Source organism: Pleurodeles waltl, chromosome 4_2 (assembly GCF_031143425.1).
Source record: "Pleurodeles waltl isolate 20211129_DDA chromosome 4_2, aPleWal1.hap1.20221129, whole genome shotgun sequence".
Taxonomy (NCBI): domain Eukaryota; kingdom Metazoa; phylum Chordata; class Amphibia; order Caudata; family Salamandridae; genus Pleurodeles; species Pleurodeles waltl.
In genome coordinates, this window is record NC_090443.1 from 1,028,326,961 (window position 1) to 1,028,455,525 (window position 128,565).

Consider the following 128,565-nt stretch of genomic DNA (forward strand, 5'->3'; position numbering starts at 1 on the left):
TGGGGCCAAAGCAGTTGTCGTCTCCGTTGTCTCTGCAGGGCTTTCAGGTCAGCAGTCCTCCTTCTTGGTTCAGGTTGCAGGAATCTGATTTCCTGGGTTCTGGGGTGCCCCTAAATACTAAATTTAGGGGGGTGTTTAGGTTAGGATGGCAGTAGCCAATGGCTATTGTCCTAGAGGGTGGCTACACCCTCTTTGTGCCTCCTCCCTGAGGGAAGAGGGGCACAGCCCTTATCCTATAGGGGGAATCCTCCAATCTCAAGATAGAGGATTTCTAAAGGCAGGGGTAACCTCAGCTCAGGACACCTTAGGGGCTGTCCTGGCTGGTGGGTGACTCCTCCTTGTTTTTCTCATTATCTCCTCTGGACTTGCCGCCAAAAGTGGGGGCTGTGTCCAGAGAGGTGGGCATCTCCACTAGCTGGAATGCCCTGGGGTGCTGTAACAAAAGGCATGAGCCTTTGAGGTTCACCACCAGGTGTTACAGTTCCTACAGGGGGAGGTGTTAAGCACCTCCACCCAGTGCAGGCTTTGTTTCTGTCCTCAGACAGCACAAAGGCTTCCACCCCAGGGGGGGCAGAAACTCGTCTCAGTGGCAGGCTGGCATTGACCAGTCAGTCCTGCACTGAAGGATTTGGTAAATTACAAGTGGCATCTTCTAAGATGCCCTCTGTGTGCATTTTGTAATGAATCCAACACTGGCATCAGTGTGGGTTTATTATTCTGAGAAGTTTGATACCAAACTTCCCAGTATTCAGTGTAGCCATTATGGGGCTGTGGAGTTCGCTTTGACAAACTCCCAGACCATATACTTAATATGGCCACACTGTACTTACAATGTCTAAGAATGGACTTAGACACTGTAGGGGCATATTGCTCATGCAGCTATTCCCTCAACTGTGGTATAGTGCACCCTGCCTTAGGGCTGTAAGGCCTGCTAAAGGGGTGACTTACCTATGCCACAGGCAGTATTGTGTGTGCATGGCATCCTGAGGGGGATGCCATGTCCATTTTCCCTTTTTCTCCTCACCAACACACACAATCTGCAATGTGCCTGTGTTAGGTGAGGGGTCCCTTAGGGCAGCACAACACATGCTGCAGCCCTTAGGGACCTTCCTTGGTCACAGGGCCCTTGGTACCACTAGTACCTTTTACAAGGGACTTATCTGTGTGCTAGGGATGTGCCAATTGTGGAAACAACGGTACATTTTTAAGTGAAAGAACACTGGTGCTGGGGCCTGGTTAGCAGAGTCCCAGCACACTTCTCAGTCAAGTCAGCATCAATATCAGGCAAAAAGTGGGGGGTAACTGCAACAGGGAGCCATTTTCCTACAGACAAACTATCATGACCAAGCTTCATTACCTTCAAGACTCTACAACGCATCTTCTCCCACCTCGGATTTCCACAAAAGGTGCAGGCTACTATCTCGCTTATATTATCCAAACTGGATTATGCCAATGGTCTCTACCATGGATCATCTCTATCTATTATAAAAAAAACTACAACATATTCCGAACTCTGCAGCCAGGCTACTATTACATGTAAAGCCACAAGCCCACATCTCCCCTGCCTTGCAAGCACTACACTGGTTACCCGTTGCCAGAAGATGTACCTTCAAGCTGCTTTTTATCCCCCACAAAGCTATACATGGAACAGGACCGCTTTTTATCAGAAACAAAATAACAAAAATACATTCAACAAAGAAGCCTCCGCTCAAGATTGGGACCCAGCCTTAGAACACCACCATACAAGAAAAACACTACAGGTGGTACATCCTTCTCCGTTCAAGCAGCCAAACTATGGAATTCATTACCCCCAACTATAAGAGCCACAGATAACTATCTTGCTTCAGAAAACTACTCAAGAGTTGGCTCTTTCCTTCATAACCTCAATTTTCAAACAGCTCTGGACTGCATATGCCTATGTTGATAAATGTTTTTTATCTGATCATGTGTATATTCTAGTTATACATAGTTCTTTAGAAAATATGCATCGCTACTATGTCATAATAATAAACTACACACGTACTCTTTAAACCTGTTTAATGTATATTTACCCATGGTTTAAATATGTATATGCATGTGTGTGTGTGTGTGTATATATATATATATATATATATATATATATATATATATATATATATATATATATATATATGTGTGTGGGTGTGTGTGTGTATATTATTCTATGCTTAACATGTTCATAGGTCATTGCATAACTCCTAGATACCTTGTTATACTAAATACTTATGAATCCCTGCTTTCATTTTATATCACACTTTGTCTACCCATCACTATATGTCATGTCTCTATCAATCTATCCTCCATTCCCACTCTGACTCATCCCAAATCCATTCTACTACTTTCATCTCCTAAATAACCCTGCCTAAGCTCTCCCTCCTCTTCTACATCTAACTCACCCAAACCTCGGTTTACTACCATGATCTCCCAAACAACCCTACTAAATTCTCCCTGATTTATCTCACCCTGCTACTATGATCTCCCTAACCCTTACCACAGACTCTTCCCTCCTCTATCCCTGCTTTACTCATCCCAAGCCTAAATCCTATTACCATAAACTCCCAATTAACACTTCTGGATTCTTCCCTCCTCCACCCCTTGTAGGAAAGTACCATCTTGCCTGGCATGTTACCCCCATTTTTCACTGTATATATGTTGTTTTAGTTGTATGTGTCACTGGGACCCTGTTCACCAGGGCCCCAGTGCTCATAAGTGTGCCTGATGGGGTGTTACCTGTGTAGTGACTAACTTTCTCACTGAGGCTCTGCTAATCAGAACCTCAGTGGTTATGCTCTCTCATTTCTTTCCAAATTGTCACTAACAGGCTAGTGACTAATTTTACCAATTTACATTGGCTTACTGGAACACCCTTATAAATCCCTAGTATATGGTACTGAGGTACCCAGGGTATTGGGGTTCCAGGAGATCCCTATGGGCTGCAGCATTTCTTTTGCCACCCATAGGGAGCTCTGACAATTCTTACACAGGCCTGCCACTGCAGCCTGAGTGAAATAACGTCCACGTTATTTCACAGCCGTTTTACACTGCACTTAAGTAACTTATAAGTCACCTATATGTCTAACCTTTACCTGGTAAAGGTTAGGTGCAAAGTTACTTAGTGTGAGGGCACCCTGGCACTAGCCAAGGTGCCCCCACATTGTTCAGAGCCAATTCCCTGAACTTTGTGAGTGCGGGGACACCATTACACGCGTGCACTACATATAGGTCACTACCTATATGTAGCTTCACAATGGTAACTCCGAATATGGCCATGTAACATGTCTATGATCATGGAATTGCCCCCTCTATGCCATCCTGGCATAGTTGGCACAACCCCATGATCCCAGTGGTCTGTAGCACAGACCCTGGTACTGCCAAACTGCCCTTCCTGGGGTTTCACTGCAGCTGCTGCTGCTGCCAACCCCTCAGACAGGCATCTGCCCTCCTGGGGTCCAGCCAGGCCTGGCCCAGGATGGCAGAACAAAGGACTTCCTCTGAGAGAGGGTGTTACACCCTCTCCCTTTGGAAAATGGTGTGAAGGCAGGGGAGGAGTAGCCTCCCCCAGCCTCTGGAAATGCTTTGTTGGGCACAGATGTGCCCAATTCTGCATAAGCCAGTCTACACCGGTTCAGGGGACCCCTTAGCCCTGCTCTGGCGCAAAACTGGACAAAGGAAAGGGGAGTGACCACTCCCCTGACCTGTACCTCCCCTGGGAGGTGCCCAGAGCTCCTCCAGTGTGCTCCAGACCTCTGCCATCTTGGAAACAGAGGTGCTGCTGGCACACTGGACTGCTCTGAGTGGCCAGTGCCACCAGGTGACGTCAGAGACTCCTTCTGATAGGCTCCTTCAGGTGTTAGTAGCCTATCCTCTCTCCTAGGTAGCCAAACCCTCTTTTCTGGCTATTTAGGGTCTCTGTCTCTGGGGAAACTTTAGATAACGAGTGCAAGAGCTCATCAGAGTTCCTCTGCATCTCTCTCTTCACCTTCTGCCAAGGAATCGACTGCTGACCGCGCTGGAAGCCTGCAAACCTGCAACATAGTAGCAAAGACGATTACTGCAACTCTGTAACGCTGATCCTGCCGCCTTCTCAACTGTTTTCCTGGTGGTGCATGCTGTGGGGGTAGTCTGCCTCCTCTCTGCACTAGAAGCTCCGAAGAAATCTCCTGTGGGTCGACGGAATCTTCCCCCTGCAACCGCAGGCACCAAAAAGCTGCATTACCGGTCCCTTGGGTCTCCTCTCAGCACGACGAGTGAGGTCCCTCGAATCCAGCAACTCTGTCCAAGTGACCCCCACAGTCCAGTGACTCTTCAGTCCAAGTTTGGTGGAGGTAAGTCCTTGCCTCACCTCGCTAGACTGCATTGCTGGGAACCGCGACTTTTGCAGCTACTCCGGCCTCCGTGCACTTCCGGCGGAAATCCTTTGTGCACAGTCCAGCCTGGGTCCACAGCACTCTAACCTGCATTGCACGACCTCCTAAGTTGTTCTCCGGCGACGTGGGACTTCTTTGTGCGACTTTGGGTGAGCACCGTTTCACGCATCCTCGTAGTGCCTGTGTCTGGCACTTCTCCGGGTGCTACCTGCTGCTAAGAGGGCTCCTTGTCTTGCTCGACGTCCCCTCTACCTCCTGGTCCAATTTGCGACCTCCTGGTCCCTCCTGGGCCACAGCAGCATCCAAAAACGCTAACCGCATGATTTGCAGCTAGCAAGGCTTGTTGGCGTTCTTTCGGCGGGAAAACACTTCTGCACGACTCTCCACGGCGAGAGGGATCCGTCCACCAAAGGGGAAGTCTCTAGCCCTTTTCGTTCCTGCAGAAACCTCAGCTTCTTCTGTCCAGTAGAAGCTTCTTTGCACCCGCAGCTGGCATTTCCTGGGCATCTGCCCATCTCCGACTTGCTTGTGACTTTTGGACTTGGTCCCCTTGTTCCACAGGTACCCTAGATTGGAAATCCACAGTTGTTGCATTGTTGGTTTGTGTCTTTCCTGCATTATTCCTCTATCACGACTTCTTTGCCCTTAGGGGAACTTTAGTGCACTTTGCACTCACTTTTCAGGGTCTTGGGGAGGGCTAATTTTCTAACTCTCACTATTTTCTAATAGTCCCAGCGACCCTCTACAAGGTCACATAGGTTTGGGGTCCATTCATGGTTCGCATTCCACTTTTGGAGTATATGGTTTGTGTTGCCCCTATCCCTATGTTTCCCCATTGCATCCTTGTGAGAAGGTAGCCTCTTTCTAGCCTTGTTACCCCCACTTTTGGCCTGTTTGTGAGTGTATGTCAGGGTGTTTGTCACTGTTTTCACTGTCTCACTGGGATCCTGATAGCCAGGCCTCAGTGCTCATAGTGAAAACACTATGTTTTCAGTATGGTTGTTATGTGTCACTGGGATCCTGCTGGTCAGGACCCCAGTGCTCATAGGTTTGTGGCCTATATGTATGTGTCACTGGGACCCTGGTAACCCAGGGCCCCAGTGCTCATAGGTGTGCATGTATATGTTCCCTGTGTGGTGCCTAACTGTCTCACTGAGGCTCTGCTAACCAGAACCTCAGTGGTTATGCTCTCTCATTACTTTCAAATTGTCACTAACAGGCTAGTGACCAATTTTACCAATTTACATTGGCTTACTGGAACACCCTTATAATTCCCTAGTATATGGTACTGAGGTACCCAGGGTATTGGGGTTCCAGGAGATCCCTATGGGCTGCAGCATTTCTTTTGCCACCCATAGGGAGCTCTGACAATTCTTACACAGGCCTGCCACTGCAGCCTGAGTGAAATAACGTCCACGTTATTTCACAGCCATTTTACACTGCACTTAAGTAACTTATAAGTCACCTATATGTCTAACCTTTACCTGGTAAAGGTTAGGTGCAAAGTTACTTAGTGTGAGGGCACCCTGGCACTAGCCAAGGTGCCCCCACATTGTTCAGAGCCAATTCACTGAACTTTGTGAGTGCGGGGACACCATTACACGCGTGCACTACATATAGGTCACTACCTATATGTAGCTTCACCATGGTAACTCCGAATATGGCCATGTAACATGTCTATGATCATGGAATTGCCCCCTCTATGCCATCCTGGCATTGTTGGCACAATCCCATGATCCCAGTGGTCTGTAGCACAGACCCTGGTACTGCCAAACTGCCCTTCCTGGGGTTTCACTGCAGCTGCTGCTGCTGCCAACCCCTCAGACAGGCAGCTGCCCTCCTGGGGTCCAGCCAGGCCTGGCCCAGGATGGCAGAACAAAGAACTTCCTCTGAGAGAGGGTGTGACACCCTCTCCATTTGGAAAATGGTGTGAAGGCAGGGGAGGAGTAGCCTCCCCCAGCCTCTGGAAATGCTTTGTTGGGCACAGATGTGCCCAATTCTGCATAAGCCAGTCTACACCGGTTCAGGGACCCCCTTAGCCCCTGCTCTGGCGCGAAACTGGACAAAGGAAAGGGGAGTGACCACTCCCCTGACCTGCACCTCCCCTGGGAGGTGTCCAGAGCTCCTCCAGTGTGCTCCAGACCTCTGCCATCTTGGAAACAGAGGTGCTGCTGGCACACTGGACTGCTCTGAGTGGCCAGTGCCACCAGGTGACGTCAGAGACTCCTGCTGATAGGCTCCTTCAGGTGTTAGTAGCCTTTCCTCTCTCCTAGGTAGCCAAACCCTCTTTTCTGGCTATTTAGGGTCTCTGTCTCTGGGGAAACTTTAGATAACGAATGCATGAGCTCAGCCGAGTTCCTCTGCATCTCCCTCTTCACCTTCTGATAAGGAATCGACCGCTGACCGCGCTGGAAGCCTGCAAACCTGCAACATAGTAGCAAAGACGACTACTGCAACTCTGTAACGCTGATCCTGCCGCCTTCTCGACTGTTTTCCTGCTTGTGCATGCTGTGGGGGTAGTCTGCCTCCTCTCTGCACCAGAAGCTCCGAAGAAATCTCCCGTGGGTCGACGGAATCTTCCCCCTGCAACCGCAGGCACCAAAAAGCTGCATTACCGGTCCCTTGGGTCTCCTCTCAGCACGACGAGCGAGGTCCCTCGAATCCAGCGACACCGTCCAAGTGACCCCCACAGTCCAGTGACTCTTCAGCCCAAGTTTGGTGGAGGTAAGTCCTTGCCTCACCTCGCTGGGCTGCATTGCTGGGAACCGCGACTTTGCAAGCTTCTCCGGCCCCTGTGCACTTCCGGCGGAAATCCTTCGTGCACAGCCAAGCCTGGGTCCACGGCACTCTAACCTGCATTGCACGACTTTCTAAGTTGGTCTCCGGCGACGTGGGACTCCTTTGTGCAACTTCGGCGAGCACCGTTTCACGCATCCTCGTAGTGCCTGTTTCTGGCACTTCTCCGGGTGCTACCTGCTTCAGTGAGGGCTCTTTGTCTTGCTCGACGTCCCCTCTCTCTGCAGGTTCAATTTGCGACCTCCTGGTCCCTCCTGGGCCCCAGCAGCGTCCAAAAACGCCAAACGCACGATTTGCGTGTAGCAAGGCTTGTTGGCGTCCATCCGGCGGGAAAACACTTCTGCACGACTCTCCAAGGCGTGGGGGATCCATCCTCCAAAGGGGAAGTCTCTAGCCCTTGTCGTTCCTGCAGTATTCACAGTTATTTAGCCTAGTAAGAGCTTCTTTGCACCAACCGCTGGCATTTCTTGGGCATCTGCCCATCTCCGAGCTGCTTGTGACTTTTGGACTTGGTCCCCTTGTTCCACAGGTACCCTCAGTCAGGAATCCATCGTTGTTGCATTGCTGATTTGTGTTTTCCTTGCATTTTCCCTCTAACACGACTATTTTGTCCTTAGGGGAACTTTAGTGCACTTTGCACTCACTTTTCAGGGTCTTGGGGAGGGTTATTTTGCTAACTCTCACTATTTTCTAATAGTCCCAGCGACCCTCTACAAGGTCACATAGGTTTGGGGTCCATTCGTGGTTCGCATTCCACTTCTGGAGTATATGGTTTGTGTTGCCCCTATCCCTATGTTTCCCCATTGCATCCTATTGTAACTATACATTGTTTGCACTGTTTTCTAAGACTATACTGCATATTTTTGCTATTGTGTATATATATCTTGTGTATATTTCCTATCCTCTCACTGAGGGTACACTCTAAGATACTTTGGCATATTGTCATAAAAATAAAGTACCTTTATTTTTAGTATAACTGTGTATTGTGTTTTCTTATGATATTGTGCATATGACACTAAGTGGTACTGTAGTAGCTTCACACGTCTCCTAGTTCAGCCTAAGCTGCTCTGCTAAGCTACCATTATCTATCAGCCTAAGCTGCTAGACACCCTATACACTAATAAGGGATAACTGGGCCTGGTGCAAGGTGCAAGTACCCCTTGGTACTCACTACAAGCCAGTCCAGCCTCCTACATTGGTTGTGCAGTGGTGGGATAAGTGCTTTGAGACTACTTACCACTCTTGTCATTGTACTTTTCATAAGAGAAAAATATACAAAACAAGGTCAGTGTATATACACATAGCCAAAAAGATTTGCATTTCCTCTTTTCACTCTTTTCTAAGTGCTGAAAAGTACTTCTAAACTTTCAAAAAGTTCTTAAAAGTTTAAAAAGTTTTTTCTGTCTTTCCAAAAAGTTCTGAAAACTTTTTTCTCTTTGTCTATCACTTTAACTCTCTCTAAAAATGTCTGGCACAGGCCAAAAAGTTGAACTGTCCAAACTTGCATATGATCACCTTAGCTGGAAAGGAGCAAGGAGTCTCTGCATAGAGAGAGGTTTGAGTGTAGGGAAGAATCCTTCCTTAGAACTGTTAATTAATATGCTTAGAGTACAGGATAAGGCCATAAGTGCCCAATCTGTAGAAAAAGTAGCTAATGGTTCTCAATCTGATCCAGGGACTCCCCCAGGAAAAGGTTCAGGAAAGAAACTTCTCAGCCTGCCCATTACTAGACAGTCTAGCGTAGTTGGTACAGAGGTTGAATCACATCATACTGATGATGTGCTCTCACATTATGCTGGTAGCCAAGCTGTTAGGGTGCCCTTGGTAAGGGACAGGTCTCCTTCTGTTCATTCCCATCATACCTCTGTATCTAGAAATGTCCCTCCCACCCACCCTGATGACAGATTGTTAGAAAGGGAGCTCAATAGATTGAGAGTGGAACAAACCAGACTGAAGCTCAAGAAGCAACAGCTGGATTTGGATAGACAGTCTTTAGAATTAGAGAAGGAAAGACAGAAGTTGGGTTTAGATACCCATGGTGGCAGCAGCAGTATTCCCCATAGTCATCCTGCAAAAGAGCATGATTCCAGGAATCTGCACAAGATAGTTCCCCCTTACAAGAAGGGGGATGACATTAACAAGTGGTTTGCTGCACTTGAGAGGGCCTGTGCTGTACAGGATGTCCCTCAAAGGCAGTGGGCTGCTATCCTATGGCTATCATTCACTGGAAAAGGTAGGGATAGGCTCCTTACTGTAAAAGAAAATGATGCTAATAATTTCCAAGTTCTTAAGAATGCACTCCTGGATGGTTATGGCTTAACCACTGAACAGTACAGGATAAAGTTCAGAGAGACCAAAAAGGAGTCTTCACAAGACTGGGTTGATTTCATTGACCAGGCAGTGAAGGCCTTGGAGGGGTGGTTACATGGCAGTAAAGTTACTGATTATGAAAGCCTGTATAACACAATCCTGAGAGAGCATATACTTAATAATTGTGTGTCTGATTTGTTGCACCAGTACCTGGTAGACTCTGATCTGACCTCTCCCCAAGAATTGGGAAAGAAGGCAGACAAATGGGTCAGAACAAGGGTGAACAGAAAAGTTCATACAGGGGGTGACAAAGATGGCAATAAGAAGAAAGATGGTGAAAAATCTCAAGATAAGCATGGGGATAAGGGTAAAACCAAAGATCCCACTTCAAATCTTAAACACTCTTCAGAGGGTGGGGATAAAACAAATTCTTCCTCTTCTTCCCAACCTGCACACATTAAAAAGCCTTGGTGCTTTGTGTGTAAAAACAGAGGCCATAGGCCAGGGGATAAGTCCTGTCCAGGTAAACCCCCTGAGCCTACCACCACTAATACATCAAGCTCTAGTGCCCCTAGCAGTAGTGGTACTAGTGGTGGGACTGCTGGCAACAGTCAAGCAAAGGGTGTAGTTGGGTTCACTTATGGGTCCATAGTGGAAACTGATGTAATCAGTCCCAAGACAGTTTCTGTCACACCTAGTGGCATTGGCCTTGCCACACTGGCTGCTTGTCCCCTTACAATGGATAAGTACAGGCAGACAGTTTCAATAAATGGTGTTGAGGCCTTGGCCTACAGGGACACAGGTGCCAGTTTCACTTTGGTGACTGAAAACCTAGTGCCTCCTGAACAACACATCATTGGACAACAGTATAAGATTATTGATGTCCATAACTCCACTAAGTTTCTTCCCTTAGCTATAATTCAGTTTAGTTGGGGTGGAGTTACTGGCCCTAAGCAGGTGGTGGTATCACCTAGCTTACCTGTAGACTGTCTCTTAGGTAATGACCTAGAGGCCTCAGGTTGGGCTGATGTAGAGTTTTATGCCCATGCAGCCATGCTGGGCATCCCTGAGGAATTGTTCCCTCTCATTTCAAGTGAAATGAAAAAGCAAAGGAGAGAAGGCCTGAAAACTCAGGATCCCTCTCCATCAACAGGTAAAAAGGGTATCACAGTATCCCCTAACCACCCTACCATTCAGGATACTATTCCTGTGGTGGGAGAAACCTCTCCTAGGGTGGCACCTGTTCCAAGGGAATCATCAGCTGGCAAAGCTGGACTCCCTGAGGTAGAAGTACCTCTCTGTGGGATAACTAACATTGGTGAGAAAAAGAGCACCATTTTAGTTAACATGGAGCATCCCTCCAACCCTCCCAGAGAAACTTTAGTGCAGAAACTCTGCACTGCCTCACAACACTTAGGACAGCATCCCTGCCCTAGTGTGGAGCTGATAGGACAGCATCCCTGCCCTGCTCCAACTCAAGAGAAACAGCATCCCTGTTCTCTCTTCCAGCCAGATGGACAAAGTTTTTGCCCAGCTATGGCTTTTCTGAGACAGCATCCCTGTCTGGCATTTCCATCACTACAAATAGGTTCAGTGGACAATTCCCACTGCTCTAAACTAAAACTTACTGATAGAAACTCTGAAAATACATCTTCACATTGTTGCTTAGCTAAAAAACTTCAAACAGGGTGGTTTACATCCCCACAGGGAAGTAACCATATAGTGGATGATAAAGGGAGTAACCAGTCTATTGCAGAGCTACTCTCTACTTATCACCACTTAGACAATAAAGTCTCAACTGGCCAAGGTTAGCCTTATTGTCCTTCGTTTGGGGGGGGGTTGTGTGAGAAGGTAGCCTCTTTCTAGCCTTGTTACCCCCACTTTTGGCCTGTTTGTGAGTGTATGTCAGGGTGTTTGTCACTGTTTTCACTGTCTCACTGGGATCCTGATAGCCAGGCCTCAGTGCTCATAGTGAAAACACTATGTTTTCAGTATGGTTGTTATGTGTCACTGGGATCCTGCTGGTCAGGACCCCAGTGCTCATAGGTTTGTGGCCTATATGTATGTGTCAATGGGACCCTGGTAACCCAGGGCCCCAGTGCTCATAGGTGTGCATGTATATGTTCCCTGTGTGGTGCCTAACTGTCTCACTGAGGCTCTGCTAACCAGAACCTCAGTGGTTATGCTCTCTCATTACTTTCAAATTGTCACTAACAGGCTAGTGACCAATTTTACCAATTTACATTGGCTTACTGGAACACCCTTATAATTCCCTAGTATATGGTACTGAGGTACCCAGGGTATTGGGGTTCCAGGAGATCCCTATGGGCTGCAGCATTTCTTTTGCCACCCATAGGGAGCTCTGACAATTCTTACACAGGCCTGCCACTGCAGCCTGAGTGAAATAACGTCCACGTTATTTCACAGCCATTTTACACTGCACTTAAGTAACTTATAAGTCACCTATATGTCTAACCTTTACCTGGTAAAGGTTAGGTGCAAAGTTACTTAGTGTGAGGGCACCCTGGCACTAGCCAAGGTGCCCCCACATTGTTCAGAGCCAATTCACTGAACTTTGTGAGTGCGGGGACACCATTACACGCGTGCACTACATATAGGTCACTACCTATATGTAGCTTCACCATGGTAACTCCGAATATGGCCATGTAACATGTCTATGATCATGGAATTGCCCCCTCTATGCCATCCTGGCATTGTTGGCACAATCCCATGATCCCAGTGGTCTGTAGCACAGACCCTGGTACTGCCAAACTGCCCTTCCTGGGGTTTCACTGCAGCTGCTGCTGCTGCCAACCCCTCAGACAGGCAGCTGCCCTCCTGGGGTCCAGCCAGGCCTGGCCCAGGATGGCAGAACAAAGAACTTCCTCTGAGAGAGGGTGTGACACCCTCTCCCTTTGGAAAATGGTGTGAAGGCAGGGGAGGAGTAGCCTCCCCCAGCCTCTGGAAATGCTTTGTTGGGCACAGATGTGCCCAATTCTGCATAAGCCAGTCTACACCGGTTCAGGGACCCCTTAGCCCCTGCTCTGGCGCGAAACTGGACAAAGGAAAGGGGAGTGACCACTCCCCTGACCTGCACCTCCCCTGGGAGTTGTCCAGAGCTCCTCCAGTGTGCTCCAGACCTCTGCCATCTTGGAAACAGAGGTGCTGCTGGCACACTGGACTGCTCTGAGTGGCCAGTGCCACCAGGTGACGTCAGAGACTCCTGCTGATAGGCTCCTTCAGGTGTTAGTAGCCTTTCCTCTCTCCTAGGTAGCCAAACCCTCTTTTCTGGCTATTTAGGGTCTCTGTCTCTGGGGAAACTTTAGATAACGAATGCATGAGCTCAGCCGAGTTCCTCTGCATCTCCCTCTTCACCTTCTGATAAGGAATCGACCGCTGACCGCGCTGGAAGCCTGCAAACCTGCAACATAGTAGCAAAGACGACTACTGCAACTCTGTAACGCTGATCCTGCCGCCTTCTCGACTGTTTTCCTGCTTGTGCATGCTGTGGGGGTAGTCTGCCTCCTCTCTGCACCAGAAGCTCCGAAGAAATCTCCCGTGGGTCGACGGAATCTTCCCCCTGCAACCGCAGGCACCAAAAAGCTGCATTACCGGTCCCTTGGGTCTCCTCTCAGCACGACGAGCGAGGTCCCTCGAATCCAGCGACACCGTCCAAGTGACCCCCACAGTCCAGTGACTCTTCAGCCCAAGTTTGGTGGAGGTAAGTCCTTGCCTCACCTCGCTGGGCTGCATTGCTGGGAACCGCGACTTTGCAAGCTTCTCCGGCCCCTGTGCACTTCCGGCGGAAATCCTTCGTGCACAGCCAAGCCTGGGTCCACGGCACTCTAACCTGCATTGCACGACTTTCTAAGTTGGTCTCCGGCGACGTGGGACTCCTTTGTGCAACTTCGGCGAGCACCGTTTCACGCATCCTCGTAGTGCCTGTTTCTGGCACTTCTCCGGGTGCTACCTGCTTCAGTGAGGGCTCTTTGTCTTGCTCGACGTCCCCTCTCTCTGCAGGTTCAATTTGCGACCTCCTGGTCCCTCCTGGGCCCCAGCAGCGTCCAAAAACGCCAAACGCACGATTTGCGTGTAGCAAGGCTTGTTGGCGTCCATCCGGCGGGAAAACACTTCTGCACGACTCTCCAAGGCGTGGGGGATCCATCCTCCAAAGGGGAAGTCTCTAGCCCTTGTCGTTCCTGCAGTATTCACAGTTATTTAGCCTAGTAAGAGCTTCTTTGCACCAACCGCTGGCATTTCTTGGGCATCTGCCCATCTCCGAGCTGCTTGTGACTTTTGGACTTGGTCCCCTTGTTCCACAGGTACCCTCAGTCAGGAATCCATCGTTGTTGCATTGCTGATTTGTGTTTTCCTTGCATTTTCCCTCTAACACGACTATTTTGTCCTTAGGGGAACTTTAGTGCACTTTGCACTCACTTTTCAGGGTCTTGGGGAGGGTTATTTTGCTAACTCTCACTATTTTCTAATAGTCCCAGCGACCCTTTACAAGGTCACATAGGTTTGGGGTCCATTCGTGGTTCGCATTCCACTTCTGGAGTATATGGTTTGTGTTGCCCCTATCCCTATGTTTCCCCATTGCATCCTATTGTAACTATACATTGTTTGCACTGTTTTCTAAGACTATACTGCATATTTTTGCTATTGTGTATATATATCTTGTGTATATTTCCTATCCTCTCACTGAGGGTACACTCTAAGATACTTTGGCATATTGTCATAAAAATAAAGTACCTTTATTTTTAGTATAACTGTGTATTGTGTTTTCTTATGATATTGTGCATATGACACTAAGTGGTACTGTAGTAGCTTCACACGTCTCCTAGTTCAGCCTAAGCTGCTCTGCTAAGCTACCATTATCTATCAGCCTAAGCTGCTAGACACCCTATACACTAATAAGGGATAACTGGGCCTGGTGCAAGGTGCAAGTACCCCTTGGTACTCACTACAAGCCAGTCCAGCCTCCTACAATCCTATTGTAACTATACATTGTTTGCACTGTTTTCTAAGACTATACTGCATATTTTTGGTATTGTGTACATATATCTTGTGTATATTTCCTATCCTCTCACTGAGGGTACACTCTAAGATACTTTGGCATATTGTCATAAAAATAAAGTACCTTTATTTTTAGTATAACTGTGTATTGTGTTTTCTTATATTGTGCATATGACACTAAGTGGTACTGTAGTAGCTTCACACGTCTCCTAGTTCAGCCTAAGCTGCTCTGCTAAGCTACCATTATCTATCAGCCTAAGCTGCTAGACACCCTATACACTAATAAGGGATAACTGGGCCTGGTGCAAGGTGCAAGTACCCCTTGGTACTCAGTACAAGCCAGTCCAGCCTCCTACACCCCTCCATTACTCCAGTCAATCCAACTAACAAACTCACATATCGGCGGCTCAAATTAACTCATAATAACACTAAAACTGTACTCATATTTCTCTATACTAATCCACCACTAATTCCTTTTGGGTTCCGGAGTAGCGTGCTACTCGCAGAAAAGCTATTCGACGCCTCGTCAGGGGTAGTAAGCACTATATAAATACGATTACAATTCAATACAATACAACTGCAGGTTACGAGCTCCAGGAGTGATATTCCTGCGACCTTCCTGGCATCCAGTACACACTGATGGCCCCAGCACCCAGATAAAGGCTTTATAGCACCCGGGCTGCTGGTGTGAGGCCAAAGACTGAAGAGAAAATCACCCTCCAGTGAAAACCTATTACTTAACTTGGCTTTTCCTCTCTATCCGAGGCACCACCCAGTCTCTGTGCCACCAGGAATAGTGCTGAAGACTCCATCCTGAAGTTCTCTTTGTTATAGAATTGTGCTGAGGACACCATCCTGAAGTTATCTTTGTTATAGAATTGTGCTGAAGACTCCATCCTGAAATTATCTTTGTTATGGAATTGTGCTGAGGACACCATCCTGAAGTTCTGTGTTATGGAGCTGTGGAGAACCTAAGGGTCCACCACTGTGTTGCTGCAACCTCCTTCACATTGATTTATATGAGAGAGATTTATATGAGATCACAAATTAACAAGGGTGTCAAGATGCTAAAAAGGACTGGCTAGCTCAGAAGAAAAAGGGAAGCTTGACAGAGGTCGAGATAGCAGGCTCCGCCCAAAAAAAGTTACAATGTGAAGAGCCGGGTTTTTAAAGCATTGCTAAAGGAGAGATGATTCGTCCTACAGGATATGCCAGGGAAAATAATTCCATAGTTCAGCTGCCGCCACAGAGAAGGCTTCGCCTCCCCATCTTGTTTTCCGGTATTTAGGGACTACTACTAAATTTTGATTTGCTGAGCGGACCTGCCTAGAATGTGCATCCACTGAAGCACGGGTCTAATTGCTTCAGGCCCCTCTCTTTGAGTACATTCTGGTCTTCCTGAGGGTCCTCTTCTAGGGAGCGCTTGCAATATTTCCAAAAATTCTTCACCCTTCTGTATTTGGTAGAGGACAGAGAAGGAATTCTTCTGAATTTAAGATTAATCAATTTCACATTTGAAGGAACAGCAATTTGGGGGACAGATTATCAGAAGGAATATCTTAAACCTGATCTCTCTATTGAATGACATGATGTAAACGGTTCTCGAGCTGCAAGTGCAACCCTAGCCAAAAGCTGAACTGCTGTCTTCTCCTTGATTTGACCTCTGCCTAGTCAAATCATCTAGGTTTCCTATAGCACGGCTGCAAAGCAAAAGATTGATTCTGTTCTATAGGGTCAGAAATATTGACCTGTATGATCTAGATATATTTAAATCTCTAGATCTATACATCTTTACCTATATATGTTTCATGTGCAAGATAGTTTCAGAGGTAGTGGACCATTAATAATCCATAAATTTTTAAAATCATGCGTAACCTGGTTTCCAAATAATTTCTCCCTGTCCATGGACATACCCCAACTTTTAGACTGGACGTCAGAGAAAATACTGACAGGGAGAGCCACACAGGACTCGACATGGCTGGAAGAAGCAAGTCCAGACTAGAAACTGGTAAATAGTAAACCAATTCCATCCTCAGCGCCCCATCTTCAGGCTTCTGCTGAACTGCCAGGTGAAGGATCCACTGCCTTTTACAGCTCAAGAACTAGCAACTGAGAGGCTTTGAGGAATTTGGAGTCAAATAGCCAACACCAGCAATCATCTTGTCACAGCATTCATCATCTAAGACAGTGGTTCCCAACCTTTTGACATCTGTGGACACCCACTTTATCAGTACTGGAACCCCTGGACCTCCACTGAATTATTATTGGAATCTGGGGACTCCCCAATGAGTCATTACTGAAAGCTGGGGACTGAATGTGTTAATATTACATTTTCTAAGCAGCCGTGGACCCTCTAAGGAGGCTTCATGGACCCCCAGAGGTCCCCGGACCACAGGTTGGGAACCACTGACCTAAGACACCCAACCAGGAAACAAAGATGCAACAGCAATGAGCCCCACATCGCGTAAGCACCAGTAACTGCAAAGCATCTAAAGATGATAAATAAGTACAGTGACAACAGAACAAACGATGTAATCAATCAAACAAACAGAACCCAAAGAGCTAAGTGTGCAAAAGCAATTGTAACAAATGACTTAAAACAAGGCCAGACCTAATTTCTTTCCAATTCTTACCCTCTAAACTCAGACGCTCTAGAAACAAGCTAAGACTTTTGCCACTTTAGACTCAATGCAGGCTAGACTCAGGCCAGGGATGAGCACAGAGGCCACAGTAGAATCACTGTCAGAGCAGGAATGAGCACAGAAACCAAGGTACTGTCAAAGAGAGATCAAGAATGAGCAGAGAAACCACATTATTATAGAAACAGACTAGGCCCAGGCAGAGAAACCACAGTACTATAAGAGACAGACCAGCGATGAGCAGAGAAAACACACTGCTATCAGAGACAGACCAGGCACAGGTAGAGAAACCCCAGCACTATCAGAGACAGACCAGAGATGAGCAGAGAAACCACAGTATTATCAGGGACAGACCAGACACAGAACCCACATTACTATCAGAGACAGACCTGGCAGAGAAACCACAGTACTATAAGAGACAGACCAGGCACAGGCAGAGAAATCACAGTATATAAGAGACAGACCAGCAATGAGCAGAGAAACTCCGGTACTACAAGAGATAGACCAGGGATGAGCAGAGAAACCACAGTACTATTAGAGACAGACCAGCAATGAGTAGAGAAACCACATTACTATCAGAGACAGACTAGAGATGAGCAGAGAAGCCACAGTACTATTTGAGATACCAGTGATGAGCAAATAAACCACAGTACTATCAGAGACAGACCAGGCAGAGAAGCCACAGTACTATAAGAGGCAGACCAACAATGAGCAGACCAGAGATGAGCAGAGAAACCACAGTACTGTACGAGATAGACCAGAAACAAGCACAGAAACCACAGCACTATCAGAGACAGACCAGTGATGAGCAGAGAAACCACAGTACTATAAAAGACACAACAGGCATTAGAAAACAGTACTATCAGAAACCGTCCAGGGATGAGCATAGAAACTCCAGTACTATCAGAGATAGACCAGCGATGAGCAGAGAAGCCACAACACTATCAGACAGACCACAGATGAGCAAAGAAGCCATAATACTATGAGACACACCAGGATTGAGCAAAGCAATCACAGTGCTATCAGACACAGACCAGGGAAAGCAATGACACCATGGTACACACAAGGAATGGGCTCAGAAACCACAGTACTAAAAGAGGCAGAATAGGTGTTAGACCTGCCAGCCTTACATTGGTCTTCCCCAAAATATTGTTGTCGTCCATTTCCTGGTGATCTAGTTATTGTTGGCCTTACCTCTGCACACTTTACTACACCAGACCAGGGCTAAACTGCAGATGCTCACGCCTAAAAATACGGCAGCATTGCCCTATCCCCAATTGGCACATTTATATTACTTTTAAACCAATATTAAAGTGGTACTACATGCTCCCAGAGCTTGTAAATTAAATGCTACTAAAGGGCCTGCAGCACTTATTGTGCCAACCACTCAAGAAGCACTTTAAACATGTCTCAGGCCTGCCAGTGTGTGCAGTTTTAAAGTGCCATTAAAATAAACCTTTTACCAGGCCTAAACCTTCCTTTTAGGTCACAGCCTACCAGACAGCACAGCTGTCTGGTTTACTAAAGACAACTTGAGGACCTTCAGAAAGTTGAACTAGGAATCCATTCCGATCATTAATTACCATTGGCTTTAGGGGTTGTAACTCACACTTTCTGTCTTTCCACTGGCTGGCTTAATTTGCTTTAGGCTTTCCGGGTTCAGTTGGTCTCTTCCGTTGCCTACAATGTGTTTTCTGTACTCTTCCATGAACTTGCTTTCTGTTAACAGGCCAATCTAGTTCTTATCTCGTCACATTTGCTGTGCAGTCAAAGACCGAGCTCAAATGTCAGGCACAGTCTTCCAAGGGTGCTCGTTTACTTTTCTTTCTCTGACTTCAAAGTAAGAGGATTTATGTGACAATCTTGCTGGATACTGGGTGTAGGAAAGAGCTTTTTTTTTTTCTTTTTTCAAACACACGACATTTAAATAAACTACGTAAGTATTTCAGAATATATCAGAATTATGAAAGCACAAAGGAAGCACATTTTTTGTTATTTCCGAGGTGTGTTGCACGCAAATACTTTAATATGATCAAGACAAATCATTAAACTAGGTGATGCAATTGCCACACTTTTGTCTGTTAACTGCACAGTTTTATTAGTACCATACCATGAATACTCCACTCTACGCCCGCCACTCTGCACCACTCCCCACCACTGCACTCTGCTTTGCACCACCTCTGCTGTACACCACTCCAAGATGTGGCACAACTCCCCTCTACGTCACTGCATTCTACGCCACTTCGCGCAACGCCTCTCTACTCTAACTTGCATCACTCTATTCTATGCCAATGCATTCTACCCCACTCCAGTCAAGGCGATTCCACGCCATTCGGCAACACTACACTCATGTACTTTACTCCGTAACACTCAACTCTTTGCTCCTGCACTCTACGCCACTGTATGCCCCTGTAATCTACTCTGCACCACTGCACTCTGTACCACTTTACTCTACGCCATTACACTCTAAGCCCCTCTGTGCAACTGCACTTTACCCTGCACAACTCCACTCAACGCCACTTCATCTACTCTGAAACAATCTACTGTACGCCACTACACTATACGCTAGCAGTTCCCAAACTGTGGTCCACGGACCCCCAGGGGTCAGTAACACATTCCTAGGGGGTCCGCTGGCCTGGGCCGGCAGGAAGGCACGTCTCCAGCTCATGTCTCTCGACAGAAACACGTGCATGTGTTTATATTTATTGCTTCATTTGTGCAGCCGTTTTAAAAGTTCCTTGTACATCCAGCAGCTTTGGGGAGAAAATAAGGGTCAAGATAACTCTAGTGATTAATGTACCTGCTGGAGAGAGATGAGAGTTTTGTCTAGTGGCAGTTTTGACTCATCTAAGGTAGCGCAGATGGTTAATATGCCTGCTGCAAGGAGCGTGTATCATGCAAAGAACAGTATTTTATTTCCACAGCACAGTGGGTTACTGCATTTGTCACAGATTAGAAAGTTATGTTTCTTTCCCCAGTCTTTCATTAGCCTTATGTTGTTAAAAAACAGGTTTGCTTGCGTAGAAATACATTCTTATTATTAAAGTCACCGCTAACCACTGTGTTCTGTTCTGAATCCTGATTTTGGGCTTCTCCAGGCCAGCACTCTTAGAAAATGCATACCAGTGCAGATGACGTGTATCCTACACCTTGTAGTCTCATGTAAAGTGCTCAGACACCTTACACTGGTATGAGAGGTGTGATAAAACAAAAGAATTACATGTGACAGAGAGGTTATGGAGAGATGAGGCCCCTATGGTTTTACTTCCTTTCCCCACCACATATTAATGTGAAAAAGCTTTCTCGGATCTTATGTACCTAAAAAATGAAAACAGAAATCGCTTGGGCAATGCAGATCTGACCTAAGGATTCAGCTTTTCTAAATAAAACCAAACACTGAAAAGTTAGTCGCTGTTAGACCGGTCAGCCTTAGGGTGGTCTTCCCCCCAAACTATTTGCCTGCTTGCCTCCATTTTGTCTTAATTTCTGCTCTGCTGGCCTTAGGACTCTGTGCACTTTGCCACTTCTGTCCAGTGCTAAAGTGCATGTGCTCACTCCCCTCAGCATGGTCTGATTGGCATACACCTGATTAGTATATTTAATTTACATATAATTCCCTTGTAGAGTGTCATATACCCAGGGCCTGTAAATGAAATACTAGTAGTGGGCCTGCAACACTTATTGTGTCACCCACTTAAGTAGCCCCTTAAAACTTGGGCCCAGCCTGCCATTACAGCCAGAAGGCAGTGCCCCACTGCCATGTCGACTTGGCACTTAAAACCCCTTGCCAAGCCTTAATCTCCCCTTTTATTACATAAATGTCACCCCTAAAGTAGGCCTTTAAAAGGAAGGACATGCACTTTTTATTTTTCCATGTCCTTAAATTTGTTTTCTCACTCCTGAGAGGCCTAACCCTCCCATAGAGTAACATTGGGGATTCCCTAATAAAAATAATAAACTGTAATTCCTAAACCAGAGGAGGTAGATATCTCATGTTTGGTACCAATGGACTGTTCCCATGAGGAACGGGGTCAATACTGATTTGCATATGGCTTGGTCCAATCTGGGGTAGCATGGTGAGCAAAAGAACAATGGATTAAACCCAGATCAGTGACTGGAGGGTGAGTGTTTGAAATGTTTCAGCACTCCGTCCATCATGTTTTTGTGTTGTTAAAGTTGCTCTAAGTGGGAAGGGTATGCCCAGACGTGGGTCCAGTGCTCACTGTGCCACTGGATTCAAGCTAACTTGACTGATAAAGGGCGATACCCTGAAACCGGTCCCAGGATGCTCGTTTCCGGTCCAGGAAGGACCTGTCCTGGCAGTTCGGGCTGGACTGTTCCCATGAGGAACAGGGTCAAGACTGATTTGCATATGGCTAGGTCCAAACTGGGGTGGCATGGTGAGCAAAACAATGGATTAAATCCAGATCTGTGACTGGGGGTGATTGTTTGAAAAGTTCCATCATCTTTTTCTGTTACTATGAAAAAGTTGGCATTTTCCTGCCCTTAGACCTCTGTGACTATAACCTGCCTTAAGTATGTATGTATGTATGGGGGTATTTGTAGAGTGCATTCCGGCCCGGGGGCATCGAAGGGCTAACTAAGGAGAGGCAACAATGTCAGTGAAGAGAAAGGTGCAGGCTATCGAGGAAACAGCCAGGTCTTAACCCGTTTCCGAAAGATAAGATAATTGTGCTCTTTTCTGAAAGTCACATGGCTGGGTGTAACTGATAGTTGGGATTTTCTGTATTCACCGACAGTCACACAATAGGGAGATTAGCAGAGCCTGAATGGGCCAGTAACTGACTTGATGGGGGTGCGGAGCTAAGCACAGCCACACTTGCAACTGAATAGGCTGGGCTCTGCCACCACACAAGAGGCTTAACAGCCTTGCATTGTTAGTGCAGCTAGTCAGGAACCAGGACAGGGTAAGCAGGGAATTCCAAGAACTTAGAGGACTCTTCTTGAAACCTCTCCCAACTTCTTGGGGCAGGGGCACCAGAGTATAAAATTGTGACTCTTAGACCTGCTCCTCAGTTCACTACTGGACCTGTAGAAGGACTCTAAGAGGTCTGCCTGCTGTTGCGACCTGCTGTGCACTCTACCAGTCTGCTGCTGCACCTGGAAGTACTGCTTCTGCTGCCTGGAGCCTGCTTTGGACCTTCAGAGACCAACCTGCTGCAGAGTCCTACATCTCCGCCTACAGCCAGGGCTCCAGAAATGACTCAAAGGGCTAGTTCAGTTGGTCTCCTCTTTTGAGCCACAGGGACATAACAGGCTCCCACCATCTAAACCTGCACCTGGACGCATCCGGAGTAAGTCCTGCACCTCCAAGAGATCTCCACCCATTCTTGGACCCATTGTTCTGGTGCTAAAGGTACCCAGGTGGCCTTTTCCTAAAGCGGAGGACTTGCTATTTTGAACCTTAACCTTAAAATTTTAAAAATAATATCTCCGGTTTTATTAATTGGGTTTTGATGGTTTTGGTGTCAAATAATTTATTACAATTTCCTCAATTGTTGAGGTTTCATTGTGTTGCTGTTTGCATACTGCATAAATACTTAACACATTGCCCCTAAGTTTATCCTGACTGCTTTTTGTGCCTAATTACCAAGGGTTAAGCACAGGTTAATTTAGTGACTTTTTGTTGTTCCCCCTGCAAGGGATTGTGGCTGTTGCTTGATCAGGGCTCACTCCCCAGTCAACCAACAACCTAATGTCTCACAGTTGCTGAGATGCAGCGGCAACCTCCCAATACATTTTTTTCGATTTTTGCATATTTTTTTTAATATAAAAGAATTATATCGTTAGTAATTTGAGTATTTGTTTGTTGTGTACTTTTCTGTGTATTTTTTTCAAATGTCTGTTTTAATGTTTTAAATTTAACTTGTACAAATTGCTTGGGGTCCCCAGCTTCCAGTAATGATTCAGTGGTGGTCCTCAGGAGTCAAAAAGTTGGGAACCACTGCTCTACGCTACTGTACTCCCCTCTGCGCCACTTCACTATATGCCACTGCACTCTATGACAATGCACTGTACACAACTGCACTGTACTTTATGCCGTTGCACTCTACTGTGCATCACTGTACCCTATTCCAACCTACATCACTGCACTCAGGCACTACTCTGCAACACTGCTCACTCTGCCACTGAACTCTACACTACTCTATTCTGCACTATTCCACTACACACCACTGCACTTTATGGCACTTTACTCTACTCTGCACCACTCTATGCTACTCTACTCCACACCACTTTATGCCACTGCACTCTATGCCACTCAAGTCTACTCTGCACTCTACACCACTGGACGCTACTCTGCACCACAGCATCACTCAGCTCTACCCCACTCCACGCCCCTCTACTCTACGACACTCTATTCTGTCCACACCACCTTGGGCCACACCACAATGCACCACTCTAATCTACGCCACTGCATTCTACAACACTGCATTGTATGCTGCTTAAATCATATCCAATGGCACCCAATGCCACTATACGTTGCAACACTATGTCAATGCACTGTAAGCCTGTCCACTCTACTCTATGCCACTCCAGTGTACGCCACTCTAAGTGACTCAACACTATGCCACTCCAATACATGACACTCTTTGTCACTCCACGCCATTCTCCTCTATGCCCCTAACTTTTAGCCATGCTGAACAGCAGCCATGCTGGGAAACAACATGGCTAAAACATATTGGCAAAGCCAACGGGCTCCTGCATAGGTGAGACCTATTGGTTTTGCCAATGCTTATTAATATACGCAAATCACCTCTAGGTTAGGCCCTGTACAGCCCAGTGAGGATGGTGCGCTGTATTTACAAAGTTGGACATGTACTTTCGAGTATTGTATGTCCGGTTAGTGAAAAACGTTGAAATTTGTTTTTCACTACTGCAAGGCCTATCTCTCCTGTAGGATACTATTGGAATTACCTTATGACATTTAATAAGCAGTGATTTCCAAATAGAAATAGGTAAACAGTTCAATGTTAGGTGTCTTTGGAATTACAATGAAAACTCTCTCACAGTGAAGTCGAATTTTAAATTACGATTTTGTAAATGGCACTTTTACAAAGTTGGCATTTTCCTGCCTTAGCCATTTAGTGTCTGCAACCTGCCTTTGGGACACATGACTGGGTGTAGCTGACAGCTGGGCACTGTGCATTCCTCCTAGATAGCCACACACAACAGGGAGCTTAGGTATGCCTGGATGGGCCATCACTGGCAGGATGGGAGAGCACAGCTGGCCACAGCCCTACTTACACTTGAATAGGCGGCTGTGCCTGGCCAGGCATGAGCACAGAAATCACAGAAGTACAGGAGACAGACCATGGATGAGCAGCCAAAACACAGTAATATAAGACACATACCATGGATGATCAAAGTACCAGAGACAGGCCAAGGATGAGCAAAGGAACCACAGGACTATCAGAAACAGACCAGAGAACCTATATTACCATCAGACACAGATCAGGCATGAGAAGAAAAAACACCTTACTGCCATAGACAGAGCAGGGCTAAGCACAGAAACCATGGTACTGTCAGAGACAGACAGGGGCGAAAAGAGAAACCATGGTACTGTCAGACAAAAAACCCGGGAAGAACCCAGAAACGATGGTACTATCTGCGACAGATCAGGGATGAGAAGGGAAACCATACTGTTGGAGTCAGGTCAGGAATGAGCTCAGAAATCACAGTACTATCAGTTTCAGACCAGGGGTGAGTGCAATAAACATGGGACTATAAGATACAGACTAGAGATGAGAAAACAAACCCCAGTACTATCACAGACAGGTGGGGGATTCGTAGAGACACCATGGTACTGTCAGATAAAGTACTGCACAAGAAAAGCTACTGGACTTTGCTGAAACTATTACTTTGTGGTATTATTTTAAGGAACAAAAAGAGGGGAAGGAAAAGCCTTTCTTTTGATTTAAGGATCCGCAACCAATAAGGAGGAGGGTTCATCATTGGATCACACACTGGTGGTCTATCACCAGTGTGGCCTTGACCAGTGAACTGGGAGAACCTGCTATTTTTAAGTGGTATAAGTTAATGACGTAGTTAAAATCTTGTGGATGAAATTATTCCTTGTGGATTAACCCCGACATCTCAAATCCGTCGACAGATTTCGGTCAGATCCACAAGTGCCCAGTGGGTCCGTGGATTGATCAGGATGTAAAAACCCTAATGAAACATTTTGATAGGAACTACTGGGGCATGAAGCCACACTTATTTCATCCAATCACATCACTCATACAATCAACTCAATGCTTTCCATGAGCAGATAAGAGAATACATGTAGAAGAAAACAGTATAGGTCATATTTATCTTTGTTTTATAAAACATTATTGTCTAAACGATAACCCGTGAGGTACAGCAAAATGTGATCTACAAAATACACGTGATAAAATGTGACCACAACACGTCACTCCACCCCATATGTTGAGAGAAGCACTCACCCTATACTAAAATCTACATTGCCCCATTGGCTATTGAGAAGGAAATAATTCTCTGTAGGTCCTCTATAAAATGAGAGACAAATGTTCTGAATTTGTAGCTCAGCTACCATGGTTCTGTAGTCTATCCCATAGTTCCCCCAGGCCAGACTTACTTCATCAAGCAACCATCATCACTACTTTACTTCTCTGAATTCCTCACCGTCTAATGTTACAGGGTGCTGAGGTTTTAATTGATTTGCTTTTCCTGCGCACTTCCTGGTAAATGGTGCAACGCCATGATGAAAGAACGTCATGCAATGACATACAGATGGCAATGGGGGAACCACCATTTTGGGTCTCCTCTGTGTACGATCAACATAGTTATGCGGATGTCTGTGAAAACAATCTACTGCAATCAAATCAGGCCATCAATACTGCTCGACATAACCAGTGTGAGACAAATTGATACTACCAGGAGTAATCGTGTCAAATATAGAAACCTCCCCAACAGTGGATCGTAAAATATCTAACAAAGACTTAGTGTCTAAACAGTTGTCATAAAGGTGCGAAAAACATTGGCTTATAAATTAATTACGCACCACAATATAAGAGATAATTTGAGACCGCATGAGTTTCATCCAGTTTGGTTTCTAGCTCCAGTAAACATTCCACTCAGAACCATTTCTGAACACAATAGACTGACCAGAACCAGTCCTGCTGAATGGCAGACCTTTCCAGAGGTAAGCTGATCCCTGCTCCAACACTTGCCACAGACTGTTCATCAAGGGAGGTACACATTATCAAACTAGGAACTCATGTAATGGTTGCCCTTAGTCTCCCTGCAACAGACACGTGGCATGCCAAGTGCACTAGAGATGTGCACATCTTGCAGGCCCCACACACCAGTGTCCCAGCCAGCTCCCCACACCTCTTTTTTTACGTGTCAGCTTTTCCAGTATACACCTCTTACAAGATCAACCTTTTTTGGTTTGCCCTCAGCTTCCTCACTCATCTCTTCCCCATTCCTACGTCACTTGCCATGCACATGCCAGCTTCTAGCACTTCTGCTTGCACCAGTCTCATTATTCTGATGTGTACCCACACTCCTAGAAGTACCTGGTACACCAGCACCACAGCGCGATAGCCCTCTGAGAAACTTGCATTCCTTTCGGTCATTGAATAACAGGTCACTTCTGTGGGCCCCTGTTCAAGAATTACACCAACACCACACCTCCTTGGAGGAACCAGGCAACCCAAAGATCCCGAGTAACTAATGCCCCATCTCCAACTTTCCCTGTCCTGGTAAGTTGAAGCAAAGCAAGACTAAAACACAATTTTCTAAACTACACAAAACGGAACTACCTGTTGCATGAGCAACAACGCGAGTTTTGGTCTGCAATGGGCAGAGGTGCCACCTTGGTTATCACAGATTAACTCTTGATTTCTTCAGGACCTCTCGTCAGCCCACCACACTAAGGATCACAGACTGATGTAATTCACGGTCTGTCCAGATCTACCCTGGAATAATGTGAGTCTTCTTCCAGAACCGGTGCCAACAAGTCCATACCGTGTCTATGAAAACCTGTGCAATTTCATGCATTGAGCCACCGGAGTAATACCTTTCAATACCTCTGAACTCTTTCAAGCAGCTTCTTGAGCAGCGCCAGGTGATCCTACAACAAGTATGCTCCCCAAACCAAATCCACTTTTAGTGGTTTACTGGCCACTTGGTCAGGCAAACATCACCAGATACCCAAGTGTCACACGGCAACGGATGGAACGAACATCTTCTGTATGATGAGACCAAAGGTCCTGTGGCGAGCAGAATGTGGCCTACTACCCTTCAATGGACCCCTTTAACCTTTAGCCACCACCGTCCATAGTGCTGAACTGAAGAAACCTGGAATACTCTTCTTAACTAAAAAATAAACTGTGCAATCCCCAAGGATGTTAATTTACAGGTTTATTCTTCTCTGATAAATCCTTGTGATCCTCAGAACAGACAACCATGCTGACAGCAGCCCTGGTGAAGCCATGTTTAAATTAGTGTCACAGCACTACAGTTTTCAGATCTTGCAAAGGATCCATGAGCTTATAAAACCTGCTTTGAAGGTACCCATGTTGCTCCCAGTAGAAGGGACAATGGAGTTTAAAGTATTTTGAACTGTACACAAGGTGGCCTACTGAGGCAGGGGACTGTCCACCTGCAGACACTGACCACCTTCACTTCCAGCAGGACGTCATGCTGAGCAATAATGAAGTAATCTTAGCAGAAGGACCCTAGGGTTCCAAGGCCTGGCTGAGTATTGTCTACATCAGTCCCAGGACAGAACGGAACCTCAACACTGAATAGATCAGTCTTAAGCTCACCTGAAATCTGTGCACACAGGGGGTGCAGTTGAAGAGTTGGGGTACAACCCCCACAGCTAACTTTACCTCCTCCCCCACGCATCACAGTTTGCCTTCCGGCAAAAAAAAAAAAAAGATCATTGATTTTAAAATCAATGTTAAAAATAAATGAGTAAATACATTACAGAAGCATGTTACAAAGCAGAGAGGGCCTTTCAACTCAGGTATGTAAACATTTATTTGAGCATTCATCCCTACACTCTTGAAGGGCTCAGTGGCCAAGAAGGTATTCATATCAGACTATACGTGTCCTGGAGGCAGATTCAAGGAAGGTTCTTCCAAGAAAACAAGGGCACACATTTTGAGGTCCCATCAAAGCCTAGAGTACAAGAATCTTCTGCTTACTTGACAAATCCTATTAAAGTGGCCTTTGAGGTACCATACAAGTCTTAATTTGCTATCAGCAACCTCTTCGTATCCTGCGGTCCTAGCCACAGTGACTACTGGGCACAATTGTTTAAATGCTTTCTCTATAAGCAGCCCAGGATTCTTTCCTACCTAGGACAGTGATAGAACATTGCATAGGGACGAATTGCAAGAATGGCTGGAAGAAGAAATCGCCAGACAAATTTTCAGGTTTGGCTACGCACAATTGTAACCTGCACAAGAGCGCATTTTATCAACATCAAAGCGCACACCCAAAAAGGGATTTGTGTCCACCCCCTTCAGCCATTAGATTGTATGGGTCAGCCCTCTTCAGCTACTGACACGTCACTTACATTTTGAATCAGGCCAGTGAAGTATTTCAGTCTTACCCTTAGCTGCTTGCTACTAGGTGTGTTAGTCCACACTCGTCTTAAGGGTGCCACCCACTACAGTGCTTGGACAGTGAAAAGTCCTTGCCTTGCAACGGAGGGGAATTTGTGTTCCGTGCGCCCGCTGATGCTCTACCGCTGCTGATTTTGCACTGCCAAGTTTGTTTCCACCTAAACACACATTTTCCTCCTACAAGGTTTGACACACTCCTTGTAATTTCTCATGGGGGGTGATGTTCACACTTAAACATGATGTTTGCTCCTACAAGCTGCTTGTAGCTATATGTTTTTTGTATCTAAAAATGTCTCTACGCTCCTGCTGATGTTGCAGCAAGGCCAATTTTGCACCTAAATATTGATTTTTCACTTAAAAATGACTCTTACACATGCTATTTCTTTATTTAAATGCGATTTTAAATGTATGATTTGCACTCCTAAATGTTGCAAAATTCATGCTGATGTTGCACCAAAGAGGACTCCGCACCTGAATGTCTCAGCCTTCGACACCATAATATGCACTGGGGGACCCACATTTAGCGGGGAGCAGGAGAGCGGCATATCAGATCACTCTCCAGGATGCATGTTACAACACCTCGGAGATCTTATACTTTCCAAACTGTCCAAAACTGCCCTCAAATGTCACATGCACAAACCCCTGAAGGGCAACTCAGAAACCTTAATCAGTGACTTTTTTTTCTTTCACTAAGGACATCTTCTTGGACCGATATACTGTGGTTTTTCCACTTATTCTCAAAGACTACAAATTCCCTTCTGGGTAGCAACTTACTCTCTCAGTTTACGATAACGAGAATGGGAGCGAAACATCACCGGCATGAAAAGGTCAGTATCAAGTCCCCAGATATCGACCACCACATACTGACCACATTGTTTTACACCCTGGAGGCGCTAAAACCTTCTGCCATGACTAGGGGCGGTAATACAGATACCTTGCCTCTCATCGTTATGAAATACCACATCATTATCTCATCCTCTTCCACTGAGGTATCATCTCACACACCCCTGAGTGCTTGACACAGGAAAGCATTCTTGTGTTGTTTTGATGGAAACTCAACCACATGGAGTCAATGTCCCTGAATTGCCCACACCCACTCCAAGAGCAGCTTAAAACCCACACCAAGAGCAGCTTAAAAACTAGGGAACAGGGAAATATATTGTAGCAAGTTTGATGCATTGTAACTCCTTTTAACGTCTCTGCTGCATTGACCATTAAACCTAAATTCAAGTGAGGCAGACTTTCCTTCGTAACAATGTTACTGGTGTATGCATCATTTTCCTGCAAAGGTATCACCTTATGAATTCTCCTTCTAGGTTTAGACTAGTTTGGATTTTTTTGCCCCACCAACGGCCCTCCATTGCCGCCAGAGGCTGTCTGACACAGATGCGGGCCATCCCATGACTGAGGAAGCCAGACACGGAAAGAAACTAATATGTCGTGGACACCCGGAGAAGGGAGCCTGGAACTCATAAAGGAGTGCCCTGGTCCACTTAGGCTAGCTGGCTGACAATGAGTAAGACTGTTGTGGGCTACTGGGGCTGTTGAAGACTTGCACAAACTTAACGTCCAGGCGCTGGTGAACTCTTAAGGTAAAGCATAGTCTTTGGAGTACATAGTACTAGCATGGGCACTCTGGGCTGCCACACTAGACAGTGGTAGCACACTGACCTTAAGAGGGCAGTTTTGATTACTTAGTGTATCTGGTGGTACTGAACAATATGAGAGGAGTCACTCTTTGTAAAATAAATGAGTGTTGGGGTAGACATTTGAGATTTTCAAACTGAAGCAATACGGAGAGAATGGGCCTGATTTAGATGTAGGCGGAGGAGAATAGTCTGTCACAAATGTGACGGATATCCTGTCCGCCGTATTACGATCCCATTATATCCTATGGAGATCGTAATACGTCGGACGGGCTATTCGTCACGTTTGTGACGGAGTATTCCATTTGCTGAGATCTAAATCAGGCCCCAAGCATACAACATATTTTGAAATGACGATTTCCTTGGACTATATTACAACCCATCTGAACAGAGGTCACTGACAAGGAACCACCTACATCTTTTTGATGAGTATCACACACCAATATAAGGGTTCTTCCCATATCCGTAGGAAACTGAGCTCTTATCAGTGAGTGGTCCAAGTGTGGGAAGACACTAAACCCTTGGGGCGAAGGTGGGATGCAATCACAAAGAGGACCTTTGTAACCCTGGGGAAGCCTCTGCACTGCTACTGCTCGCCTCCAATGGCGAATCTAAAGCACTGCAATGTGTCTTCTTGATGGGGCTTTGGAAGTAAGCATCTTAGACAGACGGAGGTTACTCAAGCTCCTCAGATGCAACACACTGCACCTTTGAGCCACAACAACCAGAGGGAACACGTCTAGCAGAAGAACATGATTCAGGTTGTAGAGTCTAAACTATACCTTATGCTTCCAATGAACACAGCTGATACAACCTCCAGGGCCTTCTTGCAATCTGAAACCAGCTCCCACAAGAACAAGGTCAGGAGTCTCCTGGACAAGTTCTGATGATGATTTATAGAACTTAGAGGTATGGGAGAAGCATCTGCCAAGAGCTTTGAAGAGGCGTTCCGAAGCGACACACGCTGGCCTTTTGCAATATGGGATCACAGATTTTTAAATAGGGAAAGTGAACCTCTCACTGAAGTGACACGCTTGTGAAGGAGACTTGTGTTTTAGAAAAAATCTCTACTTTCACAGAGCACTGCTTCCCTTTCACAGCCTGTTTCACTTCAAAAACTTTACATTAATTCAGGGGTTAATAGAAACCCTCTGGCTGGCAGCAATACCTTCAGTCAGAAGCATCTGATATAGAGGTTCAGAATGCAAAGTGCCTTGGCTAAAATTTCAGAGCCAGCTAAAATATGTCACAGATGGCACTGTTACTTATAGCTATGTGTATCACAGGGGAAAGGTATAGTCCAATGTCTAAAATACCTTCAGATGTGCTAATGGCTCTTAAAACCGACCCTCCACACTAAATGCCATTCCAAGCCCTCGTGCTCTATAGCATGATACCTGGACCATGCAGCCTGCTGGGTGCCCAAATTATATACATAACTATCCCCTTCCACTCAAAGGAATTATCACTGCCCTTTTCAATATTCCTCCTAACTCAACATAAGGAATGCAATGAATCACACGACCACAGCAACGTCATCAAGGCCTCTGTAATGAAAATAAAAAACACAGGCATCCATAGCAGATCTCCTGAAATTCACGTATTTTGGCTGTCCATGATTGGTTGGGTGTACGTGTCCAGTTGTCCATTTCTCACCACTGATTGCCTGCAGGGATCGAGTGCTTTCAGAGTCTCTTTCTCCTAGTGTGTTCCAGCTTGTCTTTTCCTGACCCTCTGTGCCTCTGAAGGTGCACAATACCCCTCCTGAGAAGTTTGTTTTGTAAGTTACAAGTGGTTGGCTTAGTCCTTGTGTGCCTAGGGCGAAGAAAATCCATTCCATTGCCCACCATAGGATCATCTCTATTTCTTCCCCCGCCGACCCTTCTTTGACTTTACCCCCTTTGGGTTCTGGATGGCCAGTGGTGGCGTTGTCTCAAACCGCTGTGTAGTCTCCATTGGCTCTGCATGACTTGTACTCGGCTTGAAGACCTCAAAAGGTGAGAATTTCAAGGGGCTGTAGAAAAGGCAGAGAATCAGAATTAGTCAACACTAGTAGAGATCAAAATACACTTAGTCCCTTCTAGTAACCCGCTTCCTGGCATCTTCTAGACATGAAGACTCCAGATACAGACAAGAAGTACTCTAAATAAGATCAGATGGCAAGACACTCAAAGACACAAAACTAGAAGAGAGCAACTCCAGACATTTGACCTCTAATGGGTGTTCTAACGATCTCTTAGAAACAAACTTCAGTACAGGCACAGACTCACCTTTACAAACACTAAGCCACAAGTGTCAAACTGCACACATTAGGAAACAAGCCGGAAGAATAAACCACAAGGAGAAAAAATAAAGGTCTAGAGGCACAGATATACCCACTGTAAAATATTACACAATTGTACATCTTCAAAAGTGCAAATGGATTTGTAAAAGTGCAAATTTACAGCAGCCCTGGTTCCCAAACCTTTACAAACCAAAGTAAAAATGGCTTCTAAAATGGACCTCCTGCATAGCAAGATCCTTCCATAATGGTAATTTACTGGAGGGTTTACCAATGGGTGGAATTCCTCTCCTGGTCATATTCACAATAAAACTATTCAAAACTATTTGTCGGTCTATTTTTGAATATTTCACAGATCCAGTTAGAAATTTGTGGCTTCCATTATCTTTTTATTTTATTATTTTAAATTCCCTTTTTTTTTTTTCAAAAACATGTTTACAATATCTCTGCAAAAACCCTAAAGTAAATCATTCATCTGTAACCAAATTTAGACATCTATACCTCTTTACATACACATTTTCTCTTTCAAGAACAATTTGACAGGTTTAATTTCTCACTTTTTCATCTATTACATAAATTATCAATTCTTACAATAGTCCAGAGTGTACATATTGTGCAACTGATTTACCACTTCACTCCTAGGGGACCTCACAACTTTATCATGGCAGTTCTTACGGCCAGTTAACAAGTTGAACAAGGCTTCAGCTCTCTACATGGCATATCATTTTACAATGGTTAAAATATCTATCACCATAATGTATTCTACTGCACCCTTTAGATAGAGCTTCAAATCCCCGATGAGGCTGTTAAACACTCCGATTCACACCAAGTTCCAGGGCACCCCTTCAAAGTGCATGGTGATGAAGTTTGGTGCAAATGGTGCACATGGATCTGAAACATGCTCCAATAATGGGGAGCTACAATGGTAACCACACAGAACCATGAGATGCTGCAGTGACATGCAGCTACCAGTTAATCTTTTACCGCTAGAAGATTATTATATAATACAATAATTAGAGTCGGAAGAGACAGATTTTAAATTATTGCAGAAATTAAGTGGTTAATTGATTTTATTTTTCATAATTTGTAATCTTAATTCAGTGTAATACTTTTTCAAGGGAGAGAAGATGCAAATAACACAAAAGTGGAATATAGATATCAGAAAACCCCAAATGAAAGAAGCTAGGGCTGTAAGGGTGATTGAGTGATAGGATGAAAGTCAATAAAAAGCTCAGTAAAGTGGACCAGCAGCTTGAGGTAATGGGGGCCTAGGAAAAACCTGGAAGATCATCCAAGGGGCATTGTTTTAAGACCGTTCCTGAAACCCATTTGCGTATTGGACAAGTTTTGATCCAACACAATAGCTGATCTAAAATACGCTAGAAAGGGGTCATTGGTAGACCGTGTTTGAAGTGCAGATGATAGTTCTAGGAATACAAAAGTCACAAGTTGAAGGATTCCCAAGGAAAACGACCATTTCCGCTTTTCAGTCCCTTTAGAGCGACTGAAATGATCAATGGATAGAGTAGACATAACTTGTGCCGATCACAGTTGATCCTTTTTTAAACTGCTAATGGACAAGCCATTAAGTACTTTGACATTGGACACTTTGTTTTAACAGCTGGAAATGCTGGCAACAGTCAAGTGAGGTCAATCCCTAAAATTTGTCCAAAGTGAACAATGTGAGATTATTCAAAGCGCTCAATTAAGTGGTCCAGGTCTTGCCAATAATCTTAAGGTTAGAGTTATTACTTTTAACTTGTAGTCCACCAGACATAAGATTCCAACAACATTTCCCATTAGCAAATTTTGCTGCTTTGAACATTGAGGGCTAAAGTTTTAAATTCACATTTTGTTTCTAATGTTGTACTACATTTTTAAATGTGGAATTTTATTTTTTTAATAATAATCCAAAGATAAATTATTTGGCGCAAAGCCTTAATGCCTCAAGTTATTTGAAAGCTTCCTCAGTCGTCTATGTTGTATGAATATGGTGTCATACCAAAGATGATTACACATGCATTTATTAAGATGCTGTGCCATGAAAGATTAAGTAGTTGCAAGTAAACTATGATTTAAAACTTGGTAATGATGTGCAATTTTGTGCCAGTTAACATTGAGCTCAGAGATTTGTTTACAATCAAATGTAACAATTTTATAGTGTGTAGAACTTTTAAGAAACGTATGCGAGTCCGGTAATTCAATTAGGGTAGTTTCCATTTTAGAGAAGACCAGCAAGCCGCTTAATAAGATATAAATGTGGTAAATGGTCACTTTCTTCACAATAAAATAGCCTGAAATCTTCATATGAATCAAAATATATTTAAAGCAAGAGTAGAATAATCTAATTTACATGATCTCTTACTAGGGAGTGTTGTGGCCGATGCAGGAGCATTGCTCTTAAACTGACCATTTTGGAGGTGAGAATTATGCTCACAATTGTGTTCAGAAACAGCTTAACCCTAGAATCATTATCTGTACAACTAAACCATTTTTATATGCTTATCCTCATCTAACATCCTTACAACTTTGAGAGAACTCTGTAGATGATCAATCTAGTCATTAAAGTTGCCCAACAATAAAATCAGTTTATCAAAGTTGGACACCTGAATTACAGCGATGAATAGAATAAAATCAGTTTCCAGAATTTCAGTTCCCTTTACACCGGAAGAAAATAGGAATTTATTCCATTCAGCTGTTTTGAGAATCTACAGTTTTCAGAAGATACGTCTGAATCAGCATTTTCAATGCAAAGGTTGATTATATGCACACAGTATCATATGCAAACTTTTATGTGAATTGTCATGCCCCCATCAGTGTAGCTGAGTTGACACTGGAACATACATATAAAGGCAATCCTGTGAGGTCAAAGTTACACAGCAGCCATGTCTCTTGAAAGAAAAGAATACCAGAACTCCTAGCTTAATCTGAACAATGCCAGGGCTATCTAAATGATTTTTAATCAGGGATGCAGAATTCTGAGTGCGCCACGCCTGGGATATGTTGTTTGGGGCCAAGGGCAACAAGTTTTGAACAAGTAGGCCCAACCCACTGCAGCACAAACCCTTTTAGGGAACGGTCTGCAGTTGAAGTAATGTGTGTCCATATGCTAATGCTGTCCAAACTTGTATTTATGGTTTATTCATGAAAAGCCTTCATTATTAGGGTGAGCGCTGTAAATAAATGTTTTACGGTCACACTGCACTACTAGCAGTGGTTCCTGTAAAAAAAAAAAAAAAAAAAAAAAAAAAAAAATGCACACACATTTGAAAAGTTTAACAATATGAAGCTAAGTATAATGCTCCCAGAATGCTCTCTAATTAGATACAAATGTCTGCAGAAGCTTGTAAGCAAGAGTGATGATTCTTTGCTTTTAAAATAAAATGTTCTGAAAATAATGCAAGTAGGAAAAAAAATGTTTTGCTTCTGTGAAACTTTAGCTGCTATTTCTTGGATGCATCATTTGGTAAAATGTGTTGATGCATGTTAGTATTTTCAAAAAATATTCGTAATGGAAAATCAGTGTAACCATTTATGGGAAACATGAAAATAAACAAGCACTGGCAAAGTCAACTGATCCAACATTTTTGTGAGTCCTTTGGTTTCGTCAATGCGTACCTTGTTTTGACATGGCTTTTGTCAAACTTTATTGTTGTGGGAGTTGCAAGGCCCTCACCATTGTAACAAACACTGGCAAAAAGTTTTTAAAACGTTTTTGGTCTTAAAAAGCATGCATTGCCACCAGTGGCATAGCAAAGGCCCCCAGGTCCTCTACAGGGGCCTCCCTCAACACAGCACCTGCCCTGAGTTAGTCTGGAGAGAGCCCCCCCTTTAACAGAAGTTATAACATAATAAACATTGTGGAATAAATGGCAGAGTCCTACAGCTTAGGAGCAAGCGCAACCTTTCGCTCATCAGTAAGCCATTATTCACTAAATACAGGCTTCGCCATCTGGCTGGTTTAACTAGTCACAGAGTTCGAACTGACTGATTTGAGCTGGTTTTTCTTGAAACTGGTGCTAAATATAGGTGTGGGGAGGAGTCCAGATCTTCGCTTGCGTCGTTTTTCCCCTGTAGGAGAATCTGGCCCACAAATAACAGATACAGATCCTAACAATGGTGGTTGGTCTGCTTTTTTTTTACAGCAGAATTATTCACAGTCACATTTTCATTTCATGCCAAGGGATGTATTTAAAGTGGTAATGCTCTGAGGTTGACAGCACTGCTGCCACAGGGCCTTGATGATTACATTTCTGTTTTGTTTTTTTAAGAGTACTTAATAGCATGTGTGCAGAATTATCAGGATTGTCTGAAGTAAGATTCCTGACATCAGGACTTTACTGTATGAATAATTCAAATGTACCCATCCATTAATTAAGCATAAACTGAGCTAGTAAACTAACTGTTGTACACTTTGAATCAAACAAATACAGTCTGGAAATAACTTAATTCTATCTGTGACCTTGTGCTTCAAACACACTCACTCAATTAAGAACGAAGCACAGTGCTTCTGATGTAGTAGGTGTGAGCGCATCTTACCTGGCAGCCACACAGAGGCATGTATTAGCTATATCAATATACTGACTGTTTAGTGGGGCTGATGAAACATCCAGTGAGCTTGCAAACATGTTTTCCAGCTCATTGGGCTTTAAGAGACCATATTAAGTAACATCAATGGGCTTGACTTACTGTGTGTTAGGCATCTCATTATTCATCTCAACACTGACTTTCAAAATTCCTCCAGAAGTAAAACTAACTTCTTTGCAGACATCCATCTCTGTCAGTTGAGGCTTTATCCTAGATTAAAACTGGTCCTGAGGCCTAGGGGTGGCTGGCCACAGCTGGAATAGAGATACGCACAGGTTCCAGAGGTGCAAATAAATTGAATTTGAACCTGTTGATAAAAGCCTATCAGTATGCCGTAAAGGCCGGTGGGAGATTTTACTCTGCTGATATTGCCTGACATTACCAATGTTGCCGCAACTCCAACACCTAATAAAACATTCAATTGAAAATATTAATACTGTTTACAATACAGTGTATGCTGGACTTGACTTCATTAGTATTCAAGTTTTACTCCTAAAACCAATACTGGCTAATCTAGCTTGCTTCACAGTTTACCATAATATAAAATATTCAGTAATATGGCAAAACATACAGAACCTGGCAACGTAGGCTAGTCAATTCCAAGCCCCTATTATTTCGAGCAACTGTAGACGACTTTGCCTAGTTCATCAAGTTATTTTTTTTAATTGTACATTTCAATAACTGATAATTAGTGTTCTTTGGGACTCCAGTAGAAAATCCAAAATATCTGCAGTTTTTTTTCCACTTACCAGTCAGTGAACAGGTCTGCTTTCACTGAAAGGTTATGAGCGACCTCTCGTGCCATTGACTTAAATATGTTGCTTGCAACTGGAGGGCCAGAAAAACAGCAATTGGGCCCAAGGCTTCACAACAAAATCATACAACCCATCTGTAAGGTAATGAACTCTCTGCACAATAAATATCCATAGGAGCGGTTGAAAAATCATGAAAGGGTCAACATTAAAGCTAGACTTCAAGCCAATCTCCAATCAGAAGTTAAATGAAATCTGAGGTACTATAGAGATCATTTTGCTGAAAAAATTCAAACAAATAAAGTTCATAAACTAGTTACTTACTCTCCAATGGCCATTCATTTTATTAATCCAATTCATCATCAAAAGTGGTCTTTGACAGACCCTTCATGGAGAATACTCCCACTTCTAGTGGTCTACCCATGAAGCCACCATGTATTTCTGGAGTCACCTTGCTTTCTTAAGACTTCTGTTTTATGTATTGAATAATAGCTATGTTCATGTCAAGATGCTCTTCCATAAACTATGGACTAATAAATCTCAGGATGATTTATAAACTTGTTTCAATAGTGCATTGGTGTTTCTACCTCACCCAAAAATATTCACCCCGATAAGAACAGCCAACGACTGCAGGAACATTGCTGTGAACCTTTCACTAAATTCATCTCCAAACCGAGTATCTCCCAGTGGGGAGGGGGGTTCCTTTGCCCCAGTAGTTTCCTCCATAATGGGCACTCCAGAACATGAACAGACTTGCCACGGAAAGCCAAACTGGAGTACCACAAGCCAGGATTGGGGCAGCTCTTGAATGGTAGAGATACAAACGGTGGAAAGAATAGCCGTCATACATAACAAAAGTGGCCCAAAGCATTCAATGTAGTGAAATAAAAATTTTTGTTCTGTCCATTTTCAGAATGCAAGACATTGGTCAGCAGAGAACATTCTTCAGTATGAGCTGCTACCATATAATTATGGAGCAACAGAATGGGTGACATTTCATTTCTCGTACCTGACCGGTGTTCGAGGACTGCTGTTTAGCCGGCGTGGTGAACGTTTCTTTGGCAGGTAATAAAAACCTTCTTTGATGCTTTCCCAAACCGAAGGGGCCACATAGGTGAATCCCTAATGCGGGGACAAAAAGAAATGATCAGGGAGAAGCATTTCTTACCTGCCACAGTGGAAGGAAAAATTGTTGATCTGGAGTTAAAGCCAGTTTGAAAATGTATTTAGAAAACAGCATTTGTTGTTTTTTTCTTTGCACAAACTTACAAGTTCCACTCCAGGTTTGGTACAGTACTATTTTCATTTCCTACTGTTTATGTTTCAATTGTGCACTACTACTGTTAGAGGCGGCATCTGTTGGCTTGGACGTCCCTCACTACCAGCAGACGTGGTCATGTTCACTCTTAAACCAACACCGCCCGCCATCCTTCCAATTTCAAGAGAACCAATAGCATCTATTATGGAAACAGAACTATTAAGCCAAGAATGGTTATTAGATAAATGTAGTCAATGCCCGTCCAACCTCTTCTATGGTCATAGATGTGTATTCCTGGACAGTAAAGTGTAAATCCTGGAAAACCTTTACTAAGACAACAGTTTATGGTGTATTGACATTTTGTGGTCTCTCCATCTTAACACCTCATGGTATGAAAGTACCTGAGAACTCCCCACTTGTAGTCATTTCCAGCATTCCCTTTTAGAACCAGTTCATAATGATTTAGCATCTCCTCCCTTGGCGTGAAGGTGGCAGAGGTCTCTGGCTTACTCACACTGGAGTGCTGTGGTTTATAACAACCCAGGGTTCCTACTGTTTGGCATGTTCTGCGTTTTACATTTCTTCAATATAAAAGACATCCAGCATGCAATTTCCCCAAGTCCAGACTAAAACAACAAGCATAGAATAATGCAAAACAAAAAGAATCAGAGGAAGCACAACACTGAAAAGAAATATTACTTTGAGATGGTTTGCCAATAACAAAAGAATAGAATAAAAAATAAAAATAAACTACTGAAAACAATGATGAGGAGAGGATGCCCGTCTTCTAAGGTTCAGACAGAAGGAATGCTTCAGAAGGCAGATGGGAGAACCATTCTTCTGGCAAAGCCAGCAGTGTGGCCCAATCAATGTGGGATGACCCTACTGGGGGATATTTCTCGTACCACTGATAGACTTCCCATCTGTGGAGGAGTCAGTAATAATGTTAATTTCCCTAGGTAGGTGATAAGTAATTAGCACCACTCAATCCACTACTGCCCTGTGCCCAAGGGATTAGACCATCTTTGACAGTGGAACAGATATCACCCCACTCTGTGTGTTTAAGTTAAACACTGCAGCGGCGTTGTTTCTGAATATCTGAACGTCTGACATGCTTTTGCAATTATTTTGTAGAATGGTCTACTCTATTGCGGTCTACTAATCTGCTCTGTTTGTTTCCAAGGCCTTATCTTGGCGTTGCAGGCAGTCACTGGGTATATGACATACCCTATGCGGTACTGTTGTTATGCACAGGTGTCCCAGGTGCAGAATTATAATGCTTTACAAATGGAAAACCCGGCTCTTTCCTTTGGGGACTGGACTCTGATAGGGTAGCTGGGCTAGCAGTGAAGCTCACTACTGGAAAGAGTAGGGGTTAGAGTCTCCAATATAGTCTGACATAGTAAATGGCACGCCATTACCTCAATAAACACTTTGCGAAAAGAAATGGACTTCAACAGCCACAAAAAAGAACTGTTAAGACAAGCACAAAAATATCAGAACGAGCTAGGACCTTACAGGACAGAAACACAGCTCTGAAGGTTCTTACTGCCCTTTAGTCCCAGGTGCTGTATTTCTAATAACAATGATCTGACGCCTTGTAGTACCACTATTCTGAGCAGTGTAACTATGTTCTGACATGGCAACCTCTCTAGTTTGGTGTACTGCACTAGGAAGCATAGCCATTAACAGGCTCTTCTGCTACAGAGATTTAACTTTTTCAGGCAGAAGCCATCTCGTCAGGCCCTTGCTTCATTTCTATCCAACAAGTTAATGCTGCTCTTAAGTACCCCGCGTTAATTGGAAATCTCATCCAGGGCGAGTAGCATGCTGGATACATGCACTGCTCTTGTTCTGAAGAGTCCATCTACAAACCTTCTCAGATCCTTTTTCCTTCATTGGCTTCATTCTACGATACATGTTTATCACAAGTGCAAAGATTCTGTTTCTGCTTATCGATATGCCTTTCCAAGCACTACCACTAAATGGCAGAATAATGCACATCAAGTAAACCTGTAATTAGTACATGCTACAAAATCCAGAGATGAGCATTAGTAGAACCTGAACCAATAGATTCGCTTTAGAACCTGTGCCCCTTAGGTGAGAATCATGCAAACCTAACCATCAGCAGAGGAGGACCAAAATAACTGATCTGATGAGAATCATGAGATCTTGAACTTTTCAGAAGAACCTAAACTCACAGAAGTAAATAGTGGAAACCCTGAAGGGCAATATAAGTACCAGGCAAACACTGACAGGAGTACTCAGAGAACCTGAATATTATGAGAGCACCATGACAACCTAGAGAAGAGCCAGGTAAAAATAGCTTCCAAAGACGCATAAGTAAACATTAGGAATCCAGAAGAATGGCAAGAGAACCAAAACCACCAAGTGGTGCCCACGCATTACTCAATTCCTCTGCGTTGCCACTATAACCCCAATCCTGAAAGGAGCACCTGGAGAAACTGAAAAGTCCTGTAGGACCATGAAAATGTCAACCTGCAGAGAAGTACTTGAAGGTCCCAAAGGTGCACTAGGAAAAAGAAGGAACACCAGAACCTAAACACCCTTGAGGAGCACAAGAAAAATAGTGAGCAATTACAGAGACGTATCTGGAAAGCCTGAAAAAAGTAGGAGGATTTCTTGCTATTCCTATCCCACCTGTGCATGGTATCTCACATCCTACAGCATCAGCAATAAGGAATGTCCAAGATTCAAGTAGCTCCGGGGGCCAGCAGTAAAGGTGTGGAGCAAGAAGTCAACTGAGCGGTCAAAGTCTCTTGATTGAGAGGAAAGACTTCAGAGTAAATAGGAGAGGATTCAGCCAACTGTAATGCAGGACTGAAGTGAAGAGGTGAACGAGTTTTCTACACTGTGACCTGCACATAGTTGCTTAGAGTAAGAAAGTGAAGGAGCTACTGAGGGGATGGACATTTAAAATGAGCTACTGACTGGAACCTGGGGACCACCACTAAATCATTATTGGAATCCGTGGACCCCCCCACTGAGTCATCACTGGAAGTCGGGGACCCTAGCTTAAACATTGTCAACGATTTGAACCACAAAACAATACACAAAAATACAGAAACAAGCATTTCAAACACATACACAAATAACATCTTTTATATAATTTGCAAACAAATAAAATAAAAATGTTAATAGGAAGGTTGGAGCTTTTCTAAATTCAATTGAAGCCACAATTTGTCCACACTATATTATGTTTGATGCACCTCCACTGCTCCCACAAATCAATATGAGGACACTAATTTAATTTTTAGCCTCCAATTTCAAATCATTGACATTTACACTATGTTTTAAAATTGTCAATTGTACATTTAGCCACTTTATTTATATACACTTTATTAATCTGTTAATATTAGTTAATTTTCTAAGCAGTTGCGGAACACCCATGGGTCCCCGGACCACAGGTCGGGAACCACTGAGCTACACTAATTAGCAGTGCTCCAGCGTACTCCACTCCACTGAATCCTAAACAGAACAGCAAAGGCCCCTATGCCCGCCTTACTGATCCTCGTCGTGTACCATTAGGGTCACCTGTAAGGGGTCTGGCGGGACAAGAGGTTTTAATCAGACACCCAACCAGACACTGAAAAGATAAGGTGTGTATAGCAGAGGCTGTTACACATTAGAGACCCCATCAGGATGCACAATTTTTCAATGCCAATAATTCACTTATTTCGAACACCAGGAAAGAATATCAGGAGAACCAGCAAGGCTGCTACAAATCCTCCTCATACCTCACTCACCTCACCCTCCACCCAGCCCACAGACAGCCCGGACAAAGTGGTGAAACCCACATTTATTTGGCTCACAATCTGGGGCCCACAAGCAGCTCATAGACTGAATATAACAGGATCTGAAACAGCAAGTGTCTTCAATAACGTGATCCCAGAAAAGCTCAGTGCCGCGACTGGTACTGGAAGAGTTCGGCTCACTTTTCCCCATGTAGGAGCCAACAAATGACTTTAACAATACAATTTGGTCCTCTTGTAGCAAGATATGAAAAAAAAACCTGTATTAAAGATTTTCTCGACATCAAGGATACTTCTTTCACATCATGCCCCAACGGGGAGGAACGGGGTAGGCTCCAGACCCTCCGGAAGGTAAAGCATCTTCTCAGTCATCTCACGGGACACACACAGGCACCAGCAACCGAAGTCAACATTCAGCTTCTCAGACAAGAATTCAAGAAAGAAGTGACCTCACTATGTCAAAATTATGCCAAATCACCGTCTGAACTAGACCACTAAGAAGACATTGCATCTGAATGGTCTAATGAACAAGATGAACTACCAGCGCAACTGTCTCAGTGAAATTGGCATTCAATTCAAGATAAGATCAATGAATGTGAAAAACGTTCACATCCCAAAAACCTACAACCTAATGGTGGCATTAGAGCAGACATCCTGGACTGCATTTTCAGAAACTATTTTGTATTCTTCAGAGTGGTTGTGATGGCTTAGAGGTAAATCTTGACCATGAACAAAGAATTCTCAGCATTTAAAATAAATAAATTAAAAAAAAGTAATCTCCATCTAGAGTCCCTTTTGAACACACCACAGAAGAAATTCACCTGATATGTGTTTGACTTAATTTCACTGTCATAGGTAAACACCTATCAGTCAGGCTTAAAGGTGAAGCGATGACAACCCCAAACCCTACTGACAGTAGCCTGGTGGACACAACTGAAGAAAAGCCTGATATGGACGTGTGATAAACACAACGATCCAAAAAGCTCGGGCAGGAATACCACTAAAAATCAAAAATACTGCGAATACTTTCAGTTGGGTAACAGCATACGGGTGTACGCCCATAAAACTATGCAAAGGACATTCTCCCCAAAAATGAGTGAGTGAATGGATAATTATTGCGAATCTTCTCCGCTAAACAATGCTCACCGACAGACTCCGACACTACAGCCAGCAGACGCTGAGCTACTATCGTGAGATTTTCCGACAGAAGGAAACTGTTCCAATGTAATAGGTTTGTTAAAGTTTGAAGCGGGTTGTAGAGCTCAGCCTCAGAGCGGATGACTGGGAGACCCAGCGACTCTTTGGGCCTCAATTCCTCATCTCACCACATTTTTCATCTGATTCTGCCTGTGAGGGGCGTGCTGCACCCCTCAAATATGTCTCCTTGCCTGATAGTGCTGCCGTACAAAGGATCCCTTATCTCCACCACTGTGCTTGCCTTTCCCGATGAGCCAGTGGGAGCAAAGCATTAGGCAGGGTGAATGAGGCCACCTTGCAGTTGGCTCTGCCTCCATTGCATACCTGGGTAACTTTTCTAAGCAGCAAATTAGGGCAGAGAAGAGGGCAGAGTGGTCAATAAGCAGCTATGTAAAGATGTCCAGACCGTACGAACTGTGGGTGGAGGCAGTGGCAGGGCTCTGTGCAGTATTGCGTGGACGCAAGCGGAGGGTTACTTTCCTATTTTTTCATCTCTGTGCCTAAACTGTGGACATCAGTCAAAGGGTGAAGGGACACTGATGCTTCCGGGACTCATTTGGTTATACAGCTGTTAAAATCAGCAACTTGCAATCTGTAGCAGGATATTTTTTCTCCAAGTGACTATTTAATTAACATCAATAATTAATCAGAGAGTGCCAGAGTGGTTGGCTCTGCTCATACCAGACACATTATATCATCAACTCTTTTTAAGAGTTTGCAGCCACTGTAAGACTGGTAAATGCGAGTTCCCCTGGCAATTTTGATAAATCTTGTATATTTGGGACACTTGTATCTCAGAACATTGTACTTAATCAATAAACGTGATCAGAAAACTGTCAAGTCATATGACTTTTTCTTCCTTGTGCCGTGTGGCCAGCTTCCTCTGCCTGCGTGAAAAGTAAGGCCGACAAGAACAGCGACAAGTTGACAGGTTACGCCCCGCAGTGCAAAAGTAGGGTGGAGAGCACCTTAATAAGCATCTCAAAACCATGAACCTCCGCCCTGTTCCACCTTCAATTCAAATGAACAAACCATTTTACTGCAATTACATCGAAGTGAAAACCAGTTGGGCAACAGATTAACTGAGGTCACTGATCACATCAGCAGAGGATCTTTGAACACACAACACTCAAAGTAAGTCTATATAGCCCACACTGTCTACAGTATATACAAAGACCCGTAAGGCTTGTATGACCCACGAACGTGGTTTTTAACCTAGAGGTAGACAGTCGGCCAATCTAAAAACTGAAATCTACTGCTTTTCACAATAGAGCTGTATCTTTAAGAAACATCTTTCCAAAGTCCAAGCCAATCACTAATAGTCTGACTTGTTGAATTAACAGATACCAATTACAAGCTCTTCCCCTTTCGAAGCTCCATTACCCAAGAAACTACTGAAGCAAATAACCCCTTACTTAAAGAGATGGAACTCGCAGGAGTTCCTCCAAACCAAAGAATGACTCTTAAGGTAGAAGTACACGGAGGGACAACACAGGCTGTCCAGCCTTATGTGATGGAACAGAGCCCTCAGACTCTCTCATCGAAACCCCAAGACGTAGTCAAAGGTCCATCAGTACCATTAGATGATGCAGGTTAAAGTTCAGTGATGCTTTCCACCAAAATTAGGTACACTTTGTTTTCGGACCATGCAATACACAGATGACACTTAATTTAGATCATTAGATTAATAAAGCATTGACCTATTTTGCCAAGATTAGTTTGGTGGCACTGGTGTGTTTAAGTGATTTTCTCAGATTCACAGAATGTTAAGCTCAAGTTAGGATTTGAACCTGGTTCCCCAGTCCCAAAGTAGGCAGCTCTAGCCGCTAGGCCACATTTCCTTCCTGCTCTGCTAATGATAGCGGCAAGCCTGTAGTACTATCATTAAATAGAGCAAGAATTCCAGACTGCAGTAGGTCACTTAGTACTGGCATATTCCATCGCACCCTAGATATTTAGTGATGTTGCTAGCCTGAACCTCCTACCTAGGGCCTACAGTGCTGCATCTTTGTAGACCAGTGGCCCTGCACAATATTACCTAGTACAAGCTTGCTATAATGCAACCATGCAATTCAACAATGATCGTAGGCCACAAAACACCACTTAGTAACACATAAAAAAACAATGTCTAGGTGGAAAAAAAATGTACAATAAAAAAGGTACATACATTCGCTGGACAATGATCTTCTCAAAGGTCTCCAATGAAAACACTACTAGAAAACTGGGGGAAGCTGTACTGGGTTTTCAACAGAGATAATGCCATCAAGGCCTTCACAACAAAAGGACCTCAAAACTGAGTGCATTTTCATTCCACCTTGGGCCTTACTCAAGTAAAGAGGGAAATTCTACTGTGAAACCTAAAGATCTAACAGCACTAGGGCAAGAAAATGATCCAGGCGATGATCTAGGGTCTACGAGAAACCATAAGAAATGTCCCTGAAGCACAGAAATGTGAAACTTAAACTCTCAGGCAGAAGAGTAACATGGGTAAAGGCCACGGTAGGGCCAGGAGAAGTTTGGCACAAAACTTGAAGAGTAGAAAGAGTGAGGTAATAACTGTAATCCTTAAATTAACACATCTTTGGGTGCAGGGAGAACAACGCCACTATAGCTCTGTGGCCCCTCTAGTATGGCAAGGTCAGTAGTGGGAACCTCTCAACATTTCGAGTACTTGACTCGCTCACAGATTAAGACAGGGTCAGCATTTCAGGGCATGGCTAAGGAGCCAAATATGGCGGACGTGCTCCAAGTGAGCTCCGCTGGACCGTGTCGTAATCCTGAGTAATCCGCCGACATCTCGGGGTTGACTGCCCAGGTGGAGCACACAAGGCGGCATCAGCGCGGATGATCGATCGTTCCTGGGGCGAATCCCCAGAAAGACAGGGCGGAGAGACGTGGTGCGACCTAGCGCAATAGGCCTAGGCTACAGACTGCTGTTTACAGGCAGCGCAGTAGGGCCCAGATTCTTGGCTTGGCCTGGTCTTGCCCGATCGAGGCCCCCCTCATTGTGATTGGAGATCTTCCACTTCCTGGGAGCTGCAGGAGGATGTGCGGCATCAGGTGGGGGTGGCTTGGTTGGACGACAGATTAAAAGGCATGTGTGGCCATTGTCGTGGTGACCCAGCGGTGGCTCGGCGATCGGCCCTGTGAAGGAGGGCCAGCAGTTTGGGCCGTGAGAAACTAGCGAGAACGGGGCCACATTCAGAGGTGGCAGACAGGAACCTGATGCAAGAAGAAAGAAGACCTCTAAGGGCCTGTGAAATTACCGTCCTGCAGCGTCCTGCCTCCCGAATCAAGGTTGGACACTCAATATCCCTTGTAGGGCCTACAAGGTGAGCACTGCAACAAATTTCCTACTGTTCGACCTAGTGAGAGATTGATGCAGCAGCAGGAAACATGAGATGAACAGTCACACAAAGGCAAAGTGAGGCCCTAGGGAAAAGAGGAGAAAACAGATCCTTTGGCGCCAGGTAATGGGCTGATAGGAGGCAAAAGACTCCATGGGCGAGGTCGTCCCACAACTCGCTGACCCATAACGAGGTGCTCCTGGAGCTTAGGCCAGGTCTGAAAGACTCTTGAGGGCTGCCTTGATGAGCTCCATGGGGCGCCTCCAGCCGGCACACCAAAGAGGAGCTTTATGGTTTTGCAGCGGGTGCTTGGCGAGGTACCCTGAGATTATGGTATGAGGCCAGCAGGAGGGAAGTGATAGCTGCATAAGCCTGTGCTTCCCTGGCGGTGAACCGTACTGGAGTAGCCCGCCTACCTAAAGCATTTCATGTGGAGGATGTCAGAAGAGATGACCCCCTGATGCCTGGTGGCTCCGCATGGGAGCGAGATTGGGCCAGTCCGGTCGCAAATTGACGTGAGGCACCCCTTGCGAGGACTTCTTATATTGGTGATGTAGAAAAATGGCTCCCTGTTGCAGTTACCCCCCACATTTTGCCTGATATTGATGCTGACTTGACTGAGAAGTGTGCTGGGACCCTGCGAACCAGGCCCCAGCACCAGTGTTCTTTCACTAAAAATGTACCATTGTTTCCACAATTGGCACACAGATAAGTCCCTTGTAAAAGGTACCAGTGGTACCAAGGGCCCTATGACCAGGGAAGGTCCCTATGGGCTGCAGTATGTGTTGTGCCACCGTAAGGGACCCCTCACCTAACACATGCACACTGCCATTGTAGATTGTGTGTGTTGGTGGGGAGAAAAAGGGCAAAGTCAACATGGCATCCCCATCAGGATGCCATACACACAAAATACTGCCTGTGGCATAGCTAAGTCACCCCTCTAGCAGGCCTTACAGCCCTAAGGCAGGGTGCATTATACCACAGGTGAGGGTATAGCTGCATGAGCAATATGCCCCTACAGTGACTAAGTCTATTCTTAGACATTGTAAGTACAATGTGGCCATATTAAGTATATGGTCAGGGAGTGTGTCAAATAGAACTCCACAGCTCCATAATCGCTACACTGAATACTGGGAAGTTTGGTATCAAACTTGTCAGAATAATAAACCCACACTGATGCCAGTGCTGGATTTATTTAAAAATCCACACAGAGGGTATCTCAGAAGATGCCCCCTGTATTATTCCCAATCCTTCAGTGCAGGACTGACTGGTCTGTGCCAGCCTGTCACAGAGACGAGTTTCTGACCCCCTGGGGTGAGAGCCTTTGTGCTCTCTGAGGCCAGAAACAAAGCCTGCACTGGGTGGAGGTGCTTAACACCTCTCCCCTGCAGGAACTGTAACACCTAGCAGTGAGCCTCAAAGGCTCAGGCTTCGTGTTACAATGCCCCAGGGCACTCCAGCTAGTGGAGCTGCCTGCTCCCTGGACACAGGTGGAAAGTCCAGAGGAGATAATGAGAAAAACAAGGAGGAGTCACCTACCAGTCAGGACAGCCCCTAAGGTGCCCTGATCGGAGGTGACCCCTGCCTTTAGAAATCCTCCATCTTGGCTTTGGAGGATTTCCCCAATAGGAATAGGGATGTGCCCTCCTCCCCTCGAGGAGGAGGCACAAGGAGGGTGTAGCCACCCTCAAGGACAGTAGCCATTGGCTACTGTCCCCCAGACCTAAACACACACCTAAATTCAGTATTTAGGGGAGACCCTGAACCCAGGAAATCAGATTCCTGCAACCGACACAAAGAAGAAGGACTGCTGACCTCAAAGCCCCGCAGATACGACAGACGACAACTGCCTTGGCCCCAGCCCTACCGGCCTGTCTCCAGACTCAAAGAACCTGCACAGCGATGCATCAGACAGGGACCAGCGACCTCTGAGGACTCAGAGGACTGCCCTGAACACGAAGGATCAAGAAACTCCCAAGAGCAGCGCCACTGGTCACAACCTGCAAAATTTTTGCAACTTTAAAGCAACTTTGAAAGAACTCTCCCTTCTCGCCGGAAGCGTGCGACTTCTCACTCGGCACCTGACGCCCCCGGCTCGAGCTCCAGAGAACAAACACTGCAGAGAGGACTCCCAGACGACTGTGACAACGTGAGTAACCTGAGTCAACCCCCCCTGAACCCCTGCAGCTATGCCTGCAGAGAGGATCCAGAGGCTACCCCTGACCGAGACTGCCTGGTACCAAGGAACCCGACGCCTGGACCAAGCACTGCACCGCCAGCCCCCAGGACCGAGAAGAACCAACCTCCAGTACAGGAGTGACCAGCAGGCGGCCCTCTTCCTAGTCCAGTCAGTGGCTGGCCCGAGAAGCCTCCCTGTGCCCTGCCTGCATAGCGTAAGTGACCCCCGGGTCCCCTCATTGCTTCCTATAGCAAACCTGACGCCTACTTTGCACACTGCACTCGGCCGCCCCTGTGCCGCTGAGGGTGTGTTTTGTGTGCCTGTTGGTGCCCCCCCAGTCCCCCCCCCCAGTGCTCTTCAAAACCCTCATGGTCTGCTCCCCGAGGACACAGGTACTTACCTGCCAGCAGACCGGAACCGAAGCACCCCTGTTCTCCATAGGGGCCAATGTGTTTTGGGCCCTCCTTTGACCTGTGCACCTGACCGGCCCTGTGTTGCTGGTGAGGTGACTTTGGGGTTGCCTTAAACCCCCAACGGTGGGCTGCCTATGCCCAGGAGACTGATTGTGTAAGTGCTTTACTTACCTGAGAAACTTAACAAAACTTACCTCCCCCAGGAACTGTTGATTTTTGCAGTGTCCACTTTTAAAATAGCTTATTGCCATTTTAACCTATACTGTGTGTACTACTGCTTTAATTCAAAGTTCCATACTTACCTGTGTGAAGTACCTTGCACCCGTCCGCCAAGTTCTAAATCAGGCGTATTGTGTCCTATTAACAGTATTTCAAATCCCTTAGTACATTTCCTTTGCCTTAGCAGTAACCCTATTACCTCTGATGTGAAGTAAAATTAAAAATGTCTAAACATGTTTAAAGTACACATGCTAGGGAAATACCAGTGCTCTTCTATTGCAATTATTTGCAAGGATTCATTTATTTTTAAAATTAAAAATGTTATCGCAAAGCATATGGCTGCCAAGTTTAGGTGGCTGTAGGTTACCTTTTTTATTTTTATAGCATATGATTGCAATAAAAAATAAAAATAAAATGAAATAGTGCAGCAGCTTAATCACTGGGAAACTAAGAAGAGATTGGTGTTCAAACATCATTAATCTGCTCACAGGGCAGGAAACATAGCCTGAAGCAGTAATCAGATAAACATACACGGGGCTGCGGACTAGGGATTCTGTAAATGATAAGCACAAGAAAAACCATCAAGCTATGAACCTCGCACTATGGATTACTTATACATGTGTGTGAAGGTAAAATTCAATTAAACAAAATACACTAATGGGCTATATGGCTGAGATATACAAACTAAAAAAAACATTGAAATGTGGGAGTTTTTACCAGCACCACTACACTCTAACACACCTCATTACATTACATTTTACATTCCAGATAATCAGAGTGTGGATTATGGTTTTGCTGGTGTTGATAATTACTGGACAATTTCAGGGTTTATAGTGTTTTTTTAGTTCAGCAATAATGTCTCTTAATATAAATTGTGCACATGGTGGGCAGAATTCCGCCTGTGGAATTGGCAGAATTTGGCAAATCTGCATTAATTATGTAGCGCGGAGTTCCAGCCAAATTCGGTTAATCGCAGGCTGTCGGAATTTTTTCCGGCAGGGCTCCTGGAACGTAAGCACAAGAGAGATTTGGTTTCCCACAACGTGATTTTCTCCGTGGGAGGTCGCGGTCAGAGGGCTGCTTCTCTGATAGAGCTGCTGCTGCTCAAGTAGACTTTCTACTCGAGCGGCAGCAAAATCAACTTGAATGACTGCATCCATTCATGCTGATTGTTGAGTGCTGCTTGCGCTACTGGCGCTGAATTGGAGCATAGTGTGCATATTTTTCCCCTGCTGGTGGAACTCGTGATTATATGTATCCCCACACGTTCCGCCCACCCCTAATAAATATATATTTTTTTGCAAATGATTAGCAATTGCATTCACTATAATGATGAATGCAGTTTTTAAAAAAAGCATGGTCTGCAGGTCATGAATGCTTGCAGTCTCTGTAATGGCATGTTGTGGTCTGTGAATCATTTTTAATGTCTACGGACCACAGATGATTGTGATCATTTTTTTTAGTAAGCGGCTCTGCGTGTTTAGGTCTGCACATCAAGTACTGGTCCCCTATTTTTTGTTTTTAGGGAAGAGATAGGACATTTTATTCCTACATTGACAGGTCAGGAGTATATGACCAGAGCCAAACTTGTTCCAGCATGCAGTCACAGATAGCGGTCTTTGTGTGATTTTGTAGACCGAGACAGAAAATCTCAGCTATTCTTTCAGTCAATCATATTTGGGCGGGATCACAGACCTCTAAACAAATCAAAAATTATGTTTGATTGAATAATATGTTAGGGAACAAGCTTGGACAAAATTAGCAGTACAGCCACATTTATTATTAATGAATTAGTTTTCCTTTATCTTTGAAATAACTCAGAAATAGGGTTTGCACCAAAGAACAAAAGGGATATGTTCTGGCGCAAGCTCTGTCCTCATGCCTAGTTTGGTGTAAATGTGTCCGACAGTTTTGCTAAAGATGAGAGCACAACTGAGCATGGGGAATTCATATACATCTTTCCAAAAGTGACCTCCATTGTTACATTTCTGCCCATTTGATAAATCTGCATCTGATTTGTAAACAATATGGAAAATGTCACTTTCCCAGTGTACATCTGTTCGTGGCATGTAGTGCTGCAGATTCTCATGCTTTGCATAGCTCTCCATCTAGTGTTTAGGCTCAGAATGTTACACGTTGTTTTTCTTCGAAGAAGCTTTTTTGAGTCACAGGATTTAGTGACTCCTCCTCTCGGTGATAGTGCACATGGGCATCGAGTCCTTTGTTAGATTGTTTTCTTTCCGCTGTCGGGTTTGGACATGTTCCCTCTTGTTCCAGTAGATCTCGGTTCGGTACTATCTGAACTTCTCTATCTTTTCCTTTAACGTCTGTATAATTTTTCGAATGCATTTCTGACTACACTCGATCCAATTGTAGCATTGGGATCGATTAAATGCCCTTTCGGGCGCCCGCGCCCTTCTCGGGCCTTCTCAGGCCAACTGCGTCACAGGCTCATGGATCAGACTCCATTTCGATTCTGCCCTTGGTGCAACGCCAAGTTCTCCTACACTGACCAGCACTGTGTGTAACCTCTGCCTCTCTCTTGACCACAAAGAAGAGACCTGCGAGGCGTGCCAATCCTTCCGATCCAAGAAGACCTTACGGGATCGAAGAACAAGATGGCTAGAGATGGCATCGAAGTCGACGGAACAAACGCCCAACATCTTTGGTGAGGAACAGGCACAGATTGCAGTCTCCATCCCAGACTGTGACTCCGACCGTGACTCAGAAGGGGACAGCCAAACTGTTCCTGCAGCGCAGTACATGAATACACCAGCCCTTTCCCATCAAAAACAGATTGAAAAGTCACAAAAGGCCTTGGGTCCACCACTGCTTGCTGGCCATGGTTCGACCCGGAAACTACATATCGTCGATTGACCCTCTGGTTCGGCTCTGAAAAAGGCCAAAACTCACTCCGCTGAACAGGCTACCATGTCTGTTTTGACATCGAATCGAAAGATGAAGGCTTCCACTTTGGAACCGAGATGGCTACATACCACATCGGAGCCAAAACCTCCATGCTCCTCTTCTGAGCCGAAACATCCAAGCTCCTCTTCTGGGCCGAAAAAACTTTTATCTACTGCTGAAACCACATTTTTGGCCCGCTTAAAGCATTCTATCACCAAGCTTTCGGAGCATTCATTGGTGGGAAGCAAACCGGTTCCATCTCGAGAACAGGAAACAGATGAAACAGGCATTAGACCAATTCTTGAGGTCATGGACCATAAGCAAAGGAGAATACAGATCCAAAAAGTTACAGGGAAGAGTATTGCATCTCCTCCTGTAACAAAGAGGAAACTAGCATTCTAACAAAGTTTGGAAACTGGCCCTTCACCGGCAAACATATTTAAGCCCAAGGAAAAGCCAAAGACATTGCATCAGCCTTCTCCACCGCATTCGCCTTTCCTTCACTCTTCTCCACCACCACCACCATCTCCTGTCTCCGTACATGGGGATTATATGGGTTACAATACTTATAACATGGAACCATGGGACATGTATGATTCTGACCCAATTCCATCTAATGACCCTGATCCTTATCCTTATCCTTATCCCACATGGCCATCTCCACCGGAAGACACCACGGCCTATAATCAGGTCATTTCCAGAGAAGCCACATACCACAATGTACAGATGCACTCAGAACCCATAGACGAGGATTTCTTATTCAACACTCTTTCCTCTACACATAGGCAATACCAATGTTTGCCAATGTTACCAGGTATGTTAAAACATGCTGATGACATTTTTAAAGAGCCAGCAAAGGCTAGGGTTGATAAAAATATAAGCTGCACCATCTGACCCAGTCTTTATATAACAGAAATTGCCACCTGATTCCTTTGTGGTCAGTGCAGCTAGAAAAAGGGCAAACAGTCAGTCCACGGGGGATGCTCCTCCCCCTGATAAAGAAAGCCGCAAATTCGATGCAGCAGGCAAAAGAGTGGCGACTCAAGCTGCAAATCAGTGGAGATTTGCCAGCACCCAAGCTCTTTTAGCCACGTATGATAGGGCACATTGGGATGAGCTACAGGAGTTCCTTCAATTCCTCCCTCCGGAACACCAAAAAAGAGCACAGCGGGTAGTGGCAGAAGGACAAGCTACTGCAACAATCAGATTAGATCCGCACTAGACGCAGTTGACACCGCAGCTAGGGGAATTAACACTAGTATCATGATCAAGAGGCATGCTTGGTTGCGGTCCTCAGGATTTAAACCTGAAATACAACAAGCGGTACTTAATATGCCATTTAATAAACAGCAACTATTGGACCTGAGGTTGATACCACCATTGAGAAATTAAAGGACTCCGGATACAGCAAAGGCCATTGGAGCCCTTTACACAACACCTTTTCGGGGCACTTTTCATGAACCTCAATTCAGAGGAAGTTTTAAACCCCAAACATCAGAGGCCTCTACGTCCCAACAAAAACAGGGACAACAATATTATTCCAGGGGATCTTTCAGGGGCTCCTATAGAGGACACAATTTCAGAACTAGGGGCAAATCCGCTGCCACAAGAGGTGCCTCCACCTCATCAAAGCAGTGACTTCCCCTGCATCCCCACACATCTCCTGTGGGAGGAAGACTGCAACATTCCCACCGTCATTGGCAACAAATTACACCAGATCAATGGGTACTGTCAATTATCCACAATGGTGATTGTCTAGAACTCATCTCCACTCCACCAAACATTCCCCGTCGTTCACACAGGCTTTCTCCGGAACACAATGTTCTGCTAAAACAAGAGGTAGAATCTCTTCTACTCAAAGGTGCAATAGAGGCAGTACCCATCAATCAACAAGGAACAGAAGTATATTCTCTATACTTCCTCATACCAAAAAAGGATGGCACTCTCAGACCAATCCTCGATCTCATACCTCTCATCAGTATATTCTCTCAGAGCCTTTCCACATGGTCACTCTTCAGGATGTCATCCCTTTGTTACAAAAACAAGACTACATGACAGCATTAGATCTAAAAGATGCTTACTTCCATATTCCCATACATCCAGCACACCGCAAATACTTGAGGTTTGTGATAGCTGGCAAGCACTACCAATTCAAAGTGCTACCCTTCCGAGTAACAACACCAAGGGTATTCACCAAATGCTTTGCAGTGGTTGCAGCACACCCCAGAAGACAGTATATACATGTCTTTCCCTTTCTGGACGACTGGTTCATAAAAGCCAGCACCATTCAAACCTGTCAACCACACACACAATACACAATCGATACCCTACACAGTCTAGGGTTCACAATCAATTACTAGAAGTCTCACCTTCAGCCAGTGCAAATACAACCATATCTGGGAGCAATTCTGAACACTCAGCATTAGCCTACCCGAATCCACAACGAATTCAAGCATCGCACAGTCTCATATCCCAGTTACAATTCAATCAAACGTACACAGTAAGGTTTATCATGAAGTTATTGGGAATGATGGCATTCTGCATATCAATAGTGCCCAATGTATGTCTAAACATGAGACCCCTGCAACAGTGTCTCTCACAACAATGGTCTCAGGCACAGGGTCAACTTCATGATCTAGTGTTGATGGACTGCCAGACTTAAAACTCTCTGCAATGGTGGAATCACACCAACTTATCAAAAGGGTGGCCATTTCAGGACCCTGTGCCACAGACCATACTCACTACAGATGCATCAATGACAGGTTGGGGAGCCCATCTCAACAATCTTACAATACAGGGAGAATGGGACTCAGTTCAGCAGACTTCCCACATAAACCACTCGGAATTGCTAGCAGTCTTCTTAGCACTCAAAGCATTCCAGCCACAGATCACACACAAGACAGTGTTACTAAGGACAGACAACATGACAACAATGTATTATCTGCAGAAACAGGGGGGGCACACATTCGTCTCAATTGTCCCTTATGGCGCAAACAATTTGGAAATGGACGAGTCACAGTAGCATTCAGCTATTAGCAGAGTATATCCCAGGGATACACAACCAACTAGTGGACCTCTTAAGCAGGACGCAGCAACAAAGATGGCGAGCTATGCAAAGCATGTGTATTTGCAGCTACACATGCCATCGAACATACGGACACATACACATTTGTATTCCGAACATAGAACTCTGTTGACAGGTATGATCGATAACCCTAAAAGCCACAGGAATTCCCCAATTATATTAAGCTGCAAACAGCTGCACTTTTTCACATTTGATTAGTGGTAGCAGAAATATTGCCTTGTTGCTGCAAAGTACCTGCCAGGACATCTATGTGACAACAGGGCTACTGCGGCCTCACAACTGCTATTAATACCCGTAAGGATATTTTCCACTTGTAAGTGGGCCTGCTGCAGCCTTTTTCTCACCACACTCCCTGCAAAGACTTCTAGTTCCAGAGCACGAGAAGACCACTTTACAATTCCACTGGATGCCTGTGAGTATCTATTCCTTGTGAGTGGAAGGGCAGCAGCATTCCTTCTCTTTTTATTCGGTGTGATGACATCTACTTTTTGACATTGGTACTGCCAACTGAATTGCACAACTCCATCTGGTGTCTGTGAATAACTATTACTTGAGTTGCATTGCCATAATCTACCCTCCAAAAAATGTGGGTGAGGAAGAAAACTGATATTTCCATTCTTTTAACCTACATAGCCTATGAGGGCTGATGTCATATGTGGCAACAACAGTGATGCCACTGATAATGTAAAGTGATGTCACCTGGAAAGCCATTCATGAGGTCCTGACCAGTGGATCAGCAACAAGGAGTTGGTATTGTTGTGTAACTAACACTGGGTAATTGTGGCGCTGTTGGTATAGGAGCATAACTATAGCCCCCCTTCAGCTGAACTTCTTTTATGAGCTTCTACAGTGATCTTTCAAAATCTGTTCCAAAGATCCCATATTGATCCACCTCAGATTGATGGCCTCATCCCGCCTCCTCAGTGAGGGTTATCATCACTCTGAAGTATCAAATAAAATAAATGACATAACTCCTGGGACAAAAACCGGAAGCTCAGTGAAGAAGAGTCCTTACCAGGAAAGCTTGGTTGGCACTTTCACTGATGGTGCAGTCATCTGGACTATCCACAGGAGTCTGGCGTGTAAATCGCGTGTCAAACTGACTCACATCATCATCTGATTGCTGGACAGGAAAACAAAAGAATATGGATAAAACTTACACTGTGGAAGTTGGGAAGGAAAGGAGAAAAAACAGTGAGGGACAGAGGAGAAAGGGAGGTGGAGGGAAGGAAATATTGGATGAAAGGAGGAAGTATGTGGCATAATTTCTGCAGAGCAAGTGGAAGCACAAGAAAAATATTAGAGAGTGTAGCAGAGGCAAGAAATAAAAAGACAGACAGGAACGAAAACAGCAAAGTGATGCAGAAGATAAATGAGCTACTTGATGGAGAATCAGAGGAACAACGTACGAACAAATGTAAGAATAAATGCCGGGGAGTGGAGAAGTAGAACCAGAGAGTGAGGCGGAAAAAGACTGACGAGACAAAGGATTGCAGTGCTTTTAAGAGAATCACTGGCCTCCACAACAGATCAGCTAAAATACTCACCAGGTACGGTTTGAAGGGCGGGTCAATGCTTCTGGCCAGCAGCTCGTCCCAGTTTGTATGACGGAAAAAGGGATGTTTCTGAGGAAGAATGTACGTAAAATTGATTATTTTCCTGCCTAGTCACTACGCTCCTAAGTTCCCTGATTGAGACTGCATCACATAGACAGAAGGGTTTTTTGGAGGAGAGCAGTGGAATGTAAAATGTTAGTTACTTATTTTGGGTCTTAGACTATCGCAGATTGTTATGCAGACCATGATCCCAATATCTAATATTTGGGATCAGAAAAAATCTTGTTTTCAGGTGTCAGTATGCCTCATCAGCACACCAAAGCACAGAGCTCCAGATATACTTGTGCTCTCAAGACACTAGCAGGCGACAGATTCCTATGCACTCATACCGCGAGACTAAACTCCCCAAATAACATAATCAAGGCCAAGTAAGCGCTCGGCAAAGGCAGAACAAGAATTGTTGCCACTGTGGACATTTACACTTAATGTAAGTCTTCTATGTCAATGATGTCATTTAGATTTTGATAAGTCAGCAGTTCGCCCTCTATGCCAAACTTTCTGTTGCCGTACCCCATTTTGAAGCGGCAGAATTACTCCGTTTCCACTGGCTGAGCCTCTGCTGGTTTAACTAGTGGGAACTTAACTGGTGGTCTATCCACTACAGCGCAGCTAGTGAACGTCATAAGACCCACAACACTGTGTTGGGTCATGGTTACTGCCCAAATACATCAGGCAAGCCACAGCTGACCCAGGCAGGAAAATCAGAAATGGCACCCTGTGCTGGGAGGAGATCTGCATCAAGGGAGGGCTATTTGTGTTTTTGTTCTTCTTAAGAAACCTCTATGAGAAATATAATAAAGCTGAGGAGGCAGGCAGGCATGGAAGCGGGTTCCACCAAGCATTTTTAATGAAGTGCTCAAAATTAATCTTGGTGAGAACCTTTGGGTTAGCGGAGAAGGGGCCACTCCCACACCAGCAGAAAGTCGACCACACCATAAAGCCATCTATGTTACAAATATCTGACAGTGGCCCAGTGGAAGTGGTAGAGAGTTTATGGGGTTTCCGCCCAAGAAAAAGCAGCTTAAGAGTAATGTCATTCACGAAGAAACTAAGTTAGGCTCCAACCAAAATCAGGGAGTTAACAAAGCCAGGTCATCTAAAGATGATGCAACTGGAAACATGTAAAACAATCCTCTTGGCTCAGGATAAATGGCTTTAGGACTATAGTGTGGAATCTTGTTTTTCTACAGACGTATTGATATCACACGTTTATACATGCAATGAATTTTGCTAAGAAGAAAACTAAAGGAAAGACCAGTTGGGCTAAAGTCTGGTAACCCTTAAACAAGAGGTAAATGCAAACGTGTAATACCATATGTGACTGATAAAGAACTGTTGGGTGCCCAAAGTGTACACAGAACATATATGGCATGTCCGATATCGTGGATCCCTTACTTACTGTGCCATTGCAGCCAAACTACACCCGACTGAATCATGCTGAAACCAGTCTTGGGTTGCTTATGTTCTGGTTCAAGGAGGACCTGGCCTAGCAATTCGGGGTGGACTGTTCTTATTGGAGCAGGACCAAGACTGATGTGCATACGGCTGGGTCTAACCGGAGGTAGCACGGACGGGAAAAACCTTGATGGACTGGAATGCAACCCCGAGCGATTGCCATTGGTTAGAGTTATTACAAGCATCATCTCATCAACTTTTGCGCCTTTCTTGAATCCTTACACGACCACTATTCAGCGAACTACGTTTTTGTGTTTCCTTCAGCACTCCATGGACGTGCATGTGTTCTTTTGCTCTCTTATGTGTTTCTTCATCCCTTACACCCCCACGCTCCCTATGTTGCTATCCACTTTGTCCTCCCTCTAACTTTTCTGTTGTTTCTACCACCCCTCCGAATCTCATTTGTTTTCTTTTTCATTTCATTTTTCAGGGAATCCATGGTCCTCAGCGACTCACCTCTCTGCCCTTTTTTCACTGTCTGATTTTACATTTTAGGAGGACTGGGCAGGTGCAATTAACTATCGGGCCACTCCTTTTACCACTATGCATTTTTGAATCTGTACATTTTCTTTTTTTACAAAAAGCTGAAATGGCAACCTTATTATGACATATGTGGCCATACGAGATGGGCCCTTATGGCCTTTTTTTGTTTTCGGCAAGGCAGAATAACATTGTCTTATTGGAACACCTCACTGTCCATGAAGAAGAGGGTTCATCCACCCTACGTGGTCTCAACTGCCACCAGGACTGTGCAGCCGGAGTCGTCCACCTGTCGCTCTTAAGATGCTCGAGGAGCCTGTGGTGTGCTGCTGCCACTGCCACTGCCACACCCATGAAGGAGCCCCAGAGCGGGTGCCAATTTAAGTCATTTCCCCTCACAGGCTTGTCATGGTACCACGCAGGATGGACATTTCATGCCACCCTGCATGGGGGGGTTGTGGCAGGGTACTGCTATAACTTGATAGCACCCTGATGGAGGGATTGTGGCAGACTGGCACAAATCCCCCATCAGGGGACTATAAAATTGTAGCAGCAGAGTGCTGAAGGAGCAGTAATTGATGGGAAGACGTTTCACTTCCAAGAAAACAAACATGGGCAGTACTGTGTTATGAATCTGGGGAGTGTCTTCATTCTGGCGGAGAATTTGGGATGAGGGCAGAGGGCATTCTCTTGCCACAGGAATTCAAAGGGATATCCTTCATCAGGCACATGGGTACCTTGTGCAGCATTTTAATGCCCACTTCCTCACGAGCATGGCCTACCGCGCACCACTAAATCAGGATGACTGTGAACTGTCACTGCACATTCAGGAGACTTAGTGTTACTTACCACTATAAGCCGATCCGGCAGGATTCCTAAGAGTTAAACGTCTGCCACTGAGAAATGGCAGCAACAGACGGTCACAAGTTTAAATCCCTGCAATGTAGACTCTTGTGTCCTTCCAATGTCAGTTAATTGTGTACCATAAAATGTGTAGCATCTGTTATTTACAGCCCTTGGAAATTACAGAAGCACATCATCAACCTCCTGGCACAGCACTGCAAATAGGCATTATTCTCCTGGCATGTTACTGCAGATGGGCATTAGCCTGCTGGCACAGCAGTGCAGATGTGCCTTAGTACTCTGGCATAGCACTGCAGGTGGGCATTAGTCCTCTGGCATAGCACTGCAGATTGGTATAATACTCCTGTGCATACTGAAGATTGGCATTAGCAAAATGGCTCAGCATTCCAGATGGGCATTAGTGCCCTGACACAGCATTGCAGATGGGCATTATTCTCCAGCACATACTGCAGGTGGAAACTGCCCCCTCCCCGGCACAGCACTTCAGATGGGCGGGCATTATTCTCCTGACATATACTAGTCTTGGGAATTATTCTCCTGGCACAGTACTGCAGAGGAGGGTTAGTTCCCTGGCACATCACTGCAGATGGGCATTAGTCTCCTGGCATATACTAAACTTGGGCATTCAACTCCTGGCATATACTGAAGATGGGAGTTCTTCTAGCAGGGTACATCCACCAGCCGGGATTCCACTGCCATTTAATTACAGATGGGCACTCTTTCTGACAAGCACAGTCTTGGGGCAGAAACATTCTCTATTCGTCATTATTTCTCATGGCGTCCTATTTCTGATAGCGCTTAACTTTTCTAGTGCTTTTCAAAGGACAGCCTAATCGTGACGTCTTTGATTAGGTAAATATGTGATAATATGGAGCAAATATGTTCAGGTGATTAGTCTCAAAATACTTACTTGGTGACTACCAATGTAAAAAGAGAGACTGCTGATGTGCAAGTGAGACGCTTGTTCCAATATAGGAACACAACCCAGCTAGCTTCAGCGCAGCTGCTGTGCAGCATGGCTAAAAGTAAAAAACAAAAGAATGCTACGATGCAGTCAATGCTGACGCTTTATAAGCTCTTTTTTGCTTTCGACCATGCTGCACAGCAGCCACACAGCTGTGCAACATTGTAAAGCAAACACTGATAAAGCCAACTAGCGCTTCTATTTGGCTTTTTAATGTTTTTAGCAATGTTGCACAGCTGTATGGCTGCTGCGCAGCATAGTTGAAAGTTTTTTTTTTACATTGCTATGACACAGCCAGCGTTGACTGCGCCACAGCACTTTTTTACACTTTCAACCATGTTGCATAGCAAGAGGGGTGCTGTGCAACATGGCTAAAAAACTGGCAAAATCATAGGTGAGATCGACTGACTTTGCCAATGCTTGTTATTTTAGTAATTAGAATTCACCAAGGTCATAACACAGCTACTTCCACATTAAACAGTACCACCTCAGTTGTACCTTGAAATTGACAGGTCTAGCCCGCTCCGTTGGGTGGACCACGCCAGAATCTCTGTACTAGGAAGACAGCTCACTTGAGAGGGACTGTGTAGAAGGGATACCTAGGTAAGAGTTCAAGCCTAAGGTGGTGTTATACAGATGAGGACTCTTAGAGAGATCTGTTTGAAGGGGGCTGTGCTGAGAGCCATGTACTGCTACACAACAGCAAATGGGAAGTACACAGACTGATAATCTGGTGAGAGGCCCTAAACTGAAGGCACTAAACGCACATGTACTCAGGGTCACTGCAAAGCCCTGCATTTCTAATAAATACAAGCTTTCCATGCACCCAAGGGCCGAAACAACTGAAACAGATGAAGGACAACTAAGCACCACAACCAGAGCCATCCCACAAACACAATGGCACTGACGTAGGACTGTCAAGAGTTCCACAGTCTATGTTTTTATATAACTATTTGGGTAAGCCTCCAACTATGCAAATTAGAAAGAGGAACTTTTAGAACACCCGCATTTTAGGTGGCGAGCATCTGGGTCAAAGGCATCAATTCTCTAGTGAATCTCCTGTTTGAATGGCTGTATACGGTGATGACTGAACAGCTATGTTGGGTTGAAGACATCAAACCAGTGTGAAAACATGTATATGTGCATGTAAACTGGAGTTCATGTTAAACTAAGATTATGCTAGTAAGAAAATCCTATTTTTAATAGATTCCTTATTTGAGATTGATCATTGGAGTGATTGAATGTTTGTGATTGTGTGTTGAACGGCTTTATCTCCTTGGGGAGCTTTTCTCTTTCACTGTGTCACGGTGCTCTGTCCCCTTGGGGTGTTAGATATAGGGGGGCCCTCTCCCCTTTTTTCTTTGGTACAAAATTAACTGGGCCAAGTCATGCCTCTATCGAGTGGGGGGGGGGGGGAAGAGGGCGGGTAGGTATTGTCACAAGCAGATAAACCCCCTAGATAGGTAGCGCATAGAGGAGGAAGGCTTTAAGTATTTGGGAATCTATGTAACGCTTGACCAAAACAAGCGATTAAATAGAAATATCCTGAGGATCCTGTCAGAGCAACATGGACAGGTGGGGGAAGCTCCCCCTAACTTTATTTGGAAGAGCAGCATTATATATGATGATCTCTCTCCCGAAACTGATATACTCCAAAGTATCGAAGCACACTTACCCGAGGACATCTTTAATAAAATAGATAGCGTGGTACGTAAATTCCTATGGGATGGGAAGCATCCCAGGATCTCCCTGCAGGCCCTCCAGCGCAACCCCTACAATGGGGGGGATCGCTTTGCCAGATCTTAGATCCTACTACTGGGCCGCTCACCTTATAGCGGTAAATGATTGAGCGCACGCTCCCGAGGATCACCCTATGTATATGCTGGAGAGAAGCCACTTTACACGTCAATCACATGTACATTACTTCTATGGGGGAAGGGGAATGCAGTCACTCTTGCTTCCCACGCAACTAACAATAGAAGCATGGCATAAGGCAACACGAAGGATAGGTTGGTACAAGACAAACCCCGCTATGGGAGGGCACTTACCTGTGGGAACTGGATAAACTGAAGGGATTTCAGGCGTGGGACAAAATAGGTATCACTAAACTGGGGAACCTTTATACACAGTGGAACGCTCAAGACCTTCGCTACTCTGGCGCGAGAGTACCAACTTTCACAGACGCAACGCTTCCACTACACTTGCTTACTGCATGTATGGCAGGTAGAAAATCTGGATACCGAGGGACTCCCGGAGTACGGCCTATTGGAAGGGAGGCTCCTCCTGAGCCAAAAAGAAGACAAGGGAAGGGAATATCCTGGATATATAAAACCCTGAACAATAAAATGCCTGATAAACTTGGGCGGTTGAAAGAAAGATGGAAGGGTGACCTGGGACCCCTGGACGACACTGACAGATGCTGCCCTAATGCACGCACAAGAGGTAGCCGTCTGCATCCGACTGCGATTCATCCACTTCAAAATCCTGCATAGGATCTATTATGACAGGGCAAGGCTACATATAATGGGGAGAGCTTCAGATCCATCCTGCTTGCGCCGTGGGAGGAGGGGCTTGTCTGAATAATCAAAGCTATTGGTCTAGGATTTTAAAGGAACTGGGAGAGGTGCTGGAAGCACACATGCCGACTGACCCATGCTACGTGCTCCTGGGTATTCCCGCGAACGGAGACCTGCCACGCTCCAAGCTTTTTCTTTTAGTAACCTGGGTTTATTGGTGGCCAAGCAAGATGTAGCGAAACACTGGGAACCCTCAGAGCCCCCAACAGTGATAGAATTGAGGGCGAGTATGGATCTCTACTTGATGGCAGAGAAAGTGACCTATGTGGCCCGTGGCTGCCCACGGAAATTAATAAGGTTTGGGGGGCCCTGGAGGGCCTCCCACGGTCTGGCGGACACACAACATACCATAATAGTGGTCTATCAATCGGCTGCACGCCAGGGGACACCAGACGCGACTGTTCCAAGGGCATAATCCCCTATCTGCATGGCACAAACTCCCCTTACACCTGTAGGGTCTTTACGTAAGATACGTTGTAGTACTGCTGTCCCAACTCTATATCTGCACAAAGAATGTCTGTGTGATATTGGTGTTGTCTTAATGCTTAATACTATGCCGTATTTCTGCTTTTACTGTTCCCTGGGCCTGGATGCTATGGTTGTAAAAATCAAAAGTAAAAAAAAACAGTTAAAAAAAAATAAATAAAAAAATAAATAAATAAATAAAGGAATTGTATGTAATGCGAGGCCTAAAGGCCCCTTTCTAGAGGTTTATTTTTTAACCACAATAGGTCACCAAGTGACCGCGCATGTGCGCGGACTGCAAGCTCAACCTAAGAGGTTACTTCATAGTGGATGCTTTAGCAGTGCTAGATTATCCAAACAGACACAGAAAAAGTATCAAAGTCCTGGGCTTAGTTTGAATAGGGTGCCAGTTTTTTGGCTTTGTGCATGGCACTAAGATTTAGCTTTTCACTCTAAGTGGGTGCCACTGAAGTGCCCTTAAGCACATTTGTTTGGCTCATGATGCATCACAAGCTCCTTGCTTCGACATTATGGAATGGCTGTTCTATTAGCAAAGTAGGCTGCGTCATAACAAGGAATCCTGAGTTTTATACCAGGTTGGAGCAATAGACCAGATGTGGTGAATTTGGGCAAAACAGTATCTCCATGTAGCCTGCTTCCCTCTTTCTGCAAACAACTGCTACATGAAACAAGTGTTGCCAACTTTAATGTGCCGTGCAGGTAAACACAAGGATTCACAAATGCTGATTTGTAACCAACATAAAGACATAAATCCTACAGAGGGTTAAGAAAGGGCAGAACTGGATCCCCTCAGAATCACAAATATGTAGCGCTCAGACCAGGGGCTGCAAAAGTGCAATTTTACAGGCTTCGCAGTCGTCACACTGGACAAATAATTGGTGTACATGGGGTGTCTCTAGGACTACAAACCCCTGCTCTGGGTCTCAATCCATGTTAAACTGTACCTCCAGTGAATTTGTGTGATTGTGGTGTATGCTGAAGTGGGTCTCGAAACCTTCAGTGTCCTCTGGGGAACTCGAGGCAGGGACGCAGGGTCTCGAGAGCCACACAGGAGATCTTCACCAATCCAAACACCAAGGAATCCTTGTAATTCAGACACCTATTGAGTGACTGCCCAGATGCCACTGGGCTTTCAAGGTTACATGGAGCCATGTGACATGAAGCTGGGATCGGGGGAGGTTTTATACTTCCAAGTACAAACACACACATTTCAACCAAATGCACAAGACAACTCTACACAAGGTTCAGTGTTCCAATATACATTCAGAGAAAAATACAGGCAGACCTACAGGCTTTGTCAATACTAGTCAGGTATTGAACAGGGCGCAAAGGAGTAGACAGAAAAATAACAAAAATAAAAAACATTTTTAAAAAAGTATCTGAACTACTGAGCGAGTGAGGAATGAGTGATGCAAGTGAGCAAGGCAGTTGTTTTGGGGGGAATGGAGTGCTGGGGGAGTGACTGCATTTTCCTTTCTTCCAATTCTCGACTCTGTCTTTTTCCATGTAGCCATCTGTCCTTTCTTTACTTCCTCTGTTTTTCCATCCTTCTCTTGATCAACCTTATGTCTCTTACCATCCCATCATCCATTTTTCCTTTCTACATCCATCCCTCCTTTATGGTCTCGTCCTTCTCCAAAGCTGTCTTTCTGTTCATCATCCATTTAACATTCTCTCCATTCATTTATCCATCTACCCATCTGTCTATCCTTCACCTTCCATCCAGCCACCCTTCTCTTCATCCATTCACTCATCGCTGCATCCACACATCCACCCACCGGTCCATTTATACTTTTATCTATCCATCCCTACTTTCAATCTAATCTCCATCTATCCATTCAATCTGTCCATCCATCTCCACAAACACATCTCTCATTATTCTCTATACCCATCAATCATTCATCCTTCCCTCCCTCCCTCTTCATCTTTCTGAACATCCATCCATTCGCCCATCTGTCCCCCACCCTCTTCTTCCTTTGTTTTTAGGGTCTCTGGTTCCATTTGTTTCCTCAGCCACCAGCCCACAGAACCAACATACTATTCCCTTTCAGCGGTATTTAGGAGCTTCTAATGAAAGTCAAAAGTCCCATAAACATCAATTTAAATGTTTTACATCTCACAGGACTGTGATTCCCACACCCGATTAATCTGCTACAGTGGGGGCTTCATGACACCGCTCGCAGGGTACATTAAATCGTCTATTAAACACAAACATATGTTCTTCCTACCTGAATGTCCAGCGCATCTGCTGGACCCCCTCCCAATCTCTGGGCTGGACTCCTCTTCAAGAGCTGGACAGGAGGAAAAGGGACATGGTCAGCAGAGATATTGACTACACACCCTGGCAACAGAATCTGGTACAGCAAATACTACAGGGTACTTGTTAGGGCAGGTCCTTCAGGTGTGTGACTCTGAAGTCACTAAAGAACTTTCGTACGAGCATGTGCCCACAGTTAAATTCATAAAGTCAGGTCTGATGGCGCAGGACGACCCGGATGCTGTTGTACAGGGTGACTAGGACTCGGTTACAGGGGGCAACCTGCATATGTAGAGGGTGGTGTGGATCCTGTGGTAGAGGGTGACCCGGATATTGCTTCAGATGGTGACTTTGACAGTACACTGGTGGTGGATGTACCAATGGAGGATGTCATCTTTGGATACGGTGGTACTGGGGGGAAAGTATGTCAGAAAAGGACTGTAAATAGTAGAGCTTGACGGGAGACCATATGGGTTTGCCTTGGGATGCAATCTGCGAGATGTTAGGAACATGCTACCTACTGTTGATCTATTGCCTCAAACTGACTATCACTGTGACAAACAATTCCTATACGGTGCACTTCACAGCTCAGTGAGGGATCTGTGGTTCTAGAGGGTGTTCGGTAAAGTGCCGGACGGCTGTGAATACGGCTCTACTGTTGGAGTGTTTTGAAAAAAGGTCTTCTGGTTGGTGGCTTTAGTCATGGCGATCGTTTCTATGAGCAGACCATGTTCGTTTTTCTTTTAATGCCTTAAAGATTTTTTTTTTTCTTTTTGTTTGCTTTTTATACATTTCCTTTATTATTTGTAGGTGGGCCATTTAAATCAGCAAGTTCTTGGGACTATCACTGTACCGTGATGCTGGGTTTCAAGGAGGAGTGAGGGTGAACAATGGACTTCACAGTTAGATTAAGCGACATGTGATGGACATTTATTTTGGCTGTGGTAGCCATGGAATTGAGTTCTTGCCCGAGTGTGTTGGAAGGTTTTCTTTGAACCGCAGTAGCTGGTTGGGATATAGTAAATGAAACTAAAGTCTGGAGCTTTTATAATTAGCAGGAGTATCATTCAAGAGAAGATGCTGAGGTCAACAGGTCTACTGTATTCCCTTTGGAGATGGTAGAGTATTAAGACATGAGGCAAAAATGGTTAGTCAGGGGCGGGCTGTGCATGGTAGGGAGTGGAATATGGTACCAGCACGAGACTGCAGGATTAAAGTGGACAGTTTGTGTGTACAGGTGTTGAATGGAATCTAGTACAAGATGGCAACTAATAACTAACTTTTTACTTAATGCAGGATTCAGCCATTGCAAGCAAGAAGAATTAACAAAGATCTCATGTTAGGAATATCGGTCTTGTATTTACTTAACTTCCCTAAGAAAGAAGTTGGAGTGAGCAAGTGAAGGCATGGCTGTACAAAATCTGAACAGCACAATGGAGACCTAGCTTCTCCTGGAGGTCACATGTATGATATTGTATAAGGTCTGTCTAGCACAATGGAGACCTAGCTTCTTCAGGAAGTCACATGTATGAGATTGCATGAGGTCCATCTAGCACAATGGAGACCTAGCTTCTTCAGGAGGTCACGTATGAGATTGTATGAAGTCCATCTAGCACAATGGAGACCTAGCTTCTTCAGGAGGTCACGCATGAGATTGTATGAAGTCCATCTAGCACAATGGAGACCTAGCTTCTTCAGAAAGTCACATGTATGAGATTGCATAAGGTCCATCTAGCACAATGGAGACCTAGCTTCTTCAAGAGGTCACATTTGAGATTGAATGAAGTCCATCTAGCACAATGGAAACCTAGCTTCTTCAGGAGGTCACGCATGAGATTGTATGAAGTCCATCTAGCACAATGGAGATCTAGCTTCTTCAGGAGGTCACGCATGAGAGTGTATGAAGTCCATCTAGCGCAATGGAGACCTAGATTCTTCAGGAAGTCACATGTATGAGATTGTATGATGTCCATCTAGCACAATGGAGACCTAGCTTCTTGAGGAGGTCCCATGTATGAAATTGTATAAAGTCCATCTAGCACAATGGAGACCTAGCTTCTTCAGGAGGTCACGCATGAGATTGTATGAAGTCCATCTAGCACAATGCAGACCTAGATTCTTCAGGAAGTCACATGTATGAGATTGTATGAGGTCCATCTAGCACAATGGAGACCTAGCTTCTTCAAGAGGTCACGTATGAGATTGTATGAAGTCCATCTAGCACAATGGAGACCTAGCTTCTTCAGGAGGTCACGCATGAGATTGTATGAAGTCCATCTAGCACAATGGAGACCTAGCTTCTTCAGAAGGTCACATGTATGAGATTGTATGAAGTCCATCTAGCACAATGGAGACCTAGCTTCTTCAGGAGGCCACGAGTATGAGACTGTATAAAGTCCATCTACACAATGGAGACATACCTTTTTCAGGAGGTCACGTGCATCTGGGGTGAGGTAGGGCGGCAAAAACAGCTTTCCCTTCAGTATCTTTTCAATAGTCTTCTTCCGATTCTCTGCCGTAAATGGCGGCTGAAAGGGATAAAAGGAGCCCAGGTTAGATTTAGCAGCTGTGGTAGTGCCATGTGTTTGAAGAATACCAATACTACACCAAGGGAGGGGAAGAAGGAGCGGTACAGCAGCGACACACCTGGAGACAGTCTGGGAAATGTGGAGTCTTGTTGTGGGATTTTCTACTACAAGTTTAAGGGAGAAGCATGTCAGATGTAGCTCCTCTCAAACGTCTGGAGGGAGCAGCACCTTGTACTGTCACTTTCAGGCACATGCTACCACCAACTCCCTAACTACAGACTCCGGAGCAATATTACATTCTCTGCACGTTATTTCCAAAGGTCCCATTAGTACACAGGTTAGAGGATCTAATATTTAAAATAATTTGTTATCACAAATGTGTGAGAGGATATCACTTTCTGGTGGCTCACAGAAGCTGCACATCTTGCAGGGTCAGTATCCAACACCACGTGTCAGGAGTAGGGCGATCATGTGATCTACCGCCCCATCCGCTGCAAAATGTCACTTTCTATTACAGCCTCCAGGAAGCAGCATCTCATGATGTCCCTTCCGGTTATGGTCTGCAGGCAGCAGCATTTCCTGTTCAGATTTCCAGCAGCTGTGTGGAGGATGCAAATATTCATCATGACTTTTTTGCTACTGGTGTAACCCTCCACCGAGAGGGTCCATGCATCCTGAACCCCTTTCGCCCATGCTCCAACGTGCAAAGTGATTCAACATTCAACACGTCCATTCGAGTCACCCGAGTCTTGCGAATGTCTTTCTCTATAGCGGGACAAAATACCTATGAGGTCACTTCCTCCCGCAGATGGACACAAACTCCGTTAATAGTGACTCCTTCTGGCTCGTAATGTCACTTTCCTGTAATCATATCAGTTTGTTTCCATCTGTGGAGGCAGTAACACCTGGGGAGTATTACTGACAGTCCTAGCACAGGCAAAAGAAAGAAATGCATGTGACCAGTTTTGCTATGAATGAGAAACAGGTCATGTCAGACAATCGGGCACCGCACCTGATACCAATATATTTACTAAAGTGAGATTCCTAAATGACGCAGTTTGTGGGGCAAAAGGTCATGCGATGCCACGTCCTCCTATATCCGGAAGCTAACAATTTGCTTCATCTAACAAGCACAGTCACTTTGCGTCAGTGAAATATCTTTCTGTCTAAAGAAAATAGTGTGGCATGTAACTGGGATTTCACCTCTCAGAGTATAGGGGGAGCAGGGCTGGCTGCTACCACTTTAGTCACAGATATTACTCAGTAACTGATGGTACTTCCTTTTGTCTATGATGTCACTTCCTTCTTCAAGCAGGAAGTACACCACAATGTGCAGCCAGTTCCCTTACACTTACAACAGTCAACCAGGACAAAGAGCGAGCTGAGAACTTGCCGATCCCGTGAGCATGTCGTACATGAGCGCTCCGAGGCTCCACCAGTCTACAGCCCGATTGTGCCCAGCATGAACAAGAATCTCTGGGGCCCTAAAGAGAAGGAGAAAACAACATTTATTTACACACAAAACAAGGTCCAGAAGTACAGCTGCAAAGAAAATGCCCTGCTCCAAACTCCAGCAAGCTGGTGCCAGCCAAGGTGATCGAATGGGGCAGTATGTGCACTGCCTCATGTGTGCGCGCTTTGCTATGTTTAGTGGAATACAAACAGGCACACAAGTGCCTTACCTACATGTATTCAATCGTCCCACAGAAAGTGTGAGTGACGGACCCGTCATGGATTGATTCCTTGCACAGCCCAAAGTCTGTCAGCTTCACGTGGCCTGTGAAGAGAGAAGGGGAGGTCAGCTGCTGTTGGAGAACATGTCACCAACAATCAATGAGCCTCTGAGCCTTGCTCTTCTTCCTAAACCCCACACTTCACTCTCTTCAAGCAGTCCATCTCTCCCTACCCCCCTTTCCCCACCCCCGAAACCTCACATTTCAAAGACCCCCCCCCCCCCACAAAGGCATAGATATGGCATACAAATCAGGTTCTCATCTTCAACCACTCGTTTACCGTCCCTAGAGCCACCCAACATCTACCGCTCCCTTAAAGGCTTCACATATCAGTTCCACACACTCATCCCCAATTTCTTTTAATTTACTGCTCTTCGTTCAGGTCCCAAAAAATCCTAACACATACTCTTCCTCAAAATCACATTTATTTCATTTGAAATACTTTCATCAAAATGCTGTGCACTGTTAAAGATAATGTCCAGTAAAGAGATATCATGACAAAGGGTACAAGAGATGCAGATCAGCAAATGGTCCTTGAGAAGCTTGTGAACAAAGGGGCAGCAAGACGCAGGGTAGACAGGGGGCAGAACAGGGGGCATATTCCAGAGTTTAGGAGCAATCAAGGACAAAAGCCAAAACTAGAGCAGGTTTAGGATGGGTGGGTAGATATGGGTTGGAAGGAAGAAAAGTGAAATCAGAACTGAGGGGGCAGAGCAAAGTCTTTGAGCAAGAACAAGGACAGTGACCTTAGTAGAAAGATAGGGAGGAGCGCACAGAGGAAGTGACACTAGAGAAGAGAAGGGGCTCCGCAGCAGGTTATTTGCTCTGGGTCCTAGGCAATATCCATGCGGTGGGAGGGCCAGTGGTCTTCACCACAGATGTCCTAGAGCCTTCGATGCCAACGCCCTCCGTTTAGAGGATTAATGAATCCTTTTCTAGACTCAATACTCCAGGAGCAGAAAGGAGAACTTAAATGTCCATACAGAATTAATTGTTTTAAAAACAATAGCCCACTTCCTTCTATCGGAGCCGAGTGGCACCCGAATGGTACAAATGTCAGCAGTGGGTCTGCTCAGGATCTGATCAGTGGTGGAAACTGTCTGCAGGCATCTTCTCCTGGTGTCTGCCAATATACAACATGCAGCAATTACCAGCAGGTAATGGAGAAGATCAAACCACAGTGGGAGTCTGACAAGACTGGGAGTGCAGAGCGTGTTTTAACGGATACTGGTCACCAGATGGAAAAGGTGAGACAGCGAGGACTGGGGGAAGGTAAAGGTTGAAGTCACCTGTTATACATGTACAAGCAGTGCTGGGGAGACTGGGGTTCAACAGCGTAAAAATCACTGCAAACATTGGAACAGTTGTGGCACATATGATTACCAAAACAGAAGGAACAGTGGAAAACAGAAAGTGGAGGGGAGGTAACCCAGATACCAGTATCACCCCCAGTTCCAGAGGAGCGAAGGGAAACTGTGCAGAATGTGAAGTGATCGGTGACTGCATTGCTGGTACTAAAGGAAGTGTTTCAGGGTTTAGTTTGGGCACAGAAACTCCAGGATCAGCCAGAGAAAAAAAAAACCAAAAAAAACACAAAACTGAAGAGGTCTTATTCATAAGAGACTGTGATAGGAGACAGGATGAGGGTTGATATCATCCAGACAGTGTGATCGAGCGGCTGAAGGTGGAGACAGGATTGCAGAATTCTGTAAGCAGCACTGGAAAGTGGAAAGCTTATTATGGAGAATGGATGGAGAGAGTTTTAACTGCGATAGAGCCTGACTCAAAGCTTGGATGCGGACTGATTCAGACAGTCGCTACACTTACCTCTGTGCAAAAACAAGGGCACATGGATGAAGGGTACAATGGGAAATGGAACTTTAAAAGGACAATGTAGGAAGCCGGCTCTTTATACGATGGACCACTGTGTAAAGAATCCTGGCAAACCCCAAATGACTGACAGAGGCAAAAAATGATAACCTAAATGCCCTCTATTGTGGTAGTGTGGGCGGGCAGGTAGGCTTATCAGAGGGTAGTGCTAAGCCTTCATTGCAAACACAAAGGCAGTAAGTGTTACACACTCAATAAAGAAATCAGGCACCAATGTATAAAACCAACACAGACTTTTATATGTTTAGATACTCAGATCATCAGAGTCGGGTAAGAACTTTTCGAGGTATGAATATTTATAGGTTTCAAAAGTTCACACAATGCAATTTCTGGAGCAGTAATGTTATCCGATGGAGGAAAAACATATATTGCATTCAGGCACTAGTAAGCGACTTATGGAACTTTTCTTCTGGATTTAAGGTGAGTTTGGGGCAAAGTCCAAGGCAGCACCTACAGGTCGGCTCTGAGGCATTCAGGTGCAGAGGTGCTTTTCAGCTTCGGATGCCCTAATGTTAACCTATGGTAAAAGAAAGATCCACTGCACTGTACTGTTCTTCTGGAGTTCAGGTAAGTATGGGACAAGGTCCAAGGCAGCACCAACAGGTCACTTTGGGAGGCACTGGGCGCTGGGTGCAGAGGTGCTTTACAGTTTGGGGTGTCTCCTTCACTTTAATGGGAAACGGTCCAGTTGCAAATAGGCTGCAAGCTGGGACTGGGGGGGCCAATCCGGGCGAAAGCACACGGTTGCTCAGTCGTTGAGATGCTCGGGAACGTTTGGACACCGTTGGCCCCTTTCTCCTCGGCCTGTGGGGCTGGGGTGCAGTGGTGCTTTTAGGTGCTGGGTTTGTGCTGCGGACAACAGTCACAGTTGAGGGAGAATGCACAAAGAAGCTGCAGGTGGCGACTGGGAGTCCACACTGGGCAAACCCAAGGGTGGGTTCAACCTTTGAGGGTCTCAGGACCCTGTTGGGACTATCACTGCTCTTGGACTCTGGCTGTGAGCCACAGGTGCAGAGGTATTTTGAGGTGTTAGATGGCTGCGGTGGGAGGCTCACTCTTCCTTGGTTCTGCAGAAAAGGGGCCAATAGGACAGCTGGGCCACTCTCGATCTCACTGTCCCTGAAGTCCCTCGACATGCAGGTCGGTTTTCTTCGGCAATGGTGTCAGGACTGGACACAACAAGCCTTGGTTGCTGCAAGGGATCCAGTACCCCGGGTACAGGTAATGTGCGGCTCCAGTCAGTCCCGGCATCCCCACACTTGGAGGGAGGACTGATATGATCTGTGGGCGCATGGCAACCTCTTCCTGGGCAGCTGCAGCATCAGTAGTTCCGGTAAGCCGCAGGACTGTGAAACGGACCTTGCTTCTTTGGTGCCTGTGGCTGCAGGGGAGTAGCTCCTCTACTCCAAGAGAGTTCACTGGTGATTTGCGAAGCACTGGCAGTCCCCCAGGTTTCCTGGAGTCTGCACAGTGGCAGGACGAGTCTGTTTCGCCACGACTGCCGGGGCAGCAAGCGTCAGGGTTGGCACCACGTCAGTCACTGCTCCTTTGTTCTTTGTCCACTCCTTCTTTCCATCTGTCGAATCTGAGGTCCTGCCATCAGAGTGCCCCCTCATACAGTATTTAGGGGTGTTACAGGGAGTGACAGGTGTTAGCCAATAAACTACCTACCTTTACGGTGACTACACCTTCTGTATGACCACTTCCTGTGCAAAGTGGGCATAACCTTGACCCAGCGAGTTTAATTCCACCAAAAACTAAAATGGTGGAATTTTCCTAGTTGTGTGTATTTCAGATAGTCCACCTTAGGGGTGGTACTAGCCTGAGGGTGAACATACCTCCTGAAAAGCTAAGTTTCCCACCTGTCCGGGTGGCAAATGGGCCCTGGGTAGGGGGTGGCATTCCCACTGACTGGGGGAAGCCAGAGTCGCATATCAAAGGCAGTAGAGGCAGCCAGAGCAGGCATTGTTTCCAACCTCAGAGAGCATAGGCTCTCACCTCCAGGGGGTCAGAAACTCATCTGTGGTGGCGGGCTGGTCTGGACCAGTCAGCCAGCACACTAGTAGTTTGAAGGTTTTCTGGCGGTGCCTGTAAGGTACCCACTAAGTGCATGTATTAGTAAATCCATCACTGGGATCAGTGTGGGTGTATTAATACGAGGTGTTTACCAAACACCCTGGGTTTCAGTGAAGCCGTTCTGTAGCTGGGAAACTCGGTTTGACCTGTCTCAAGTACAGACCTTAAAATGGCTTCCATGTTGCACTGTCAGTAATTGAACTGACCAGCACAGGGGCACATCAGCTCATGTAAATATGTCCTCACATGTAATATAATGCACCCTGCCTTAGGGCTGTAAGGCCTGCTGTAGGGTTGTCTTACAAATATCACAAGTAGTGTTGAGGCGACATGGCACACAGGCTGTGCGCCATGTTGTGTTTTCACTTTTTGGAGGGCCTTGTCACGCAGCCTGCAATGGCAGTCTGCATAAGGTTGCTGCTGGGTCCCTCAAGGTGGTACAAGTTGTGCTGCAGCTCTTATGAACCCTTTTTAGTACCTACGCCCTAGGTGCCAGGGGTACCATTTTCTAGGGACTTACAGAAGTGCTAAACGCCTTGCCATTTGGAAATCAACTGACCAGCTACCTTGTTTTGGGGAAATAACACCGGAACTGGTTAGCAGGAACCCAGCGCACTCCAGTCAAAGTTGCATCAAATACCAGGCAAAAAGTGGGGGACTACTGCAACAAAGACTCAGTTTCCTGCAAACATTTTTAAATAGGCGTGGGCACATCTGACAGCAAATCAGGGGCTTAGGGTTGCATAGAAAAGCCAGGATGCACACCCCAAGCTATCTACACAGAGTGGCAACTCAGTAGGCCGTCTCTGCGGGCGTGTGCCGCTCCTTGATGTTAACAATAGGGGGAAGGAGACAAGAGTCACCTAGCAGGAAAGCTCAGTGGATGCATCGCTCTTAGAGAGGATTCACAGAGCAGTCCAGCTGTATGATAAGCCCTTATAGGTACAGTGTCAAAGACACTATGCTTACAGACCCTACCAAATGTATGCAGTCACGGATGAAAGTCAGGGGAGGTGAAAAGGAAATAAGCCCCCCACACACACACACAGGATGGAGTGGCTGAGGTAGGGACCCCAGTGGCATTCACTGAGTACCACTGCAGCAGTTTGTCCCCTGTTTTTCTCCCAGCCTCACAGCTCCCTCTGACCATCTCCACTGCGCTCTCAACAGCCTCCAGTCTCAGACAGGCATTACTGCTCTCCTCCCGGATCTACCCCCATCATTAGTACCTTTTCATCCTTGCCTGCTCTGGACCACAGACTGTATTTGATGCCCTAGCACTAGAAGCATAGCGCACTGCAATGTGCCTTCACATCTCCCCACCAACTTCCCCTTCTGCCATCACCCTACTCAGGCCCACTCCTTCCTCCTCATGTACCTTGACTGCTGAGCATGATGTTCTCTGGCTTCAGATCCCGGTAAATGACACCGTGAGAGTGCAGATGACCAAGAGCAAGCGTGATCTCGGCCAGGTAAAAACTGAAAGACAAAGTGCACAGCTGACAATCTGAAGCCAGATACCTAGCACATAAAAAGGCAAATCCAGAAGTAGCACTGAACGTTGCACAACTGAGCGCGGAAACCACATTAGACTGCATGACGCACATCGCAAAGGAACACAGAAGCTGCTTGATAAAAATGGCTGTGAATAAAGCCGGAAAAAGGTGTGCACAATGAAGCATGACCAAACTGTAAGGACCACACATGTAAGCAGTATGGCAAAGTTTGACAACAAGCAAAACAAATTGTAATACATTCAACCCTACTCGACATCCTATGGCAGAAGCTGCGTGAGAGAAGAAGGTGCAAGAAAGTAGGCTCTCTAAGCAGCAACAAAGCACCACTTCATATCAAGTCAGTGTACAACAGTGCTCCACAAGCAGCCAAAGACAACAACTTGTGCTGCACAGAAAATATGGATACATCTATGACAAAGTAATGAGTCACAGCAAATGAAGTGCCAGAACAAAACAATACGAGGGATGCCAGAAGCAACTGCACAAGGGGCACAGAGACGACGACAGTCTAGTAGCTTTGCAATGCACAAACACACACTGACAACTGAGCAACAGCAGAACAAAGTGCAGGATGCTAAGGGGTCATTTGAACAAAGAGCTGGATGTTTTCAGAACAAGAACCAAACTGGGCCTGACTAAGCCCAATCTGGGTACTTGAGGGGGGTGAGTTAGCAGTGGTTAAAGTCACTACTGAGAAGCATCTGCCATACAACAGACTTACCAAGCAGTGTCTTCCAGGAATATTCCTTCCCGCTCCAGTTGCATGAATAGCTCCCCGCCTGTGGAGGAAACCAGCAGAAAGGAGATGAGCACCAGCACACACAGAATGCTGCCAGACAGAAGACAAACCCACGTGATGACCTCTAGAAACTGGAAAAACCCACTTTTAACAGATGAGCGATGCAGTGGCAAAGAATCATCTTTCAACAATATCAATTATAAGGTTTTGTGGAGAAAATACCCAAGTACGCAGCTTTGTAAAACATTTCTAAAAAAGGCTGTCGCTCCACAAAAAAGAATCAGAACACACAAATCTAAAGAAGGAAGCCATGTTAGGAAGGCTTTGCCAGTCTTGCAAACTAGGAGTTTTCCTTACTACAGTTCAACAAAGCAAACAGTATGTGTTAATTCAGCCTGCTCCCTGACTGAAAGTCACTTAGTGAATATAAAACACTGAATGCAAAAAAGATCATTAATACCAAGTATTGAGAAATGAATGCACTGCACATCTGTAATGTGCCATAACCTCCATAAAGCTGTTTAGAGTGCAACAAGGCCGTGTAACAGATGAGCCAGATTAGGAGTTGGACGATTCTTCAGGAGCTGCTGTCGCATTTTCTCTCAACAATTACTACCTGATAGCATTCCTGTTACTACAGAAGGACTCTGGGACAAGAGGTGTAAAAGGCACCACTCTAGTCCTATGTACTCAGGACTGCGGTGATGTTTTCAACTCTGTAGTTAGAAATGTATTGTTTATGGAAAGTCTTATGGGTTGGGTAAAAATTAAACCACTCTGAAGATCTGTTTTAAGGCCATTTTAAGATCAAAAGACAAATCTTGATCACAGACGAGGAAAGCTGGAGGAACTCCTCGTAACTGGCATCCAGAGACCTGCAGAGGAGCAAACTGAGATGGCCCTGTACTAGAATGCTTCTGGCCATCAAGGTATGCAAGCCCAGGAGGGCTCTCGTGAAACAGGAAGTCTGAAGTCACAGACCTTAAAGGTTTGCTCCAGAAAAACCCACCTGCTGGGTACTACTCACAAAGACAGATGAAAGGGCATTGTAACCTCAGCTGGCAGATAAGTAAAGGCATCGCTGAGACTGCTGCTCACCGGGGGACACCCAAGTTTGTAGCACTAACCATGTCATGCGCGTACACGCCTATCATTACCTTTTGAAAGCAGCAAAGGGCCTTTTGGGCTACTCCTAACAAGCATCTCAAACAGCCAAAGAGCGGCCCTTGTTACATACAGCAAAGTCCACTGATGAAACCAATGGACATGGGACTTCAGATTCCCACTCTGGCTCAGGGAGCAGATTTAAAGGTTCTCTGGCCGTTGCTTTGATGTACGTTCACTTGTTACCAAACACTACAGTCCCTGGACCTGGCACCTCCTGTGCTTTAGTTTGCACCCCAACTCACAGTATCTCTTCAAAGCCTGTGCTGGTTCCATGAATTCTGACCCTGGGACTCTGCCGGAGGCTCCCGCTTCAGACATTACAACCCACCTCCTCATCAGCCACCCTGCTGTCAATTTCTGCTTTGCAGTTTCACGCTCCTCCTCTCCTAGTCTCAAGCGTTTTTTAAAGGACTTGTTCTGTTTGGCTGGTCTTACTTGGTTTTGGCTTTCCAGAAGGCATCGGAGAAAGGGCACTTTCTGTGTGTTGTTACTCTGTTGCTTTTCACCATAAGTGCCCGATTGGTGATGAAGAACCGATAAATGATATATTCGCCAAATCTGGTCCACCCTTCTCAACCATTGCTGTAGCTTTACTTTAATAACAAACATTATCTTCTTAAGGTGCATTTGACTATGGCTCACAATGGACAGGTGTAAGATGTGATGCACTTAAAACTTGGGTATGATTTTATCACAGTAATTCTGATAAATTTGATGATCTTCTCATAGGTCTCTGATCACCGATTACTGTCAATGTGGACCTGCAAGACTAATGATCCACTCTTCTTTGCACACCTAGATCACATGCAGAATTGGGAAGTTGAATAAAGAGGCAAGGGAGAGAAACATAAGTCAGAAATTGTGCATCAGTTACATGTTGCTATGTGTATTTGTATCTTTTCATCTGATGGACCGATATTAATCTTAAAACGTTTAATATAAACTATACGATGCATGGAAATTACAATCAATTATATTATAGAATGAAACAAAAAATTTGAAATAAAGATGATCATAAATACTCCACGAGTGAATTAAAAGTGATATCCAGCATGGCAGCACCTCCAGAAAAAACAATCAAGTGCTAATCACACAGTGGTGAGCAAAATGTGGGTGCAATATATCCAACTTGCCCCAAGGTGCACAATTGACAGAATTAACTTTCTGGACCACAAAACAGTCAGGAAGATTACAGTATCCCAGCCATTAAGAGTGGCAGTCCAGAGCCACTCAGAAGTCTGCAAATCACATTGAGTGAAACAGCAAACTAGTTCCCATTTTTAGGTTGAGTGTGCAAGCGCTCTGGCCTTTTGTACTCTATCTGTGGGCTTTTAACCAAGCCAACCGCAGACCCATCACTATCACTCATTCGTGGGCTTGCTTTTCAAAAATCTTTTTTTATCATTAGTAAGTGCTTTACGTGTGTCCCTCCTTGGGGCGGTTTTGTCACTGTCTTGGCCATCTAAAAACTTTTACATGGATAATTGCATGTCTGTCAATACGTTTGGCTGCAAGTGAACTTCTTTTTCCTTTTGTCTCTCTCCTTCGTGCTAATGGAGGCTGTGGTGCTTTGAATCGGCTCGCTTATGTGAACTGTTTTACTTTTCATTTTAAATTTATGTGGCAAGAAAAGTCCAGTTAGGAATTTGCAACACTAATAGCTCTAACTCAAGCAAACGCGAGACCCATTGCATTGGAAATGCTTGTTTGATAGGCTGCCTTTCAACAAATCACAACTGGTCTCTGTTTAAGACGCAATGAATGGGAATTCTTCAGAAAAATGGGGCAGCACACACTGGACTGCTTTGTGGTTCGTTTGGGCATATGTTGTTCTGCATGGAAAGCGTGACAAAACAGGAAACTGTTATTCTTGCAACGGTCTCTGGATGGCTATGTGACTTCAGTTCTCCAAGTAGTATATTTTTCCAGTCTCTAGAAACAGATCTGAGAATATGGCAGATGCACTCTGGGATCAGAAGACAAAAACAAAATGCATTCTTCAAACCACCAGCAATGAATGTTTCCCTTCAAGTCTTTTAGATTTTCTGGTATGCTTCCTAAGTATGGGTTTAATGCATCCAAGCAGCAAATGGTAAATCAACTCTTTACATAGCTCACTACATTCTACCAAAGCTGCCCCAGCTCACCGTGCTCTTTCCCAGTGGCCAAGCAAGGCACTCGGGTGCTCATTATGACCCTGGCTGTCCGGGAACCGCAGCGGCTGAGATGGCAGTTCCACCGCTGCCGTCCCGGTGGTGAAGACCACCGTATTACAGGGAAAGCAGTGTCAGCACTGACAGCCCAGCCAGTGATGGCGGACCGCCGTGGCCAACGGGTGCCTTCTCTGGGCCGGCAGCATGTGTGACACCGCCGACCATATTACGAGGCTGCACACCGCCAGGGTTTTTGCAGAGGTCGCCCTGCCACGAAAACTCTGGCGGTAACGCAACCTAAGACAGAAAAACACATTCCTGTCCCATGCAACCGCACCCCCACACTTACAGCTGTTCAGACACACACACATTCACCCCAAATATACACATCTTGCAAACACTCTCCCCCCTCCCCCTTATTACAGTAGTCCCACATACCTGGCAGGAATCACACAGCAGCCCACGTTGTGGAGGTCGTCAGGTAGGGGGCAGATGAAGGCGGTGATGGCCGCCGCATACCAGACTGTCACCTCACACCATGGACCCCAGGCCCCTATCGGCACAACTGTACCCCATTGGTTGTTGCACGGCGGTGCGAACTGCCAATGGTTCACTGCCATGCAGTGACCGTCGTACTGAATTGTGGCTCGTAATCTGGCAGAGTCTTCTCGTCATGGCGGTGCTGGTGGTGGAATCGCCTCTCTCCTGCCATCGGTCAGCCTGGTGATGGGTGGCATGTGGCCGTAATTTGGCGATCTCCTGTGTGTGCCTCGCAATACAGCGGTCAGGAGACCGCCATCACTGGCAGTATTTCGGCTGTCGCCAGCACGGCGGTCTTGCCGAAATACCGCCAAAGTTGTAATGCGGGTCTCTGTCTCTTGTAAATATAATCACTAGTTCTGTCTCTGTAATCAGTTTGCTCTTGTTGTAACCTCAAGACCCCGCAAAGCATTACTGCTCAGGCACTCCCACATGGGGTAAAGCCTCTCTGCTGACACCCCAGACTATTACTGCTCAAAGACCGCATGATGAGCCATTTTTCTCTAGATTACTCAAAGTATTACTGCTCAGACACTAAAGGTTGTCATACAACATTCATCAAAACCTTGTTCTTCCGGTACTTCAGGGTGACAGAGTCGCTGAGAAATTACTATTGCTCCAGGACATGGCTAATAGATAGCATTCAAACAACCCTTAAAGGATATGGGCTTGTCATATATTTTGCCTTATATATCTTTTAGGAGCACCTCATTTTTATTACTTGGTTGTTCACTGAGGCTTAAGGCCCCTTGAGTCATTATTCATTATTATGCATCAATTCAAATTACATTTACTGTGAGTTTTGATAGTGTGCTTTGGGTGCACATATTGATTTAGTCATTGCTTTTAAACAAGTGTGCAAGATATTTCTCACATTATATCGCTCACCAGGCTCCAAGATCACAAGATTTATTTTTCTCAAAATGAATGATCTGGATGGCTCAAATTACCTGTTCTCAGTCAACACCATAAGAAACACCGGGAGACTGACAACATTCCAGACAGCAGAACAGCAAGCTGAGACACAACAGGCTGTTTGCCTCACAATATTTTTCTACTGCGCAGACTAAACTTGGCCTCGTCTCGCAGACAAACCCCACCCTGGAAAAATATGAAGTTCAGGTACAAATGTGTGGCAACTATGGAAATACTGAAACCTTATTATGGCAAAACCTTTTCAGGCTAGGAAAATAGGTAAGCAGATATATTTAAAAATGCACAGTATAATATGTTCACTATTCCATAATATTGACATTAATTGGTTTCACTCTTGCAAAACATCTTACTGATTTCGGCATATCTTTTCATTTATTCTGGACCAAAATTGGATTAAAATAGCATCTTTAAAATTAACATTGTGAGTTGTGTGTGTTTGTGTACTTGTGTCAAAAGGTTGTCAGAACTCAGAACAATAAATTAAATATGTCCGACAGTCTCTGACAGATGTATGTGCCCAATACATATATGCTCTGGATTAGTTTGAGAAAACTTATGGGTCCTAACTTGCCTGTTCCTTCCGCCCAGAGTAGGCAACTAGGCCAAAACATGCACTTGTCAAAAGAGCCAAGAAGCATCTACCGGGTACTAGACACAAACCTCGTGGTACTTGCCCTCCAAACGTGCTCAAAACATTAACACTCGGGCACTTGTGGATGAGGAATAGCTTACCCTCTAGATCCCTCAAACCATTACCACTCAGGCACTTCACAATGAGGAAGAACGTTCACCCTAGAGCCCTCTAGGGCATTACTGCGCTGGCCCTTCAGGATGTAGGAAAACAATTCCCCGAAACCAGGAGAAGATTTACCACTCAGACACTCCAGGATGAGGTAGAGTTTTCCTCCGGTCTGAAAGGCATAGATGAGATCCACGATGAAGGGATGTTTAATCTCTTCCAGGATGTTCCGTTCTGCCCTGGTGTGAGCCGTGTCTTTTGCGTTGCAGACTATTTTTGCCTAAGGTGTAAGAAAAGAGATAACATTGTAAGTATCTACTCATAAGTGGCCTGTCAGTGTCATAGGGCTCCAACAGTGTGGAAGGAGCACAGCAGGATTCCTGTGTCAGGGTATCATTAGTTCTTTAGGCCTCCAGGAGTACGATTTTCTGAAATAATAGCATGCATTATATATATATATCATACTCAGGCTCGTCCCTGGATCCTTTACCACATTACGTTTGGAGGGAACAGGCGGAGGACCTTTATCCATTACTTTGGATAATCTGTGATCAGTCATTACATTCACGCTTGATGGCTTTTTTGCAGGAAGCAGGCATCGTGACGCCTATTTTGAAAAACCCTCTATGGACCCATCTACCCCGAGCAACCGTAGACCAATATCCTTGTTGCAGCAGTTTGTAAGTAAGGCACTGTCCCTATATCTGTAAGACAACAATTTATTGGAAGAAGAACAATTTGGCTTCCGGCCAGGCCACGGGATGGAGATGGCATTGCTCACAGCTATGGAGGAGCCGAGAATGAGGGTTGTTGAGGGGCAATCATCAGTCCTGATTTTATTAGACCTCTCAGTCGCATTTGATACAGTTTGTCACATTACACTTCTGCTGGCAGCGACTGGAGAGGGCAGAACAGCGCTGGAGTGGTTCCGCTCATATTTATTGGACAGATGTCAGGCGGTTGCTCTCCTCTCTTTTCAATCGGAGTTAAGGACTCTAAACCAAGGTGTCCCTCAAGGCTCTTCGATCAGCCCAATCATCTTCAACATCTATATCCTATGATCTCTCTGGTAAAATCTCAATTGGTTAACTATGCCGATGATACACAACTAATCTTGTCGTTGGCTGGTGATCAGCAACTGGCTTCTTTTCATGACTGCATGCAGGAGATCAGGCAGTGGCTCAACTCGATCTCACCGAAGTTCAATGGTGATAGGACCAAGATGCTCTGTTCACCTAACAAGGAGCCGGCCATGCTTTCACCTAATTTTGGCCATTTTAATCTGATGGCATAATGGTGCCGGCAGACTCTGCTCGGAACTTGGGGGTTGTCTTTGACAAAAAGCTTAGTATGGAGAGCCACAGAATTAAAACTGTGGGTATTTGCTTTGTGGTTTTGAGAGCCCAACATACGTTCCTCCTGGTGCTTCCCTCTACAGTCAGAGCCCTAGTGATACATAGTGTTATTCTGAGTCGACTAGACTATTGCAATGCTCTCGTTAGGCACCCCAGATTACTTATTACGCCGGCTGTCACGAGTACAAGCTGCAGCCACTACGTTTGCCTTAAACAGCTCTAGAAAGGCCTCCACTTCCTTAGCTATGAAGAAGTTACCGCTTAAACAAATAATTTTGTTTGAGTCACTTTGTATTGTGTTTTGAGCTCTGCTGGGGTCAGGACAGGTCCCCTTTACAAGGGAGTTTGAGAAGATATCACAAACAGGTACCTTTGTTCCTCCACAGCTAACTTGGCCTGTGTGGCCAAGTTTAGAAAACCCAGACAGGGTGGTCGGTTATTTATGGTGGAGAAGCCAAGATCTGGAATCAGCTCCCAGCCCTGATTATAGCAATAACCGATCCTCTACAATTCAGAAAAACGCTTAAGATTTGGCTCTTCCCTAAATAATGTGAACGGTTCTCTTCAGCAGTTTTTTTTAATTGAGCAGTTTATGCATCTGTTCTACGCTTATGGCTAGCGCCAGGATAGCAGTTTGGTGGCAGTGCGCTTTATAAGTGTTATAAATAAATAAAAATTAAAAAAAACATACCTTCTTTAACACTTTCATGGCAAATATTTTTCCAATGTTTGACCCTTGTACTTTACGAACCTGAAACACCTGCAAAAAGACAGCATTTAGGAAGTTGGCACCAGATGTATGTACACAAATAAGCTCACCCAATGTCATGGTATAAGTAAGTACAGTCGGCCTCGTTTAAATTAGTAAGTGATGTCTTAAATGTATCATGAAACCAGTGAGGAAAAAGTGGTTCTCTAGGGATTGGTTCTGCAGCCTGCCCACCTGTAATTTCCTTTCAAGATATTGAAGTTGTTCAGCCACAAGTGGAGCTGAACTACTCACAAAAGTCATACAGCGCCCTCCCCAGCGCAACAACGTCCGTTTCCATCCATTTTTTCCAAGCCTGGGAGGGATGTGGATGGACCGATACTGACAGAGTGGTCCAGTGCCAAACCTGACTTGGGATCTTATCAACTTTCCCTATTACTGATCCATCAAACGCGGAGGCCGGATGGGTCAATCAGGAATCTCAGGTAGACAGAGTATCCACCAGAAAGATCATTGCTGCAGGGAAGTACTTTTTTCTTATGGTGTATAGGTCTACATGCAGATTCTCCACATGCAGAATAGAATAGTTTCCAAAGCAAAAATCTGCTCAGAGGGAGGGTTGATGAATGGTTAGATGAGGAAATCCAACAGGACAGATATGGCATAGTGTCTGTCCCTACGCACTTCAGATCTCTGCGATTGGAACTCCTCTGGCAAGAGCAGAAGTGGTTGATTTGGCTCTGGTGGAATGGACCCTGATCCCTTCTTGGTCAAAGCATAAAAGATCTTAGTGCAAAGGATGATCCACCTTGACAAAGTCCCTTTCTGTACTGTGTAACCTACCTTTGTTGGCACCACAGTAACCCAAAAAGAGCTGGTCATCCTGTTGCACGTCCTTGGTGTGATCCAGGTAGTAGCTGACTGACTGCCTAGGACGAGATGGGACGGAGGATACAAAGAAAGGTGGGTGATGGGCAAGAACTGAGAGCTTGCAACTCACTTACTCATCTGGCTGAGGTAATTACCACTAAAACACTGTCTTTAAAGTCAACATTCTTAAAGGACAACTATGCAGGGGCTCAGAGTCCCCACAAGAAATGTTAAACTAGGTTGAGGTCCCACTGGGGCACAGCAAAGGAAGTTGGAGGATACAATGTGGTCACCCCCTTCACAAAACGCATCACAACTGGGTACTTTAATAATGAAGGCTGGGCTGAAAGACTGAGGTATGCCAACCATCAGCCAGATAATTCGATAGTGCCTAATGCACATGCCCGCTGGGCAAGGGAAAGTACAAACTGCAAAACCTAGGACAAATTAGCATGAAGGGGTCCACATTGTTGTCAGTGCAACAAAAACAAAGTTAGACATCTACCGCCTTTATTGGTAGTTGAAAGGAGTTCAGATGTCCCTGCTCAATGTTCAGGCATGAAGGGGGAGGCCTTGGCAATTGGGGTGCAGAAACAATCACCCCCGACTGAGCAAAACGTTTGTCTGAATGGCAGCTTCGGCAGCGGACATATGGGAAAAAAAGTGCCAAAGGTCTGCATGCCTCCTTGACCAATCCGGGGCGGTGAGAATGACTTGTTCCTGGTACTGGAGTACTTTCCTCAGAACTTGAGGAACCAAGGGTATCGGAGGAAAATGTGTAGTGCAACTGATAGTTGCACCTCAACTGAAATACACCCCTAAACCCCCCTCGACAGATACAGGAGGACACAGAACTGCTGGCATTGAGCATTTTCTGACGATGTGAACAAGTCCACTTGAGGAGTAATCCACTGGGCGAAGATGTGGTGGACTACTTCCGGGAGAAGACACCACTTGCAATCAGCAAGATAACGCCGGCTTTCACGTTTAGAGACCCCAACGGGTGATTGGCTATTAATCAACCGAATGGCCCACATTTCCACTAGGTTTAACTGAAGAACTTGTTCTTTAGGAGAACAGACAGCCGTGATCTCCAGATCCTCCAGGTGAGCTCCCCACCTTGAGGTGGACGCATTCATCACTACAGTAGCCAAGGTTGGAGGAGCAGCAACAACCATTCTCGCAATTCAGGTGCACCTCCTGCCACTTCTGCTGCAGCGTTGAGGGAGATTACGACAGGCCAGCCCCACACAGTAGCCACTGTCTGCAGAGGCAAAACTGCAGGGCCCTCATGTGCCAACATGCATGCATGACTAGGAGAATACTGGAAGTCATCAGACCTAAGAGTCAAAGGACCTTCAGAACTGGGCCTCTCATGCCATTTTTGAAAAAGGGAACCATTTTCCAGGATATCAGGAATCATCTGAAGTGAAAGAAAGGTGCATGGTAGGGTCATGGCAAATACTGACTCGACAAACTGAAGTCAGTGGGAGGGACTCAGGTGGGATTTTGGACTTGTTAATAAAAAGATACGTAAAAAAAAAAAAAAAAACACACAGGTTGAAGAGTAGGGATACTGTAGACCGCAGACAGCACCTCCGCCAATCCGGTACTGATTAGCCCGGTTGCCTAGGTACGGGACAACGGGTATGCCCAACCCTTGGAAATGCGCTGCAACCACTGCCATCACCATTGTGAAAACCTGAGCTCCCGAACTTAACCCAAATGGAAGCAAACTGGTAGTGCGTATAACCCACTACAAAGCGCAGGGATCACCGAAGCGACTGCCGGATCAGTATGTGGCAGTACGCGTCCTGCAGATTGAGTGACATCATCCAGTCTCCAGATTCCAACACCAGCAACAGTTGAGCTAGTGTCAGCACCTTAAAGTTCAATTCTCTGAGGTCAAGGATCGAACACAGACTGGTGTCCTTTTTGGCAACAAGTAAGTAACATGAATAGCATCCTTGGCCTTGTTCGTGCTCTGGCAGCAACTCGACAGCTCCGTTCTGTAGGAGCATGCCAGCTCTTGCTGAATAATAGTGAGATGATTTGTGGGGGGGGGGGGGGGGAGATGGGAAGAGTGGAGCGTGGAGGAAGGGAAAGGTGTAACTTCTTTCTACGATTTGGAGGACCCACTTGTCTGAGGTAAGAGCCTTCCAGGCTCAGACACAGGATGACACTCCTCCTACCCCAAGCCCAGGCTCAGAGTGGCTTTGGGGAAGCAAACTAGGTCTGCTTTCCTGTTTGTGCAGGTGAGGAAGAGGAGTAGGAGAGTTGCTGGGTGGATCAGCTCCCCTTTTCTCTGGCTCTGCCCATGACCAGTACTTCTTGATTTTGCTGCTGCTTGGATTGGGGCAGGTAAGATCGCAGGTGGTGAACGTAAAATCCCCTTGAGAAGCCACAAAAGCATCACATTTGGTGATAATCCCTCACAGGAGGTGGAATTTAAGTCCTAAGGAGCAGGCTGTAGCTTCTATGACCTGGCAAACCCCGTCAAATGGGATGTCCATGAGGTTATCCTGGACATCGGGGATAAAGCGTAAGTGCTTAGGCAGGCAATTTTTCGAATGAAGATATAAGTACCTGTGGCCCTGGCTACCAAATCGGCATAGTGCTGTCCAGATTTTATTATGTGGTGTGATGTATTCCAACTATCTTCAATCACTTGGAAGTGTGCCCTGCATCATCTCCTCTGACATATGAGGAACAACCATCTGAGCGATATCACATAGGGCATGGATGTAGTGCGCTGAGGGGCAGGTTGCATTTAGGAACTTTAATGCCATGTTTACAACTGATCCAAAAAGGTCTTGAATCCCATTTAGGTACTCTTCTTCCACCAACGGTCTTTGTGCTTCCCTGCAAGACTTGTTCAGAGGCACAATTTCAGGGGTCAGGAGAGATGGGGCCTGCCATGTAGCAGGTGGATGCGGTGTGGAGTATCTGAGAACTAGATTGAAGGATGGACGTGTAGGTCCAGATGGGATAAAGCCAAATGGCACGAGAGTCAATGCAACTGCATAAACATACGGAAACAGAAATGGGGTCAATGGGCTTGAAGAAACATTGGAGGGTGTTGATGGACTGGAGAAAATAGAGTACCTGGCATTGTGAAATGCTGCTGGCCAGAATTTGGAGCTCGGCGTTGATGGATCCGGGAAGTTCATAGATTGTTACGGTAGAGGTCAAAATAGTTCCGTGGCCAGGCCCAGTGGAGTCACCAGAGTGGAGGCGCTCAGAGAGGGATCAACAGGTTCCATGACAAGTGCAGTTCTAAGGACGAAGATCCTGTGAGAGGCAGAGACTGTCGATGGGACTTACGTTTAAAATGTTTCTTGTGCTTTCACCTCTTAGCAGCTGAAGTGCCATCAGAAACCAGGAGAGAGGTCTGGAGCAGGGGTCGATTGCGCTTCTCGAGCCTGGCTCAGGCCATGAAAAAGGTTCACCTCAAATTCCCCGATGGCCTTCGAGTGTATACCCTTGCAGGAGTCACAGGATCATGAGCGGTGGTCCAGAACGAAGCACATAGGCAGATGGAGTGGGGATTCAGTAATGGACACCTGTCCCTCACAATCCCTACACTGTGTGACCACCATTCTCTTGACTATCTGTGAGAAGACTCATAACTCTTTGAGGTAGTGCACTCCGGATCCGCCTCAAAAGCACGGAATAAAGGCAACTGACATTGTTGCACTGGGGTGGGTGCTATATGGCTTTGATGACCTCATTAGACCCCACTTCTGGAGTTGATGCAAAGCCAGCACCCCCTACCAGTGGCATGGGGGCTTTTAAGTGTCCAGATCCAGTCTGACCCCTGTGATTATTGTACAGGTGAAGAGTCTGCAGGTAGAAATATCCATCAGAATGTAGTCTACAACAATGGAATATTTTTTAATAGCAAAGAAAATTTGAACAGGGAATTGCATACATGGCAAATAGCTGTACTTTGCTTACTTCTGTCTCTCAAATAGTCAGCTGGTGCCTTGCATCCCAGTCCTTTTCTAACAGTCCATATATTTAGGGCCTAGATGGAGGTGAATGTTCAGAAGGTTTGTACATATCAAACACCACTAATAAAAATGCTATTGCCAATGCAGAATTTCTGGCATCTATAACTCAATTACCAATGTGATGTAATATCCTCACCACCTGAGAAGGTGGCTTGGGAACAAAGCACAAAAAGATCTGTGGCTTCATGTGGACACCTGAAAACACCTTTTAGAAATAAAAAAATAGTGCATGTTAGCAACACATTTCCTTCAGAGACAAACAGTGCAGGGCTCACAGGAGAAAAAAGCCTGTAATTGACTGATCCATAAGGAAACTACAATAACTGCTATCTCTGTCACCCATTTAATATCAGTGACGAGTTAAGTAGTCAGTGAAGAAAGAACTATATTCAGGGCCAATGGAATGATGTGATTGTGCGGCTATTTTTTATGTCACATAAGTAAGAATTTGCCAAGATTGCCCCATAATCCACCGTCTGCTGCATAATCTGCCTATTTTAACAAAAAATGTGTTCTGGTTTAAACTAATCAAAAGTTACTAAATATGCGACAGTGTGTGTTTGCACGCATTGGTTGACCCTTTGCAAAGGTTAACTGGTCATCTTTCAGTTGCTTATTTATGCATTTGGTTGTTAAACTGGTGCTAAAGAGGTGAAATATTTGTACATAAAGTATTTCCATGTGTAAAAATGACAAAATAATGAAGTAATGCTATCAAAACCATTTGTCACAATATGCTGTATAATTTGACTTTTCTTGCTGCATAATGTAGTCAACCCTGCCACATAATTAGGTGATTCCCTGCTGCTTGATTCCAGTGGCCTTGACTATCTTTGTACATGAAACGGGGTAAAGATTCCTACAGCTGCAGGCCCAACCATCACCCAAACAAGAGACAGGGAAGGAGTTTTGCAACAAAAAAACAACTTATATAAATAAGAGTTAAAGAATTCTGTGTGTATCCTGTTTGAAAGAAAAGAAAACAAATGTAAAATCGCAGGTGGACGGGAAATGTTGCTCTCCTTGACTGATGTCCAAACAAGAAGCCGATGGCTCTAGGACTAGGTCCAAATAGAATACTGGATTCTTACTGCGTGCAGAAATCCTAAGGCAAACAACCACCATAAACTAGGTCTTCCAGAACCAGATCAAGCTCAGCAGCTGAGGGAACGGATAGAGTACCACGTGTGTGAAGAGCAGGGTGATTCCATCACTAGATTCAGAAAAGCTTGGACCCGATTTAGCTCAGGCGGACAGGGTCTTAAAAAAATGATATTGCGCCCTGTGATTTTCTCAGGATCACTAATATGTACCTCTCTCTGCCTCTCTAAAAGAGTATAAAAAGTAGACCATCAACTTCCATAGCAAGGCTTCGACCAGAGAGCCTGGATTCCTGCCCATCAAGCAAACAGAATGAATATGTCTGGATAGCCTATATGACAAACCATACCAGTGGCATAGGATAAACACCACAACCAGTAGCACAGGAGGGGCACCTATACCAGTCAAAGAGGGAGATATTAATACTGCTGGAGGAGGGGAAACATCACTAGTGTAACTCTCACTTATGATTCAAAGATCAGTCAAAGTGTTGAAAAGCCCGAAGGCTTAAAGGAGATATCTTGTAGTTCGAAGCCATTATCAGACATCCATGACGTGAAGGCACACCTAGAGTGTACTACACACGTCCCCCACTACTTGCAGAGTTAGGTCACTGTTGTGGTGATGAACATCAGGATAAACTCTTCTTTCCCTGGGGAAAGGCAACTTTCCTCGAGGGAGGGCAAAAAGACCCTGAATGATAGACAAATGCCCTTTCAACCCAATCATAAGCTGTCCTGCAGAGACCGCAAGTGGTGAACTCTAGGTACCACCAGAGCTGCGCCTAGTTCTACTCTCACGAACTTGTGGTGAAAAAAAGTCTTTTGGTGCGAAGGATGAGAAGGTCTGGTTCATCAAGAAAGAATCGTCTCCCTCTTCTGGATCGACAACTTCACTCCTAGCACTGATGATGTTGAAGGTTTAGATTTTTCCTGCGCACCTTCAAACTGTTCAAAGAGATCACATGTTGGCAGAAGACTATGTAGCCAAGGGTCTCTAGAGCATCCATTGAAGTGCAATGTGAAGTGGAGGTGCTATGTTTACGTTTGGCAGGGCAGGTTAGTGGTGTTAGTGTCTGGAAACGCCTCTTTAAAAGCAGAGTTCTCTGTACGGAAAAAGGAGAACTCCAGCATGATGAGGGATTAACGAAAAAGACTGAAGTGGGGCAAAGACAACCAGTTGAAGAAAAGTCGTTCCCTCGTTCATATAGGTTTAAACAGCTGCAGACCTCTGACAATGGAGAGAGACCACCAGCAAAGGTATGATCGCAACGAACACCCAAGGAAACAGATTTCCATCTGAACGAGAGCACCAGGAACGGTTAGTGTAATGCCTGTGTGACAAGCCTCCCATCCGGTGAAGCTTCCAGGTCGGCTCAAGAAGTATACATCTCCGATGACTACTCCAAGACGCCCTCATAAATCGGAAGTACCAGACGCAGTATGATCAGCTTGATAAACGTTTTGGAAAGAGATGGAGTGGGAGCAGCACTGAAGAAAAAAAGAAGAATCTATTTCAAGTTTAATAAAGTTTTTTTTAGACTTGCCCTATACTTCAGCACATATGAGATCTCCCTATTGTGAGAAATAGGGATCATTTTAAGAATTTATTAAACTTCAAAGAATCTAGTTTCCATTTTTTTAATGTAGAATAATAATTTATATTCTTGTTAGGTATTTATTTTGAATTTAGTGCAAAGAAAGAATTTTGTAAAGCACTTAATTTCGAATAATTTAAATATAAAAAATAAAATATTCACCTATAGTAAAAAAAAAAATATATATATATATATATATATATATATATATATGTATATATATATATATATATATATACACACACACACACTTTTTTGCTATGTGTTAATTGTGAAAATTGATGTTTAGAATTAAAACCAATGTAATCATATTTTCATAAAAAGTATTGTAACATTAATTTTTAAATTTGAGATGGGTTATTGAAATATTTTCATTAAATATTTTTTTTCTTTTATTTTTACTGTTTTTGTATAAAAATATATATCTATTCTAAAATTTAACATTATTCCCTATGGATTTTTATTTTAAGTCTCTACCTCCAATGATTTCTAGAAGAAGGTGTTGCAGTACCATTGTTTGGCCACAGAGGGTGCTAGATTTACATGGGCTCTGAGCTAAAGTACATTTAAATCTGCATTGGGTCATTCTTAGTTGGAGTAACTTTAGAAGTGCAGTTTGTGAATAGCAATGGGCTTACACTTTCTTGGGTGGGTGTCTGCCTCTGGCGTAACCACTTCTTATACCCCTCCCGAAATCCTTCCTATTCTATAGTGAGTACACCCCAATTTTCAAGCACTCCCCTACCCTCGCTGGCCCCTTTTCACATTTACTACTAACACAGAAAAGAGAGAAGTGGAGGTGGAGTTATACACTTGTAGGTTTGTGAAAAACCTTTTGTAGCACTATGAAATTTACTACAAAATGTTTGAAAAAAGGTTTGTGAATACAGCTCTTAAAGTGTCAGTTTTAGATGTCTTGCACGCCTCACGTAATGAAAGAAAAAAAGTAATAATATGTAAACACACACACACCCGTTACAGCATTTAAAATAAATGTGGCCCAATAACACATTTAGAGCAACTGTACTAATAAACAAAGTCACACATAGTACTACAGTTCAAAGGTCAAATCAGAGTAGAAAACCCCTCTTTACAGCTTCAAAGATTGCACATAGCAATACTCTACAAAGGGAACCAACTCTCCTCGTAGACACATTTCTCGAGTATTGTTTGGTTGCAAACATTTAACCTCTTCCAGCCTTCATTTGGTTAGATTTGTTTGTTGGAACAAATACGAAAGAGAAGATATCAAAGTTGTAAACCATATGCGCAGCTTAACATGCTGTTTATTATCATTGTTAAGGGAAAGGCGTATCGTCATGACTTAATCTCAGCTTCGCCTTCTAGGAGTCTTGGCCCCTCCCCACACTTAACAGTGGTAACAATTAGCATGTTACTTTCTGTGCGCACACACAAATGCAGATGTATGCAGACGTATGTGTCCACACAGACGCACACACAAAAGGACACGCACACACACGTGCACACACACACTTTGAGCAACTATCATTTGCATTTTGCATGAGGCAATGGGTCAGTCCACTTCAGCCATTGGCTCTCTTGCAGTGTGAGTGATGGAGTTTTGCCTGATCACATGTGCACATCTGCCTAAAAAGGAGTGCACTAGTAATTGCAGAAGAGAAGACAGAAGGTAACAATTAGCATGTTACTTTCTGTGTGCACGCACAAGAATGCAGATGTACACAGACGCGGGCGCACACACAGACGGACGCAGACATGTGCGCACACTTTGAGCAACTATCATTTGCATTTTGCATGAGGCAATGGGTCAGTCCACTTCAGCCATTGGCTCCCTTGCAGTGTGAGTGATGGAGGTTTGCCTGATCACATGTGCACATCTGCCTAAAAAGGAGTGCACCGGTAATCGCAGAAGAGAAGACAGAAGGCAAAACAAGGTGCGTACTGCATGACATATATAAGGAAAGGTTGCTGTAGGACATCCATCCGTTTGTACAGTTCCCCCTGTTTACCTGAATAGCTGGTGCCTTCTACCTCTTCGCAGTGTGGGGCTGCTAGAAAGTCCCCAACTTCATTCATAAACAAGACTTTTTAACTGATCTGTGACACTGTTGCGAGTCAGCAGCCAAGTGCTAACAAACGAAGCACACTGTCTATATGTCAAAAACAAGACACGAGTACAGTGAGAAGATTGCTCAACTCACGTTTGGAACAAAACGACGACATGAACTGTCAAAGCACAGGCCACGCCTGGGTGTCAACTGCAAACTGAGATCATTTCCACATTTAAAGTGAGAGGCTTGGCACTATGATTGCTGTAGCCGCACCCATTACATAATTCGAACAGGTAAATTATGTCAAAAATAAGATTTAAAAAGACAATATGTGCTGAAAGCTGTGTTACTGGTGAAGCAGTAGACAGTCCGCCTTCTTCCAAACACAGCAGTATTCAAAAACCTATTTCAACATACCTTCAGTGGAGAGACAGGCAAGAAATGTGTACTTGCAACACAGACAAAGTTAACTGAAAGACATAGCCAAATTGGGGTTTTATTGTATAGATTACAAAGGCTTCTTTCATATGTCCTAAAGCTAACCAGAGTGTACCTGTGGACCTTACCAAAGTGCCACAGGGCCTCAGTTGCATGAAATGTTATTAGTGCCACAACCATGAAACCCTTCTCCAGGAAGGGTCGCGGCATTCTGGCACTATTCAGAACATCCCCTGGTCAAACCCTTCTAGCAGAGCCGCTTGGTGAATGTAGATTCATCTTGTCTTTCGGTGAAAGAAGAGTGTGTCCCTGACCAAGTGGAACATTCACCACAAATGGCACAGAGAAGCTCAGGACTGGTGGGATATTGCATCTTCGGAGGCTGCAATGGAGTTGCTTTGGGAGGAGTTGAAGTAAATTGACTGATGGTCCCATCCACCACCACACACAACTGTGGAATACCTTTAGTTGCATGATACCCGGCGGGCAGGAAATGTATCACAAACTTATTGCAGTTGAAGAGAAAATAGGTAGAGAAGAGGTAGGAACTCATAATGGATTTGTTCCAGGAGAGCAGAAGCAGGTTCAACCTTTGAGAGTTGCCGTTGAGACTTTTTTGTTGGAAATTAAACTGGAAAATGAGAAGATAGAAGACTACCCAGTGGAATGTTGGAGTTATTCTGAACCCCCTGATGAAGGACTGAAAAATGGGTGCCCCACACTTTGCCTTGAATCTCTGCAACCTGACGGCTTAAAAGAGGATGAAAGAAGCTAGACTCTGGCTGACCCACAAGACTGGCAGGATATAGGTCTGTCCAGAAGAAGCCTCCCAGCTGTGCAGCTTCTTCTCATTTGAAGGATGGAAGGTCCCCCCCCCCCCCCCCCCCCAAAAAAAAAAAAAAATGCCAAATCTACTTGTACGAAAACTAGTGAAGCCACTGGTGGCTGCCTGTGGGCATGATAGAAGTAAAAGGGCCTTAACCCCACTTCAACCAGTGAGGCGGTGTCCAGCGAATAGCTCCTGTGATTTTGGGGACTTTTGCAGTGCAATTAGGGGAGTTGCTGAACTTTGGAAACTGCTGGACATTTGCTATTCACAATATCTTTTAAAACACAGACCCTTTCTTGGTGCAAGAGTAGATGTGGGTTTGGACTGAAAGTATTTTCCTAACAATCATTTTAAGTTCACATTCATTGATTGCTGGTTTTGTGTGTGTGGCTGCACTGACTGGCAGGCAGAAGAATGAATCAATGTACTAATGAGTGAATGGGTGAGTAAACTGAGTACAAGGATGGGAGAATGTGAACAGAAGGAAGGATTGCTGGATGGATAGAGCGGTGAGTGAGTTAACGGATGGATGAATGGGTGAGGTGATCGAGTACACAGACGTAGGAGCCCAGAATGCTACCAGTGGCAAAAGGGTGATCTCTAATTCTGCCAATGTTGCCCACTCACTCATCGCTTCAACTCACTCATCCACCCATGATCCCAGTTGCTCACCAATTTATTAATCCATGCACTCACATCCCCATTCATCCACCTGCTCATTCCCTTTTAAATTTTCCACTCTCAGGCAGAACAAATTACACCAATTGGCTTTGCTAAAGCTATTTTTTCATAGAGAGGAGAACTGAAGATTCAAAGAGGCCTCTGATCTCATGCCCGCCATTTGGAATCTTCCTGTGGATTTTAACATGAGTTGGCGGGGCTGGTTAAGTATCAGTGTCACAATTACAAGTGCTTGCACAAACAAATAGAACTACAGATTTTCTGACACTGCTTGAGAGCTTGAAAACACGTGTCCCAGGTTCACTGCAAGGGAATGGCTCCTGATGAAGTTCTTAAACTGGGAACATTTTGCGCCACATACTTCATTGGGGGAAGTAAATGGTCAGTCACAGGGAGGCACCATCAGTCCGAATACAGCTGTTTCTGTGTGTCCCTTTAGTGGCCTTGGCAAAACAACATGATGGAAATGTGTGGTAGCCAACATCTACTTTTCGCCTGGATCAGTGCCACTTACAAACCTCCATGCCCAGCAACTATGACAAAATGTAATAAAGGAAAACGCCTTTGCCTTTAACCACCCACCATTTCCAAATATAGACCAAAACAAATGCAATCTCTCACCCTGCCGGACAGGCCAAGAGCTTAATGCCTGCAACTTGGGAGGATCCAAACATGAATGACACTGGCATCAAAGCCAATGGCAGGGCCTGGCCAATTACCCTACTCTACATATGCTGATCTCTGGGCCCATCCTACATGCAAGTTCTAAAGTGAGCAATAGTAACTGGGGCTGACCCAAAACAAATCACTTATATGAACTGTTTTATTTTATGTGTAATTGTTTTGTTGGGATTCAAAGACGCTGACAAACACCTGGTGCTGTCAGTCAAGACTAAAACCTGTCCTCTTGTAAAAGTATTCCTTGAGGGTGAGAGGGGGGGAGGGCTGCTTTGTTTCAGTGGTAAACCAAACTGATTACTGCCCCCTGGTGGCAATCTTCGAAAATCACAGCCAGTTCATTAGTGATGTTCATTTTTCACGTTCAAAAACTGCAAACAAAGTATAAAATATGGCGATTTGCTGTTGGACATCTCTTGATGCCTACATCAGGTTTCTGTCAATCCAGTGATTAAATCATTTTCTTTTTAATTAGTTTGGAAATTCTACCTTATTTATTCACTGTATTTTTGTGTTGCTGTGTCTAACTAACTTGGGTAAGCCCATGATTCCGCACAGAAACATGCTTACTCCCTGGTGATAGATTATTTTGAGTGAGTGTGATCTATGCCATAGCTCACTTCGACTTTAAGTCCTGTCTGCCTCACCTTACAATGAAGATTTATGGTTCAATTCTGAAAGGGGTCTAACCAGCCAGTGAGAATAAACAGTTAACAGCATCATACATTACCAAGTGCAACTTCCAAAATACTCCCCTCTCTCCTAAAGTGAGGTGATACGGATTACAATCTTTTGGGATCAAAGAAGGGGCAAGAACTAGGAGGCTCTGGGGAGTTACACTCCCATGAACCCCATCACACAGCAACCTAGCAACACCTACTATATTCCTGCTAAACAACTGTACTGTTTGCATCTGTCGCCATGGGAACTATCTTACAAAAGTGACGCCTTGTTCAGGCTTCATCGAGAGAAAGAAAAGGCAGAAAACAGAGCGCCTCACCACAAATACCAGGCTGTACTGCCAGGTAGCATTATGTATGCAGGAACACAATTTTATAGGCTATTGTTCAATGGAGTTAACAACTGGTTTTACATATGTAGGGGGAACAAGGAAGACAGTTTAATATATAGTCCTTGAGTCCCACCACAGGGACTACATACACACGTGCTACATAGAATTAAAAGTGCCCAATGGCAATAATGGAGGGAGTACGATTCATGTTTGCAATCAGGAAACAGTTTCCCTATACAAAACTGGACTGGTGCACATATGGTTTCAAAAGAACATCTTCAGGGTCACAAATGGTGCTGAGAAAAAAACGAATAGGAGGCAAAGTCCCACTCTAGCCACCCTCTCTAATGAACACTGAGCCCAAAGTATTCAGTCTCCTTCGATTGTCTGCAATCTGTACCAAAGACAGCATTTTCTGTGGTTGTCCTTAAAGCGCTTAACACTTTTGTGACCACAACTAATGAAGTTTCCGTACCTTCCCATAGCCACCTTTTCCAAGGACGCGCAGCAACTCAAAGCTGTGGGTACCAATGTCTTCCGCCCCATGGTTCACGGTGCTTTCTGAAATCTCAATCTCTTCACATGCACCCACTGATCTGTAAGTGACCAAAAGGGCAGGGAGTAAACAACGAGGAGTCCACAGCACACACCAGGAGGGGAGTGCACGTGTGGCTAATGGGTGGCACAAGAATGCATGAGTAAATATTAGCATTTGCCGACATGTCACAGGCCAAAGTACTTACTGCAGCTCGCTCCCCTTCAGATCCCAGTCTATTTCCTGTAGTCAGCAGAAGCAAGAAAGAGAAATAACAGTCAGTAGAATGAAAGTGTGATATTCCCTCCACACTCGTACCATGCCAATGCACCCTTAACCCGCGGGCTCCTCGCCTTCCACAGATGCCTGTCCTCATCTTGGTTCAAACAGATAAATCACTCTGCCCGACCTATCAAAATAGCTCCAGTCGAGATCAACAACAAGGAGCCCATGTCTCAGAAAACAAGCATGCAGCCTCCAGGACACTATACAAACACGCAGCCTCCAGGACCGAACACAAAACACGCAGCCTCCAGGACCAAAGACAAAACACGCAGCCTCCAGGACCAAAGACAAAACACGCAGCCTCCAGGACCAAAGACAAAACACGCAGCCTCCAGGACCAAAGACAAGACAAAACACGCAGCCTCCAGGACCAAAGACAAGACAAAACACGCAGCCTCCAGGACCAAAGACAAAACACGCAGCCTCCAGGACCAAACACAAACAAACAGCCCCAAGCAGCCCCCGGGACCAAACACAAACAAGCAGCCCCAAGCAGCCCCCGGGACCAAACACAAACAAGCAGCCCCCGGGACCAAACACAAACAAGCAGCCCCAAGCAGCCCCCGGGACCAAACACAAACAAGCAGCCCCAAGCAGCCCCCGGGACCAAACACAAACAAGCAGCCCCAAGCAGCCCCCGGGACCAAACACAAACAAGCAGCCCCCGGGACCAAACACAAACAAGCAGCCCCCGGGACCAAACACAAACAAGCAGCCCCAGGGACCAAACACAAACAAGCAGCCCCAGGGACCAAACACAAACAAGCAGCCCCAAGCAGCCCCCGGGACCAAACACAAACAAGCAGCCCCAAGCAGCCCCCGGGACCAAACACAAACAAGCAGCCCCCAGGGCCAAACACAAACAAGCAGCCCCCAGGGCCAAACACAAACAAGCAGCCCCCAGGGCCAAACACAAACAAGCAGCCTACAGCATCTGACACAAACAAGCAGCCGCCAGAATCAAACAATAACATACAACTTTTGGTTCAAATCACTAAAATGATCCCAATATACCACGAACATGCCCCTCACAAATCACAAATATGCAGCCTCCAGGACCAAATACAAATAAGCAGCCTCCAGGACTAAACAAACAACAAGAAGCTACCAGTACCAAACACAGACAAGAAGCTACCAGTACCAAACACAGACAAGAAGCTACCAGTACCAAACACAGGCAAGAAGCTACCAGGATAAAACACCTTACAGCAACCTCCAGGACCAAACACAAACAGGCAGCCCCTAGGATGAAATCCAAACAAGCAGCCCGTCGGATCAAACTCAAACAAACAAGCAGCCCCAGAAGCAAACCCAAACATGCAGCTCCCAGGATCAAACACAAACAAGCAATCTATAGGCCGGAACACAAACGAAGAGCCCTTGGATCAAACCACTAACCTGCAGAAACAACACCCACCCCCAAAATAACAAAGATGCATCATCCGGCCCAGCCCACAACAATCCATCATCCGGCCCAGCCCACAACAGTCCATCATCCGGCCCAGACCACAACGGTCCACCATCCGGCCCAGACCACAAAGGTCCACCATCCGGCCCAGACCACAAAGGTCCACCATCCGGCCCAGACCACAAAGGTCCACCATCCGGCCCAGACCACAACAGCCAGACCACAACAGTCCTTCATCCGGCCCAGACCACAACCATGCATCATCCGACCAAAACCACAAACATGCATTAGCCGACCAAAACCACAAACATGCATTATCCGACCAAAACCACAAACATGCATTATCTGACCAAAACCACAAACATAGATAGCACACCTCAGACCACATACGCGAGCTCTAAGCTAATAACAGAGACATGCAGCAATCAGCTAAGCACACAAATATAGAGAAGCAGCAAAATTATGGATGGGAGACATTTACAGGGAGGCATCCAGTAATCCTGCTTCTCACCCTGCCACACCACGAGGCTGCTCAGCACGACCTGCAAATGCCCAACTTGTAGCATCTCAGCCAGTGCCCACCTCAAGCCTGACAGAGGAGCAGCACTGAGATCTTTCAGCAGAAAAAGTTTGAGGAAGGCGCCTGCAGCAATCCTGACTCATCTGACCTCTGTACGGAGACTACCAGCAAACCTGTTTGACAAAGCAGCACAAGTGAAATCTTTATAAGTGGCCTGCTCTGTATTGCACTGAAAGTCCTTTTCTTATGGTAAAAGGTGCCATCCTACTTGCTTTTCAGCTTTCCGTCTTCTCTGGCTGAGAGGCACTAGATGTTTACAGTGAGTGCTTCCTCTTTAACAGTGTGATAATCTAGTAGGTTCAGATGATACACTCAGTGTGTGTCTTCATTCAAGTGTGGTTACTACACCCTTGCAAAGATACAGGAGACTATACAATGGTGAAGCCTGCAGCAGACAATGCCTACTTGGTGAGCCAGCTGCTATGCTCTGTTTAGTTGTGCCCCCGTCTGTTGAAGTTTCGCACTTGGCAAGCTGAGCTTGGGCTTTGGGGGGTATGATGGAGGTTGAATTTATTGGACACATTAATCATCGCCTAACATTCAGATTTTGTTGCTTACCCCACTAAAATCTGCATTTTCTTGTAATTACCAAGCATTTCTCACCTGGTAAATTGTGGCAGGTCTAACCGGTCAAAATCTACCGGGGAAAACTGTGGGGTGCTCTAATAGATGCAAAATGTATATTTCCAGCAGGTGTTTAAATATGAGTTACCGCAGATTCCACACTCTTGGCGAGTGTGTACAGACACTAAACCTGAGAGTAGTCTTTTGGCACTAGGGCACTGACCAGAGAACATTGGCTACAATCAGCATTTTCCTACAACTGGAGCCCAAATGTGACAGCACTGATTGCAGCTAAATGCTAACAACACTGAAGCACTGGGATTCTCTCTTAGTCCTAGAAAGTTTGCTTTAGAAGGCAGGAAGGAATATTCTTGAAGTAACCTCAGGGGTGTGGAATTTAATAAAATATATACTTGTCCATGGGACAGGTTGCTTCTTAAATTTACTTATCCTGTAAAAAAAAATTCAACTTGTCGCTTTTGTGCCATGTAGTGCGGGGACAAATTATGGCAGCAAACTCATTATGTAATAGCTCTGATAATAGCCTCTCTGATTATGCCAGGGCTACTGCTATAATAGGTCTTGAATACTTGTAACTTCAATCCCTAAAATAGCAATTTCCTTATTTTGTCACCTTCCGCAAATCTACATACTTGGGCTGGAGGAAGCAGTAAGCAATAGATCCAGGGCTGGAATGTCTTTGAGTCTGCAAACCTACTAACTTGCAAGTTTTAAGGATTTTCACCAGCTCTTCTCTGATCTTTTCCCATAATGAGAAAGGTTGGAAATTTACTCCTGACAATGGCAGAATCAGAAGTTCTTCCAGGGTTGGGAAAAAGTGGGTGGAGGGAAAGTTAACTTGTCAACGTTCAATAGATTTTCACATGAGCATATCTACACATGCGTATTTGCTCGTGCTAAAATACAGTTCACAAATGTTTTCTAAGAGTACAAATTCCTGGTCCCTAATTAGGCCTGGTGTTAAGAAAGACATTTTGTTTAAATTAACCTTCTATTTCTCCCTCTATCGGCTGGCTTTACTGTGAGTAATCACATTCTGCTCTTCCACAAGGAGCATATTGACACACAAAGTAGTTTTGTTCAGTGCCAGTGCGGCAATCAGTGGCGTGCAAACAACATGGAGCACCCCCCCACTAGACTCACTCAGGGCGGGTACGGTAATGAGGGGACCCCAGAAGGGGGGGCTGCAGGGCCGTTCTTACACTACTGGTGACAATGTGCGCTTTTAGTGACCAAAAATGTGCTTTTATTTTTGCCAGTGTTTGTTACAGTGGTGAGGGCGTGGCAGCTCCCACAACAATAAAGCGGCATATTTAAGAGCCCCTAGCGCCATCTACCGACACATTAGCATCATTTATTTGATGCTAATGTTTCTTTAGATGGCTAAAATCCCAGTGCCATATTTACAAAGTGGTGCAATGCTTGTGTTGCACTACTTTGTAAACCCTTGTGCTACAGTATGCCTGTTCCAGGCATAATGCATGCAAGGGGGGTGAAAAAATGGCGAAAGGAAATATGAGAGATTTTCTTGCACCATTTTATTGGCACTTTTAACGCCTGCTCAGAGCAGGCGTTAAATGGGGGCATACTATTATTTTTAATAGGCCGCTATGTACTCTGCAGGAGTAGCACCAACGTTTTAGCGCTACTCCGCCAGGGTACATCAATAGCGCCATAAAAAACGACGCTATCACCCCCTACCGTGCGCCATATTTTAAATACAGTGCACACATGGTGGCGGTATGGGGTCAGTAAAGGGAGCAAGAAAGGTGGCGCTGCACTGTGTGATGGAGCAACATTATTGGCTGTTCAATCACACTCGGGGGAGGTCTTTGTACGGTGCATATCCTAAACTCACATATTTGAAGGTGCACTTGTATGAGATCATCAAAATGGAGTACAGGTGAAAGTATTTGGCTAAGATCACACATTTTGGTCAAACTGGGAAGGCGGTGCTGAGCCCAGGTTTTCCAGTTTCACACTGTGCAATTTCGACGGGTATCTCTTTCTGACTTCAAAGGTTAATACTGTATCCTTAATTCTTGGAGAATGAGATGACAGCATCAGCCACAGGCAGAATCCACTTTTTTGGGGGGGGCGTTTTACATAGTGCGCACCTTGCTCAAGGACATGAAAGCACTTCACAGCGGATACAGACTATATTATACCTTTTTTTCTGCAAAGGGAGACTTGACAGGATTCACAGGATGGATGCCGAGCCAAGGCAGGGATTCGAACACCATTCCCCAAGTTGCATGGTCGGCAGCTGTAACCAATAATCCCATCACCGCCCATGGAAGCGATGCTCATTTCTTGGCGCGAGCTTCAAAGAGGAATGTGAGCTGAGCTTAGCCAGAGCCAGACTTCTGTATTGAGCTTCCAGTGGCTCGCCCACCTCTAGTTTTAATTATTCCATAGCATGTTTAGGGTAAGATTTTTTTGCTCGCTTTTTCGTATCAAACTTCATGTTCCATAAGGAGAAATCTAGAGATGCAACGGCCCCTTCCAAATCATGCAATAATAGTTTCTCACTACACTACCTCTATCTGGATTTCACATTTTTCATGGATAATAAATTCTTTCTTTTACATGTTACACATCACCCCAACCCCCTCAGTAAAAGAATAAGCTGAAAAACTCAACCTTTAGGTTGTAGTTTAGGAGATGAGGTAATGGAAATGTTTGCTATAAATGTCATATGACTTTTAAATACTTTTCAAAGATGAAAATTATTTTTTGTTGTGTGTTATGTGTTTACACTGGTGTAAGGAAATGCCTCCTTGGCATGGTTGCCCCCTGACTTTTTGCCTTTGCTGATGCTATGTTTACAATTGAAAGTGTGCTGAGGCCTGCTAACCAGGCCCCAGCACCAGTGTTCTTTCCCTAACCTGTACTTTTGTATCCACAATTGGCAGACCCTGGCATCCAGATAAGTCCCTTGTAACTGGTACTTCTAGTACCAAGGGCCCTGATGCCAAGGAAGGTCTCTAAGGGCTGCAGCATGTCTTATGCCACCATGGAGACCTCTCACTCAGCACAGACACACTGCTTGCCAGCTTGTGTGTGCTAGTGAGGACAAAACGAGTAAGTCGACATGGCACTCCCCTCAGGGTGCCATGCCAGCCTCTCACTGCCTATGCAGTATAGGTAAGACACCCCTCTAGCAGGCCTTACAGCCCTAAGGCAGGGTGCACTATACCATAGGTGAGGGTACCAGTGCATGAGCATGGTGCCCCTACAGTGTCTAAACAAAACCTTAGACATTGTAAGTGCAGGGTAGCCATAAGAGTATATGGTCTGGGAGTCTGTCAAACACGAACTCCACAGCACCATAATGGCTACACTGAAAACTGGGAAGTTTGGTATCAAACTTCTCAGCACAATAAATGCACACTGATGCCAGTGTACATTTTATTGTAAAATACACCCCAGAGGGCACCTTAGAGGTGCCCCCTGAAACTTAACCGACTATCTGTGTAGGCTGACTAGTTTTAGCAGCCTGCCCCAAACCGAGACATGTTGCTGGCCCCATGGGGAGAGTGCCTTTGTCACTCTGAGGCCAGTAACAAAGCCTGCACTGGGTGGAGATGCTAACACCTCCCCCAGGCAGGAATTGTCACACCTGGCGGTGAGCCTCAAAGGCTCACCTCCTTTGTGCCAACCCAGCAGGACACTCCAGCTAGTGGAGTTGCCCGCCCCCTCCGGCCAGGCCCCACTTTTGGCGGCAAGGCCGGAGAAAATAATGAGAATAACAAGGAGGAGTCACTGGCCAGTCAGGACAGCCCCTAAGGTGTCCTGAGCTGAGGTGACTCTAACTTTTAGAAATCCTCCATCTTGCAGATGGAGGATTCCCCCAATAGGGTTAGGATTGTGACCCCCTCCCCTTGGGAGGAGGCACAAAAAGGGTGTACCCACCCTCAGGGCTAGTAGCCATTGGCTACTAACCCCCCAGACCTAAACACGCCCTTAAATTTAGTATTTAAGGGCTACCCTGAACCCTAGAAAATTAGATTCCTGCAACTACAAGAAGAAGGACTGCCTAGCTGAAAACCCCTGCAGCGGAAGACCAGAAGACGACAACTGCCTTGGCTCCAGAAACTCACCGGCCTGTCTCCTGCCTTCCAAAGATCCTGCTCCAGCGACGCCTTCCAAAGGGACCAGCGACCTCGACATCCTCTGAGGACTGCCCCTGCTTCGAAAAGACAAGAAACTCCCGAGGACAGCGGACCTGCTCCAAGAAAAGCTGCAACTTTGTTTCCAGCAGCTTTAAAGAACCCTGCAAGCTCCCCGCAAGAAGCGTGAAACTTGCAACCCTGCACCCGGCGACCCCGACTCGGCTGGTGGCGATCCAACACCTCAGGAGGGACCCCAGGACTACTCTGATACTGTGAGTACCAAAACCTGTCCCCCCTGAGCCCCCACCGCGCCGCCTGCAGAGGGAATCCCGAGGCTTCCCCTGACCGCGACTCTTTGAACCTAAAGTCCCGACGCCTGGGAGAGACCCTGCACCCGCAGCCCCCAGGACCTGAAGGACCGGACTTTCACTGGAGAAGTGACCCCCAGGAGTCCCTCTCCCTTGCCCAAGTGGAGGTTTCCCCGAGGAATCCCCCCCTTGCCTGCCTGCAGCGCTGAAGAGATCCCGAGATCTCTCATAGACTAACATTGAAAACCCGACGCTTGTTTCTACACTGCACCCGGCCGCCCCCGCGCTGCTGAGGGTGAAATTTCTGTGTGGACTTGTGTCCCCCCCGGTGCCCTACAAAACCCCCCTGGTCTGCCCTCCGAAGACGCGGGTACTTACCTGCAAGCAGACCGGAACCGGGGCACCCCCTTCTCTCCATTCTAGCCTATGTGTTTTGGGCACCACTTTGAACTCTGCACCTGACCGGCCCTGAGCTGCTGGTGTGGTGACTTTGGGGTTGCTCTGAACCCCCAACGGTGGGCTACCTTGGACCAAGAACTGAACCCTGTAAGTGTCCTACTTACCTGGTAAAACTAACAAAAACTTACCTCCCCCAGGAACTGTGAAAATTGCACTGTGTCCACTTTTAAAACAGCTATTTGTCAATAACTTGAAAAGTATACATGCAATTTTGATGATTTGAAGTTCCTAAAGTACTTACCTGCAATACCTTTCGAATGAGATATTACATGTAGAATTTGAACCTGTGGTTCTTAAAATAAACTAAGAAAAGATATTTTTCTATATAAAAACCTATTTGCTGGATTTGTCTCTGAGTGTGTGTACCTCATTTATTGTCTTGTGTATGTACAACAAATGCTTAACACTACTCCTTGGATAAGCCTACTGCTCGACCACACTACCACAAAATAGAGCATTAGTATTATCTATTTTTACCACTATTTTACCTCTAAGGGGAACCCTTGGACTCTGTGCATGCTATTCCTTACTTTGAAATAGCACATACAGAGCCAACTTCCTACAACTGGTTATTTGTAAGTCACTGTTGTCAGGCTCGAAACAAATAAATCGATATGAGTGAAATTAGCTTTGCACGACATATTTTTTACTAAACTATTACTCTCTAGCATTAATGAAGATCTATATATTTTCTAAACTATGGCTCTGGCTGGACATGCGAGTTAACAGATTGTGTCATACTGCATTTATTTATTTAAGACATTTATAGAGCACAGCCGTCCCCAATTTGGTATCCTGGAGCTAAGCAAACAGCAAGGTACCATCCACCTGAGAATTCCATAAGAAAAGTTCAACTGAATAAATTATTTCTTAAAGAGCCAGGCCTTCAAGGCTTTCCTGAAGGACAACATCCCAGATGAGGCCCTTAAGAGAGGAGGAACCTCAATCCACAGCTGAGCTGCTCTCAGAGTGAAGGAACACCCTCCTTGCCTAGACCATCTAAATGTACTTATGCAAACCAGGTCTGTGGAGCTGGAATGAAGATGTCTCCCTGGCATGTATCTCTTTAGTCTCTGCTGCAGAGACACAGGACTTTTTCCGTTTATTGCCTTAAACACTATAGACATGGATTTGATGGGGATTCTCTGTGTCAAAGGGAGCCAGTGTAACCCTTTTAGATTAATAAATGCTAAAGACCTTCAGGGTCTATTCAGTGAAAACCAGGTCTGTGGAGCTGGAATGAAGATGTCTCCCTGGCATGTATCTCTTTAGTCTGCTGCAGAGGCACAGGATCTTTTCCATGTAGTGCCTTAAACACTATAGACATGGATTTGATGGGGATTCTCTGTTTCAAAGAGAGGTAATTCAATTCTTTTAGAGCAACAGATGCTGAAGACTTCCAGGGTCTATTCAGTGCCAGTTTAGCTGCTTCTACTTGCACTCTGTACAGCCTCCTCACCAAAAATCCAGGGGCTCCAAGAAGCAGAGCATTACAGTAGTCTGGTCTAATCGACTGAGTATAACACTCCGCACCAGCAAGGGTTTGGCTTGAGAAGACAGAAGAGGCAACACCTTTCTCAAAACACAAAGGAGTGCAAAGCAAGTGCCTGCAACTTTAGTAACATGATTTTCCAAAGACAACTTGTCAATGAAGACCACCCCCAGGTTGCGTACCGTGGCCGACTGCTGCAGTTCCACTCCTGATGAGAAGCCACAAGTTATGGGAAAGTGTCATAGGAATTCTACTAGCTGTACAGCATAGGCATTCAGTTTCATCCCCATTAAGTTTTAATGAGTTTGCACTCATCCAATTAGCAACTTCTAGCATACCATTCTGAAAGTCAGTCATACTTTCCTCCTGGTTGTTGAAAAAAGATAATCAATTGAGCGTCGTCCGCACAGTTGACTAGACTGATGTTATACTTCTTGATGTGGGTGAGAAGAGGTCTCATATCACCATTGAATAAGACTGGACTGACTGCAGACCCCTGCAGGACTCTCTATCGCAACTTTTTAAATTCAGAATTAAAAGGGGAAAAGGCGATTGCTTGGCACCGACCCGACAGGTAGGACTCCATCCGCTTCAGCGCGGAGCCCCTCACTCCGGCTGAGGCTAATCTGGTCAAGAGGACTGAGTGCTGAGCTGCATCAAGAGCAGCCGACAAGTCCAACGTAATGAGGACTGATGACTGACCACCGTCTCGTCTCATTTGCAACTCATCCACAGTGGGGCTGACTCCGTACCATGCCCAGGTTGGAACCCGAATAGCTCATCCTCAAGGCGGGAGTGAGATTCCAGATAATTAGATAATTCTGGCTTACAGATCACTATACTATTTTCACAGGAAAAGAAGAAGCGATATGGGTCCATAATTACTCAGTGCCAGTGGGTCTGCCTCTGGTTTCTTTAGGAGAGGGGATGGGGGTGGCATCTTCCATGTGGATGGCACCACCCCCGACTCCAGTGATTGATTACACAGCTGTACTAATGGAGGGGAAAGTTCACCTTCCTGAACGTCTTTAGCAATACTCACCGCTGAGATCAAGACTTGACTGCTTGAACTCGAAACTCCCAGATCAAAGAGTCAAAATATGAGCCTTCAAAATTTTTTTTAACCAATGCACTAGTACCCAGCGGTCTGGGCCACTCTGCTAAACAACGGGTCCTCACAGCTACCAGTCAACAGAAATATGAATTTATAGACAACATGCTGAGTGCCATATGTTTGCTTCACAAATCAGTAACCCGATACATGTCCCTGGCATGTATGAACACTACAGGTGGATCAGAAGGATAAATTGTGTGATGCTGACCCTTGCTTGAAGTTCGCAAAGATTATCAACAAATAGATTTGGCTTTGAAAAAGTTCCTGCTGGAACAAAATGCTTTGGCAGGACTGAATTAAGTTGTATTTCTTCTGAATATTAAATCAATTAGGAACTAAGAAAATATGGGCTATACGTGTGATTTTTTTTATTTATTTTGGCCATCCTAAAAGGACACTTGAAGGGAGAGAAACCGTGGAATGTATTCACTAATACAAAAAATATTTAACTACACTTATGATTGTTTTTTGAGAGTGCTTTGCCTATTCACAAACTCTGTAACACCTTGAAACGTGTGGCACATAGGAAAGGTTCAGACTTCTGGACATGCACAAATATTCATCATTAAAGTCCAGGTGCAACAAAATTGAGGCCAGTTACCTTCCAACATTTAGAAGTGTCAAATGAAGGGTCAAAATACCCTGGTGCAATGCCCCTGGGACAATGCGCACCTCATTTTAACATTTTTAAATTCTGGCCGACTACAAATATTTCTTGCACAGGTCGGTGACACTAGTCTTCTGCAAAAGGTTCTATACGATTACGCTAGGTCATGCACTACTAGGCTTTGTTATTAGGAGAATGGGGATCATCCTCAGGGCCACAGGAATGCGGACACTTAACCGCTGCAGAGTTTTCTGCATAATTATGGATTTACCACTTGTACTAAGAGTCTACTGACAACACTCCAGTGATGAGATATTCTAAAATGCCCCATGAAGCTACAGTCCCAAGTAAGCACAACAGGAAGTTTTCCTGGAGGTGTCACAGGAGAATTGCTGTTACCAGCCTCGTCCATTCTGGTTCCCTGGCAGAAATGACAGTGTTTTTAGAAGGGCTGGGAACTAGCTCCTGAGCGCTTCAAGCTCCGGCTTGCATGCAGGCCACGCCTCCTAGTACAAACTCTGGGGTCATAGTCTCTACCACTGCAGGGAACTGTAACCATTGATTGATCCCGCACGATGATGATCTTGGTACCACTACTGCTGGCTCCCCTGGTAGTTAACATGGGTGGTACAAGGAAGCAGCTCAAACCCTACCTTGGCTATTGGACTTACCCAGCCTCCTGGTGGGGCTCATCAGGACGACAAGAGGAGGCAGAAGCCATAATGAGTCGCAGAAGAGAGGCCAGCGCAGACACTGGCCTAGTACCACCACTGAAGAGTCTATATAAAAGTCTGGGTGTGGCAAGGGTAGCCTCTCTTCCGGTGGGGCTAATAGCAAAGGGTTTCCACACCGATAGACAAGAACAAAAGGGAACCAACCAATGGGAGAGGGGGTGAGGCAAAGAGAATTCACAAAAATAGAGATACCCTTGAGCTTGCCACCAGCTGATGAGAAGGTAGTTGAGCATGGAGGAAGTTCTAACTCCTTCACTACTATTCCTTCGGGCCACTGGAGTAGGCAAGGAACAGAGAGGATGGAACCAGGGCCTTACTGTTCTAAGCAAGGGGAGAAGGCTGCTGTCCCTTCAGGATGCCCTGACTCATTGCCTTCTATTCCTACAAGACTCCTGAGGAAATTCTCAAGAAGGAGCAAGCAGGACACATCCAGAACGTTTCTGGTTACTGGGTACTGTGTAAGGTAACCATCCCAATACTGGAGTGGAAAAAGAGGCTGCAAGAAACATGAAGTAACATGCAAGGACTTAATAAAATACCCTAAACCTTGCTAAACATTATTGACAACTCTTATAGGCGAAGCTGTCACAACCACACTTGCCATATAATCTTCTGCCATATAATATGCAGATTTCAGAAGAAAAAAAACTGTTTCTAGATCAAACATTACTAAGAGGCAGTGGCCAAACCCGTTTGCCTTTTATTTGCTAATTGCTGTAGTCACGTGTTGAACTGGTACAAAGAGGTAAAACATTTGTCCAGAAAGTAGTGCATGTTAAAATGACAAAACAGTGAAATCACACTGCCACAAAGTATGCCACATTACATAACATAATATGCATTTTCTTGCTGCATCATATTGCCAACCCTGGAGCATAATCTGGCTATTCACTGAACATTAATCAGAGCTCTCCGCAGAAGTGGTGAGAAAGGTATTACATTGATTGGCACTTGCCTCGGACAGACACTGCGCAGCAATCGATCTTGGTATGGACAAAGCTGGAGAGCACGCAGGGTCTTTTTGTCAAGATGTGTCAAAGGCAGTGATTACATAAAAGCTAGGACACCTGGGGTTTGTTAAGCCAAACTGCATGTTGCCTATGGTAAATGGTGCTCTGCCTGTGGAAGTACAGGGTGCTGCTGAAAAGTGCAGAAATGCCACTGGAGGTGCTTGGAGTCTGTAGGTGCCTCACCATGTACAGCAGCGGATGGGAGAACATCCATACTGGCAGCGCCTTTTGGGCAGTGTACCGGTATATACATATATTGATCCATGAGCAACCACAACACTGGCTCTCTGGTGCATATGGTTGTCTGGAAACTTTTAAGCAATTCAAAGTATTTTTTAGTAAGAAACTGATTGCTAGTTCATTTAGGTCAACAAGTGTTTGAATGTGAAGAAAGAGTATGCACAGTCACACATGATCCGTCCTGAACTAGCAATGAGCTTCTGTCTTAAAGGATTCGTTTTTTTTGTTTTTTTTTTAACATGCACTTTTATTAATTTTAATACGTATATCAAATACACTGTGGAGGCAACGAAGTAAACTTCAAATAAGTGCTGTTACTTGATGAAACTATTCCTTGTATGAGAAACCAGCCTTGTAAAGTTATTTAAGCCAAATGCTTAGGGTTACAGTCAAAAGATAAAAGTCAGTGGCCATATGGGTCAGCAGACCCCCTGAATAGTTGTTGGACACCCCGAGGATCTGCGGAGCACAGGTTGAGCACAGCTGAGCCAGGGACTCCTAGTAGATCTGATCTTTATTACTGTCGGTTGAATGGATCTTCCACTGCTGCCTATTCATTGAATTAATGCCAGAGTGCTAAATGTATTTGCACCCCTAGTTGTTTCTTTGCATGCCCAGTAATAATTTCAGTGATATCCTGACACTGTGTGCATTAACAATCTAAACTATAAATTAAAGCCCTGGTAGATTCTATCAACACATTCGAAGCGTCTCGGATATTTATTCTGATAATCCCCGAATTAAAATTCCATTCGTGCCTATGTATTAAGCAAATAAATAGATAAAATGAATACATAAACTAATAGAAAGTTATTTTATCTGTTAAAGTCCTGGCATGGTTCTCTTCATTTATGCATGTCTGCTATCTCGGTTAATGCCCTGGTTGTACCTATGACCGTCCGGGTGTGTTATGGAGATTAATGCCCTGTTTTCCACTTCCGGGTGTTTTGTTAATGCCCGGGTGTTAATGCCCGGGCACCCACGCCCTGGGGTCCACTGACCAGATCCTCCGACTCGCTGACCCCCTCCGTCTCCAGGTCCAGATCGAAGACCCCGGCCATGGCCGTGTCCGCCCCGTCCTCCCCGCAGATCCGGACCCTCCGCCGCGCTCCTGGGACCAGCGTCACCTGCGGGACCGCGGAGCTCTCCGGTGGGACCGCTCGGTGCGCCTGCGCGCCGCTGGAAGCAGCAGCTTCCGCCTGTCCTGCCTGACTTTCAGTGCGTGGGACGTCATACACGTCCCATGAACAAATGGCTACAGGCTGGGTACCTACGCGCCACTTCGGAGGAAGCCGCTTCCGCCAGTACTGCCTGACCCATCCTGCGAGAGATGTCATACAGGGCCCATCAGGTTTGACGCGTGCGCGGTACTTCGAAAGAAGCTGCTTCCGCCAGTATTTGCTGACCCGTCCAGCGAGAGACGTCACAGAAGCCGCAGAAAGTGAATGACGGCAAGTTGTGCGCCTGCGCAACAGCTGACCACCCAAACTTGTGTCGAGGTTCTACCGTGACGTGTACTTATGAACTCACTCGTCAAAAGTACGTCAGCTATACCGGAAGTGGGGGAGGACTGTTCGACCCGGGCCCAAGCTTAGAATCCAAAATTGGATGACTAAGCGTGGGCAATGACGTCAAAACATAACGTCATCACTGTCAGAGCCCAGGATAGAAATACAATTGGATGACTAAGCATGGGCAACCTTCAATGACGTCAAGGGAATAACGTCATAACTATCAGCCTCCCATAACGAAAGGGGCCTGTTCGGTGGCTGTACTAATGAGGTAATAGAGCAGTGTACATTAAGGCCATGCAAACAGCAGCGTTCCTCTCACTTGGCTCCAATTATTCGCATTAAATTGCTTTTATTTATTTTTTTACTTGCCGGTGACAATTTTAACACCCCATTTGTAGAAAGCTGGCTTAGTGTGTGTTGAGAACCTATGGTGTTATCACCTTATATCTGGTTCAGGTATCCCCTATTAGTGAGGTGCAGTTAGTGTCTAGGGATAGGGTGACCACCTGGCACTGAGGCAAATTCTGGACAGGACTGTAAAAAATTCAGGACAAAGGGTCAAAATTCAGGACAAAAATTCAGGACAAAGGGTCAAAATTCAGAACAAAATTTCAAGAACAAACGTCCGTTTTAAAGACACACGCAAGAGAGGCCATGCCTCACTATGTTGTCAGTGCATTTATTTACTCTTTTTTAACATAGCACTATTTATTCACTGTGGACCTTTTGTGATTGCCTCCTTGTGTGCTACATTCAGGCTTCACATTACGTCCTTGTTCAGTAGTAAATGAATGCCCTTCACAGCAAGGCCATCACCCCTACCCAAATCTACCCGATCTTTCCTGAAGAGAAAGTAAGAGCAAAATTTTGATTATGTTTCTGAACATTTCAAAACCCCTGGCAAACAGTTTGGGAAACGTTAAGGTAATTAACCTTATGCTAGTTTAGACAAATTGAACAAAAACATCTGGCTTACCCCAACCGCCCATGGACTTTCTCCGGTCAACTCCTTACTTACAACCACCTTAAATAATCATTAAGTGCCCTATTTCATGTCTGCTACCTAGCACTAACCCTACAAGAGGTGTGCCAGAAGCTCTGTACCATAGGAAATGGTGGCAAACTGATGGAATGGGTGTACAGACCTATCCTGCAACATGGAAACCACTCCAGGTCTTCTAGTCACACTGCCTGGGTGATTGATGTACCAAACCTCTGCAAGATATGGACTAAAATACTGGACTTTCCCCACAAAGTATCCCACAGCTGCCACTTTAAGTAAATTCATAGTGCTTCCTTGTGAATGCATTCTGCCCGTTGTTTGCCATTGGCCTTGTGGTTTGTAACTCACAATTTGTTGCTTTCAATTTGCTGGCTTTATTTGTTTTAGGCTATGCAGCTTGAATTCCTCCCTTCACTTGCCAAAACCTTATTTACAGTATCCTGCTGAGTGCTCCCTTTCTGTAAACAGGCCTGTAAATCTTGTTCTTATCTTATCATATTTGCTGTGCATTCAAAGAACAAAGTCAAATGTCAGGCTCTGTCTTCGGTGGGAACTTTGGCCCTCATTACGACCCTGGCGGTTTGTAACCGCCAGGGCCGCGGCACGCGGGAGCACCGGCGACAGGCCGGCGGTGCCCCGCGGGGCATTCTGACCGCGGCGGCTTAGCCGCGGTCAGAGAAGGGAAACCGGCAGTCTCCCGCCGGTTTCCCGCTGCCCCCAAGGAATCCTCCAAGCCGGCGCAGCTTGCTGCGCCGGCTTGGGGATTCCGACTCCCCCTCCCGCCATCCAGTTCCTGGCGGTTCTCCCGCCGGGAACCGGATGGCGGGAGGGGGAGTCGCGGGGCCCCTGGGGGCCCCTGCAGTGCCCATGCCAACGGCATGGGCACTGCAGGGGCCCCCGTAAGAGGGCCCCAAAATGTATTTCACTGTCTGCCTTGCAGACAGTGAAATACGCGACGGGTGCAGTGGCACCCGTCGCACCTTCCCACTCCGCCGGCTCGATTACGAGCCGGCATCCTCGTGGGAAAGGAGTTTTTCCCTGGGCTGGCGGGCGGTCTTTTGGAGACCGCCCGCCAGCCCAGGGAAAAACTCATAATACCCTCCGCGGTCTTCTGACCGCGGAGCGGTATTATGGAGGGCGGAATCCTGGCGGGCGGCCTCCGCCGCCCGCCAGGGTCGTAATGAGGGCCTTAGTGTTTACTTTCCTTTCTCTGACTTCAAAGTGAGAGGATTTATGCGACAATCTTGCTGGATACTGGGGTTAGGAAAGAGTTTTTTCTATCACATGACAACATTTAAATAGACTTCAGAAGATATCAGAATTAGAAGTACAAATCAAGCACATTTTTGTTAATTCTGAACTGTGCTGAAAACAAATACCTTTACATGATTAAAACAAATCATTGCATTAGGTGATGCAATTTCCACACATCATCGTCTCTGCACAATATAGTTTGATTTGAAAAACTGTATATCTGTGCAAATGTAATGGTCATTTCAATCAAAAACGTGTTGTCTGTAATGGCAGTGTGTTACCACACCATGCATGCTCCACTCCACTCTGCTCTGCACCACTCCACACCACTGCACCCTACTCTGTATCACTCCACTTTACGCCACTCCATGCCACTGCACTCTTCTCCATTTGGAACCACTCCACATTATGCCACTGCTCTCTATGCTACTTAACACTATGCCTCTCTACTCTACTCTGTATTACTCTTCTCTAAGCCACTGCACTTTACGCCTCTCTACACCACTGCGCTCTGCTCGTCTGCACGCCATACCACTCCAGTCTAGGCAACACCAATCTAATCTGCACAACTCCACTCTCTGCCACTCTGCAACGCTGCACTGTACGCAACTGCACTCTAAGCTAATACACTCTATGCTAATGCACTTTACTCTGTAACACTCGACTCTATGCCCCTGCACTCTACATCAATACACTGTACATCATTCTAATCTACTCTGCACCTCTGCACTCTATGCCACGGCACTCTACACTACTTTACTCTATGCCATCACAATCTATGCCACTTTATGCAACTCCACTCTAACCTGCACTTCTCCACTCTAAACCACCTCACTCTACTGTGAAATAATCTACTTAATGCCACTGCACTCTACCCTGCACCTCTCCACTCTATGCAACTGCACTCTACTCTGAAACAATCTATTCTACGCCACTGTACTCTATAAAACTCTGACCACTGCACTCTAGTTCAATGCACTCTACACCACTGCAAGCTGACAATCTGCAACACTGCTCTGGCCGCCACTATACTCTACACCACTCTGCTCTGTACTACTGCATTTTGCACCAATATACTCTATTCCACTGCATTCTATGCCACTCTACTCTGCCCAATGTCACTCTATGCAACTGCACTCTACACCAGTGTACTCTAAACAACTGCACTGCCCTTTACTCTGCACCACTGTACTCTATGCCACTGTTCTCTGTACCACTCTACACCACTGCACTGGCACTCTACTCTGCAACTCTGCACTCTACACCACTCTACTCTATGTCACTGCACTCTAGGCACTATACTCTACTCTACACCACTCTACAATACTCCACTCTGCACCACTCTAAACCACTACACTCTATGCCACATGAGTCTACTCTGCACTCTATGACACTGCACCACTCTGCATTACTGCACTCTCTGCTACTCTATTGTATGCCACTCTACTCCACTGCACTCTATGTAACTCTACCCCATGCCACTGCACTCTGCGCCAATGCACTCTAAACAACTGCACGCCACTGCCCTCTACTCTGTACCACTGTACTCTACGCCACTGCTCTGTGCCACTCTACTCCACAAAACATCACTGCACTGACACTCTACTCTGCAGTGTTGCACTCTCCACCACCGTACTATACACCAATGAACTATGTACTACTGCATTCTATGCCACTGCACTCTATGCCACTCTACTCTGCATCACTCCACTCTACAGCTCTTTGCCCTACTCTGCACCACTCTACACTACGCCACTGCACTCCCTGCAACGTGAGTCTACTCTGCAATCTATGCCACTGCACCACTCTACACTACTGCTCTCTCTGCCACTCTATTGTATGCCACTCTACTCCACTGCACTCTACGCCACTCAACTCTGTCCCATGCCACTGCACTCTAAACCACTGCACTCTACGCTAACGCACTCTAAACAACTGCACTGTACCCCACTGCACTGTACTTTGCACCACTGGGCTCTACGCCACTGCTCCTATGCTACTCTACTCCACTCCACACCACTATGCCACTAGCTTTAAGCCATGCTGAACAGCAGCTACTCTGGTGTATAACATGGCTAATGCTAAAACACATTAGCAAAGCCAATAACTCTTTCGTAGATGAGACCAACTGGCTTTGCCAATGTTTGTTAGTACTATGAGGTACCGAGGTACCAGAAAGAACTGTAAAAAATACAATTACATTATAATAAAGGCTGCTACAAAATGCGCAAATACATTTCGGTTAAATAAAAAAAAAAGCGCTTCTCAAATACAGATTTGAATAATATACAGTTTATACCTAGTGCAAAACATTTTTTATAACACTCCATTAAAACCACACACTCCACAGCTCACCTTGGAAAACCATTACAATACCTCTCTGAAAGAAATATCTTTGCCACCAGAAAACTTCAAGTGGCTCCTTTTAGTAAAGTCAATGCAGGTTTTCAAGCCCCTTTGTATTTGCAGATTTACAGGTGGCCCACATTTGCATGTGTTTAGGGAAGGAGACCCCCTGGCAAGAAGGGCTTTTCTTATCTGTCTGCCCCTCCCTCCCTCAGAGCACAGGAGAGCCCCTGCCTTCCAGCCCAGCTGGGGAAACTCCTCTGCCCGTAATTTTGCCCTGCCTCCGTTGCCCTTTAGCTGAAAGGCTCAAATTACGGACAAATGCCGTCCGTTAAAACTTTCATCACGGACAACGGACAGCAGGGCGAAATTACAGACAGTCCGTGAAATTTACGGACGGGTGGTCACCCTATCTAGGGAGCCAGGGCTTTCTCGAAGTAGCTGTGGATGAGCAGCCTAGGAGACATGCAAAGCTTATGCAAGTCCGCTATAGTCACCCAGCATTTACACACATTAAATAACCACACAGTGTTACAAAAATAAAGGCACTTTATTATAGTAACACAAATACTAAAATACTGGATATGCAATACTCCACTTGGAGGTGAGTAAACACATTATTATATACACATTAGAAGTCAGTGATTAGCATAGAAAGCAATAGCAAAAAGAAAAACAATAGAACATAGTGTTGGCCCAATGGGGGAGACTAAACCATGTACTAAATAAGTGTAATGCAAAAGGCAGTCCCCCACCCACGGAAGTGGAATTTGTAGAGGGGAGCTGGAGGAACTAGGAGCCCCAAAAGGTAAGTACCAGGGAGCACCCCAGCGACCGGGGAGAAGAGTTAAGTACCTGGTTTTCCCCCAACCACACAGGTAAACTTTGGAAAAGGACTGTGTAAGACCCAAGCAAAACTGGAAGAATCCAAAGGTGGATCGTGACAGAAGTGGACCTGCAAAAGAAGTGGACCAATTCAAGTTGGAGTGTCCAGTTTGGGCAGAAGCCACTACCCACCCTTCTGGGATGCAGGACCAGGTCAACGGTGGAGACCAGGAGTAAGCTGTGCAGCACTGGAGCAGGAGAAGAGTTCCAGAAGTGAGGGAGGGGATGTCCCACAACGGAAGTACAGGTGCAGTTAGTCAGTGCTGTTGGAAAACCACCAACAAGACTTGGCAAAGGCAAAAGTCGCAGATGAAAAGTTGCAGGGCTGCCGGGGAGCTGCAAGGCCCAGGGGGACTCAACCCACAGAGGGGAGTCCCAGGTGACCCTCAGCAGTGAGGAGAGTCAGAAGACGAGGATGCAGCCCCCACAGGCAACTCACAGGCAGCAGACACAGGAGTCGCAGTGAGGCCCAGTCAGCACACCTGAAGAGGAGTCCCACGTCGCTGGAGCAGCAGACAGGAGGCTGTGCTTTTCAGAGAAGAGTGCTGGAGGTGGGGGCTACATGGAGCCTGAAGATCCCTTGGAGGAGGAACAAACAAGCCTTGGTAGCTGCTAGTATCGCGGTGCACTGGGGTACTGTCCTGTAAGGAAAGGCAAGAGCTTATTGTCTCCCAAGTTGGACAGCTGGTAGAGAGGACCAATGGGACCACTCCAGACCATCACCTGTCATGTAGGATCCACGCAGTCCCAGAGGAGAGAGGATCCACGCAGCCGGTGATCGTTGCAGTTGGTGCTTGCGGATTCAGGGGAGTGACTCCTTCATTGCAAGGGAGATTCCTTCTTGTGCAGGCTGAAGACATGTCGCCTCAGAGGATGCCCAGCCAGGGAGATGTTGCAGTTGCTAGAGAAACAATGTTGCACAGCAGAATCATCGCTGGAGTTGCAGATTGTCAGTTCCTGGAGGGTCCAGTTACAATCCTGGTGGCCAGAAGATGAAGTAAACTATGCAGAGGAGTACTGCTGTACAGCATCCATTTTAGGACATCCTCATTCCTCACTCCTCATCCCTACTTCTCATCTCTGCTTCTCATCCATCATCCCTACTTCTCATCCGTCATACATCATCCCTACTCCTCATCCATCATCCCTGCTTCTCTTCCTTCATCCCTCTTTCTCATCCATCATCCCTACTTCTCATCAATCATCCCTACTTCTCATCCCTCAGCCCTGCTTCTCATCCCTACTTCTCTTCCATCATCACTGCTTCTCATCCCTATTTCTCTTCCACCATCCCAACTTCTCTTCCATCTGGGTACCTAGGGTTCTTGATGAACCTACAAGCCCTATATATCCCCGCAACTAGAAGAGTCCGGCAGATTTAACGGTATATTGCTTTAAAAAATCTGACATCGCAGGAAAAAGTTACAGAGTAAAACGTGGGGAAAAATGGCTGTTTTTTTCACCTCAATTTCAATATTCTTTTATTTCAGCTGTTCTTTTCTGTAGGAAACACTTGTAGGATTTACACAAATGACCCCTTGCTGAATTCAGAATTTTCTCTACTTTTCAGAAATGTTTAGCTGTCTGGGATCCATCATTGGGTTCTCACCCACTTCTGTCACTAACTCTAAGGAGGCTGAAAGCACAAAAAATAGTAAAAATGGGGTGTGTCCCAGTAAAATGTGGAAATTGTGTTGAAAAATGGGGTTTTCTAATTCAGGTCTGCCTGTTCCTGAAAGCTGGGAAGATGGTGAGTTTACCACCTCAAACCCTTTGTTAATGCCATTTTCAGCGAAAAAAACACAAGCCTTCTTCTGCAGCCCTTTTTTCCCATTTTTTTGAAAAATACGAAATGTTTGCTGTATTTTGGCTAATTTCTTGGTCTCCTTCAGGGGAACCCACAAAGTCTGGGTACCTCTGGAATCCCTAGGATGTTGTAAAAAAGGATACAAATTGGGCATGGGTAGTTTATGTGGAGAAAAAGTTATGAGGGCCTAAACGCAAACTGACCCAAATAGCAAAAAAAAGGCTTGGCACAGGAGGGAAAAGCCCTGGAAGCAAAGGGGTTAATGACTGCATTTAAACTGGTAATTCTTATGGTGACATAATGGTGTATTATTTGGGTTTTATTATGGTGAGCCTTTCACAAAGCCAATATGCATAGTACTTAGTAGTGTGTGTAATAAATGTACTTTTTGTTTTTCAAAGAAAAAGCACTGACTGGACAACCATTTATGGAGAGTGTCAAAGCTCTTAGAGAGTTATATGGAATTGAGACAGAAAAGACTGAATCTGAATATGCGGGTAAATGCAGCAACACTGCAGTCAAGAGTGCGTTATGAGACATGTGATCCACATAAATGACAAAGAAGGAAAGTAACTCCTACCCATCCCCACCACCCGTCTCCCTCACTTAGCACCCCAACAGCCTGTGGCTCCCACCCCAATACTTCCCAAACAAGCAAGCATTAAGACAATTTGTAGGATTCGTATGCAACCACCATTTTGAAGCTAAGCGAAGGAAAAGTCAGTAGTGTTTTGCTTTAGGTTTTGATAGAGAAGGAACCTATGTTAGTGTCGGTCTCTCAACCAGAGTGCGTGCGTTTATCAGAAGTAGCAGCAAGGGCATTCCGGGTCCCCATCTCCAATCACCAGGCCCTTCTTCTCCTTCTGTAGTAGGGGTGTTGGGCTTACAAGTTTGTCAATGCCAAAAGCACACTGCTGCATCTCTAATCTTCCTCCAAGGAATAACAAAGAATGTGCAAGTAGGTTCTTGCTGCATGCTGCGGCAATGGCTCCTCATGGGGACATTGGAATGATACAGGTAATGTCGCTGCAGTGGGAGCAACATGGCGATGGCCTTTGACGGAATTTTGTTCTTCCTAAGGTGGTCGGTCTATTTTTATGCACCAAATGATCATTTGAGAGCTATGATAAACATGAGGAAACGTCCTGCCCTTCTACTAATTGTCCCCGTCTGCAAGCCAGTATTGTGCAGCATTAGGTCTCCTCTTCAGCAGTATTCCTTCACAAAGGCACCATGAAAACCCTCTGGATGAGGGAGAGGTGACTGCTCTGGTCCCACGTTTCAGCGCTCATCCTTCAAGCCCATGTGGGTCATCTTCCATGCATTGAACTGCTTGGCCATCTCGACCTCCTTCTTTGTAGACGGAGGGCTAAAGCTTTTCTGGTAATTCTCCTGTCTGACCACAATCCGGAGCCTACCTATTACTCAGGGTCATCCACTGTTTTTTTTATGAAACCTGCGGGGATACCACAGCTCCTCGTGCCTCATTTAAAAAAGCCCAATTGTGACACTGCAGTGTAAACTGTCTGTAGGCCTATTTCCATGTTACCTGCTGTCTCCAAGACTGGAGATGTTTCTTGCCTAATTTGCTTGATGACTGACAAATGGGTATTTTAGTGGGATTAGGAATAGAAACTGTGCTAGTCTCCGTATTGAATGGCCTTAGGGTTGGTCTAGATTCCTGCATCCCCCCCATCTCCCTCATATTGCTTGACCTATCAACCGCATTTGATATGGTGGATAATGCCATATTAATTAGATAGATAGTGGAGGTGGAACTGTCAGGAACAACTATACAGTGGTTTGTTCTCTTAAACTATAGAAACCCTTGGAGAGAGGAGGAGAGAGATAGCGGGACTCTAGCGCCTCAGTGAGGTTTGGCTTGGGAGAGGAATACACGGAGTCTTTTTGTGTTCGCATTAGGGTAAGGCAAGGTTGCATTCTCACACCTTTCCTCCTCACACTATACATCAACCACCTTGAGAGCGAATTGGTTCAGATGTGCAGAGACTTGCCCCAGATTGGACAGCGTCCTATTCCAGCTCTGCTGCACGCATATGACCCCGTCTTTATGGGGCGCACCCTCTTAGCGCCGCAGCACCTTTTAGATCGTTTTCAGCCTTCATGGAAGGGTTGAAACTTAAAGATAACATCAGCCAAAGCTTTGTTATGTCCTGCAGCTAAACCAAAATTTATTTTGCATTCTAAACCCATCCAAACTGTGAAAATGTAAGTTACCTGGGTCTGGTCTTTAATAAATCTGAGTGTCTGTACCAGCAGCTGGAAACCAGACAGTGAGTTTGCGTGGAGTGTTAATGCCCTATTTCTATTTGCCATCAATTTAGGAAGGAGACCAGTTCATCACATGCCAGCGATGTATCTGGGGAAATGCCTTAGCAAGGCTAGCTATAGGTCCGGGATCTGGGGCTTTAACAAAGTAACTGGGAAGAAGACTGTAGGAGGCTGGACTGGCTTGTAGTGAGTACCAAGGGGTACTTGCACCTTGCACCAGGCCCAGTTATCCCTTATTAGTGTATAGGGTGTCTAGCAGCTTAGGCTGATAGATAATGGTAGCTTAGCAGAGCAGCTTAGGCTGAACTAGGAGACGTGTGAAGCTACTACAGTACCACCTAGTGTCATATGCACAATATCATAAGAAAACACAATACACAGTTATACTAAAAATAAAGGTACTTTATTTTTATGACAATATGCCAAAGTATCTTAGAGTGTACCCTCAGTGAGAGGATAGGAAATATACACAAGATATATATACACAATAGCAAAAATATGCAGTATAGTCTTAGAAAACAGTGCAAACAATGTATAGTTACAATAGGATGCAATGGGGAAACATAGGGATAGGGGCAACACAAACCATATACTCCAGAAGTGGAATGCGAACCACGAATGGACCCCAAACCTATGTGACCTTGTAGAGGGTCGCTGGGACTATTAGAAAATAGTGAGAGTTAGCAAAATAACCCACCCCAAGACCCTGAAAAGTGAGTGCAAAGTGCACCAAAGTTCCCCTAAGGACAAAATAGTCGTGTTAGAGGGAGAATGCAAGGAAAACACAAATCAGCAATGCAACAACGATGGATTCCTGTCTGAAGGTACCTGTGGAACAAGGGGACCAAGTCCAAAAGTCACAAGCAGCTCGGAGATGGGCAGATGCCCAAGAAATGCCAGCGGTTGGTGCAAAGAAGCTCTTACTAGGCTGAAGAACTGTGAATACTGCAGGAACGACAAGGGCTAGAGACTTCCCCTTTGGAGGATGGATCCCCCACGCCTTGGAGAGTCGTGCAGAAGTGTTTTCCCGCCGGATGGACGCCAACAAGCCTTGCTACACGCAAATCGTGCGTTTGGCGTTTTTGGACGCTGCTGGGGCCCAGGAGGGACCAGGAGGTCGCAAATTGGACCTGCAGAGAGAGGGGACGTCGAGCAAGACAAAGAGCCCTCACTGAAGCAGGTAGCACCCGGAGAAGTGCCAGAAACAGGCACTACGAGGATGCGTGAAACGGTGCTCGCCGAAGTTGCACAAAGGAGTCCCACGTCGCCGGAGACCAACTTAGAAAGTCGTGCAATGCAGGTTAGAGTGCCGTGGACCCAGGCTTGGCTGTGCACGAAGGATTTCCGCCGGAAGTGCACAGGGGCCGGAGAAGCTTGCAAAGTCGCGGTTCCCAGCAATGCAGCCCAGCGAGGTGAGGCAAGGACTTACCTCCACCAAACTTGGGCTGAAGAGTCACTGGACTGTGGGGGTCACTTGGACGGTGTCGCTGGATTCGAGGGACCTCGCTCGTCGTGCTGAGAGGAGACCCAAGGGACCGGAGATGCAGCTTTTTGGTGCCTGCGGTTGCAGGGGGAAGATTCCGTCGACCCACGGGAGATTTCTTCGGAGCTTCTGGTGCAGAGAGGAGGCAGACTACCCCCACAGCATGCACAAGCAGGAAAACAGTCGAGAAGGCGGCAGGATCAGCGTTACAGAGTTGCAGTAGTCGTCTTTGCTACTATGTTGCAGGTTTGCAGGCTTCCAGCGCGGTCAGCGGTCGATTCCTTATCAGAAGGTGAAGAGGGAGATGCAGAGGAACTCGGCTGAGCTCATGCATTCGTTATCTAAAGTTTCCCCAGAGACAGAGACCCTAAATAGCCAGAAAAGAGGGTTTGGCTACCTAGGAGAGAGGAAAGGCTACTAACACCTGAAGGAGCCTATCACAAGGAGTCTCTGACGTCACCTGGTGGCACTGGCCACTCAGAGCAGTCCAGTGTGCCAGCAGCACCTCTGTTTCCAAGATGGCAGAGGTCTGGAGCACACTGGAGGAGCTCTGGACACCTCCCAGGGGAGGTGCAGGTCAGGGGAGTGGTCACTCCCCTTTCCTTTGTCCAGTTTCGCGCCAGAGCAGGGGCTAAGGGGTCCCTGAACCGGTGTAGACTGGTTTATGCAGAATTGGGCACCTCTGTGCCCAACAAAGCATTTCCAGAGGCTGGGGGAGGCTACTCCTCCCCTGCCTTCACACCATTTTCCAAAGGGAGAGGGTGTCACACCCTCTCTCAGAGGAAGTTCTTTGTTCTGCCATCCTGGGCCAGGCCTGGCTGGACCCCAGGAGGGCAGCTGCCTGTCTGAGGGGTTGGCAGCAGCAGCAGCTGCAGTGAAACCCCAGGAAGGGCAGTCTGGCAGTACCAGGGTCTGTGCTACAGACCACTGGGATTATGGAATTGTACCAACAATGCCAGGATGGCATAGAGGGGGCAATTCCATGATCATAGACATGTTACATGGCCATATTCGGAGTTACCATGGTGAAGCTACATATAGGTAGTGACCTATATGTAGTGCACGCGTGTAATGGTGTCCCCGCACTCACAAAGTTCAGTGAATTGGCTCTGAACAATGTGGGGGCACCTTGGCTAGTGCCAGGGTGCCCTCACACTAAGTAACTTTGCACCTAACCTTTACCAGGTAAAGGTTAGACATATAGGTGACTTATAAGTTACTTAAGTGCAGTGTAAAATGGCTGTGAAATAACGTGGACGTTATTTCACTCAGGCTGCAGTGGCAGGCCTGTGTAAGAATTGTCAGAGCTCCCTATGGGTGGCAAAAGAAATGCTGCAGCCCATAGGGATCTCCTGGAACCCCAATACCCTGGGTACCTCAGTACCATATACTAGGGGATTATAGGGGTGTTCCAGTAAGCCAATGTAAATTGGTAAAAATGGTCACTAGCCTGTCAGTGACAATTTGGAAAGAAATGAGAGAGCATAACCACTGAGGTTCTGATTAGCAGAGCCTCAGTGAGACAGTTAGTCACTACACAGGTAACACATACAGGCACACTTATGAGCACTGGGGCCCTGGGTTACCAGGGTCCCAGTGACACATACAACTAAAACAACATATATACAGTGAAAAATGGGGGTAACATGCCAGGCAAGATGGTACTTTCCTACACAACCCCCCCCCAAACGAAGGACAATAAGACTAGCCATTACCTGATGAGTCTTCATTGTCTAAGTGGAAATATCTGGAGAGTCCATCTGCATTGGAGTGGCTACTCCCAGGTCTATGTTCCACTGTATAGTCCATTCCCTGTAGGGATATGGACCACCTCAACAATTTTGGATTTTCACCTTTCATTTGTTTTAGCCAAAGTAGAGGTTTGTGGTCTGTCTGAACAATGAAGTGAGTGCCAAACAGGTATGGCCTCAACTTCTTCAGAGCCCAGACCACAGCAAAGGCCTCCCTCTCAATGGCAGACCAACGCTTTTCTCTAGGGGTCAACCTTCTACTAATAAAAGCAACAGGTTGATCCTGGCCCTCAGAATTAAGTTGTGATAGGACTGCCCCTACTCCTAATTCAGATGCATCAGTTTGGACATAGAATTTTTTAGAGTAACAAGGGCTTTTCAGGACAGGTGCAGAGCACATGGCCTGCTTCAGCTCCTCAAAAGCTTTCTGACAGTTTGCTGTCCATAATACCTTTTTAGGCATTTTCTTGGATGTGAGGTCATTAAGAGGGGCTGCAATGGAGCCATAGTTCTTAATGAACCTCCTGTAATACCCAGTGAGGCCTAGGAAGGCTCTCACCTGAGTCTGAGTGGTAGGGGGAATCCAATCAATAATAGTTTGGATTTTCCCCTGAAGTGGTGCAATCTGTTCCCCTCCAACAAGGTGTCCCAGATAAACCACCTTACCCTGCCCTATCTGGCACTTTGAAGCCTTGATAGTGAGGCCTGCCTTTTGCAGGGCCTCCAAAACTTTCCAAAGGTGGACCAGGTGATCATCCCAGCTGGAGCTAAAGACAGCTATATCATCCAAATATGCTGCACTGAAAGCTTCCAGCCCTTGCAGGACTGTGTTCACCAACCTCTGAAAAGTGGCAGGTGCATTTTTTAAACCAAAAGGCATTACAGTAAACTGGTAATGTCCTCCAATGGTAGAAAATGCAGTCTTAGGTTTAGCATCTTCTGACATTTTGATCTGCCAATACCCTGCAGTCAAATCAAAAGTGCTTAGATACTTGGCAGATGCCAGTGTATCTATTAGCTCATCTGCCCTGGGTATAGGGTGAGCATCTGTTTTGGTTACCAAGTTGAGACCTCTATAGTCTACACAAAACCTCATTTCCTTCTTTCCATCTTTAGAATTGGGTTTTGGTACCAGTACCACAGGAGAAGCCCATGGACTGTCAGAGTGCTCAACCACTCCTAGTTCCAACATCTTCTGAACTTCTTGCTTTATGCAGTCCCTGACATGGTCAGGCTGCCTATAGATCTTACTTTTGACAGGTAAACTGTCTCCAGTATCTATAGTGTGCTCACACCAAGAAGTGGTGCCTGGCACAATGGAGAAGAGTTCTGAAAATTGTCCTAGGAGATTTATGCAATTATCTTTCTGCTCAGCAGTAAGACAATCAGCCAAAACTACCCCTTCCACAAGAGCATCTTGTTCTGTGGAAGAGAAGAGATCAGGTAGAGGATCACTGTCTTCTTCCTGTCCCTCATCTGTTGCCATGAGCAGGGTGAGATCAGCCCTGTCATAGTAGGGTTTCAGGCGGTTGACATGGAGCACCCTAAGGGGACTCCTGGCAGTGCCTAAGTCAACCAAGTAGGTGACTTCACCCTTCTTTTCAACAATTGTGTGGGGTCCACTCCATTTATCTTGGAGTGCTCTTGGGGCCACAGGCTCCAAGACCCACACTTTCTGCCCTGGTTGGTACTGAACCAAAACAGCCTTCTGATCATGCCATTGCTTCTGGAGCTCTTGGCTGGCCTGAAGGTTTTTACTGGCCTTTTTCATGTACTCAGCCATCCTTGATCTGAGGCCAAGTACATAATCCACAATATCCTGCTTAGGAGCTTTTAAAGGTTGTTCCCAACCCTCCTTTACAAGTGTGAGTGGACCCCTAACAGGGTGTCCAAAAAGAAGTTCAAAGGGGCTGAAGCCCACTCCTTTCTGGGGTACCTCCCTGTAGGCAAAAAGGAGGCATGGTAGAAGGATATCCCATCTCCTACGGAGTTTTTCAGGGAGTCCCATAATCATGCCTTTGAGAGTTTTATTAAATCTCTCCACCAGTCCATTTGTTTGTGGATGATAGGGTGTTGTGAACTTGTAAGTTACACCACACTCCTTCCACATGGCCTTTAAGTATGCAGACATGAAATTGCTTCCTCTGTCTGATACTACTTCCTTTGGGAAGCCCACCCTGGAAAATATTCCCAGGAGGGCCTTTGCCACTGCAGGAGCTGTAGTGGTCCTTAAAGGAATAGCTTCAGGGTATCTTGTGGCATGGTCCACTACCACCAAGATAAACCTATTGCCTGAAGCAGTAGGAGGGTCAAGG

The 128,565-nt window shown here is 45.5% G+C and overlaps 1 protein-coding gene across 2 annotated transcripts; it reads right to left on the minus strand.

Annotated features, from left to right (window-relative positions):
* Positions 1–31,947: 31,947 nt before the first annotated feature.
* On the minus strand, positions 31,948–113,128 carry RPS6KB2 (ribosomal protein S6 kinase B2). Of its 2 annotated transcripts, none has more exons than XM_069232926.1 (15): positions 112,917–113,128; positions 99,187–99,221; positions 98,919–99,039; positions 85,174–85,242; positions 83,260–83,407; positions 77,575–77,632; positions 76,715–76,815; positions 71,324–71,414; positions 71,031–71,121; positions 69,530–69,637; positions 67,081–67,143; positions 57,959–58,036; positions 57,427–57,534; positions 39,043–39,155; positions 31,948–32,427 (listed from the first exon to the last, which is right to left on the minus strand). In XM_069232926.1, exons 1-15 carry the CDS (start codon positions 112,974–112,976, stop codon positions 32,274–32,276), a joined length of 1,398 nt encoding a protein of 465 aa, XP_069089027.1. In that variant the 5' UTR covers positions 112,977–113,128; the 3' UTR covers positions 31,948–32,273. The 2 variants fall into 2 exon arrangements, with proteins under 2 accessions (XP_069089027.1, XP_069089026.1); XM_069232925.1 differs by lacking the exon at positions 112,917–113,128 and adding an exon at positions 101,183–101,364.
* Between the last annotated feature and the right edge of the window lie 15,437 nt (positions 113,129–128,565).

Excerpts from the sequence above, each read along its gene's own strand:
- RPS6KB2 (XM_069232926.1), bottom strand. The coding sequence starts at position 112,976 with ATGGCCGGGGTCTTCGATCTGGACCTGGAGACGGAGGGGGTCAGCGAG. Across the intron at positions 99,222-112,916 it reads TCAGCGAGTCGGAGGATCTG|GAAATAGACTGGGATCTGAA; the intron begins GTCAGTGGACCC and ends TGCTGACTACAG. Across the intron at positions 69,638-71,030 it reads ACGACATGCTCACGGGATCG|CCGCCATTTACGGCAGAGAA; the intron begins GCAAGTTCTCAG and ends TATCCCTTTCAG.